Genomic DNA, 139,409 nt, shown 5'->3' with positions numbered 1-139,409 from the left:
AGAAACAGGGGGGCTGAAACAGAGGGTGAGAAACAGAGGGGCTGAAACAGAGGGGCTCAAACAGAAGGGCTGAAACAGAGGGCGAGAAACAGTGGGGCTGAAACAGAGGGCGAGAAACAGAGAGGCTGAAACAGAGGGCGAGAAACAGAGGGGCTGAAACAGAGGGCGAGAAACCGAGGGGCTGAAACAGAGGGACTGAAACAGAGGTGCTGAAACAGAGGGTATGAAACAGACGGCGAGAAACAGAGGGCGAGAAACAGAGGGCGAGAAACAGAGGGGCTGAAACAGAGGGGCTGAAACAGAAGGGCTGAAACAGAGGGCGAGAAACAGAGGGGCTGAAACAGAGGGCGAGAAACCGAGGGGCTGAAACAGAGTGACTGAAACAGTGGGCTGAAACAGAGGGGCTGAAACAGAGGGCGAGAAACAGAGGGCGAGAAACAGAGGGGCTGAAATAGGGGGCGAGAAACAGACGGGCTGAAACAGAGGGCGAGAAACAGAGGGGCTGAAACAGAGGGGATGAAACAGAGGGGCTGAAACAGAGGGGCTGAAACAGAGGGGCTGAAACAGAGGGCGAGAAACAGAGGGGCTGAAACAGAGGGCGAGAAACCGAGGGGCTGAAACAGAGGGACTGAAACAGAGGTGCTGAAACAGAGGGTATGAAACAGATGGCGAGAAACAGAGGGCGAGAAACAGAAGGGCTGAAACAGAGGGGCTGAAACAGAGGGGCTGAAACAGAGGGGCTGAAACAGGTGGCGAGAAACAGAGGGGCTGAAACAGAGGGGCTGAAACAGAGGGGCTGAAACAGAGGGCGAGAAACCGAGGGGCTGAAACAGAGGGTGAGAAACAGAGGGGCTGTAACAGAGGGGCTGAAACAAAGGGGCTGAAACAGAGGGCGAGAAACAGAGGGGCTGAAACAGAGGGTGAGAAACACAGGGGCTGAAACAGAGGGGCTGAAACAGAGGGGCTGAAACAGAGGGGCTGAAACAGAGGGCGAGAAACAGAGGGGCTGAAACAGAGGGGCTGAAACAGAGGGCGAGAAACCGAGGGGCTGAAACAGAGGGGCTGAAACAGAGGGCGAGAAACAGAGGGGCTGAAACAGAGGGCGAGAAACCGAGCGGCTGAAACAGAGGGGCTGAAACAGAGGGCGAGAAACAGAGGGGCTGAAACAGAGGGAGAGAAACCGAGGGGCTGAAACAGAGGGGCTGAAACAGAGGGGCTGAAATAGAGGGGCTGAAACAGAGGGCGAGAAACAGCGGGGCTGAAACAGAGGGGCTGAAACAGAGGGACTGAAACAGGGGGCGAGAAACAGAGGGGCTGAAACAGTGGGGCTGAAACAGAGGGTGAGAAACAGAGGGGCTGAAACAGAGGGGCTGAAACAGAGGGGCTGAAACTGAGGGGCTAAAACAGAGGGCGAGAAACCGAGGGGTTGAAACAGAGGGCGAGAAACAGAGCGGCTGAAACAGAGGGGCTGAAACAGGGGACGAGAAACAGAGGGGCTGAATCAGAGGGGCTGAAACAGGGGGCGAGAAACAGAGGGGCTGAAACAGAGGGCGATAGACAGAGGGGCTGAAACAGAGGGGCTGAAACAGAGGCGCTGAAACAGAGGGCGAGAAACCGAGGGGCTGAAACAGGGGGCGAGAAACAGAGGGGCTGAAACAGAGGGCGATAGACAGAGGGGCTGAAACAGAGGGGCTGAAACAGAGGCGCTGAAACAGAGGGCGAGAAACCGAGGGGCTGAAACAGAGGGCGAGGAACAGAGGGGCTGAAACAGAGGGGCTGAAACAGGGGACGAGAAACAGAGGGGCTGAATCAGAGGGGCTGAAACAGGGGGCGAGAAACAGAGGGGCTGAAACAGAGGTGCTGAAACAGAGGGCGGGAAACCGAGGGGCTGAAACAGAGGGGCTGAAACAGGGGGCGAGAAACAGAGGGCGAGAAACAGAGGGGCTGAAACAGAGGGTGAGAAACAGAGGGGCTGAAACAGAGGGCTAGAAACAGAGGGGCTGAAACAGAGGGGCTGAAACAGCGGGGCTGAAACAGAGGGCAAGAAACAGAGGGGCTGAAACAGAGGGCGAGAAACAGAGGTGCTGAAACAGAGGGGCTGAAACAGAGGGCGAGAAACAGAGGGCGAGAAACAGAGGGGCTGAAACAGAGGGTGAGAAACAGAGGGGCTGAAACAGAGGGGCTGAAACAGGGGGCGAGAAACAGAGGGGCTGAAACAGAGGGGCTGAAACAGGGGGCGAGAAACAGATCGGCTGAAACAGAGGGGCTGAAACAGGGGGCGAGAGACAGGGGGCGAGAAACAGGGTGGCTGAAACGGAGGGGCTGAAACAGAGGGTGAGAAACAGAGGGGCTGAAACAGAGGGCGAGAAACAGAGGGGCTGAAACAGAGGGGCTGAAACAGAGGGCGAGAAACCGAGGGGCTGAAACAGAGGGGCTGAAACAGAGGGCGAGAAACAGAGGGGCTGAAACAGAGGGCGAGAAACCGAGGCGATGAAACAGAGGGGCTGAAACAGAGGTGCTGAAACAGAGGGGCTGAAACAGAAGGCGAGAAACAGAGGGCGAGAAACAGAGGGCGAGAAACAGAGGGGCTGAAACAGAGGGGCTGAAACAGAAGGGCTGAAACAGAGGGGCTGAAACAGAGGGCGAGAAACAGTGGGGCTGAAACAGAGGGCGAGAAACCGAGGGGCTGAAACAGAGGGGCTGAAACAGAGGGGCTGAAATAGAGGGGCTGAAACAGAGGGCGAGAAACAGCGGGGCTGAAACAGAGGGGCTGAAACAGAGGGGCTGAAACAGGGGGCGAGAAACAGAGGGGCTGAAACAGAGGTGCTGAAACAGAGGGGCTGAAACAGAGGGCGAGAAACAGAAGGGCTGAAACAGTGGGGCTGAAACAGAGGGCGAGAAACCGAGGGGATGAAACAGTGGGGCTGAAATAGAGGGGCTGAAACAGAGGGCGAGAAACCAAGGGGCTGAAACAGAGGGTGAGAAACAGAGGGGCTGAAACAGAGGGGCTGAAACTGAGGGGCTAAAACAGAGGGCGAGAAACCGAGGGGTTGAAACAGAGGGCGAGAAACAGAGGGGCTGAAACAGAGGGGCTGAAACAGGGGACGAGAAACAGAGGGGCTGAATCAGAGGGGCTGAAACAGGGGGCGAGAAACAGAGGGGCTGAAACAGAGGGCGATAGACAGAGGGGCTGAAACAGAGGGGCTGAAACAAAGGGGCTGAAACAGAGGGGCTGAAACAGAGGCGCTGAAACAGAGGGCGAGAAACCGAGGGGCTGAAACAGAGGGCGAGGAACAGAGGGGCTGAAACAGAGGGGCTGAAACAGGGGACGAGAAACGGAGGGGCTGAATCAGAGGGGCTGAAACAGGGGGCGAAAAACAGAGGGGCTGAAACAGAGGGCGAGAGACAGAGGGGCTGAAACAGAGGGGCTGAAACAAAGGGGCTGAAACAGAGGTGCTGAAACAGAGGCGCTGAAACAGAGGGCGAGATACCGAGGGGCTGAAACAGAGGGCGAGGAACAGAGGGGCTGAAAAAGAGGGGCTGAAACAGAGGGCGAGAAAAAGAGGGGCTGAAACAGAGGGGATGAAACAGAGGGCGAGAAACAGAGGGGCTGAAACAGTGGGGCTGAAACAGAGGGCGAGAAAAAGAGGGGCTGAAACAGAGGGGCTGAAACAGAGGGGCTGAAACAGAGGGGCTGAAAGAGAGGGCGAGAAAAAGAGTGGCTGAAACAGAGGGGCTGAAACAGAGGGGCTGAAACAGAGGGCGAGAAACAGAGGGGCTGAAGCAGAGGGGCTGAAACAGAGGGCGACAAACCGAGGGGCTGAAACAGAGGAAGAGAAACAGAGGGGCTGAAACAGAGGCGCTGAAACAGAGGGGCTGAAACAGAGGGTGACAAACAGAGGGGCTGAAACAGAGGGCGAGAAACAGAGGGGCTGAAACAGAGGGCGAGAAACAGAGGGGTTGAAACAGAGGGGCTGAAACAGACGGCGAGAAACAGAGGGGCTGAAACAGAGGGGCTGAAACAGAGGGCGAGAAACCGAGGGGCTGAACAGAGGGGCTGAAACAGAGGGGCTGAAACAGAGGGGCTGAAACAGAGGGCGAGAAACCGAGGGGTTGAAACAGAGGGCGAGAAACAGAGGGGCTGAAACAGAGGGGCTGAAACAGGGGGCGAGAAACAGAGGGGCTGAATCAGAGGGGCTGAAACAGGGGGCGAGAAACAGAGGGGCTGAAACAGTTGGGCTGAAACAGAGGGCGAGAAAAAGAGGGGCTGAAACAGAGGGCGAGAAACAGAGGGGCTGAAACAGAGGGGCTGAAAGAGAGGGCGAGAAAAAGAGGGCCTGAAACAGAGGGGCTGAAACAGAGGGGCTGAAACAGAGGGCGAGAAACAGAGGGGCTGAAGCAGAGGGGCTGAAACAGAGGGCGACAAACCGAGGGGCTGAAACAGAGGAAGAGAAACAGAGGGGCTGAAACAGAGGGGCTGAAACAGAGGGGCTGAAACAGAGGGTGACAAACGGAGGGGCTGAAACAGAGGGCGAGAAACAGAGGGGCTGAAACAGAGGGCGAGAAACAGAGGGGTTGAAACAGAGGGGCTGAAACAGAGTGCGAGAAACAGAGGGGCTGAAACAGAGGGGATGAAACAGAGGGCGAGAAACCGAGGGGCTGAACAGAGGGGCTGAAACAGAGGGGCTGAAACAGAGGGGCTGAAACAGAGGGCGAGAAACAGAGGGGCTGAAACAGAGGGCGAGAAACAGAGGAGCTGAAACAGAGGGGCTGAAACAGAGGGGCTGAAACAGAGGGGCTGAAACAGAGGGCGAGAAACCGAGGGGCTGAAACAGTGGGGCTGAAACAGGGGGCTGAAACAGAGGGCGAGAATCAGAGGGGCCGAAACAGATTGACTGAAACAGAGGGGCTGAAACAGAGGGCTAGAAACAGAGGGGCTGAAACAGAGGGGCTGAAACAGAGGGGCTGGAACAGAGGGGCTGAAACAGAGGGGCTGAAACAGAGGGGCTGAAACAGAGGGCGAGAAACAGAGGGCGAGAAACAGAGGGTCTGAAACAGAGGGCGAGAAACAGAGGGGCTGAAACAGAGGGGCTGAAACAGAAGGGCTGAAACAGAGGGGCTGAAACAGAGGGCGAGAAACAGAGGGGCTGAAACAGAGGGCGAGAAACCGAGGGGCTGAAACAGAGGGGCTGAAACAGAGGGGCTGAAACAGAGGGCGAGAAACAGAGGGGCTGAAACAGAGGGGCTGAAACAGAGGGGCTGAAACAGGGGGCGAGAAACAGAGGGGCTGAAACAGAGGGGCTGAAACAGAGGGGCTGAAACAGAGGGCGAGAAACAGAAGGGCTGAAACAGTGGGGCTGAAACAGAGGGCGAGAAACCGAGGGGCTGAAACAGAGGGGCTGAAAGAGAGGGGCTGAAACAGAGGGCGAGAAACCAAGGGGCTGAAACAGAGGGTGAGAAACAGAGGGGCTGAAACAGAGGGGCTGAAACAGAGGGGCTAAAACAGAGGGCGAGAAACCGAGGGGTTGAAACAGAGGGCGAGAAACAGAGGGGCTGAAACAGAGGGGCTGAAACAGGGGGCGAGAAACAGAGGGGCTGAATCAGAGGGGCTGAAACAGGGGGCGAGAAACAGAGGGGCTGAAACAGAGGGCGAGAGACAGAGGGGCTGAAACAGAGGGGCTGAAATAAAGGGGCTGAAACAGAGGGGCTGAAACAGAGGCGCTGAAACAGAGGGCGAGAAAGCGAGGGGCTGAAACAGAGGGCGAGGAACAGAGGGGCTGAAACAGAGGGGCTGAAACAGAGGGCGAGAAAAAGAGGGGCTGAAACAGAGGGGATGAAACAGAGGGCGAGAAACAGAGGGGCTGAAACAGTGGGGCTGAAACAGAGGGCGAGAAAAAGAGGGGCTGAAACAGAATGGCTGAAACAGAGGGGCTGAAACAGAGGGTCTGAAAGAGAGGGCGAGAAAAAGAGGGGCTGAAACAGAGGGGCTGAAACAGAGGGCGAGAAACAGAGGGGCTGAAGCAGAGGGGCTGAAACAGAGGGCGACAAACCGAGCGGCTGAAACAGAGGAAGAGAAACAGAGGGGCTGAAACAGTGGGGCTGAAACAGAGGGTGAGAAACAGAGGGGCTGAAACAGAGGGCGAGAAACAGAGGGTGAGAAACAGAGGGGCTGAAACAGAGGGGCTGAAACAGAGGGGTTGAAACAGAGGGGCTGAAACAGAGGGGCTGAAACAGAGGGCGAGAAACCGAGGGGCTGAACAGAGGGGCTGAAACAGAGGGGCTGAAACAGAGGGGCTGAAACAGAGGGCGAGAAACAGAGGGGCTGAAACAGAGGGCGAGAAACAGAGGGGCTGAAACAGAGGGGCTGAAACAGAGGGGCTGAAACAGAGGGCGAGAAACCGAGGGGCTGAAACAGTGGGGCTGTAACAGGGGGCGAGAAACAGAGGGCGAGAAACAGAGGGGCCGAAACAGATTGTCTGAAACAGAGGGGCTGAAACAGAGGGCTAGAATCAGAGGGGCTGAAACAGAGGGGCTGAAACAGGGGGCGAGAAACAGGGGGCGAGAAACAGGGGGCGAGAAACAGGGGGGCTGAAGCAGAGGGCGAGAAACAGAGGGGCTGAAACAGAGGGGCTGAAACAGAGGGGCTGAAACAGAGGGCGAGAAACAGAGGGGCTGAAACAGAGGGCGAGAAACAGAGAGGCTGAAACAGAGGGCGAGAAACAGAGGGGCTGAAACAGAGGGCGAGAAACCGAGGGGCTGAAACAGAGGGGCTGAAACAGAGGTGCTGAAACAGAGGGTATGAAACAGACGGCAAGAAACAGAGGGCGAGAAACAGAGGGCGTGAAACAGAGGGGCTGAAACAGAGGGGCTGAAACAGAAGGGCTGAAACAGAGGGCGAGAAACAGAGGGGCTGAAACAGAGGGCGAGAAACCGAGGGGCTGAAACAGAGTGACTGAAACAGAGGGGCTGAAACAGAGGGGCTGAAACAGAGGGCGAGAAAAAGAGGGGCTGAAACAGAGGGGATGAAACAGAGGGCGAGAAACAGAGGGGCTGAAACAGTGGGGCTGAAACAGAGGGCGAGAAAAAGAGGGGCTGAAACAGAGGGGCTGAAACAGAGGGGCTGAACCAGAGGGCGAGAAACAGAGGGGCTGAAGCAGAGGGGCTGAAACAGAGGGCGACAAACCGAGGGGCTGAAACAGAGGAAGAGAAACAGAGGGGCTGAAACAGAGGGGCTGAAACAGAGGGTGAGAAACAGAGGGGCTGAAACAGAGGGCGAGAAACAGAGGGTGAGAAACAGAGGGGCTGAAACAGAGGGGCTGAAACAGAGGGCGAGAAACAGAGGGGCTGAAACAGAGGGGCTGAAACAGAGGGCGAGAAACCGAGGGGCTGAACAGAGGTGCTGAAACAGAGGGGCTGAAACAGAAGGGCTGAAACAGAGGGCGAGAAACAGAGGGGCTGAAACAGAGGGCGAGAAACAGAGGGGCTGAAACAGAGGGGCTGAAACAGAGGGGCTGAAACAGAGGACGAGAAACCGAGGGGCTGAAACAGTGGGGCTGAAACAGGGGGCGAGAAACAGAGGGCGAGAAACAGAGGGGCCGAAACAGAGGGGCTGAAACAGACGGGCTGAAACAGACGGCTAGAATCAGAGGGGCTGAAACAGAGGGGCTGAAACAGGGGGCGAGAAACAGGGGGCGAGAAACAGGGGGCGAGAAACAGGGGGTCTGAAACAGAGGGCGAGAAACAGAGGGGCTGAAACAGAGGGCGAGAAACAGAGGGGCTGAAACAGAGGGCGAGAAACAGAGAGGCTGAAACAGAGGGCGAGAAACAGACGGGCTGAAACAGAGGGCGAGAAACCGAGGGGCTGAAACAGAGGGGCTGAAACAGAGGTGCTGAAACAGAGGGTATGAAACAGACGGCGAGAAACAGAGGGCGAGAAACAGAGGGCGAGAAACAGAGGGGCTGAAACAGAGGGGCTGAAACAGAAGGGCTGAAACAGAGGGCGAGAAACAGAGGGGCTGAAACAGAGGGCGAGAAACCGAGGGGCTGAAACAGAGTGACTGAAACAGAGGGGCTGAAACAGAGGGGCTGAAACAGAGGGCGAGAAACAGAGGGCGAGAAACAGAGGGGCTGAAACAGAGGGGCTGAAACAGAGGGCGAGAAACCGAGGGGCTGAAACAGTGGGGCTGAAACAGGGGGCGAGAAACAGAGGGCGAGAAACAGAGGGGCCGAAACAGATTGGCTGAAACAGAGGGGCTGAAACAGAGGGCTAGAATCAGAGGGGCTGAAACAGAGGGGCTGAAACAGGGGGCGAGAAACAGGGGGCGAGAAACAGGGGGCGAGAAACAGGGGGGCTGAAACAGAGGGTGAGAAACAGAGGGGCTGAAACAGAGGGGCTCAAACAGAAGGGCTGAAACAGAGGGCGAGAAACAGAGGGGCTGAAACAGAGGGCGAGAAACAGAGAGGCTGAAACAGAGGGCGAGAAACAGAGGGGCTGAAACAGAGGGCGAGAAACCGAGGGGCTGAAACAGAGGGACTGAAACAGAGGTGCTGAAACAGAGGGTATGAAACAGACGGCGAGAAACAGAGGGCGAGAAACAGAGGGCGAGAAACAGAGGGGCTGAAACAGAGGGGCTGAAACAGAAGGGCTGAAACAGAGGGCGAGAAACAGAGGGGCTGAAACAGAGGGCGAGAAACCGAGGGGCTGAAACAGAGTGACTGAAACAGTGGGCTGAAACAGAGGGGCTGAAACAGAGGGCGAGAAACAGAGGGCGAGAAACAGAGGGGCTGAAATAGGGGGCGAGAAACAGACGGGCTGAAACAGAGGGCGAGAAACAGAGGGGCTGAAACAGAGGGGATGAAACAGAGGGGCTGAAACAGAGGGGCTGAAACAGAGGGGCTGAAACAGAGGGCGAGAAACAGAGGGGCTGAAACAGAGGGCGAGAAACCGAGGGGCTGAAACAGAGGGACTGAAACAGAGGTGCTGAAACAGAGGGTATGAAACAGATGGCGAGAAACAGAGGGCGAGAAACAGAAGGGCTGAAACAGAGGGGCTGAAACAGAGGGGCTGAAACAGAGGGGCTGAAACAGGTGGCGAGAAACAGAGGGGCTGAAACAGAGGGGCTGAAACAGAGGGGCTGAAACAGAGGGCGAGAAACCGAGGGGCTGAAACAGAGGGTGAGAAACAGAGGGGCTGTAACAGAGGGGCTGAAACAAAGGGGCTGAAACAGAGGGCGAGAAACAGGGGGCGAGAAACAGGGGGCGAGAAACAGGGGGGCTGAAGCAGAGGGCGAGAAACAGAGGGGCTGAAACAGAGGGGCTGAAACAGAGGGGCTGAAACAGAGGGCGAGAAACAGAGGGGCTGAAACAGAGGGCGAGAAACAGAGAGGCTGAAACAGAGGGCGAGAAACAGAGGGGCTGAAACAGAGGGCGAGAAACCGAGGGGCTGAAACAGAGGGGCTGAAACAGAGGTGCTGAAACAGAGGGTATGAAACAGACGGCAAGAAACAGAGGGCGAGAAACAGAGGGCGTGAAACAGAGGGGCTGAAACAGAGGGGCTGAAACAGAAGGGCTGAAACAGAGGGCGAGAAACAGAGGGGCTGAAACAGAGGGCGAGAAACCGAGGGGCTGAAACAGAGTGACTGAAACAGAGGGGCTGAAACAGAGGGGCTGAAACAGAGGGCGAGAAAAAGAGGGGCTGAAACAGAGGGGATGAAACAGAGGGCGAGAAACAGAGGGGCTGAAACAGTGGGGCTGAAACAGAGGGCGAGAAAAAGAGGGGCTGAAACAGAGGGGCTGAAACAGAGGGGCTGAACCAGAGGGCGAGAAACAGAGGGGCTGAAGCAGAGGGGCTGAAACAGAGGGCGACAAACCGAGGGGCTGAAACAGAGGAAGAGAAACAGAGGGGCTGAAACAGAGGGGCTGAAACAGAGGGTGAGAAACAGAGGGGCTGAAACAGAGGGCGAGAAACAGAGGGTGAGAAACAGAGGGGCTGAAACAGAGGGGCTGAAACAGAGGGCGAGAAACAGAGGGGCTGAAACAGAGGGGCTGAAACAGAGGGCGAGAAACCGAGGGGCTGAACAGAGGTGCTGAAACAGAGGGGCTGAAACAGAAGGGCTGAAACAGAGGGCGAGAAACAGAGGGGCTGAAACAGAGGGCGAGAAACAGAGGGGCTGAAACAGAGGGGCTGAAACAGAGGGGCTGAAACAGAGGACGAGAAACCGAGGGGCTGAAACAGTGGGGCTGAAACAGGGGGCGAGAAACAGAGGGCGAGAAACAGAGGGGCCGAAACAGAGGGGCTGAAACAGACGGGCTGAAACAGACGGCTAGAATCAGAGGGGCTGAAACAGAGGGGCTGAAACAGGGGGCGAGAAACAGGGGGCGAGAAACAGGGGGCGAGAAACAGGGGGTCTGAAACAGAGGGCGAGAAACAGAGGGGCTGAAACAGAGGGCGAGAAACAGAGGGGCTGAAACAGAGGGCGAGAAACAGAGAGGCTGAAACAGAGGGCGAGAAACAGACGGGCTGAAACAGAGGGCGAGAAACCGAGGGGCTGAAACAGAGGGGCTGAAACAGAGGTGCTGAAACAGAGGGTATGAAACAGACGGCGAGAAACAGAGGGCGAGAAACAGAGGGCGAGAAACAGAGGGGCTGAAACAGAGGGGCTGAAACAGAAGGGCTGAAACAGAGGGCGAGAAACAGAGGGGCTGAAACAGAGGGCGAGAAACCGAGGGGCTGAAACAGAGTGACTGAAACAGAGGGGCTGAAACAGAGGGGCTGAAACAGAGGGCGAGAAACAGAGGGCGAGAAACAGAGGGGCTGAAACAGAGGGGCTGAAACAGAGGGCGAGAAACCGAGGGGCTGAAACAGTGGGGCTGAAACAGGGGGCGAGAAACAGAGGGCGAGAAACAGAGGGGCCGAAACAGATTGGCTGAAACAGAGGGGCTGAAACAGAGGGCTAGAATCAGAGGGGCTGAAACAGAGGGGCTGAAACAGGGGGCGAGAAACAGGGGGCGAGAAACAGGGGGCGAGAAACAGGGGGGCTGAAACAGAGGGTGAGAAACAGAGGGGCTGAAACAGAGGGGCTCAAACAGAAGGGCTGAAACAGAGGGCGAGAAACAGAGGGGCTGAAACAGAGGGCGAGAAACAGAGAGGCTGAAACAGAGGGCGAGAAACAGAGGGGCTGAAACAGAGGGCGAGAAACCGAGGGGCTGAAACAGAGGGACTGAAACAGAGGTGCTGAAACAGAGGGTATGAAACAGACGGCGAGAAACAGAGGGCGAGAAACAGAGGGCGAGAAACAGAGGGGCTGAAACAGAGGGGCTGAAACAGAAGGGCTGAAACAGAGGGCGAGAAACAGAGGGGCTGAAACAGAGGGCGAGAAACCGAGGGGCTGAAACAGAGTGACTGAAACAGTGGGCTGAAACAGAGGGGCTGAAACAGAGGGCGAGAAACAGAGGGCGAGAAACAGAGGGGCTGAAATAGGGGGCGAGAAACAGACGGGCTGAAACAGAGGGCGAGAAACAGAGGGGCTGAAACAGAGGGGATGAAACAGAGGGGCTGAAACAGAGGGGCTGAAACAGAGGGGCTGAAACAGAGGGCGAGAAACAGAGGGGCTGAAACAGAGGGCGAGAAACCGAGGGGCTGAAACAGAGGGACTGAAACAGAGGTGCTGAAACAGAGGGTATGAAACAGATGGCGAGAAACAGAGGGCGAGAAACAGAAGGGCTGAAACAGAGGGGCTGAAACAGAGGGGCTGAAACAGAGGGGCTGAAACAGGTGGCGAGAAACAGAGGGGCTGAAACAGAGGGGCTGAAACAGAGGGGCTGAAACAGAGGGCGAGAAACCGAGGGGCTGAAACAGAGGGTGAGAAACAGAGGGGCTGTAACAGAGGGGCTGAAACAAAGGGGCTGAAACAGAGGGCGAGAAACAGAGGGGCTGAAACAGAGGGTGAGAAACACAGGGGCTGAAACAGAGGGGCTGAAACAGAGGGGCTGAAACAGAGGGGCTGAAACAGAGGGCGAGAAACAGAGGGGCTGAAACAGAGGGGCTGAAACAGAGGGCGAGAAACCGAGGGGCTGAAACAGAGGGGCTGAAACAGAGGGCGAGAAACAGAGGGGCTGAAACAGAGGGCGAGAAACCGAGGGGCTGAAACAGAGGGGCTGAAACAGAGGGCGAGAAACAGAGGGGCTGAAACAGAGGGCGAGAAACCGAGGGGCTGAAACAGAGGGGCTGAAACAGAGGGGCTGAAATAGAGGGGCTGAAACAGAGGGCGAGAAACAGCGGGGCTGAAACAGAGGGGCTGAAACAGAGGGACTGAAACAGGGGGCGAGAAACAGAGGGGCTGAAACAGTGGGGCTGAAACAGAGGGTGAGAAACAGAGGGGCTGAAACAGAGGGGCTGAAACAGAGGGGCTGAAACTGAGGGGCTAAAACAGAGGGCGAGAAACCGAGGGGTTGAAACAGAGGGCGAGAAACAGAGCGGCTGAAACAGAGGGGCTGAAACAGGGGACGAGAAACAGAGGGGCTGAATCAGAGGGGCTGAAACAGGGGGCGAGAAACAGAGGGGCTGAAACAGAGGGCGATAGACAGAGGGGCTGAAACAGAGGGGCTGAAACAAAGCGGCTGAAACAGAGGGGCTGAAACAGAGGCGCTGAAACAGAGGGCGAGAAACCGAGGGGCTGAAACAGAGGGCGAGGAACAGAGGGGCTGAAACAGAGGGGCTGAAACAGGGGACGAGAAACAGAGGGGCTGAATCAGAGGGGCTGAAACAGGGGGCGAGAAAAAGAGGGGCTGAAACAGAGGGCGAGAGACAGAGGGGCTGAAACAGAGGGGCTGAAACAAAGGGGCTGAAACAGAGGGGCTGAAACAGAGGTGCTGAAACAGAGGGCGAGAAACCGAGGGGCTGAAACAGAGGGCGAGGAACAGAGGGGCTGAAAAAGAGGGGCTGAAACAGAGGGCGAGAAAAAGAGGGGCTGAAACAGAGGGGATGAAACAGAGGGCGAGAAACAGAGGGGCTGAAACAGTGGGGCTGAAACAGAGGGCGAGAAAAAGAGGGGCTGAAACAGAGGGGCTGAAACAGAGGGGCTGAAACAGAGGGGCTGAAAGAGAGGGCGAGAAAAAGAGGGGCTGAAACAGAGGGGCTGAAACAGAGGGGCTGAAACAGAGGGCGAGAAACAGAGGGGCTGAAGCAGAGGGGCTGAAACAGAGGGCGACAAACCGAGGGGCTGAAACAGAGGAAGAGAAACAGAGGGGCTGAAACAGAGGGGCTGAAACAGAGGGGCTGAAACAGAGGGTGACAAACAGAGGGGCTCAAACAGAGGGCGAGAAACAAAGGGGCTGAAACAGAGGGCGAGAAACAGAGGGGTTGAAACAGAGAGGCTGAAACAGAGGGCGAGAAACAGAGGGGCCGAAACAGAGGGGCTGAAACAGAGGGCGAGAAACCGAGGGGCTGAACAGAGGGGCTGAAACAGAGGGGCTGAAACAGAGGGGCTGAAACAGAGGGCGAGAAACAGAGGGGCTGAAACAGAGGGCGAGAAACAGAGGGGCTGAAACAGAGGGGCTGAAACAGAGGGCGAGAAAAAGAGGGGCTGAAACAGAGGGGATGAAACAGAGGGCGAGAAACAGAGGGGCTGAAACAGAGGGCGAGAAACAGAGGGGCTGAAACAGAGGGGCTGAAACAGAAGGGCTGAAACAGAGGGGCTGAAACAGAGGGCGAGAAACAGAGGGGCTGAAACAGAGGGCGAGAAACCGAGGGGCTGAAACAGAGGGGCTGAAACAGAGGGGCTGAAACAGAGGGCGAGAAACAGAGGGGCTGAAACAGAGGGGCTGAAACAGAGGGGCTGAAACAGGGGGCGAGAAACAGAGGGGCTGAAACAGAGGGGCTGAAACAGAGGGGCTGAAACAGAGGGCGAGAAACAGAAGGGCTGAAACAGTGGGGCTGAAACAGAGGGCGAGAAACCGAGGGGCTGAAACAGAGGGGCTGAAAGAGAGGGGCTGAAACAGAGGGCGAGAAACCAAGGGGCTGAAACAGAGGGTGAGAAACAGAGGGGCTGAAACAGAGGGGCTGAAACAGAGGGGCTAAAACAGAGGGCGAGAAACCGAGGGGTTGAAACAGAGGGCGAGAAACAGAGGGGCTGAAACAGAGGGGCTGAAACAGGGGGCGAGAAACAGAGGGGCTGAATCAGAGGGGCTGAAACAGGGGGCGAGAAACAGAGGGGCTGAAACAGAGGGCGAGAGACAGAGGGGCTGAAACAGAGGGGCTGAAATAAAGGGGCTGAAACAGAGGGGCTGAAACAGAGGCGCTGAAACAGAGGGCGAGAAAGCGAGGGGCTGAAACAGAGGGCGAGGAACAGAGGGGCTGAAACAGAGGGGCTGAAACAGAGGGCGAGAAAAAGAGGGGCTGAAACAGAGGGGATGAAACAGAGGGCGAGAAACAGAGGGGCTGAAACAGTGGGGCTGAAACAGAGGGCGAGAAAAAGAGGGGCTGAAACAGAATGGCTGAAACAGAGGGGCTGAAACAGAGGGTCTGAAAGAGAGGGCGAGAAAAAGAGGGGCTGAAACAGAGGGGCTGAAACAGAGGGCGAGAAACAGAGGGGCTGAAGCAGAGGGGCTGAAACAGAGGGCGACAAACCGAGGGGCTGAAACAGAGGAAGAGAAACAGAGGGGCTGAAACAGTGGGGCTGAAACAGAGGGTGAGAAACAGAGGGGCTGAAACAGAGGGCGAGAAACAGAGGGTGAGAAACAGAGGGGCTGAAACAGAGGGGCTGAAACAGAGGGGTTGAAACAGAGGGGCTGAAACAGAGGGCGAGAAACCGAGGGGCTGAACTGAGGGGCTGAAACAGAGGGGCTGAAACAGAGGGGCTGAAACAGAGGGCGAGAAACAGAGGGGCTGAAACAGAGGGCGAGAAACAGAGGGGCTGAAACAGAGGGGCTGAAACAGAGGGGCTGAAACAGAGGGCGAGAAACCGAGGGGCTGAAACAGTGGGGCTGTAACAGGGGGCGAGAAACAGAGGGCGAGAAACAGAGGGGCCGAAACAGATTGGCTGAAACAGAGGGGCTGAAACAGAGGGCTAGAATCAGAGGGGCTGAAACAGAGGGGCTGAAACAGGGGGCGAGAAACAGGGGGCGAGAAACAGGGGGCGAGAAACAGGGGGGCTGAAGCAGAGGGCGAGAAACAGAGGGGCTGAAACAGAGGGGCTGAAACAGAGGGGCTGAAACAGAGGGCGAGAAACAGAGGGGCTGAAACAGAGGGCGAGAAACAGAGAGGCTGAAACAGAGGGCGAGAAACAGAGGGGCTGAAACAGAGGGCGAGAAACCGAGGGGCTGAAACAGAGGGGCTGAAACAGAGGTGCTGAAACAGAGGGTATGAAACAGACGGCGAGAAACAGAGGGCGAGAAACAGAGGGCGTGAAACAGAGGGGCTGAAACAGAGGGGCTGAAACAGAAGGGCTGAAACAGAGGGCGAGAAACAGAGGGGCTGAAACAGAGGGCGAGAAACCGAGGGGCTGAAACAGAGTGACTGAAACAGAGGGGCTGAAACAGAGGGGCTGAAACAGAGGGCGAGAAAAAGAGGGGCTGAAACAGAGGGGATGAAACAGAGGGCGAGAAACAGAGGGGCTGAAACAGTGGGGCTGAAACAGAGGGCGAGAAAAAGAGGGGCTGAAACAGAGGGGCTGAACCAGAGGGCGAGAAACAGAGGGGCTGAAGCAGAGGGGCTGAAACAGAGGGCGACAAACCGAGGGGCTGAAACAGAGGAAGAGAAACAGAGGGGCTGAAACAGAGGGGCTGAAACAGAGGGTGAGAAACAGAGGGGCTGAAACAGAGGGCGAGAAACAGAGGGTGAGAAACAGAGGGGCTGAAACAGAGGGGCTGAAACAGAGGGCGAGAAACAGAGGGGCTGAAACAGAGGGGCTGAAACAGAGGGCGAGAAACCGAGGGGCTGAACAGAGGTGCTGAAACAGAGGGGCTGAAACAGAGGGGCTGAAACAGAGGGCGAGAAACAGAGGGGCTGAAACAGAGGGCGAGAAACAGAGGGGCTGAAACAGAGGGGCTGAAACAGAGGGGCTGAAACAGAGGACGAGAAACCGAGGGGCTGAAACAGTGGGGCTGAAACAGGGGGCGAGAAACAGAGGGCGAGAAACAGAGGGGCCGAAACAGAGGGGCTGAAACAGACGGGCTGAAACAGAGGGCTAGAATCAGAGGGGCTGAAACAGAGGGGCTGAAACAGGGGGCGAGAAACAGGGGGCGAGAAACAGGGGGCGAGAAACAGGGGGTCTGAAACAGAGGGCGAGAAACAGAGGGGCTGAAACAGAGGGCGAGAAACAGAGGGGCTGAAACAGAGGGCGAGAAACTGAGAGGCTGAAACAGAGGGCGAGAAACAGACGGGCTGAAACAGAGGGCGAGAAACCGAGGGGCTGAAACAGAGGGGCTGAAACAGAGGTGCTGAAACAGAGGGTATGAAACAGACGGCGAGAAACAGAGGGCAAGAAACAGAGGGCGAGAAACAGAGGGGCTGAAACAGAGGGGCTGAAACAGAAGGGCTGAAACAGAGGGCGAGAAACAGAGGGGCTGAAACAGAGGGCGAGAAACCGAGGGGCTGAAACAGAGTGACTGAAACAGAGGGGCTGAAACAGAGGGGCTGAAACAGAGGGCGAGAAACAGAGGGCGAGAAACAGAGGGGCTGAAACAGAGGGGCTGAAACAGAGGGCGAGAAACCGAGGGGCTGAAACAGTGGGGCTGAAACAGGGGGCGAGAAACAGAGGGCGAGAAACAGAGGGGCCGAAACAGATTGGCTGAAACAGAGGGGCTGAAACAGAGGGCTAGAATCAGAGGGGCTGAAACAGAGGGGCTGAAACAGGGGGCGAGAAACAGGGGGCGAGAAACAGGGGGCGAGAAACAGGGGGGCTGAAACAGAGGGTGAGAAACAGAGGGGCTGAAACAGAGGGGCTCAAACAGAAGGGCTGAAACAGAGGGCGAGAAACAGAGGGGCTGAAACAGAGGGCGAGAAACAGAGAGGCTGAAACAGAGGGCGAGAAACAGAGGGGCTGAAACAGAGGGCGAGAAACCGAGGGGCTGAAACAGAGGGACTGAAACAGAGGTGCTGAAACAGAGGGTATGAAACAGACGGCGAGAAACAGAGGGCGAGAAACAGAGGGCGAGAAACAGAGGGGCTGAAACAGAGGGGCTGAAACAGAAGGGCTGAAACAGAGGGCGAGAAACAGAGGGGCTGAAACAGAGGGCGAGAAACCGAGGGGCTGAAACAGAGTGACTGAAACAGTGGGCTGAAACAGAGTGGCTGAAACAGAGGGCGAGAAACAGAGGGCGAGAAACAGAGGGGCTGAAATAGGGGGCGAGAAACAGACGGGCTGAAACAGAGGGCGAGAAACAGAGGGGCTGAAACAGAGGGGATGAAACAGAGGGGCTGAAACAGAGGGGCTGAAACAGAGGGCGAGAAACCGAGGGGCTGAAACAGAGGGACTGAAACAGAGGTGCTGAAACAGAGGGTATGAAACAGATGGCGAGAAACAGAGGGCGAGAAACAGAAGGGCTGAAACAGAGGGGCTGAAACAGAGGGGCTGAAACAGAGGGGCTGAAACAGGTGGCGAGAAACAGAGGGGCTGAAACAGAGGGGCTGAAACAGAGGGGCTGAAACAGAGGGCGAGAAACCGAGGGGCTGAAACAGAGGGTGAGAAACAGAGGGGCTGTAACAGAGGGGCTGAAACAAAGGGGCTGAAACAGAGGGCGAGAAACAGAGGGGCTGAAACAGAGGGTGAGAAACACAGGGGCTGAAACAGAGGGGCTGAAACAGAGGGGCTGAAACAGAGGGGCTGAAACAGAGGGCGAGAAACAGAGGGGCTGAAACAGAGGGGCTGAAACAGAGGGCGAGAAACCGAGGGGCTGAAACAGAGGGGCTGAAACAGAGGGCGAGAAACAGAGGGGCTGAAACAGAGGGCGAGAAACCGAGGGGCTGAAACAGAGGGGCTGAAACAGAGGGCGAGAAACAGAGGGGCTGAAACAGAGGGCGAGAAACCGAGGGGCTGAAACAGAGGGGCTGAAACAGAGGGGCTGAAATAGAGGGGCTGAAACAGAGGGCGAGAAACAGCGGGGCTGAAACAGAGGGGCTGAAACAGAGGGACTGAAACAGGGGGCGAGAAACAGAGGGGCTGAAACAGTGGGGCTGAAACAGAGGGTGAGAAACAGAGGGGCTGAAACAGAGGGGCTGAAACAGAGGGGCTGAAACTGAGGGGCTAAAACAGAGGGCGAGAAACCGAGGGGTTGAAACAGAGGGCGAGAAACAGAGCGGCTGAAACAGAGGGGCTGAAACAGGGGACGAGAAACAGAGGGGCTGAATCAGAGGGGCTGAAACAGGGGGCGAGAAACAGAGGGGCTGAAACAGAGGGCGATAGACAGAGGGGCTGAAACAGAGGGGCTGAAACAAAGCGGCTGAAACAGAGGGGCTGAAACAGAGGCGCTGAAACAGAGGGCGAGAAACCGAGGGGCTGAAACAGAGGGCGAGGAACAGAGGGGCTGAAACAGAGGGGCTGAAACAGGGGACGAGAAACAGAGGGGCTGAATCAGAGGGGCTGAAACAGGGGGCGAGAAAAAGAGGGGCTGAAACAGAGGGCGAGAGACAGAGGGGCTGAAACAGAGGGGCTGAAACAAAGGGGCTGAAACAGAGGGGCTGAAACAGAGGTGCTGAAACAGAGGGCGAGAAACCGAGGGGCTGAAACAGAGGGCGAGGAACAGAGGGGCTGAAAAAGAGGGGCTGAAACAGAGGGCGAGAAAAAGAGGGGCTGAAACAGAGGGGATGAAACAGAGGGCGAGAAACAGAGGGGCTGAAACAGTGGGGCTGAAACAGAGGGCGAGAAAAAGAGGGGCTGAAACAGAGGGGCTGAAACAGAGGGGCTGAAACAGAGGGGCTGAAAGAGAGGGCGAGAAAAAGAGGGGCTGAAACAGAGGGGCTGAAACAGAGGGGCTGAAACAGAGGGCGAGAAACAGAGGGGCTGAAGCAGAGGGGCTGAAACAGAGGGCGACAAACCGAGGGGCTGAAACAGAGGAAGAGAAACAGAGGGGCTGAAACAGAGGGGCTGAAACAGAGGGGCTGAAACAGAGGGTGACAAACAGAGGGGCTCAAACAGAGGGCGAGAAACAAAGGGGCTGAAACAGAGGGCGAGAAACAGAGGGGTTGAAACAGAGAGGCTGAAACAGAGGGCGAGAAACAGAGGGGCCGAAACAGAGGGGCTGAAACAGAGGGCGAGAAACCGAGGGGCTGAACAGAGGGGCTGAAACAGAGGGGCTGAAACAGAGGGGCTGAAACAGAGGGCGAGAAACAGAGGGGCTGAAACAGAGGGCGAGAAACAGAGGGGCTGAAACAGAGGGGCTGAAACAGAGGGCGAGAAAAAGAGGGGCTGAAACAGAGGGGATGAAACAGAGGGCGAGAAACAGAGGGGCTGAAACAGAGGGCGAGAAACAGAGGGGCTGAAACAGAGGGGCTGAAACAGAAGGGCTGAAACAGAGGGGCTGAAACAGAGGGCGAGAAACAGAGGGGCTGAAACAGAGGGCGAGAAACCGAGGGGCTGAAACAGAGGGGCTGAAACAGAGGTGCTGAAACAGAGGGCGAGAAACAGAGGGGCTGAAACAGAGGGGCTGAAACAGAGGGGCTGAAACAGGGGGCGAGAAACAGAGGGGCTGAAACAGAGGGGCTGAAACAGAGGGGCTGAAACAGAGGGCGAGAAACAGAAGGGCTGAAACAGTGGGGCTGAAACAGAGGGCGAGAAACCGAGGGGCTGAAACAGAGGGGCTGAAAGAGAGGGGCTGAAACAGAGGGCGAGAAACCAAGGGGCTGAAACAGAGGGTGAGAAACAGAGGGGCTGAAACAGAGGGGCTGAAACAGAGGGGCTAAAACAGAGGGCGAGAAACCGAGGGGTTGAAACAGAGGGCGAGAAACAGAGGGGCTGAAACAGAGGGGCTGAAACAGGGGGCGAGAAACAGAGGGGCTGAATCAGAGGGGCTGAAACAGGGGGCGAGAAACAGAGGGGCTGAAACAGAGGGCGAGAGACAGAGGGGCTGAAACAGAGGGGCTGAAATAAAGGGGCTGAAACAGAGGGGCTGAAACAGAGGCGCTGAAACAGAGGGCGAGAAAGCGAGGGGCTGAAACAGAGGGCGAGGAACAGAGGGGCTGAAACAGTGGTGCTGAAACAGAGGGCGAGAAAAAGAGGGGCTGAAACAGAGGGGATGAAACAGAGGGGCTGAAACAGAGGGTCTGAAAGAGAGGGCGAGAAAAAGAGGGGCTGAAACAGAGGGGCTGAAACAGAGGGCGAGAAACAGAGGGGCTGAAGCAGAGGGGCTGAAACAGAGGGCGACAAACCGAGGGGCTGAAACAGAGGAAGAGAAACAGAGGGGCTGAAACAGTGGGGCTGAAACAGAGGGTGAGAAACAGAGGGGCTGAAACAGAGGGCGAGAAACAGAGGGTGAGAAACAGAGGGGCTGAAACAGAGGGGCTGAAACAGAGGGGTTGAAACAGAGGGGCTGAAACAGAGGGGCTGAAACAGAGGGCGAGAAACCGAGGGGCTGAACAGAGGGGCTGAAACAGAGGGGCTGAAACAGAGGGGCTGAAACAGAGGGCGAGAAACAGAGGGGCTGAAACAGAGGGCGAGAAACAGAGGGGCTGAAACAGAGGGGCTGAAACAGAGGGGCTGAAACAGAGGGCGAGAAACCGAGGGGCTGAAACAGTGGGGCTGTAACAGGGGGCGAGAAACAGAGGGCGAGAAACAGAGGGGCCGAAACAGATTGGCTGAAACAGAGGGGCTGAAACAGAGGGCTAGAATCAGAGGGGCTGAAACAGAGGGGCTGAAACAGGGGGCGAGAAACAGGGGGCGAGAAACAGGGGGCGAGAAACAGGGGGGCTGAAGCAGAGGGCGAGAAACAGAGGGGCTGAAACAGAGGGGCTGAAACAGAGGGGCTGAAACAGAGGGCGAGAAACAGAGGGGCTGAAACAGAGGGCGAGAAACAGAGAGGCTGAAACAGAGGGCGAGAAACAGAGGGGCTGAAACAGAGGGCGAGAAACCGAGGGGCTGAAACAGAGGGGCTGAAACAGAGGTGCTGAAACAGAGGGTATGAAACAGACGGCGAGAAACAGAGGGCGAGAAACAGAGGGCGTGAAACAGAGGGGCTGAAACAGAGGGGCTGAAACAGAAGGGCTGAAACAGAGGGCGAGAAACAGAGGGGCTGAAACAGAGGGCGAGAAACCGAGGGGCTGAAACAGAGTGACTGAAACAGAGGGGCTGAAACAGAGGGGCTGAAACAGAGGGCGAGAAAAAGAGGGGCTGAAACAGAGGGGATGAAACAGAGGGCGAGAAACAGAGGGGCTGAAACAGTGGGGCTGAAACAGAGGGCGAGAAAAAGAGGGGCTGAAACAGAGGGGCTGAAACAGAGGGGCTGAACCAGAGGGCGAGAAACAGAGGGGCTGAAGCAGAGGGGCTGAAACAGAGGGCGACAAACCGAGGGGCTGAAACAGAGGAAGAGAAACAGAGGGGCTGAAACAGAGGGGCTGAAACAGAGGGTGAGAAACAGAGGGGCTGAAACAGAGGGCGAGAAACAGAGGGTGAGAAACAGAGGGGCTGAAACAGAGGGGCTGAAACAGAGGGCGAGAAACAGAGGGGCTGAAACAGAGGGGCTGAAACAGAGGGCGAGAAACCGAGGGGCTGAACAGAGGTGCTGAAACAGAGGGGCTGAAACAGAGGGGCTGAAACAGAGGGCGAGAAACAGAGGGGCTGAAACAGAGGGCGAGAAACAGAGGGGCTGAAACAGAGGGGCTGAAACAGAGGGGCTGAAACAGAGGACGAGAAACCGAGGGGCTGAAACAGTGGGGCTGAAACAGGGGGCGAGAAACAGAGGGCGAGAAACAGAGGGGCCGAAACAGAGGGGCTGAAACAGACGGGCTGAAACAGAGGGCTAGAATCAGAGGGGCTGAAACAGAGGGGCTGAAACAGGGGGCGAGAAACAGGGGGCGAGAAACAGGGGGCGAGAAACAGGGGGTCTGAAACAGAGGGCGAGAAACAGAGGGGCTGAAACAGAGGGCGAGAAACAGAGAGGCTGAAACAGAGGGCGAGAAACAGACGGGCTGAAACAGAGGGCGAGAAACCGAGGGGCTGAAACAGAGGGGCTGAAACAGAGGTGCTGAAACAGAGGGTATGAAACAGACGGCGAGAAACAGAGGGCGAGAAACAGAGGGCGAGAAACAGAGGGGCTGAAACAGAGGGGCTGAAACAGAAGGGCTGAAACAGAGGGCGAGAAACAGAGGGGCTGAAACAGAGGGCGAGAAACCGAGGGGCTGAAACAGAGTGACTGAAACAGAGGGGCTGAAACAGAGGGGCTGAAACAGAGGGCGAGAAACAGAGGGCGAGAAACAGAGGGGCTGAAACAGAGGGGCTGAAACAGAGGGCGAGAAACCGAGGGGCTGAAACAGTGGGGCTGAAACAGGGGGCGAGAAACAGAGGGCGAGAAACAGAGGGGCCGAAACAGATTGGCTGAAACAGAGGGGCTGAAACAGAGGGCTAGAATCAGAGGGGCTGAAACAGAGGGGCTGAAACAGGGGGCGAGAAACAGGGGGCGAGAAACAGGGGGCGAGAAACAGGGGGGCTGAAACAGAGGGTGAGAAACAGAGGGGCTGAAACAGAGGGGCTCAAACAGAAGGGCTGAAACAGAGGGCGAGAAACAGAGGGGCTGAAACAGAGGGCGAGAAACAGAGAGGCTGAAACAGAGGGCGAGAAACAGAGGGGCTGAAACAGAGGGCGAGAAACAGAGGGGCTGAAACAGAGGGACTGAAACAGAGGTGCTGAAACAGAGGGTATGAAACAGACGGCGAGAAACAGAGGGCGAGAAACAGAGGGCGAGAAACAGAGGGGCTGAAACAGAGGGGCTGAAACAGAAGGGCTGAAACAGAGGGCGAGAAACAGAGGGGCTGAAACAGAGGGCGAGAAACCGAGGGGCTGAAACAGAGTGACTGAAACAGTGGGCTGAAACAGAGGGGCTGAAACAGAGGGCGAGAAACAGAGGGCGAGAAACAGAGGGGCTGAAATAGGGGGCGAGAAACAGACGGGCTGAAACAGAGGGCGAGAAACAGAGGGGCTGAAACAGAGGGGATGAAACAGAGGGGCTGAAACAGAGGGGCTGAAACAGAGGGGCTGAAACAGAGGGCGAGAAACAGAGGGGCTGAAACAGAGGGCGAGAAACCGAGGGGCTGAAACAGAGGGACTGAAACAGAGGTGCTGAAACAGAGGGTATGAAACAGATGGCGAGAAACAGAGGGCGAGAAACAGAAGGGCTGAAACAGAGGGGCTGAAACAGAGAGGCTGAAACAGAGGGGCTGAAACAGGTGGCGAGAAACAGAGGGGCTGAAACAGAGGGGCTGAAACAGAGGGGCTGAAACAGAGGGCGAGAAACCGAGGGGCTGAAACAGAGGGTGAGAAACAGAGGGGCTGTAACAGAGGGGCTGAAACAAAGGGGCTGAAACAGAGGGCGAGAAACAGAGGGGCTGAAACAGAGGGTGAGAAACACAGGGGCTGAAACAGAGGGGCTGAAACAGAGGGGCTGAAACAGAGGGGCTGAAACAGAGGGCGAGAAACAGAGGGGCTGAAACAGAGGGGCTGAAACAGAGGGCGAGAAACCGAGGGGCTGAAACAGAGGGGCTGAAACAGAGGGCGAGAAACAGAGGGGCTGAAACAGAGGGCGAGAAACCGAGGGGCTGAAACAGAGGGGCTGAAACAGAGGGCGAGAAACAGAGGGGCTGAAACAGAGGGCGAGAAACCGAGGGGCTGAAACAGAGGGGCTGAAACAGAGGGGCTGAAATAGAGGGGCTGAAACAGAGGGCGAGAAACAGCGGGGCTGAAACAGAGGGGCTGAAACAGAGGGACTGAAACAGGGGGCGAGAAACAGAGGGGCTGAAACAGTGGGGCTGAAACAGAGGGTGAGAAACAGAGGGGCTGAAACAGAGGGGCTGAAACAGAGGGGCTGAAACTGAGGGGCTAAAACAGAGGGCGAGAAACCGAGGGGTTGAAACAGAGGGCGAGAAACAGAGCGGCTGAAACAGAGGGGCTGAAACAGGGGACGAGAAACAGAGGTGCTGAATCAGAGGGGCTGAAACAGGGGGCGAGAAACAGAGGGGCTGAAACAGAGGGCGATAGACAGAGGGGCTGAAACAGAGGGGCTGAAACAAAGCGGCTGAAACAGAGGGGCTGAAACAGAGGCGCTGAAACAGAGGGCGAGAAACCGAGGGGCTGAAACAGAGGGCGAGGAACAGAGGGGCTGAAACAGAGGGGCTGAAACAGGGGACGAGAAACAGAGGGGCTGAATCAGAGGGGCTGAAACAGGGGGCGAGAAAAAGAGGGGCTGAAACAGAGGGCGAGAGACAGAGGGGCTGAAACAGAGGGGCTGAAACAAAGGGGCTGAAACAGAGGGGCTGAAACAGAGGTGCTGAAACAGAGGGCGAGAAACCGAGGGGCTGAAACAGAGGGCGAGGAACAGAGGGGCTGAAAAAGAGGGGCTGAAACAGAGGGCGAGAAAAAGAGGGGCTGAAACAGAGGGGATGAAACAGAGGGCGAGAAACAGAGGGGCTGAAACAGTGGGGCTGAAACAGAGGGCGAGAAAAAGAGGGGCTGAAACAGAGGGGCTGAAACAGAGGGGCTGAAACAGAGGGGCTGAAAGAGAGGGCGAGAAAAAGAGGGGCTGAAACAGAGGGGCTGAAACAGAGGGGCTGAAACAGAGGGCGAGAAACAGAGGGGCTGAAGCAGAGGGGCTGAAACAGAGGGCGACAAACCGAGGGGCTGAAACAGAGGAAGAGAAACAGAGGGGCTGAAACAGAGGGGCTGAAACAGAGGGGCTGAAACAGAGGGTGACAAACAGAGGGGCTCAAACAGAGGGCGAGAAACAAAGGGGCTGAAACAGAGGGCGAGAAACAGAGGGGTTGAAACAGAGAGGCTGAAACAGAGGGCGAGAAACAGAGGGGCTGAAACAGAGGGGCTGAAACAGAGGGCGAGAAACCGAGGGGCTGAACAGAGGGGCTGAAACAGAGGGGCTGAAACAGAGGGGCTGAAACAGAGGGCGAGAAACAGAGGGGCTGAAACAGAGGGCGAGAAACAGAGGGGCTGAAACAGAGGGGCTGAAACAGAGGGCGAGAAAAAGAGGGGCTGAAACAGAGGGGATGAAACAGAGGGCGAGAAACAGAGGGGCTGAAACAGTTGGGCTGAAACAGAGGGCGAGAAAAAGAGGGGCTGAAACAGAGGTGCTGAAACAGAGGGGCTGAAACAGAGGGGCTGAAAGAGAGGGCGAGAAAAAGAGGGGCTGAAACAGAGGGGCTGAAACAGAGGGGCTGAAACAGAGGGCGAGAAACAGAGGGGCTGAAGCAGAGGGGCTGAAACAGAGGGCGACAAACCGAGGGGCTGAAACAGAGGAAGAGAAACAGAGTGGCTGAAACAGTGGGGCTGAAACAAAGGGGCTGAAACAGAGGGTGACAAACAGAGGGGCTGAAACAGAGGGCGAGAAACAGAGGGGCTGAACAGAGGTGCTGAAACAGAGGGGCTGAAACAGAGGGGCTGAAACAGAGGGCGAGAAACAGAGGGGCTGAAACAGAGGGCGAGAAACAGAGGAGCTGAAACAGAGGGGCTGAAACAGAGGGGCTGAAACAGAGGGGCTGAAACAGAGGGCGAGAAACCGTGGGGCTGAAACAGTGGGGCTGAAATAGAGGGGCTGAAACAGAGGGCGAGAAACCAAGGGGCTGAAACAGAGGGTGAGAAACAGAGGGGCTGAAACAGAGGGGCTGAAACTGAGGGGCTAAAACAGAGGGCGAGAAACCGAGGGGTTGAAACAGAGGGCGAGAAACAGAGGGGCTGAAACAGAGGGGCTGAAACAGGGGACGAGAAACAGAGGGGCTGAATCAGAGGGGCTGAAACAGGGGGCGAGAAACAGAGGGGCTGAAACAGAGGGCGATAGACAGAGGGGCTGAAACAGTGGGGCTGAAACAAAGGGGCTGAAACAGAGGGGCTGAAACAGAGGCGCTGAAACAGAGGGCGAGAAACCGAAGGGCTGAAACAGAGGGCGAGGAACAGAGGGGCTGAAACAGAGGGGCTGAAACAGGGGACGAGAAACGGAGGGGCTGAATCAGAGGGGCTGAAACAGGGGGCGAGAAACAGAGGGGCTGAAACAGAGGGCGAGAGACAGAGGGGCTGAAACAGAGGGGCTGAAACAAAGGGGCTGAAACAGAGGGGCTGAAACAGAGGCGCTGAAACAGAGGGCGAGAAACCGAGGGGCTGAAACAGAGGGCGAGGAACAGAGGGGCTGAAAAAGAGGGGCTGAAACAGAGGGCGAGAAAAAGAGGGGCTGAAACAGAGGGGATGAAACAGAGGGCGAGAAACAGAGGGGCTGAAACAGAGGGCGAGAAACCGAGGGGCTGAAACAGAGTGACTGAAACAGAGGGGCTGAAACAGAGGGGCTGAAACAGAGGGCGAGAAAAAGAGGGGCTGAAACAGAGGGGATGAAACAGAGGGCGAGAAACAGAGGGGCTGAAACAGAGGGGCTGAAACAGAGGGCGAGAAACCGAGGGGCTGAACAGAGGTGCTGAAACAGAGGGGCTGAAACAGAGGGGCTGAAACAGAGGGCGAGAAACAGAGGGGCTGAAACAGAGGGCGAGAAACAGAGGGGCTGAAACAGAGGGGCTGAAACAGAGGGGCTGAAACAGAGGACGAGAAACCGAGGGGCTGAAACAGTGGGGCTGAAACAGGGGGCGAGAAACAGAGGGCGAGAAACAGAGGGGCCGAAACAGAGGGGCTGAAACAGACGGGCTGAAACAGAGGGCTAGAATCAGAGGGGCTGAAACAGAGGGGCTGAAACAGGGGGCGAGAAACAGGGGGCGAGAAACAGGGGGCGAGAAACAGGGGGTCTGAAACAGAGGGCGAGAAACAGAGGGGCTGAAACAGAGGGCGAGAAACAGAGAGGCTGAAACAGAGGGCGAGAAACAGACGGGCTGAAACAGAGGGCGAGAAACCGAGGGGCTGAAACAGAGGGGCTGAAACAGAGGTGCTGAAACAGAGGGTATGAAACAGACGGCGAGAAACAGAGGGCGAGAAACAGAGGGCGAGAAACAGAGGGGCTGAAACAGAGGGGCTGAAACAGAAGGGCTGAAACAGAGGGCGAGAAACAGAGGGGCTGAAACAGAGGGCGAGAAACCGAGGGGCTGAAACAGAGTGACTGAAACAGAGGGGCTGAAACAGAGGGGCTGAAACAGAGGGCGAGAAACAGAGGGCGAGAAACAGAGGGGCTGAAACAGAGGGGCTGAAACAGAGGGCGAGAAACCGAGGGGCTGAAACAGTGGGGCTGAAACAGGGGGCGAGAAACAGAGGGCGAGAAACAGAGGGGCCGAAACAGATTGGCTGAAACAGAGGGGCTGAAACAGAGGGCTAGAATCAGAGGGGCTGAAACAGAGGGGCTGAAACAGGGGGCGAGAAACAGGGGGCGAGAAACAGGGGGCGAGAAACAGGGGGGCTGAAACAGAGGGTGAGAAACAGAGGGGCTGAAACAGAGGGGCTCAAACAGAAGGGCTGAAACAGAGGGCGAGAAACAGAGGGGCTGAAACAGAGGGCGAGAAACAGAGAGGCTGAAACAGAGGGCGAGAAACAGAGGGGCTGAAACAGAGGGCGAGAAACAGAGGGGCTGAAACAGAGGGACTGAAACAGAGGTGCTGAAACAGAGGGTATGAAACAGACGGCGAGAAACAGAGGGCGAGAAACAGAGGGCGAGAAACAGAGGGGCTGAAACAGAGGGGCTGAAACAGAAGGGCTGAAACAGAGGGCGAGAAACAGAGGGGCTGAAACAGAGGGCGAGAAACCGAGGGGCTGAAACAGAGTGACTGAAACAGTGGGCTGAAACAGAGGGGCTGAAACAGAGGGCGAGAAACAGAGGGCGAGAAACAGAGGGGCTGAAATAGGGGGCGAGAAACAGACGGGCTGAAACAGAGGGCGAGAAACAGAGGGGCTGAAACAGAGGGGATGAAACAGAGGGGCTGAAACAGAGGGGCTGAAACAGAGGGGCTGAAACAGAGGGCGAGAAACAGAGGGGCTGAAACAGAGGGCGAGAAACCGAGGGGCTGAAACAGAGGGACTGAAACAGAGGTGCTGAAACAGAGGGTATGAAACAGATGGCGAGAAACAGAGGGCGAGAAACAGAAGGGCTGAAACAGAGGGGCTGAAACAGAGAGGCTGAAACAGAGGGGCTGAAACAGGTGGCGAGAAACAGAGGGGCTGAAACAGAGGGGCTGAAACAGAGGGGCTGAAACAGAGGGCGAGAAACCGAGGGGCTGAAACAGAGGGTGAGAAACAGAGGGGCTGTAACAGAGGGGCTGAAACAAAGGGGCTGAAACAGAGGGCGAGAAACAGAGGGGCTGAAACAGAGGGTGAGAAACACAGGGGCTGAAACAGAGGGGCTGAAACAGAGGGGCTGAAACAGAGGGGCTGAAACAGAGGGCGAGAAACAGAGGGGCTGAAACAGAGGGGCTGAAACAGAGGGCGAGAAACCGAGGGGCTGAAACAGAGGGGCTGAAACAGAGGGCGAGAAACAGAGGGGCTGAAACAGAGGGCGAGAAACCGAGGGGCTGAAACAGAGGGGCTGAAACAGAGGGCGAGAAACAGAGGGGCTGAAACAGAGGGCGAGAAACCGAGGGGCTGAAACAGAGGGGCTGAAACAGAGGGGCTGAAATAGAGGGGCTGAAACAGAGGGCGAGAAACAGCGGGGCTGAAACAGAGGGGCTGAAACAGAGGGACTGAAACAGGGGGCGAGAAACAGAGGGGCTGAAACAGTGGGGCTGAAACAGAGGGTGAGAAACAGAGGGGCTGAAACAGAGGGGCTGAAACAGAGGGGCTGAAACTGAGGGGCTAAAACAGAGGGCGAGAAACCGAGGGGTTGAAACAGAGGGCGAGAAACAGAGCGGCTGAAACAGAGGGGCTGAAACAGGGGACGAGAAACAGAGGTGCTGAATCAGAGGGGCTGAAACAGGGGGCGAGAAACAGAGGGGCTGAAACAGAGGGCGATAGACAGAGGGGCTGAAACAGAGGGGCTGAAACAAAGCGGCTGAAACAGAGGGGCTGAAACAGAGGCGCTGAAACAGAGGGCGAGAAACCGAGGGGCTGAAACAGAGGGCGAGGAACAGAGGGGCTGAAACAGAGGGGCTGAAACAGGGGACGAGAAACAGAGGGGCTGAATCAGAGGGGCTGAAACAGGGGGCGAGAAAAAGAGGGGCTGAAACAGAGGGCGAGAGACAGAGGGGCTGAAACAGAGGGGCTGAAACAAAGGGGCTGAAACAGAGGGGCTGAAACAGAGGTGCTGAAACAGAGGGCGAGAAACCGAGGGGCTGAAACAGAGGGCGAGGAACAGAGGGGCTGAAAAAGAGGGGCTGAAACAGAGGGCGAGAAAAAGAGGGGCTGAAACAGAGGGGATGAAACAGAGGGCGAGAAACAGAGGGGCTGAAACAGTGGGGCTGAAACAGAGGGCGAGAAAAAGAGGGGCTGAAACAGAGGGGCTGAAACAGAGGGGCTGAAACAGAGGGGCTGAAAGAGAGGGCGAGAAAAAGAGGGGCTGAAACAGAGGGGCTGAAACAGAGGGGCTGAAACAGAGGGCGAGAAACAGAGGGGCTGAAGCAGAGGGGCTGAAACAGAGGGCGACAAACCGAGGGGCTGAAACAGAGGAAGAGAAACAGAGGGGCTGAAACAGAGGGGCTGAAACAGAGGGGCTGAAACAGAGGGTGACAAACAGAGGGGCTCAAACAGAGGGCGAGAAACAAAGGGGCTGAAACAGAGGGCGAGAAACAGAGGGGTTGAAACAGAGAGGCTGAAACAGAGGGCGAGAAACAGAGGGGCTGAAACAGAGGGGCTGAAACAGAGGGCGAGAAACCGAGGGGCTGAACAGAGGGGCTGAAACAGAGGGGCTGAAACAGAGGGGCTGAAACAGAGGGCGAGAAACAGAGGGGCTGAAACAGAGGGCGAGAAACAGAGGGGCTGAAACAGAGGGGCTGAAACAGAGGGCGAGAAAAAGAGGGGCTGAAACAGAGGGGATGAAACAGAGGGCGAGAAACAGAGGGGCTGAAACAGTTGGGCTGAAACAGAGGGCGAGAAAAAGAGGGGCTGAAACAGAGGTGCTGAAACAGAGGGGCTGAAACAGAGGGGCTGAAAGAGAGGGCGAGAAAAAGAGGGGCTGAAACAGAGGGGCTGAAACAGAGGGGCTGAAACAGAGGGCGAGAAACAGAGGGGCTGAAGCAGAGGGGCTGAAACAGAGGGCGACAAACCGAGGGGCTGAAACAGAGGAAGAGAAACAGAGGGGCTGAAACAGTGGGGCTGAAACAAAGGGGCTGAAACAGAGGGTGACAAACAGAGGGGCTGAAACAGAGGGCGAGAAACAGAGGGGCTGAACAGAGGTGCTGAAACAGAGGGGCTGAAACAGAGGGGCTGAAACAGAGGGCGAGAAACAGAGGGGCTGAAACAGAGGGCGAGAAACAGAGGAGCTGAAACAGAGGGGCTGAAACAGAGGGGCTGAAACAGAGGGGCTGAAACAGAGGGCGAGAAACCGTGGGGCTGAAACAGTGGGGCTGAAATAGAGGGGCTGAAACAGAGGGCGAGAAACCAAGGGGCTGAAACAGAGGGTGAGAAACAGAGGGGCTGAAACAGAGGGGCTGAAACTGAGGGGCTAAAACAGAGGGCGAGAAACCGAGGGGTTGAAACAGAGGGCGAGAAACAGAGGGGCTGAAACAGAGGGGCTGAAACAGGGGACGAGAAACAGAGGGGCTGAATCAGAGGGGCTGAAACAGGGGGCGAGAAACAGAGGGGCTGAAACAGAGGGCGATAGACAGAGGGGCTGAAACAGTGGGGCTGAAACAAAGGGGCTGAAACAGAGGGGCTGAAACAGAGGCGCTGAAACAGAGGGCGAGAAACCGAAGGGCTGAAACAGAGGGCGAGGAACAGAGGGGCTGAAACAGAGGGGCTGAAACAGGGGACGAGAAACGGAGGGGCTGAATCAGAGGGGCTGAAACAGGGGGCGAGAAACAGAGGGGCTGAAACAGAGGGCGAGAGACAGAGGGGCTGAAACAGAGGGGCTGAAACAAAGGGGCTGAAACAGAGGGGCTGAAACAGAGGCGCTGAAACAGAGGGCGAGAAACCGAGGGGCTGAAACAGAGGGCGAGGAACAGAGGGGCTGAAAAAGAGGGGCTGAAACAGAGGGCGAGAAAAAGAGGGGCTGAAACAGAGGGGATGAAACAGAGGGCGAGAAACAGAGGGGCTGAAACAGTGGGGCTGAAACAGAGGGCGAGAAAAAGAGGGGCTGAAACAGAGGGGCTGAAACAGAGGGGCTGTAACAGAGGGGCTGAAAGAGAGGGCGAGAAAAAGAGGGGCTGAAACAGAGGGGCTGAAACAGAGGGGCTGAAACAGAGGGCGAGAAACAGAGGGGCTGAAGCAGAGGGGCTGAAACAGAGGGCGACAAACCGAGGGGCTGAAACAGAGGAAGAGAAACAGAGGGGCTGAAACAGAGGGGCTGAAACAGAGGGGCTGAAACAGAGGGTGACAAACAGAGGGGCTGAAACAGAGGGCGAGAAACAGAGGGGCTGAAACAGAGGGCGAGAAACAGAGGGGTTGAAACAGAGGGGCTGAAACAGAGGGCGAGAAACAGAGGGGCTGAAACAGAGGGGCTGAAACAGAGGGCGAGAAACCGAGGGGCTGAACAGAGGGGCTGAAACAGAGGGGCTGAAACAGAGGGGCTGAAACAGAGGGCGGGAAACAGAGGGGCTGAAATAGAGGGCGAGAGACAGAGGGGCTGAAACAGAGGGGCTGAAACAGAGGGCGAGAAAAAGAGGGGCTGAAACAGAGGGGATGAAACAGAGGGCGAGAAACAGAGGGGCTGAAACAGTTGGTCTGAAACAGAGGGCGAGAAACAGAGGGGCTGAAACAGAGGGCGAGAAACAGAGGGGCTGAAGCAGAGGGGCTGAAACAGAGGGCGACAAACCGAGGGGCTGAAACAGAGGAAGAGAAACAGAGGGGCTGAAACAGAGGGGCTGAAACAGAGGGGCTGAAACAGAGGGCGAGAAACAGAGGGGCTGAAACAGAGGGCGAGAAACAGAGGGGCTGAAACAGAGGGCGAGAAACAGAGGGGTTGAAACAGAGGGGCTGAAACAGAGTGCGAGAAACAGAGGGGCTGAAACAGAGGGGATGAAACAGAGGGCGAGAAACCGAGGGGCTGAACAGAGGGGCTGAAACAGAGGGGCTGAAACAGAGGGGCTGAAACAGAGGGCGAGAAACAGAGGGGCTGAAACAGAGGGCGAGAAACAGAGGAGCTGAAACAGAGGGGCTGAAACAGAGGGGCTGAAACAGAGGGCGAGAAACCGAGGGGCTGAAACAGTGGGGCTGAAACAGGGGGCTGAAACAGAGGGCGAGAATCAGAGGGGCCGAAACAGATTGACTGAAACAGAGGGGCTGAAACAGAGGGCTAGAAACAGAGGGGCTGAAACAGAGGGGCTGAAACAGAGGGGCTGGAACAGAGGGGCTGAAACAGAGGTGCTGAAACAGAGGGGCTGAAACAGAGGGCGAGAAACAGAGGGCGAGAAACAGAGGGTCTGAAACAGAGGGCGAGAAACAGAGGGGCTGAAACAGAGGGGCTGAAACAGAAGGGCTGAAACAGAGGGGCTGAAACAGTGGGCGAGAAACAGGGGCTGAAACAGAGGGCGAGAAACCGAGGGGCTGAAACAGAGGGGCTGAAACAGAGGGGCTGAAACAGAGGGGCTGAAACAGAGGGCGAGAAACAGAGGGGCTGAAACAGAGGGGCTGAAACAGAGGGGCTGAAACAGGGGGCGAGAAACAGAGGGGCTGAAACAGAGGGGCTGAAACAGAGGAGCTGAAACAGAGGGGCTGAAACAGAGGGGCTGAAACAGAGGGCGAGAAACAGAGGGGCTGAAATAGAGGGCGAGAGACAGAGGGGCTGAAACAGAGGGGCTGAAACAGAGGGCGAGAAAAAGAGGGGCTGAAACAGAGGGGATGAAACAGAGGGCGAGAAACAGAGGGGCTGAAACAGTTGGTCTGAAACAGAGGGCGAGAAACAGAGGGGCTGAAACAGAGGGCGAGAAACAGAGGGGCTGAAGCAGAGGGGCTGAAGCAGAGGGCGACAAACCGAGGGGCTGAAACAGAGGAAGAGAAACAGAGGGGCTGAAACAGAGGGGCTGAAACAGAGGGGCTGAAACAGAGGGTGACAAACAGAGGGGCTGAAACAGAGGGCGAGAAACAGAGGGGCTGAAACAGAGGGCGAGAAACAGAGGGGTTGAAACAGAGGGGCTGAAACAGAGTGCGAGAAACAGAGGGGCTGAAACAGAGGGGATGAAACAGAGGGCGAGAAACCGAGGGGCTGAACAGAGGGGCTGAAACAGAGGGGCTGAAACAGAGGGGCTGAAACAGAGGGCGAGAAACAGAGGGGCTGAAACAGAGGGCGAGAAACAGAGGAGCTGAAACAGAGGGGCTGAAACAGAGGGGCTGAAACAGAGGGCGAGAAACCGAGGGGCTGAAACAGTGGGGCTGAAACAGGGGGCTGAAACAGAGGGCGAGAATCAGAGGGGCCGAAACAGATTGACTGAAACAGAGGGGCTGAAACAGAGGGCTAGAAACAGAGGGGCTGAAACAGAGGGGCTGAAACAGAGGGGCTGGAACAGAGGGGCTGAAACAGAGGTGCTGAAACAGAGGGGCTGAAACAGAGGGCGAGAAACAGAGGGCGAGAAACAGAGGGTCTGAAACAGAGGGCGAGAAACAGAGGGGCTGAAACAGACGGGCTGAAACAGAGGGGCTGAAACAGAGGGGCTGAAACAGAGGGCGAGAAACAGAGGGGCTGAAACAGAGGGGCTGAAACAGAGGGGCTGAAACAGGGGGCGAGAAACAGAGGGGCTGAAACAGAGGGGCTGAAACAGAGGGGCTGAAACAGAGGGCGAGAAACAGAAGGGCTGAAACAGTGGGGCTGAAACAGAGGGCGAGAAACCGAGGGGCTGAAACAGAGGGGCTGAAAGAGAGGGGCTGAAACAGAGGGCGAGAAACCAAGGGGCTGAAACAGAGGGTGAGAAACAGAGGGGCTGAAACAGAGGGGCTGAAACAGAGGGGCTAAAACAGAGGGCGAGAAACCGAGGGGTTGAAACAGAGGGCGAGAAACAGAGGGGCTGAAACAGAGGGGCTGAAAAAGGGGGCGAGAAACAGAGGGGCTGAATCAGAGGGGCTGAAACAGGGGGCGAGAAACAGAGGGGCTGAAACAGAGGGCGAGAGACAGAGGGGCTGAAACAGAGGGGCTGAAATAAAGGGGCTGAAACAGAGGGGCTGAAACAGAGGCGCTGAAACAGAGGGCGAGAAAGCGAGGGGCTGAAACAGAGGGCGAGGAACAGAGGGGCTGAAACAGAGGGGCTGAAACAGAGGGCGAGAAAAAGAGGGGCTGAAACAGAGGGGATGAAACAGAGGGCGAGAAACAGAGGGGCTGAAACAGTGGGGCTCAAACAGAGGGCGAGAAAAAGTGGGGCTGAAACAGAATGGCTGAAACAGAGGGGCTGCAAACAGAGGGGCTGAAAGAGAGGGCGAGAAAAAGAGGGGCTGAAACAGAGGGGCTGAAACAGAGGGGCTGAAACAGAGGGCGAGAAACAGAGGGGCTGAAGCAGAGGGGCTGAAACAGAGGGCGACAAACCGACGGGCTGAAACAGAGGAAGGGAAACAGAGGGGCTGAAACAGTGGGGCTGAAACAGAGGGTGAGAAACAGAGGGGCTGAAACAGAGGGCGAGAAACAGAGGGCGAGAAACAGAGGGGCTGAAACAGAGGGGCTGAAACAGAGGGGTTGAAACAGAGGGGCTGAAACAGAGGGGCTGAAACAGAGGGCGAGAAACCGAGGGGCTGAACAGAGGGGCTGAAACAGAGGGGCTGAAACAGAGGGGCTGAAACAGAGGGCGAGAAACAGAGGGGCTGAAAGAGAGGGCGAGAAAAAGAGGGGCTGAAACAGAGGGGCTGAAACAGAGGGCGAGAAACAGAGGGGCTGAAGCAGAGGGGCTGAAACAGAGGGCGACAAACCGAGGGGCTGAAACAGAGGAAGAGAAACAGAGGGTGAGAAACAGAGGGGCTGAAACAGAGGGCGAGAAACAGAGGGTGAGAAACAGAGGGGCTGAAACAGAGGGGCTGAAACAGAGGGGTTGAAACAGAGGGGCTGAAACAGAGGGGCTGAAACAGAGGGCGAGAAACCGAGGGGCTGAACAGAGGGGCTGAAACAGAGGGGCTGAAACAGAGGGGCTGAAACAGAGGGCGAGAAACAGAGGGGCTGAAACAGAGGGCGAGAAACAGAGGGGCTGAAACAGAGGGGCTGAAACAGAGGGGCTGAAACAGAGGGCGAGAAACCGAGGGGCTGAAACAGTGGGGCTGTAACAGGGGGCGAGAAACAGAGGGCGAGAAACAGAGGGGCCGAAACAGATTGGCTGAAACAGAGGGGCTGAAACAGAGGGCTAGAATCAGAGGGGCTGAAACAGAGGGGCTGAAACAGGGGGCGAGAAACAGGGGGCGAGAAACAGGGGGCGAGAAACAGGGGGGCTGAAGCAGAGGGCGAGAAACAGAGGGGCTGAAACAGAGGGGCTGAAACAGAGGGGCTGAAACAGAGGGCGAGAAACAGAGGGGCTGAAACAGAGGGCGAGAAACAGAGAGGCTGAAACAGAGGGCGAGAAACAGAGGGGCTGAAACAGAGGGCGGGAAACCGAGGGGCTGAAACAGAGGGACTGAAACAGAGGTGCTGAAACAGAGGGTATGAAACAGACGGCGAGAAACAGAGGGCGAGAAACAGAGGGCGAGAAACAGAGGGGCTGAAACAGAGGGGCTGAAACAGAAGGGCTGAAACAGAGGGCGAGAAACAGAGGGGCTGAAACAGAGGGCGAGAAACCGAGGAGCTGAAACAGAGTGACTGAAACAGAGGGGCTGAAACAGAGGGGCTGAAACAGAGGGGCTGAAACAGAGGGCGAGAAAAAGAGGGGCTGAAACAGAGGGGATGAAACAGAGGGCGAGAAACAGAGGGGCTGAAACAGTGGGGCTGAAACAGAGGGCGAGAAAAAGAGGGGCTGAAACAGAATGGCTGAAACAGAGGGGCTGAAACAGAGGGGCTGAAAGAGAGGGCGAGAAAAAGAGGGGCTGAAACAGAGGGGCTGAAACAGAGGGGCTGAACCAGAGGGCGAGAAACAGAGGGGCTGAAGCAGAGGGGCTGAAACAGAGGGCGACAAACTGAGGGGCTGAAACAGAGGAAGAGAAACAGAGGGGCTGAAACAGAGGGGCTGAAACAGAGGGTGAGAAACAGAGGGGCTGAAACAGAGGGCGAGAAACAGAGGGTGAGAAACAGAGGGGCTGAAACAGAGGGGCTGAAACAGAGGGCGAGAAACAGAGGGGCTGAAACAGAGGGGCTGAAACAGAGGGTGAGAAACCGAGGGGCTGAACAGAGGGGCTGAAACAGAGGGGCTGAAACAGAGGGGCTGAAACAGAGGGGCTGAAACAGAGGGGCTGAAACAGAGGGCGAGAAACAGAGGGGCTGAAACAGAAGGGCTGAAACAGAGGGGCTGAAACAGAGGGCGAGAAACCGAGGGGCTGAAACAGTGGGGCTGAAACAGGGGGCGAGAAACAGAGGGCGAGAAACAGAGGGGCCGAAACAGAGGGGCTGAAACAGAGGGGCTGAAACAGAGGGCTAGAATCAGAGGGGCTGAAACAGAGGGGCTGAAACAGGGGGCGAGAAACAGGGGGCGAGAAACAGGGGGCGAGAAACAGGGGGTCTGAAACAGAGGGCGAGAAACAGAGGGGCTGAAACAGAGGGGCTGAAACAGAGGGGCTGAAACAGAGGGCGAGAAACAGAGGGGCTGAAACAGAGGGCGAGAAACAGAGAGGCTGAAACAGAGGGCGAGAAACAGACGGGCTGAAACAGAGGGCGAGAAACCGAGGGGCTGAAACAGAGGGGCTGAAACAGAGGTGCTGAAACAGAGGGTATGAAACAGACGGCGAGAAACAGAGGGCGAGAAACAGAGGGCGAGAAACAGAGGGGCTGAAACAGAGGGGCTGAAACAGAAGGGCTGAAACAGAGGGCGAGAAACAGAGGGGCTGAAACAGAGGGCGAGAAACCGAGGGGCTGAAACAGAGTGACTGAAACAGAGGGGCTGAAACAGAGGGGCTGAAACAGAGGGCGAGAAACAGAGGGCGAGAAACAGAGGAGCTGAAGCAGAGGGGCTGAAACAGAGGGCGAGAAACCGAGGGGCTGAAACAGTGGGGCTGAAACAGGGGGCGAGAAACAGAGGGCGAGAAACAGAGGGGCCGAAACAGATTGGCTGAAACAGAGGGGCTGGAACAGAGGGCTAGAATCAGAGTGGCTGAAACAGAGGGGCTGAAACAGGGGGCGAGAAACAGGGGGCGAGAAACAGGGGGCGAGAAACAGGGGGGCTGAAACAGAGGGTGAGAAACAGAGTGGCTGAAACAGAGGGGCTCAAACAGAGTGGCTGAAACAGAGGGCGAGAAACAGAGGGGCTGAAACAGAGGGCGAGAAACCGAGGGGCTGAAACAGAGGGTCTGAAACAGAGGTGCTGAAACAGAGGGTATGAAACAGACGGCGAGAAACAGAGGGCGAGAAACAGAGGGCGAGAAACAGAGGGGCTGAAACAGTGGGGCTGAAACAGAAGGGCTGAAACAGAGGGCGAGAAACAGAGGGGCTGAAACAGAGGGCGAGAAACCGAGGGGCTGAAACAGAGTGACTGAAACAGTGGGCTGAAACAGAGGGGCTGAAACAGAGGGCGAGAAACAGAGGGCGAGAAACAGAGGGGCTGAAATAGGGGGCGAGAAACAGAGGGGCTGAAACAGAGGGCGAGAAACAGAGGGGCTGAAACACAGGGGATGAAACAGAGGGGCTGAAACAGAGGGGCTGAAACAGAGGGGCTGAAACAGAGGGCGAGAAACAGAGGGCGAGAAACAGAGGGTCTGAAACAGAGGGCGAGAAACAGAGGGGCTGAAACAGAGGGGCTGAAACAGAAGGGCTGAAACAGAGGGGCTGAAACAGAGGGCGAGAAACAGGGGCTGAAACAGAGGGCGAGAAACCGAGGGGCTGAAACAGAGGGGCTGAAACAGAGGGGCTGAAACAGAGGGGCTGAAACAGAGGGCGAGAAACAGAGGGGCTGAAACAGAGGGGCTGAAACAGAGGGGCTGAAACAGGGGGCGAGAAACAGAGGGGCTGAAACAGAGGGGCTGAAACAGAGGGGCTGAAACAGAGGGCGAGAAACAGAAGGGCTGAAACAGTGGGGCTGAAACAGAGGGCGAGAAACCGAGGGGCTGAAACAGAGGGGCTGAAAGAGAGGGGCTGAAACAGAGGGCGAGAAACCAAGGGGCTGAAACAGAGGGTGAGAAACAGAGGGGCTGAAACAGAGGGGCTGAAACAGAGGGGCTAAAACAGAGGGCGAGAAACCGAGGGGTTGAAACAGAGGGCGAGAAACAGAGGGGCTGAAACAGAGGGGCTGAAATAGAGGGGCTGAAACAGAGGGCGAGAAACCAAGGGGCTGAAACAGAGGGTGAGAAACAGAGGGGCTGAAACAGAGGGGCTGAAACAGAGGGGCTGAAACTGAGGGGCTAAAACAGAGGGCGAGAAACCGAGGGGTTGAAACAGAGGGCGAGAAACAGAGGGGCTGAAACAGAGGGGCTGAAACAGGGGACGAGAAACAGAGGGGCTGAATCAGAGGGGCTGAAACAGGGGGCGAGAAACAGAGGGGCTGAAACAGAGTGCGAGAGACAGAGGGGCTGAAACAGAGGGGCTGAAACAAAGGGGCTGAAACAGAGGGGCTGAAACAGAGGCGCTGAAACAGAAGGCGAGAAACCGAGGGGCTGAAACAGAGGGCGAGGAACAGAGGGGCTGAAAAAGAGGGGCTGAAACAGAGGGCGAGAAAAAGAGGGGCTGAAACAGAGGGGATGAAACAGAGGGCGAGAAACAGAGGGGCTGAAACAGTGGGGCTGAAACAGAGGGCGAGAAAAAGAGGGGCTGAAACAGAGGGGCTGAAACAGAGGGGCTGAAACAGAGGGGCTGAAAGAGAGGGCGAGAAAAAGAGGGGCTGAAACAGAGGGGCTGAAACAGAGGGGCTGAAACAGAGGGCGAGAAACAGAGGGGCTGAAGCAGAGGGGCTGAAACAGAGGGCGACAAACCGAGGGGCTGAAACAGAGGAAGAGAAACAGAGGGGCTGAAACAGAGGGGCTGAAACAGGAGGCGAGAAACAGAGGGCGAGAAACAGAGGGGCCGAAACAGATTGGCTGAAACAGAGGGGCTGAAACAGAGGGCTAGAATCAGAGGGGCTGAAACAGAGGGGCTGAAACAGGGGGCGAGAAACAGGGGGCGAGAAAAGGGGGGCTGAAACAGAGGGTGAGAAACAGAGGGGCTGAAACAGAGGGGCTCAAACAGAGGGGCTGAAACAGAGGGGCTGAAACAGAGGGCGAGAAACAGAGAGGCTGAAACAGAGGGCGAGAAACAGAGGGGCTGAAACAGAGGGCGAGAAACCGAGGGGCTGAAACAGAGGGACTGAAACAGAGGTGCTGAAACAGAGGGTATGAAACAGACGGCGAGAAACAGACGGCGAGAAACAGAGGGCGAGAAACAGAGGGGCTGAAACAGTGGGGCTGAAACAGAAGGGCTGAAACAGAGGGCGGGAAACAGAGGGGCTGAAACAGAGGGCGAGAAACCGAGGGGCTGAAACAGAGTGACTGAAACAGTGGGCTGAAACAGAGGGGCTGAAACAGAGGGCGAGAAACAGAGGGCGAGAAACAGAGGGGCTGAAATAGGGGGCGAGAAACAGAGGGGCTGAAACAGAGGGCGAGAAACAGAGGGGCTGAAACAGAGGGGATGAAACAGAGGGGCTGAAACAGAGGGGCTGAAACAGAGGGCGAGAAACAGAAGGGCTGAAACAGAGGGGCTGAAACAGAGGGGCTGAAACAGGTGGCGAGAAACAGAGGGGCTGAAACAGAGGGGCTGAAACAGAGGGGCTGAAACAGAGGGCGAGAAACCGAGGGGCTGAAACAGAGGGTGAGAAACAGAGGGGCTGAAACAGAGGGGCTGAAACAGAGGGTGAGAAACAGAGGGGCTGAAACAGAGGGGCTGAAACAGAGGGCGAGAAACAGAGGGGCTGAAACAGAGGGTGAGAAACCGAGGGGCTGAAACAGAGGGGCTGAAACAGAGTGTGAGAAACAGAGGGGCTGAAACAGAGGGGCTGAAACAGAGGGGCTGAAACAGAGGGCGAGAAACAGAGGGGCTGAAACAGAGGGGCTGAAACAGAGGGCGAGAAACCGAGGGGCTGAAACAGAGGGGCTGAAACAGAGGGCGAGAAACAGAGGGGCTGAAACAGAGGGTGAGAAACCGAGGGGCTGAAACAGAGGGGCTGAAACAGAGGTGCTGAAACAGAGGGGCTGAAACAGAAGGCGAGAAACAGAGGGTGAGAAACAGAGGGCGAGAAACAGAGGGGCTGAAACAGAGGGGCTGAAACAGAAGGGCTGAAACAGAGGGGCTGAAACAGAGGGCGAGAAACAGAGGGGCTGAAACAGAGGGCGAGAAACCGAGGGGCTGAAACAGAGGGGCTGAAACAGAGGGGCTGAAACAGAGGGCGAGAAACAGAGGGGCTGAAACAAAGGGGCTGAAACAGAGGGGCTGAAACAGGGGGCGAGAAACAGAGGGGCTGAAACAGAGGGGCTGGAACAGAGGGGCTGAAACAGAGGGCGAGAAACAGAAGGGCTGAAACAGTGGGGCTGAAACAGAGGGCGAGAAACCGAGGGGCTGAAACAGAGGGGCTGAAATAGAGGGGCTGAAACAGAGGGCGAGAAACCAAGGGGCTGAAACAGAGGGTGAGAAACAGAGGGGCTGAAACAGAGGGGCTGAAACAGAGGGGCTGAAACTGAGGGGCTAAAACAGAGGGCGAGAAACCGAGGGGTTGAAACAGAGGGCGAGAAACAGAGGGGCTGAAACAGAGGGGCTGAAACAGGGGACGAGAAACAGAGGGGCTGAATCAGAGGGGCTGAAACAGGGGGCGAGAAACAGAGGGGCTGAAACAGAGTGCGAGAGACAGAGGGGCTGAAACAGAGGGGCTGAAACAAAGGGGCTGAAACAGAGGGGCTGAAACAGAGGCGCTGAAACAGAGGGCGAGAAACCGAGGGGCTGAAACAGAGGGCGAGGAACAGAGGGGCTGAAAAAGAGGGGCTGAAACAGAGGGCGAGAAAAAGAGGGTCTGAAACCGAGGGGATGAAACAGAGGGCGAGAAACAGAGGGGCTGAAACATTGGGGCTGAAACAGAGGGCGAGAAAAAGAGGGGCTGAAACAGAGGGGCTGAAACAGAGGGGCTGAAACAGAGGGGCTGAAAGAGAGGGCGAGAAAAAGAGGGGCTGAAACAGAGGGGCTGAAACAGAGGGGCTGAAACAGAGGGCGAGAAACAGAGGGGCTGAAGCAGAGGGGCTGAAACAGAGGGCGACAAACCGAGGGGCTGAAACAGAGGAAGAGAATCAGAGGGGCTGAAACAGAGGGGCTGAAACAGAGGGGCTGAAACAGAGGGTGACAAACAGAGGGGCTGAAACAGAGGGCGAGAAACAGAGGGGCTGAAACAGAGGGCGAGAAACAGAGGGGTTGAAACAGAGGGGCTGAAACAGAGGGCGAGAAACAGAGGGGCTGAAACAGAGGGCCTGAAACAGAGGGCGAGAAACCGAGGGGCTGAACAGAGGGGCTGAAACAGAGGGGCTGAAACAGAGGGGCTGAAACAGAGGGCGAGAAACAGAGGGGCTGAAACAGAGGGCGAGAAACAGAGGGGCTGAAACAGAGGGGCTGAAACAGAGGGCGAGAAAAAGAGGGGCTGAAACAGAGGGGATGAAACAGAGGGCGAGAAACAGAGGGGCTGAAACAGTGGGGCTGAAACAGAGGGCGAGAAAAAGAGGGGCTGAAACAGAGGGGCTGAAACAGAGGGGCTGAAACAGAGGGGCTGAAACAGAGGGCGAGAAACAGAGGGGCTGAAACAGAGGGCGAGAAACAGAGAGGCTGAAACAGAGGGCGAGAAACAGAGGGGCTGAAACAGAGGGCGAGAAACCGAGGGGCTGAAACAGAGGGGCTGAAACAGAGGTGCTGAAACAGAGGGTATGAAACAGACGGCGAGAAACAGAGGGCGAGAAACAGAGGGGCTGAAACAGAGGGGCTGAAACAGAGGGCGAGAAAAAGAGGGGCTGAAACAGAGGGGCTGGAACAGAGGGGCTGAAACAGAGGGCGAGAAACAGAGGAGCTGAAGGAGAGGGGCTGAAACAGAGGGCGACAAACCGAGGGGCTGAAACAGAGGAAGAGAAACAGAGGGGCTGAAACAGAGGGGCTGAAACAGAGGGTGACAAACAGAGGGGCTGAAACAGAGGGCGAGAAACAGAGGGGCTGAAACAGAGGGCGAGAAACAGAGGGGTTGAAACAGAGGGGCTGAAACAGAGGGCGAGAAACAGAGGGGCTGAAACAGAGGGGATGAAACAGAGGGCGAGAAACCGAGGGGCTGAACAGAGGGGCTGAAACAGAGGGGCTGAAACAGAGGGGCTGAAACAGAGGGCGAGAAACAGAGGGGCTGAAACAGAGGGCGAGAAACAGAGGAGCTGAAACAGATAGGGCTGAAACAGAGGGGCTGAAACAGAGGGGCTGAAACAGAAGGCGAGAAACCGAGGGTCTGAAACAGTGGGGCTGAAACAGGGGGCTGAAACAGAGGGCGAGAAACAGAGGGGCCGAAACAGATTGGCTGAAACTGAGGGGCTGAAACAGAGGGCTAGAAACAGAGGGGCTGAAACAGAGAGGCTGAAACAAAGGGGCTGGAACAGAGGGGCTGAAACAGAGGGGCTGAAACAGAGGGGCTGAAACAGAGGGCGAGAAACAGAGGGCGAGAAACAGAGGGGCTGAAACAGAGGGCGAGAAACAGAGGGGCTGAAACAGAGGGGCTGAAACAGAAGGGCTGAAACAGAGGGGCTGAAACAGAGGGCGAGAAACAGAGGGGCTGAAACAGAGGGCGAGAAACCGAAGGGCTGAAACAGAGGGTCTGAAACAGAGGGGCTGAAACAGAGTGCGAGAAACAGAGGGGCTGAAACAGAGGGGCTGAAACACAGGGGCTGAAACAGAGGGGCTGAAACAGGGGGCGAGAAACAGAGGGGCTGAAACAGACGGGCTGAAACACAGGGGCTGAAACAGAGGGCGAGAAACAGAAGGGCTGAAACAGTGGGGCTGAAACAGAGGGCGAGAAACCGAGGGGCTGAAACAGAGGGGCTGAAACAGAGGGGCTGAAACAGAGGGCGAGAAACCAAGGGGCTGAAACAGAGGGTGAGAAACAGAGGGGCTGAAACAGAGGGGCTAAAACAGAGGGCGAGAAACCGAGGGGTTGAAACAGAGGGCGAGAAACAGAGGGGCTGAAACAGAAGGGCTGAAACAGGGGGCGAGAAACAGAGGGGCTGAATCAGAGGTGCTGAAACAGGGGGCGAGAAACAGAGGGCCTGAAACAGAGGGCGAGAGACAGAGGGGCTGAAACAGAGGGGCTGAAATAAAGGGGCTGAAACAGAGGGGCTGAAACAGAGGCGCTGAAACAAAGGGCGAGAAACCGAGGGGCTGAAACAGAGGGCGAGGAACAGAGGGCGAGAAAAAGACGGGGTGAAACAGAGGGGCTGAAACAGAGGAGCTGAAACAGAGGGGCTGAAAGAGAGGGCGAGAAAAAGAGGGGCTGAAACAGAGGGGCTGAAACAGAGGGGCTGAAACAGAGGGGGAGAAAGAGAGGGGCTGAAGCAGAGGGGCTGAAACAGAGGGCGACAAACCGAGGTGCTGAAACAGAGGGCGAGAAACAGAGGGGCTGAAACAGAGGGGCTGAAACAGAGGGTGAGAAACAGAGGGGCTGAAACAGATGGCGAGAAACAGAGGGTGAGAAACAGAGGGGCTGAAACAGAGGGGCTGAAACAGAGGGCGAGAAACAGAGGGGCTGAAACAGAGGGGCTGAAACAGAGGGCGAGAAACCGAGGGGCTGAACAGAGGGGCTGAAACAGAGGGGCTGAAACAGAGTGGCTGAAACAGAGGGGCTGAAACAGAGGGGCTGAAACAGAGGGCGAGAAACAGAGGGGCTGAAACTGAGGGGCTGAAACAGAGGGGCTGAAACAGAGGGTCTGAAACAGAGGGCGAGAAACCGAGGGGCTGAAACAGTGGGGCTGAAACTGGGGGCGAGAAACAGAGGGCGAGAAACAGAGGGGCCGAAACAGATTGGCTGAAACAGAGGGGCTGAAACAGAGGGCTAGAATCAGAGGGGCTGAAACAGAGGGGCTGAAACAGGGGGCGAGAAACAGGGGGCGAGAAACAGGGGGCGAGAAACAGGGGGGCTGAAGCAGAGGGCGAGAAACAGAGGGGCTGAAACAGAGGGGCTGAAACAGAGGGGCTGAAACAGAGGGCGAGAAACAGAGGGGCTGAAACAGAGGGCGAGAAACAGAGAGGCTGAAACAGAGGGTGAGAAACAGAGGGGCTGAAACAGAGGGCGAGAAACCGAGGGGCTGAAACAGAGGGGCTGAAAGAGAGGTGCTGAATCAGAGGGTATGAAACAGACGGCGAGAAACAGAGGGCGAGAAACAGAGTGGCTGAAACAGAGGGGCTGAAACAGAGGGCGAGAAAAAGAGGGGCTGAAACAGAGGGGCTGGAACAGAGGGGCTGAAACAGAGGGCGAGAAACAGAGGAGCTGAAGGAGAGGGGCTGAAACAGAGGGCGACAAACCGAGGGGCTGAAACAGAGGAAGAGAAACAGAGGGGCTGATACAGAGGGGCTGAAACAGAGGGTGACAAACAGAGGGGCTGAAACAGAGGGCGAGAAACAGAGGGGCTGAAACAGAGGGCGAGAAACAGAGGGGTTGAAACAGAGGGGCTGAAACAGAGGGCGAGAAACAGAGGGGCTGAAACAGAGGGGATGAAACAGAGGGCGAGAAACAGAGGGGCTGAAACAGAGGGGCTGAAACAGAGGGCGAGAAACAGAGGGGCTGAAACAGAGGGCGAGAAACAGAGGAGCTGAAACAGAGGGGCTGAAACAGAGGGGCTGAAACAGAGGGGCTGAAACAGAGGGCGAGAAACCGAGGGGCTGAAACAGTGGGGCTGAAACAGGGGGCTGAAACAGAGGGCGAGAATCAGAGGGGCCGAAACAGATTGACTGAAACAGAGGGGCTGAAACAGAGGGCTAGAAACAGAGGGGCTGAAACAGAGGGGCTGAAACAGAGTGGCTGGAACAGAGGGGCTGAAACAGAGGGGCTGAAACAGAGGGGCTGAAACAGAGGGCGAGAAACAGAGGGCGAGAAACAGAGGGGCTGAAACAGAGGGCGAGAAACAGAGGGGCTGGAACAGAGGGGCTGAAACAGAAGCGCTGAAACAGAGGGGCTGAAACAGAGGGCGAGAAACAGAGGGGCTGAAACAGAGGGCGAGAAACCCAGGGGCTGAAACAGAGGGGCTGAAACAGAGGGGCTGAAACAGAGGGGCTGAAACAGAGGGCGAGAAACAGAGGGGCTGAAACAGAGGGGCTGAAACAGAGGGGCTGCAACAGAGGGGCTGAAACAGGGGGCGAGAAACAGAGGGGCTGAAACAGAGGGGCTGAAACAGAGGGCGAGAAACAGAAGGGCTGAAACAGTGGGGCTGAAACAGAGGGCGAGAAACCGAGGGGCTGAAACAGAGGGGCTGAAAGAGAGGGGCTGAAATAGAGGGCGAGAAACCAAGGGGCTGAAACAGAGGGTGAGAAACAGAGGGGCTGAAACAGAGGGGCTGAAACAGAGGGGCTAAAACAGAGGGCGAGAAACCGAGGGGTTGAAACAGAGGGCGAGAAACAGAGGGGCTGAAACAGAGGGGCTGAAACAGGGGGCGAGAAACAGAGGGGCTGAATCAGAGGGGCTGAAACAGGGGGCGAGAAACAGAGGGGCTGAAACAGAGGGCGAGAGACAGAGGGGCTGAAACAGAGAGGCTGAAATAAAGGGGCTGAAACAGAGGGGCTGAAACAGAGGCGCTGAAACAGAGGGCGAGAAAGCGAGGGGCTGAAACAGAGGGCGAGGAACAGAGGGGCTGAAACAGAGGGGCTGAAACAGAGGGCGAGAAAAAGAGGGGCTGAAACAGAGGGGATGAAACAGAGGGCGAGAAACAGGGGGCGAGAAACAGGGGGCGAGAAACAGGGGGGCTGAAACAGAGGGCGAGAAACAGAGGGGCTGAAACAGAGGGGCTCAAACAGAGGGGCTGAAACAGAGGGCGAGAAACAGAGGGGCTGAAACAGAGGGCGAGAAACAGAGAGGCTGAAACAGAGGGCGAGAAACAGAGGGGCTGAAACAGAGGGCGAGAAACCGAGGGGCTGAAACAGAGGGACTGAAACAGAGGGGCTGAAACAGAGGGTATGAAACAGACGGCGAGAAACAGAGGGCGAGAAACAGAGGGGCTGAAACAGAGGGCGAGAAACAGAGGGGCTGAAACAGAGGGCGAGAAACAGAGAGGCTGAAACAGAGGGCGAGAAACAGAGGGGCTGAAACAGAGGGCGAGAAACCGAGGGGCTGAAACAGAGGGGCTGAAACAGAGGGGCTGAAACAGAAGGGCTGAAACAGAGGGGCTGAAACAGAGGGCGAGAAACAGAAGGGCTGAAACAGTGGGGCTGAAACAGAGGGCGAGAAACCGAGGGGCTGAAACAGAGGGGCTGAAATAGAGGGGCTGAAACAGAGGGCTAGAATCAGAGGTGCTGAAACAGAGGGGCTGAAACAGAAGGCGAGATACAGAGGGCGAGAAACAGAGGGCGCGAAACAGAGGGGCTGAAACAGAGGGGCTGAAACAGAAGGGCTGAAACAGAGGGGCTGAAAGAGAGGGGCTGAAACAGAGGGCGAGAAACAGAGGGGCTGAAACAGAGGGGCTGAAACAGAGGGCGAGAAACAGAGGGGCTGAAACAGAGGGCGAGAAACCGAGGGGCTGAAACAGAGAGGCTGAAACAGAGGGGCTGAAACAGAGGGCGAGAAACAGAGGGCGAGAAACAGAGGGGCTGAAACAGAGGGGCTTAAAAAGAGGGGCTGAAACAGGGGGCGAGAAACAGAGGGGCTTAAACAGAGGGGCTGAAACAGAGGGGCTGAAACAGAGGGCGAGAAACAGAAGGGCTGAAACAGTGGGGCTGAAACAGAGGGCGAGAAACCGAGGGGCTGAAACAGAGGGGCTGAAATAGAGGGGCTGAAACAGAGGGCGAGAAACCAAGGGGCTGAAACAGAGGGTGAGAAACAGAGGGGCTGAAACAGAGGGGCTGAAACAGAGGGGCTGAAACTGAGGGGCTAAAACAGAGGGCGAGAAACCGAGGGGTTGAAACAGAGGGCGAGAAACAGAGGGCTGAAACAGAGGGGCTGAAACAGGGGACGAGAAACAGAGGGGCTGAATCAGAGGGGCTGAAACAGGGGGCGAGAAACAGAGGGGCTGAAACAGAGTGCGAGAGACAGAGGGCTGAAAACAGAGGGGCTGAAACAAAGGGGCTGAAACAGAGGGGCTGAAACAGAGGCGCTGAAACAGAAGGCGAGAAACCGAGGGGCTGAAACAGAGGGCGAGGAACAGAGGGGCTGAAAAAGAGGGGCTGAAACAGAGGGCGAGAAAAAGAGGGGCTGAAACAGAGGGGATGAAACAGAGGGCGAGAAACAGAGGGGCTGAAACAGTGGGGCTGAAACAGAGGGCGAGAAAAAGAGGGGCTGAAACAGAGGGGCTGAAACAGAGGGGCTGAAACAGAGGGGCTGAAAGAGAGGGCGAGAAAAAGAGGGGCTGAAACAGAGGGGCTGAAACAGAGGGGCTGAAACAGAGGGCGAGAAAACAGAGGGGCTGAAGCAGAGGGGCTGAAACAGAGGGCGACAAACCGAGGGGCTGAAACAGAGGAAGAGAAACAGAGGGGCTGAAACAGAGGGGCTGAAACAGGAGGCGAGAAACAGAGGGCGAGAAACAGAGGGGCCGAAACAGATTGGCTGAAACAGAGGGGCTGAAACAGAGGGCTAGAATCAGAGGGGCTGAAACAGAGGGGCTGAAACAGGGGGCGAGAAACAGGGGGCGAGAAACAGGGGGGCGAGAAACAGGGGGGCTGAAACAGAGGGTGAGAAACAGAGGGGCTGAAACAGAGGGGCTCAAACAGAGGGGCTGAAACAGAGGGCGAGTAACAGAGGGGCTGAAACAGAGGGCGAGAAACAGAGAGGCTGAAACAGAGGGCGAGGAACAGAGGGCTGAAAAAGAGGGGCTGAAACAGAGGGCGAGAAAAAGAGGGGCTGAAAACAGAGGGGATGAAACAGAGGGCGAGAAACAGAGGGGCTGAAACAGTGGGGCTGAAACAGAGGGCGAGAAAAAGAGGGGCTGAAACAGAGGGGCTGAAACAGAGGGGCTGAAACAGAGGGGCTGAAAGAGAGGGCGAGAAAAAGAGGGGCTGAAACAGAGGGGCTGAAACAGAGGCGAGAAACCGAGGGGCTGAAACAGAGGGGCTGAAATAGAGGGGGCTGAAACAGAGGGGCTGAAATAGGGGGCGAGAAACAGAGGGGCTGAAACAGAGGGCGAGAAACAGAGGGGCTGAAACAGAGGGGATGAAACAGAGGGGCTGAAACAGAGGGGCTGAAACAGAGGGCGAGAAACAGAAGGGCTGAAACAGAGGGGCTGAAACAGAGGGGCTGAAACAGAGGGGCTGAAACAGATGGCGAGAAACAGAGGGGCTGAAACAGAGGGGCTGAAACAGAGGGCGAGAAACCGAGGGGCTGAAACAGAGGGTGAGAAACAGAGGGGCTGAAACAGAGGGGCTGAAACAGAGGGTGAGAAACAGAGGGGCTGAAACAGAGGGGCTGAAACAGAGGGCGAGAAACAGAGGGGCTGAAACAGAGGGTGAGAAACCGAGGGCTGAAACAGAGGGGCTGAAACAGAGGGTGAGAAACAGAGGGGCTGAAACAGAGGGGCTGAAACAGAGGGGCTGAAACAGAGGGCGAGAAACAGAGGGGCTGAAACAGAGGGGCTGAAACAGAGGGCGAGAAACCGAGGGGCTGAAACAGAGGGGATGAAACAGAGGGCGAGAAACAGAGGGGCTGAAACAGAGGGGCTGAAACTGAGGGGCTAAAACAGAGTGGCTAAAACAGAGGTGCTGAAACAGAGGGGCTGAAACAGAAGGCGAGAAACAGAGGGTGAGAAACAGAGGGCGAGAAACAGAGGGGCTGAATCAGAGGGGCTGAAACAGAAGGGCTGAAACAGAGGGTCTGAAACAGAGGGCGAGAAACAGAGGGGCTGAAACAGAGGGCGAGAAACCGAGGGGCTGAAACAGAGGGGCTGAAACAGAGGGGCTGAAACAGAGGGGCTGAAACAGAGGCGAGAAACAGAGGGGCTGAAACAAAGGGCTGAAACAGAGGGGCTGAAACAGGGGGCGAGAAACAGAGGGGCTGAAACAGAGGGGCTGGAACAGAGGGGCTGAAACAGAGGGCGAGAAACAGAAGGGCTGAAACAGTGGGGCTGAAACAGAGGGCGAGAAACCGAGGGGCTGAAACAGAGGGGCTGAAATAGAGGGGCTGAAACAGAGGGCGAGAAACCAAGGGGCTGAAACAGAGGGTGAGAAACAGAGGGGCTGAAACAGAGGGGCTGAAACAGAGGGGCTGAAACTGAGGGGCTAAAACAGAGGGCGAGAAACCGAGGGTTGAAACAGAGGGCGGAAAACAGAGGGGCTGAAACAGAGGGGCTGAAACAGGGGACGAGAAACAGAGGGGCTGAATCAGAGGGGCTGAAACAGGGGGCGAGAAACAGAGGGGCTGAAACAGAGTGCGAGAGACAGAGGGGCTGAAAACAGAGGGGCTGAAACAAAGGGGCTGAAACAGAGGTGCTGAAACAGAGGCGCTGAAACAGAGGGCGAGAAACGGAGGGGCTGAAACAGAGGGCGAGGAACAGATGGGCTGAAAAAGAGGGGCTGAAACAGAGGGCGAGAATAGAGGGTCTGAAACAGAGGGATGAAACAGAGGGCGAGAAACAGAGGGGCTGAAACATTGGGGCTGAAACAGAGGGCGAGAAAAGAGGGGCTGAAACAGAGGGGCTGAAACAGAGGGGCTGAAACAGAGGGGCTGAAAGAGAGGGCGAGAAAAAGAGGGGCTGAAACAGAGGGGCTGAAACAGAGGGGCTGAAACAGAGGGCGAGAAACAGAGGGGCTGAAGCAGAGGGGCTGAAACAGAGGGCGACAAAACCGAGGGGCTGAAACAGAGGAAGAGAAACAGAGGGGCTGAAACAGAGGGGCTGAAACAGAGGGGCTGAAACAGAGGGTGACAAACAGAGGGGCTGAAACAGAGGGCGAGAAACAGAGGGGCTGAAACAGAGGGCGAGAAACAGAGGGGTTGAAACAGAGGGGCTGAAACAGAGGGCGAGAAACAGAGGGGCTGAAACAGAGGGGCTGAAACAGAGGGCGAGAAACCGAGGGGCTGAACAGAGGGGCTGAAACAGAGGGGCTGAAACAGAGGGGCTGAAACAGAGGGCGAGAAACAGAGGGGCTGAAACAGAGGGCGAGAAACAGAGGGGCTGAAACAGAGGGGCTGAAACAGAGGGCGAGAAAAAGAGGGGCTGAAACAGAGGGGATGAAACAGAGGGCGAGAAACAGAGGGGCTGAAACAGTGGGGCTGAAACAGAGGGCGAGAAAAAGAGGGGCTGAAACAGAGGGGCTGAAACAGAGGGGCTGAAACAGAGGGGCTGAAACAGAGGGCGAGAAACAGAGGGGCTGAAACAGAGGGCGAGAAACAGAGAGGCTGAAACAGAGGGCGAGAAACAGAGGGGCTGAAACAGAGGGCGAGAAACCGAGGGGCTGAAACAGAGGGGCTGAAACAGAGGTGCTGAAACAGAGGGTATGAAACAGACGGCGAGAAACAGAGGGCGAGAAACAGAGGGGCTGAAACAGAGGGGCTGAAACAGAGGGCGAGAAAAAGAGGGGCTGAAACAGAGGGGCTGGAACAGAGGGGCTGAAACAGAGGGCGAGAAACAGAGGAGCTGAAGGAGAGGGGCTGAAACAGAGGGCGACAAACCGAGGGGGCTGAAACAGAGGAAGAGAAACAGAGGGGCTGAAACAGAGGGTGACAAACAGAGGGGCTGAAACAGAGGGCGAGAAACAGAGGGGCTGAAACAGAGGGCGAGAAACAGAGGGGTTGAAACAGAGGGGCTGAAACAGAGGGCGAGAAACAGAGGGGCTGAAACAGAGGGGATGAAACAGAGGGCGAGAAACAGAGGGGCTGAACAGAGGGGCTGAAACAGAGGGGCTGAAACAGAGGGGCTGAAACAGAGGGCGAGAAACAGAGGGGCTGAAACAGAGGGCGAGAAACAGAGGAGCTGAAACAGAGGGGCTGAAACAGAGGGGCTGAAACAGAGGGGCTGAAACAGAAGGCGAGAAACCGAGGGGCTGAAACAGTGGGGCTGAAACAGGGGGCTGAAACAGAGGGCGAGAAACAGAGGGGCCGAAACAGATTGGCTGAAACTGAGGGGCTGAAACAGAGGGCTCGAAACAGAGGGGCTGAAACAGAGAGGCTGAAACAGAGGGGCTGGAACAGAGGGGCTGAAACAGAGGGGCTGAAACAGAGGGGCTGAAACAGAGGGCGAGAAACAGAGGGCGAGAAACAGAGGGGCTGAAACAGAGGGCGAGAAACAGAGGGGCTGAAACAGAGGGGCTGAAACAGAAGGGCTGAAACAGAGGGGCTGAAACAGAGGGCGAGAAACAGAGGGGCTGAAACAGAGGGCGAGAAACCGAAGGGCTGAAACAGAGGGGCTGAAACAGAGGGGCTGAAACAGAGTGCGAGAAACAGAGGGGCTGAAACAGAGGGGCTGAAACACAGGGGCTGAAACAGAGGGGCTGAAACAGGGGGCGAGAAACAGAGGGGCTGAAACAGAGGGGCTGAAACACAGGGGCTGAAACAGAGGGCGAGAAACAGAAGGGCTGAAACAGTGGGGCTGAAACAGAGGGCGAGAAAGCGAGGGGCTGAAACAGAGGGGCTGAAACAGAGGGGCTGAAACAGAGGGCGAGAAACCAAGGGGCTGAAACAGAGGGTGAGAAACAGAGGGGCTGAAACAGAGGGGCTAAAACAGAGGGCGAGAAACCGAGGGGTTGAAACAGAGGGCGAGAAACAGAGGGGCTGAAACAGAGGGTGAGAATCAGAGGTGCTGAAACAGAGGGGCTGAAACAGAGGGCGAGAAACAGAGGGGCTGAAACAGAGGGCGAGAAACCGAGGGGCTGAAACAGAGAGGCTGAAACAGAGGGGCTGAAACAGAGGGCGAGAAACAGAGGGCGAGAAACAGAGGGGCTGAAACAGAGGGGCTTAAAAAGAGGGGCTGAAACAGGGGGCGAGAAACAGAGGGGCTTAAACAGAGGGGCTGAAACAGAGGGGCTGAAACAGAGGGCGAGAAACAGAAGGGCTGAAACAGTGGGGCTGAAACAGAGGGCGAGAAACCGAGGGGCTGAAACAGAGGGGCTGAAATAGAGGGGCTGAAACAGAGGGCGAGAAACCAAGGGGCTGAAACAGAGGGTGAGAAACAGAGGGGCTGAAACAGAGGGGCTGAAACAGAGGGGCTGAAACTGAGGGGCTAAAACAGAGGGCGAGAAACCGAGGGGTTGAAACAGAGGGCGAGAAACAGAGGGGCTGAAACAGAGGGGCTGAAACAGGGGACGAGAAACAGAGGGGCTGAATCAGAGGGGCTGAAACAGGGGGCGAGAAACAGAGGGGCTGAAACAGAGTGCGAGAGACAGAGGGGCTGAAACAGAGGGGCTGAAACAAAGGGGCTGAAACAGAGGGGCTGAAACAGAGGCGCTGAAACAGAAGGCGAGAAACCGAGGGGCTGAAACAGAGGGCGAGGAACAGAGGGGCTGAAAAAGAGGGGCTGAAACAGAGGGCGAGAAAAAGAGGGGCTGAAACAGAGGGGATGAAACAGAGGGCGAGAAACAGAGGGGCTGAAACAGTGGGGCTGAAACAGAGGGCGAGAAAAAGAGGGGCTGAAACAGAGGGGCTGAAACAGAGGGGCTGAAACAGAGGGGCTGAAAGAGAGGGCGAGAAAAAGAGGGGCTGAAACAGAGGGGCTGAAACAGAGGGGCTGAAACAGAGGGCGAGAAACAGAGGGGCTGAAGCAGAGGGGCTGAAACAGAGGGCGACAAACCGAGGGGCTGAAACAGAGGAAGAGAAACAGAGGGGCTGAAACAGAGGGGCTGAAACAGGAGGCGAGAAACAGAGGGCGAGAAACAGAGGGGCCGAAACAGATTGGCTGAAACAGAGGGGCTGAAACAGAGGGCTAGAATCAGAGGGGCTGAAACAGAGGGGCTGAAACAGGGGGCGAGAAACAGGGGGCGAGAAACAGGGGGCGAGAAACAGGGGGGCTGAAACAGAGGGTGAGAAACAGAGGGGCTGAAACAGAGGGGCTCAAACAGAGGGGCTGAAACAGAGGGCGAGTAACAGAGGGGCTGAAACAGAGGGCGAGAAACAGAGAGGCTGAAACAGAGGGCGAGAAACAGAGGGGCTGAAACAGAGGGCGACAAACCGAGGGGCTGAAACAGAGGGCCTGAAACAGAGGTGCTGAAACAGAGGGTATGAAACAGACGGCGAGAAACAGACGGCGAGAAACAGAGGGCGAGAAACAGAGGGGCTGAAACAGTGGGGCTGAAACAGAAGGGCTGAAACAGAGGGCGAGAAACAGAGGGGCTGAAACAGAGGGCGAGAAACCGAGGGGCTGAAACAGAGTGACTGAAACAGTGGGCTGAAACAGAGGGGCTGAAACAGAGGGCGAGAAACAGAGGGCGAGAAACAGAGGGGCTGAAATAGGGGGCGAGAAACAGAGGGGCTGAAACAGAGGGCGAGAAACAGAGGGGCTGAAACAGAGGGGATGAAACAGAGGGGCTGAAACAGAGGGGCTGAAACAGAGGGCGGGAAACAGAAGGGCTGAAACAGAGGGGCTGAAACAGAGGGGCTGAAACAGAGGGGCTGAAACAGATGGCGAGAAACAGAGGGGCTGAAACAGAGGGGCTGAAACAGAGGGCGAGAAACCGAGGGGCTGAAACAGAGGGTGAGAAACAGAGGGGATGAAACAGAGGGGCTGAAACAGAGGGTGAGAAACAGAGGGGCTGAAACAGAGGGGCTGAAACAGAGGGCGAGAAACAGAGGGGCTGAAACAGAGGGTGAGAAACCGAGGGGCTGAAACAGAGGGGCTGAAACAGAGGGTGAGAAACAGAGGGGCTGAAACAGAGGGGCTGAAACAGAGGGGCTGAAACAGAGGGCGAGAAACAGAGGGGCTGAAACAGAGGGGCTGAAACAGAGGGCGAGAAACCGAGGGGCTGAAACAGAGGGGATGAAACAGAGGGCGAGAAACAGAGGGGCTGAAACAGAGGGTGAGAAACCGAGGGGCTGAAACAGAGTGGCTAAAACAGAGGTGCTGAAACAGAGGGGCTGAAACAGAAGGCGAGAAACAGAGGGTGAGAAACAGAGGGCGAGAAACAGACGGGCTGAAACAGAGGGGCTGAAACAGAAGGGCTGAAACAGAGGGGCTGAAACAGAGGGCGAGAAACAGAGGGGCTGAAACAGAGGGCGAGAAACCGAGGGGCTGAAACAGAGGGGCTGAAACAGAGGGGCTGAAACAGAGGGGCTGAAACAGAGGGCGAGAAACAGAGGGGCTGAAACAAAGGGGCTGAAACAGAGGGGCTGAAACAGGGGGCGAGAAACAGAGGGGCTGAAACAGAGGGGCTGGAACAGAGGGGCTGAAACAGAGGGCGAGAAACAGAAGGGCTGAAACAGTGGGGCTGAAACAGAGGGCGAGAAACCGAGGGGCTGAAACAGAGGGGCTGAAATAGAGGGGCTGAAACAGAGGGCGAGAAACCAAGGGGCTGAAACAGAGGGTGAGAAACAGAGGGGCTGAAACAGAGGGGCTGAAACAGAGGGGCTGAAACTGAGGGGCTAAAACAGAGGGCGAGAAACCGAGGGGTTGAAACAGAGGGCGAGAAACAGAGGGGCTGAAACAGAGGGGCTGAAACAGGGGACGAGAAACAGAGGGGCTGAATCAGAGGGGCTGAAACAGGGGGCGAGAAACAGAGGGGCTGAAACAGAGTGCGAGAGACAGAGGGGCTGAAACAGAGGGGCTGAAACAAAGGGGCTGAAACAGAGGTGCTGAAACAGAGGCGCTGAAACAGAGGGCGAGAAACGGAGGGGCTGAAACAGAGGGCGAGGAACAGAGGGGCTGAAAAAGAGGGGCTGAAACAGAGGGCGAGAAAAAGAGGGTCTGAAACAGAGGGGATGAAACAGAGGGCGAGAAACAGAGGGGCTGAAACATTGGGGCTGAAACAGAGGGCGAGAAAAAGAGGGGCTGAAACAGAGGGGCTGAAACAGAGGGGCTGAAACAGAGGGGCTGAAAGAGAGGGCGAGAAAAAGAGGGGCTGAAACAGAGGGGCTGAAACAGAGGGGCTGAAACAGAGGGCGAGAAACAGAGGGGCTGAAGCAGAGGGGCTGAAACAGAGGGCGACAAACCGAGGGGCTGAAACAGAGGAAGAGAAACAGAGGGGCTGAAACAGAGGGGCTGAAACAGAGGGGCTGAAACAGAGGGTGACAAACAGAGGGGCTGAAACAGAGGGCGAGAAACAGAGGGGCTGAAACAGAGGGCGAGAAACAGAGGGGTTGAAACAGAGGGGCTGAAACAGAGGGCGAGAAACAGAGGGGCTGAAACAGAGGGGCTGAAACAGAGGGCGAGAAACCGAGGGGCTGAACAGAGGGGCTGAAACAGAGGGGCTGAAACAGAGGGGCTGAAACAGAGGGCGAGAAACAGAGGGGCTGAAACAGAGGGCGAGAAACAGAGGGGCTGACACAGAGGGGCTGAAACAGAGGGCGAGAAAAAGAGGGGCTGAAACAGAGGGGATGAAACAGAGGGCGAGAAACAGAGGGGCTGAAACAGTGGGGCTGAAACAGAGGGCGAGAAAAAGAGGGGCTGAAACAGAGGGGCTGAAACAGAGGGGCTGAAACAGAGGGGCTGAAACAGAGGGCGAGAAACAGAGGGGCTGAAACAGAGGGCGAGAAACAGAGAGGCTGAAACAGAGGGCGAGAAACAGAGGGGCTGAAACAGAGGGCGAGAAACCGAGGGGCTGAAACAGAGGGGCTGAAACAGAGGTGCTGAAACAGAGGGTATGAAACAGACGGCGAGAAACAGAGGGCGAGAAACAGAGGGGCTGAAACAGAGGGGCTGAAACAGAGGGCGAGAAAAAGAGGGGCTGAAACAGAGGGGCTGGAACAGAGGGGCTGAAACAGAGGGCGAGAAACAGAGGAGCTGAAGGAGAGGGGCTGAAACAGAGGGCGACAAACCGAGGGGCTGAAACAGAGGAAGAGAAACAGAGGGGCTGAAACAGAGGGTGACAAACAGAGGGGCTGAAACAGAGGGCGAGAAACAGAGGGGCTGAAACAGAGGGCGAGAAACAGAGGGGTTGGAACAGAGGGGCTGAAACAGAGGGCGAGAAACAGAGGGGCTGAAACAGAGGGGATGAAACAGAGGGCGAGAAACAGAGGGGCTGAACAGAGGGGCTGAAACAGAGGGGCTGAAACAGAGGGGCTGAAACAGAGGGCGAGAAACAGAGGGGCTGAAACAGAGGGCGAGAAACAGAGGAGCTGAAACAGAGGGGCTGAAACAGAGGGGCTGAAACAGAGGGGCTGAAACAGAAGGCGAGAAACCGAGGGGCTGAAACAGTGGGGCTGAAACAGGGGGCTGAAACAGAGGGCGAGAAACAGAGGGGCCGAAACAGATTGGCTGAAACTGAGGGGCTGAAACAGAGGGCTCGAAACAGAGGGGCTGAAACAGAGAGGCTGAAACAGAGGGGCTGGAACAGAGGGGCTGAAACAGAGGGGCTGAAACAGAGGGGCTGAAACAGAGGGCGAGAAACAGAGGGCGAGAAACAGAGGGGCTGAAACAGAGGGCGAGAAACAGAGGGGCTGAAACAGAGGGGCTGAAACAGAAGGGCTGAAACAGAGGGGCTGAAACAGAGGGCGAGAAACAGAGGGGCTGAAACAGAGGGCGAGAAACCGAAGGGCTGAAACAGAGGGGCTGAAACAGAGGGGCTGAAACAGAGTGCGAGAAACAGAGGGGCTGAAACAGAGGGGCTGAAACACAGGGGCTGAAACAGAGGGGCTGAAACAGGGGGCGAGAAACAGAGGGGCTGAAACAGAGGGGCTGAAACACAGGGGCTGAAACAGAGGGCGAGAAACAGAAGGGCTGAAACAGTGGGGCTGAAACAGAGGGCGAGAAAGCGAGGGGCTGAAACAGAGGGGCTGAAACAGAGGGGCTGAAACAGAGGGCGAGAAACCAAGGGGCTGAAACAGAGGGTGAGAAACAGAGGGGCTGAAACAGAGGGGCTAAAACAGAGGGCGAGAAACCGAGGGGTTGAAACAGAGGGCGAGAAACAGAGGGGCTGAAACAGAAGGGCTGAAACAGGGGGCGAGAAACAGAGGGGCTGAATCAGAGGTGCTGAAACAGGGGGCGAGAAACAGAGGGCCTGAAACAGAGGGCGAGAGACAGAGGGGCTGAAACAGAGGGGCTGAAATAAAGGGGCTGAAACAGAGGGGCTGAAACAGAGGCGCTGAAACAGAGGGCGAGAAACCGAGGGGCTGAAACAGAGGGCGAGGAACAGAGGGGCTGAAACAGAGGGGCTGAAACAGAGGGCGAGAAAAAGAGGGGCTGAAACAGAGGGGATGAAACAGAGGGCGAGAAACAGAGGGGCTGAAACAGTGGGGCTGAAACAGAGGGCGAGAAAAAGACGGGGTGAAACAGAGGGGCTGAAACAGAGGGGCTGAAACAGAGGGGCTGAAAGAGAGGGCGAGAAAAAGAGGGGCTGAAACAGAGGGGCTGAAACAGAGGGGCTGAAACAGAGGGGGAGAAAGAGAGGGGCTGAAGCAGAGGGGCTGAAACAGAGGGCGACAAACCGAGGTGCTGAAACAGAGGGCGAGAAACAGAGGGGCTGAAACAGAGGGGCTGAAACAGAGGGTGAGAAACAGAGGGGCTGAAACAGAGGGCGAGAAACAGAGGGGCTGAAACAGAGGGTGACAAACAGAGGGGCTGAAACAGAGGGCGAGAAACAGAGGGGCTGAAACAGAGGGCGAGAAACCGAGGGGCTGAAACAGAGGGGCTGAAACAGAGGTGCTGAAACAGAGGGTATGAAACAGACGGCGAGAAACAGAGGGCGAGAAACAGAGGGGCTGAAACAGAGGGGCTGAAACAGAGGGCGAGAAAAAGAGGGGCTGAAACAGAGGGGCTGGAACAGAGGGGCTGAAACAGAGGGCGAGAAACAGAGGAGCTGAAGGAGAGGGGCTGAAACAGAGGGCGACAAACCGAGGGGCTGAAACAGAGGAAGAGAAACAGAGGGGCTGAAACAGAGGGTGACAAACAGAGGGGCTGAAACAGAGGGCGAGAAACAGAGGGGCTGAAACAGAGGGCGAGAAACAGAGGGGTTGGAACAGAGGGGCTGAAACAGAGGGCGAGAAACAGAGGGGCTGAAACAGAGGGGATGAAACAGAGGGCGGGAAACAGAGGGGCTGAACAGAGGGGCTGAAACAGAGGGGCTGAAACAGAGGGGCTGAAACAGAGGGCGAGAAACAGAGGGGCTGAAACAGAGGGCGAGAAACAGAGGAGCTGAAACAGAGGGGCTGAAACAGAGGGGCTGAAACAGAGGGGCTGAAACAGAAGGCGAGAAACCGAGGGGCTGAAACAGTGGGGCTGAAACAGGGGGCTGAAACAGAGGGCGAGAAACAGAGGGGCCGAAACAGATTGGCTGAAACTGAGGGGCTGAAACAGAGGGCTCGAAACAGAGGGGCTGAAACAGAGAGGCTGAAACAGAGGGGCTGGAACAGAGGGGCTGAAACAGAGGGGCTGAAACAGAGGGGCTGAAACAGAGGGCGAGAAACAGAGGGCGAGAAACAGAGGGGCTGAAACAGAGGGCGAGAAACAGAGGGGCTGAAACAGAGGGGCTGAAACAGAAGGGCTGAAACAGAGGGGCCTGAAACAGAGGGCGAGAAACAGAGGGGCTGAAACAGAGGGCGAGAAACCGAAGGGCTGAAACAGAGGGGCTGAAACAGAGGGGCTGAAACAGAGTGCGAGAAACAGAGGGGCTGAAACAGAGGGGCTGAAACACAGGGGCTGAAACAGAGGGGCTGAAACAGGGGGCGAGAAACAGAGGGGCTGAAACAGAGGGGCTGAAACACAGGGGCTGAAACAGAGGGCGAGAAACAGAAGGGCTGAAACAGTGGGGCTGAAACAGAGGGCGAGAAAGCGAGGGGCTGAAACAGAGGGGCTGAAACAGAGGGGCTGAAACAGAGGGCGAGAAACCAAGGGGCTGAAACAGAGGGTGAGAAACAGAGGGGCTGAAACAGAGGGGCTAAAACAGAGGGCGAGAAACCGAGGGGTTGAAACAGAGGGCGAGAAACAGAGGGGCTGAAACAGAAGGGCTGAAACAGGGGGCGAGAAACAGAGGGGCTGAATCAGAGGTGCTGAAACAGGGGGCGAGAAACAGAGGGCCTGAAACAGAGGGCGAGAGACAGAGGGGCTGAAACAGAGGGGCTGAAATAAAGGGGCTGAAACAGAGGGGCTGAAACAGAGGCGCTGAAACAGAGGGCGAGAAACCGAGGGGCTGAAACAGAGGGCGAGGAACAGAGGGGCTGAAACAGAGGGGCTGAAACAGAGGGCGAGAAAAAGAGGGGCTGAAACAGAGGGGATGAAACAGAGGGCGAGAAACAGAGGGGCTGAAACAGTGGGGCTGAAACAGAGGGCGAGAAAAAGACGGGGTGAAACAGAGGGGCTGAAACAGAGGGGCTGAAACAGAGGGGCTGAAAGAGAGGGCGAGAAAAAGAGGGGCTGAAACAGAGGGGCTGAAACAGAGGGGCTGAAACAGAGGGGGAGAAAGAGAGGGGCTGAAGCAGAGGGGCTGAAACAGAGGGCGACAAACCGAGGTGCTGAAACAGAGGGCGAGAAACAGAGGGGCTGAAACAGAGGGGCTGAAACAGAGGGTGAGAAACAGAGGGGCTGAAACAGAGGGCGAGAAACAGAGGGTGAGAAACAGAGGGGCTGAAACAGAGGGGCTGAAACAGAGGGCGAGAAACAGAGGGGCTGAAACAGAGGGGCTGAAACAGAGGGCGAGAAACCGAGGGGCTGAACAGAGGGGCTGAAACAGAGGGGCTGAAACAGAGTGGCTGAAACAGAGGGGCTGAAACAGAGGGGCTGAAACAGAGGGCGAGAAACAGAGGGGCTGAAACTGAGGGGCTGAAACAGAGGGGCTGAAACAGAGGGTCTGAAACAGAGGGCGAGAAACCGAGGGGCTGAAACAGTGGGGCTGAAACTGGGGGCGAGAAACAGAGGGCGAGAAACAGAGGGGCCGAAACAGATTGGCTGAAACAGAGGGGCTGAAACAGAGGGCTAGAATCAGAGGGGCTGAAACAGAGGGGCTGAAACAGGGGGCGAGAAACAGGGGGCGAGAAACAGGGGGCGAGAAACAGGGGGGCTGAAGCAGAGGGCGAGAAACAGAGGGGCTGAAACAGAGGGGCTGAAACAGAGGGGCTGAAACAGAGGGCGATAAACAGAGGGGCTGAAACAGAGGGCGAGAAACAGAGAGGCTGAAACAGAGGGCGAGAAACAGAGGGGCTGAAACAGAGGGCGAGAAACCGAGGGGCTGAAACAGAGGGGCTGAAACAGAGGTGCTGAAACAGAGGGTATGAAACAGACGGCGAGAAACAGAGGGCGAGAAACAGAGGGGCTGAAACAGAGGGGCTGAAACAGAGGGCGAGAAAAAGAGGGGCTGAAACAGAGGGGCTGGAACAGAGGGGCTGAAACAGAGGGCGAGAAACAGAGGAGCTGAAGGAGAGGGGCTGAAACAGAGGGCGACAAACCGAGGGGCTGAAACAGAGGAAGAGAACCAGAGGGGCTGAAACAGAGGGTGACAAACAGAGGGGCTGAAACAGAGGGCGAGAAACAGAGGGGCTGAAACAGAGGGCGAGAAACAGAGGGGTTGAAACAGAGGGGCTGAAACAGAGGGCGAGAAACAGAGGGGCTGAAACAGAGGGGATGAAACAGAGGGCGAGAAACCGAGGGGCTGAACAGAGGGGCTGAAACAGAGGGGCTGAAACAGAGGGGCTGAAACAGAGGGCGAGAAACAGAGGGGCTGAAACAGAGGGCGAGAAACAGAGGAGCTGAAACAGAGGGGCTGAAACAGAGGGGCTGAAACAGAGGGGCTGAAACAGAAGGCGAGAAACCGAGGGGCTGAAACAGTGGGGCTGAAACAGGGGGCTGAAACAGAGGGCGAGAAACAGAGGGGCCGAAACAGATTGGCTGAAACTGAGGGGCTGAAACAGAGGGCTAGAAACAGAGGGGCTGAAACAGAGAGGCTGAAACAGAGGGGCTGGAACAGAGGGGCTGAAACAGAGGGGCTGAAACAGAGGGGCTGAAACAGAGGGCGAGAAACAGAGGGCGAGAAACAGAGGGGCTGAAACAGAGGGCGAGAAACAGAGGGGCTGAAACAGAGGGGCTGAAACAGAAGGGCTGAAACAGAGGGGCTGAAACAGAGGGCGAGAAACAGAGGGGCTGAAACAGAGGGCGAGAAACCGAAGGGCTGAAACAGAGGGGCTGAAACAGAGGGGCTGAAACAGAGTGCGAGAAACAGAGGGGCTGAAACAGAGGGGCTGAAACACAGGGGCTGAAACAGAGGGGCTGAAACAGGGGGCGAGAAACAGAGGGGCTGAAACAGAGGGGCTGAAACACAGGGGCTGAAACAGAGGGCGAGAAACAGAAGGGCTGAAACAGTGGGGCTGAAACAGAGGGCGAGAAACCGAGGGGCTGAAACAGAGGGGCTGAAACAGAGGGGCTGAAACAGAGGGCGAGAAACCAAGGGGCTGAAACAGAGGGTGAGAAACAGAGGGGCTGAAACAGAGGGGCTAAAACAGAGGGCGAGAAACCGAGGGGTTGAAACAGAGGGCGAGAAACAGAGGGGCTGAAACAGAAGGGCTGAAACAGGGGGCGAGAAACAGAGGGGCTGAATCAGAGGTGCTGAAACAGGGGGCGAGAAACAGAGGGCCTGAAACAGAGGGCGAGAGACAGAGGGGCTGAAACAGAGGGGCTGAAATAAATGGGATGAAACAGAGGGGCTGAAACAGAGGCGCTGAAACAGAGGGCGAGAAACCGAGGGGCTGAAACAGAGGGCGAGGAACAGAGGGGCTGAAACAGAGGGGCTGAAACAGAGGGCGAGAAAAAGAGGGGCTGAAACAGAGGGGATGAAACAGAGGGCGAGAAACAGAGGGGCTGAAACAGTGGGGCTGAAACAGAGGGCGAGAAAAAGACGGGGTGAAACAGAGGGGCTGAAACAGAGGGGCTGAAACAGAGGGGCTGAAAGAGAGGGCGAGAAAAAGAGGGGCTGAAACAGAGGGGCTGAAACAGAGGGGCTGAAACAGAGGGGGAGAAAGAGAGGGGCTGAAGCAGAGGGGCTGAAACAGAGGGCGACAAACCGAGGTGCTGAAACAGAGGGCGAGAAACAGAGGGGCTGAAACAGAGGGGCTGGAACAGAGGGGCTGAAACAGAGGGGCTGAAACAGAGGGCGAGAAACAGAGGGTGAGAAACAGAGGGGCTGAAACAGAGGGGCTGAAACAGAGGGGCTGAAACAGAGGGGCTGAAACAGAGGGCGAGAAACAGAGGGCGAGAAACAGAGGGGCCGAAACTGAGGGGCTGAAACAGAGGGGCTGAAACAGAGGGTCTGAAACAGAGGGCGAGAAACCGAGGGGCTGAAACAGTGGGGCTGAAACTGGGGGCGAGAAACAGAGGGCGAGAAACAGAGGGGCCGAAACAGATTGGCTGAAACAGAGGGGCTGAAACAGAGGGCTAGAATCAGAGGGGCTGAAACAGAGGGGCTGAAACAGGGGGCGAGAAACAGGGGGCGAGAAACAGGGGGCGAGAAACAGGGGGGCTGAAGCAGAGGGCGAGAAACAGAGGGGCTGAAACAGAGGGGCTGAAACAGAGGGGCTGAAACAGAGGGCGAGAAACAGAGGGGCTGAAACAGAGGGCGAGAAACAGAGAGGCTGAAACAGAGGGTGAGAAACAGAGGGGCTGAAACAGAGGGCGAGAAACCGAGGGGCTGAAACAGAGGGGCTGAAAGAGAGGTGATGAATCAGAGGGTATGAAACAGACGGCGAGAAACAGAGGGCGAGAAACAGAGGGGCTGAAACAGAGGGGCTGAAACAGAGGGCGAGAAAAAGAGGGGCTGAAACAGAGGGGCTGGAACAGAGGGGCTGAAACAGAGGGCGAGAAACAGAGGAGCTGAAGGAGAGGGGCTGAAACAGAGGGCGACAAACCGAGGGGCTGAAACAGAGGAAGAGAAACAGAGGGGCTGAAACAGAGGGGCTGAAACAGAGGGTGACAAACAGAGGGGCTGAAACAGAGGGCGAGAAACAGAGGGGCTGAAACAGAGGGCGAGAAACAGAGGGGTTGAAACAGAGGGGCTGAAACAGAGGGCGAGAAACAGAGGGGCTGAAACAGAGGGGATGAAACAGAGGGCGAGAAACCGAGGGGCTGAACAGAGGGGCTGAAACAGAGGGGCTGAAACAGAGGGGCTGAAACAGAGGGCGAGAAACAGAGGGGCTGAAACAGAGGGCGAGAAACAGAGGAGCTGAAACAGAGGGGCTGAAACAGAGGGGCTGAAACAGAGGGGCTGAAACAGAAGGCGAGAAACCGAGGGGCTGAAACAGTGGGGCTGAAACAGGGGGCTGAAACAGAGGGCGAGAAACAGAGGGGCCGAAACAGATTGGCTGAAACTGAGGGGCTGAAACAGAGGGCTAGAAACAGAGGGGCTGAAACAGAAGGGCTGAAACAGAGGGGCTGAAACAGAGGGCGAGAAACAGAGGGGCTGAAACAGAGGGGCTGAAACACAGGGGCTGAAACAGAGGGGCTGAAACAGGGGGCGAGAAACAGTGGGGCTGAAACAGAGGGGCTGAAACACAGGGGCTGAAACAGAGGGGCTGAAACAGAGTGCGAGAAACAGAGGGGCTGAAACAGAGGGGCTGAAACACAGTGGCTGAAACAGAGGGGCTGAAACAGGGGGCGAGAAACAGAGGGGCTGAAACAGAGGGGCTGAAACACAGGGGCTGAAACAGAGGGCGAGAAACAGAAGGGCTGAAACAGTGGGGCTGAAACAGAGGGCGAGAAACCGAGGGGCTGAAACAGAGGGGCTGAAACAGAGGGGCTGAAACAGAGGGCGAGAAACCAAGGGGCTGAAACAGAGGGTGAGAAACAGAGGGGCTGAAACAGAGGGGCTAAAACAGAGGGCGAGAAACCGAGGGGTTGAAACAGAGGGCGAGAAACAGAGGGGCTGAAACAGAAGGGCTGAAACAGGGGGCGAGAAACAGAGGGGCTGAATCAGAGGTGCTGAAACAGGGGGCGAGAAACAGAGGGCCTGAAACAGAGGGCGAGAGACAGAGGGGCTGAAACAGAGGGGCTGAAATAAAGGGGCTGAAACAGAGGGGCTGAAACAGAGGCGCTGAAACAGAGGGCGAGAAACCGAGGGGCTGAAACAGAGGGCGAGGAACAGAGGGGCTGAAACAGAGGGGCTGAAACAGAGGGCGAGAAAAAGAGGGGCTGAAACAGAGGGGATGAAACAGAGGGCGAGAAACAGAGGGGCTGAAACAGTGGGGCTGAAACAGAGGGCGAGAAAAAGACGGGGTGAAACAGAGGGGCTGAAACAGAGGGGCTGAAACAGAGGGGCTGAAAGAGAGGGCGAGAAAAAGAGGGGCTGAAACAGAGGGGATGAAACAGAGGGGCTGAAACAGAGGGGGAGAAAGAGAGGGGCTGAAGCAGAGGGGCTGAAACAGAGGGCGACAAACCGAGGTGCTGAAACAGAGGGCGAGAAACAGAGGGGCTGAAACAGAGGGGCTGAAACAGAGGGTGAGAAACAGAGGGGCTGAAACAGAGGGCGAGAAACAGAGGGTGAGAAACAGAGGGGCTGAAACAGAGGGGCTGAAACAGAGGGCGAGAAACAGAGGGGCTGAAACAGAGGGGCTGAAACAGAGGGCGAGAAACCGAGGGGCTGAACAGAGGGGCTGAAACAGAGGGGCTGAAACAGAGTGGCTGAAACAGAGGGGCTGAAACAGAGGGGCTGAAACAGAGGGCGAGAAACAGAGGGGCTGAAACTGAGGGGCTGAAACAGAGGGGCTGAAACAGAGGGTCTGAAACAGAGGGCGAGAAACCGAGGGGCTGAAACAGTGGGGCTGAAAATGGGGGCGAGAAACAGAGGGCGAGAAACAGAGGGGCCGAAACAGATTGGCTGAAACAGAGGGGCTGAAACAGAGGGCTAGAATCAGAGGGGCTGAAACAGAGGGGCTGAAACAGGGGGCGAGAAACAGGGGGCGAGAAACAGGGGGCGAGAAACAGGGGGGCTGAAGCAGAGGGCGAGAAACAGAGGGGCTGAAACAGAGGGGCTGAAACAGAGGGGCTGAAACAGAGGGCGAGAAACAGAGGGGCTGAAACAGAGGGCGAGAAACAGAGAGGCTGAAACAGAGGGCGAGAAACAGAGGGGCTGAAACAGAGGGGCTGAAACAGAGGGGCTGAAACAGAGGGCGAGAAACCGAGGGGCTGAAACAGAGGGTGAGAAACAGAGGGGCTGAAACAGAGGGGCTGAAACAGAGGGGCTGAAACAGAGGGGCTAAAACAGAGGGCGAGAAACCGAGGGGTTGAAACAGAGGGCGAGAAACAGAGGGGCTGAAACAGAGGGGCTGAAACAGGGGGCGAGAAACAGAGGGACTGAATCAGAGGGGCTGAAACAGGGGGCGTGAAACAGAGGGGCTGAAACAGAGGGGCTGAAACAGAGGGGCTGAAACAGAGGGCGAGAAACCGAGGGGCTGAAACAGAGGGTGAGAAACAGAGGGGCTGAAACAGAGGGGCTGAAACAGAGGGGCTGAAACAGAGGGGCTAAAACAGAGGGCGAGAAGCCGAGGGGTTGAAACAGAGGGCGAGAAACAGAGGGGCTGAAACAGAAGGGCTGAAACAGGGGGCGAGAAACAGAGGGGCTGAATCAGAGGGGCTGAAACAGAGGGCGAGAAACAGAGGGGCTGAAACAGAGGGCGAGAGACAGAGGGGCTGAAACAGAGGGGCTGAAACAGAGGGGCTGAAACAGAGGCGCTGAAACAGAGGGCGAGAAACCGAGGGGCTGAAACAGAGGGCGAGAAACAGAGGGGCTGAAACAGAGGGGCTGAAACAGAGGGCGAGAAAAAGAGGGGTTGAAACAGAGGGGCTGAAACAGAGGGCGAGAAACAGAGGGGCTGAAACAGTGGGGCTGAAACAGAGGGGGAGAAAAAGAGGGGCTGAAACAGAGGGGCTGAAACAGAGGGGCTGAAACAGATTGGCTGAAACTGAGGGGCTGAAACAGAGGGCTAGAAACAGAGGGGCTGAAACAGAGAGGCTGAAACAGAGGGGCTGGAACAGAGGGGCTGAAACAGAGGGGCTGAAACAGGGTGCTGAAACAGAGGGCGAGAAACAGAGGGGCCGAAACAGATTGGCTGAAACTGAGGGGCTGAAACAGAGGGCTAGAAACAGAGGGCGAGAAACAGAGGGGCTGAAACAGAGGGCGAGAAACAGAGGGGCTGAAACAGAGGGGCTGAAACAGAAGGGCTGAAACAGAGGGGCTGAAACAGAGGGCGAGAAACAGAGGGGCTGAAACAGAGGGCGAGAAACCGAAGGGCTGAAACAGAGGGGCTGAAACAGAGGGGCTGAAACAGAGTGCGAGAAACAGAGGGGCTGAAACAGAGGGGCTGAAACACAGGGGCTGAAACAGAGGGGCTGAAACAGGGGGCGAGAAACAGAGGGGCTGAAACAGAGGGGCTGAAACACAGGGGCTGAAACAGAGGGCGAGAAACAGAAGGGCTGAAACAGTGGGGCTGAAACAGAGGGCGAGAAACCGAGGGGCTGAAAGAGAGGGGCTGAAACAGAGGGGCTGAAACAGAGGGCGAGAAACCAAGGGGCTGAAACAGAGGGTGAGAAACAGAGGGGCTGAAACAGAGGGGCTAAAACAGAGGGCGAGAAACCGAGGGGTTGAAACAGAGGGCGAGAAACAGAGGGGCTGAAACAGAAGGGCTGAAACAGGGGGCGAGAAACAGAGGGGCTGAATCAGAGGTGCTGAAACAGGGGGCGAGAAACAGAGGGCCTGAAACAGAGGGCGAGAGACAGAGGGGCTGAAACAGAGGGGCTGAAATAAAGGGGCTGAAACAGAGGGGCTGAAACAGAGGCGCTGAAACAGAGGGCGAGAAACCGAGGGGCTGAAACAGAGGGCGAGGAACAGAGGGGCTGAAACAGAGGGGCTGAAACAGAGGGCGAGAAAAAGAGGGGCTGAAACAGAGGGGATGAAACAGAGGGCGAGAAACAGAGGGGCTGAAACAGTGGGGCTGAAACAGAGGGCGAGAAAAAGACGGGGTGAAACAGAGGGGCTGAAACAGAGGGGCTGAAACAGAGGGGCTGAAAGAGAGGGCGAGAAAAAGAGGGGCTGAAACAGAGGGGCTGAAACAGAGGGGCTGAAACAGAGGGGGAGAAAGAGAGGGGCTGAAGCAGAGGGGCTGAAACAGAGGGCGACAAACCGAGGTGCTGAAACAGAGGGCGAGAAACAGAGGGGCTGAAACAGAGGGGCTGAAACAGAGGGTGAGAAACAGAGGGGCTGAAACAGATTGGCTGAAACTGAGGGGCTGAAACAGAGGGCTAGAAACAGAGGGGCTGAAACAGAGAGGCTGAAACAGAGGGGCTGGAACAGAGGGGCTGAAACAGAGGGGCTGAAACAGGGTGCTGAAACAGAGGGCGAGAAACAGAGGGGCCGAAACAGATTGGCTGAAACTGAGGGGCTGAAACAGAGGGCTAGAAACAGAGGGGCTGAAACAGAGAGGCTGAAACAGAGGGGCTGGAACAGAGGGGCTGAAACAGAGGGGCTGAAACAGAGGCGCTGAAACAGAGGGCGAGAAACCGAGGGGCTGAAACAGAGGGCGAGAAACAGAGGGGCTGAAACAGAGGGGCTGAAACAGAGGGCGAGAAAAAGAGGGGTTGAAACAGAGGGGCTGAAACAGAGGGCGAGAAACAGAGGGGCTGAAACAGTGGGGCTGAAACAGAGGGGGAGAAAAAGAGGGGCTGAAACAGAGGGGCTGAAACAGAGGGGCTGAAACAGATTGGCTGAAACTGAGGGGCTGAAACAGAGGGCTAGAAACAGAGGGGCTGAAACAGAGAGGCTGAAACAGAGGGGCTGGAACAGAGGGGCTGAAACAGAGGGGCTGAAACAGGGTGCTGAAACAGAGGGCGAGAAACAGAGGGGCCGAAACAGATTGGCTGAAACTGAGGGGCTGAAACAGAGGGCTAGAAACAGAGGGCGAGAAACAGAGGGGCTGAAACAGAGGGCGAGAAACAGAGGGGCTGAAACAGAGGGGCTGAAACAGAAGGGCTGAAACAGAGGGGCTGAAACAGAGGGCGAGAAACAGAGGGGCTGAAACAGAGGGCGAGAAACCGAAGGGCTGAAACAGAGGGGCTGAAACAGAGGGGCTGAAACAGAGTGCGAGAAACAGAGGGGCTGAAACAGAGGGGCTGAAACACAGGGGCTGAAACAGAGGGGCTGAAACAGGGGGCGAGAAACAGAGGGGCTGAAACAGAGGGGCTGAAACACAGGGGCTGAAACAGAGGGCGAGAAACAGAAGGGCTGAAACAGTGGGGCTGAAACAGAGGGCGAGAAACCGAGGGGCTGAAAGAGAGGGGCTGAAACAGAGGGGCTGAAACAGAGGGCGAGAAACCAAGGGGCTGAAACAGAGGGTGAGAAACAGAGGGGCTGAAACAGAGGGGCTAAAACAGAGGGCGAGAAACCGAGGGGTTGAAACAGAGGGCGAGAAACAGAGGGGCTGAAACAGAAGGGCTGAAACAGGGGGCGAGAAACAGAGGGGCTGAATCAGAGGTGCTGAAACAGGGGGCGAGAAACAGAGGGCCTGAAACAGAGGGCGAGAGACAGAGGGGCTGAAACAGAGGGGCTGAAATAAAGGGGCTGAAACAGAGGGGCTGAAACAGAGGCGCTGAAACAGAGGGCGAGAAACCGAGGGGCTGAAACAGAGGGCGAGGAACAGAGGGGCTGAAACAGAGGGGCTGAAACAGAGGGCGAGAAAAAGAGGGGCTGAAACAGAGGGGATGAAACAGAGGGCGAGAAACAGAGGGGCTGAAACAGTGGGGCTGAAACAGAGGGCGAGAAAAAGACGGGGTGAAACAGAGGGGCTGAAACAGAGGGGCTGAAACAGAGGGGCTGAAAGAGAGGGCGAGAAAAAGAGGGGCTGAAACAGAGGGGCTGAAACAGAGGGGCTGAAACAGAGGGGGAGAAAGAGAGGGGCTGAAGCAGAGGGGCTGAAACAGAGGGCGACAAACCGAGGTGCTGAAACAGAGGGCGAGAAACAGAGGGGCTGAAACAGAGGGGCTGAAACAGAGGGTGAGAAACAGAGGGGCTGAAACAGATTGGCTGAAACTGAGGGGCTGAAACAGAGGGCTAGAAACAGAGGGGCTGAAACAGAGAGGCTGAAACAGAGGGGCTGGAACAGAGGGGCTGAAACAGAGGGGCTGAAACAGGGTGCTGAAACAGAGGGCGAGAAACAGAGGGGCCGAAACAGATTGGCTGAAACTGAGGGGCTGAAACAGAGGGCTAGAAACAGAGGGGCTGAAACAGAGAGGCTGAAACAGAGGGGCTGGAACAGAGGGGCTGAAACAGAGGGGCTGAAACAGAGGGGCTGAAACAGAGGGCGAGAAACAGAGGGCGAGAAACAGAGGGGCTGAAACAGAGGGCGAGAAACAGAGGGGCTGAAACAGAGGGGCTGAAACAGAAGGGCTGAAACAGAGGGGCTGAAACAGAGGGCGAGAAACAGAGGGGCTGAAACAGAGGGCGAGAAACCGAAGGGCTGAAACAGAGGGGCTGAAACAGAGGGGCTGAAACAGAGTGCGAGAAACAGAGGGGCTGAAACAGAGGGGCTGAAACACAGGGGCTGAAACAGAGGGGCTGAAACAGGGGGCGAGAAACAGAGGGGCTGAAACAGAGGGGCTGAAACACAGGGGCTGAAACAGAGGGCGAGAAACAGAAGGGCTGAAACAGTGGGGCTGAAACAGAGGGCGAGAAACCGAGGGGCTGAAACAGAGGGGCTGAAACAGAGGGGCTGAAACAGAGGGCGAGAAACCAAGGGGCTGAAACAGAGGGTGAGAAACAGAGGGGCTGAAACAGAGGGGCTAAAACAGAGGGCGAGAAACCGAGGGGTTGAAACAGAGGGCGAGAAACAGAGGGGCTGAAACAGAAGGGCTGAAACAGGGGGCGAGAAACAGAGGGGCTGAATCAGAGGTGCTGAAACAGGGGGCGAGAAACAGAGGGCCTGAAACAGAGGGCGAGAGACAGAGGGGCTGAAACAGAGGGGCTGAAATAAAGGGGCTGAAACAGAGGGGCTGAAACAGAGGCGCTGAAACAGAGGGCGAGAAACCGAGGGGCTGAAACAGAGGGCGAGGAACAGAGGGGCTGAAACAGAGGGGCTGAAACAGAGGGCGAGAAAAAGAGGGGCTGAAACAGAGGGGATGAAACAGAGGGCGAGAAACAGAGGGGCTGAAACAGTGGGGCTGAAACAGAGGGCGAGAAAAAGACGGGGTGAAACAGAGGGGCTGAAACAGAGGGGCTGAAACAGAGGGGCTGAAAGAGAGGGCGAGAAAAAGAGGGGCTGAAACAGAGGGGCTGAAACAGAGGGGCTGAAACAGAGGGGGAGAAAGAGAGGGGCTGAAGCAGAGGGGCTGAAACAGAGGGCGACAAACCGAGGTGCTGAAACAGAGGGCGAGAAACAGAGGGGCTGAAACAGAGGGGCTGAAACAGAGGGTGAGAAACAGAGGGGCTGAAACAGAGGGCGAGAAACAGAGGGTGAGAAACAGAGGGGCTGAAACAGAGGGGCTGAAACAGAGGGCGAGAAACAGAGGGGCTGAAACAGAGGGGCTGAAAAAGAGGGCGAGAAACCGAGGGGCTGAACAGAGGGGCTGAAACAGAGGGGCTGAAACAGAGTGGCTGAAACAGAGGGGCTGAAACAGAGGGGCTGAAACAGAGGGCGAGAAACAGAGGGGCTGAAACTGAGGGGCTGAAACAGAGGGGCTGAAACAGAGGGTCTGAAACAGAGGGCGAGAAACCGAGGGGCTGAAACAGTGGGGCTGAAACTGGGGGCGAGAAACAGAGGGCGAGAAACAGAGGGGCCGAAACAGATTGGCTGAAACAGAGGGGCTGAAACAGAGGGCTAGAATCAGAGGGGCTGAAACAGAGGGGCTGAAACAGGGGGCGAGAAACAGGGGGCGAGAAACAGGGGGCGAGAAACAGGGGGGCTGAAGCAGAGGGCGAGAAACAGAGGGGCTGAAACAGAGGGGCTGAAACAGAGGGGCTGAAACAGAGGGCGAGAAACAGAGGGGCTGAAACAGAGGGCGAGAAACAGAGAGGCTGAAACAGAGGGTGAGAAACAGAGGGGCTGAAACAGAGGGCGAGAAACCGAGGGGCTGAAACAGAGGGGCTGAAAGAGAGGTGCTGAATCAGAGGGTATGAAACAGACGGCGAGAAACAGAGGGCGAGAAACAGAGGGGCTGAAACAGAGGGGCTGAAACAGAGGGCGAGAAAAAGAGGGGCTGAAACAGAGGGGCTGGAACAGAGGGGCTGAAACAGAGGGCGAGAAACAGAGGAGCTGAAGGAGAGGGGCTGAAACAGAGGGCGACAAACCGAGGGGCTGAAACAGAGGAAGAGAAACAGAGGGGCTGAAACAGAGGGGCTGAAACAGAGGGTGACAAACAGAGGGGCTGAAACAGAGGGCGAGAAACAGAGGGGCTGAAACAGAGGGCGAGAAACAGAGGGGTTGAAACAGAGGGGCTGAAACAGAGGGCGAGAAACAGAGGGGCTGAAACAGAGGGGATGAAACAGAGGGCGAGAAACCGAGGGGCTGAACAGAGGGGCTGAAACAGAGGGGCTGAAACAGAGGGGCTGAAACAGAGGGCGAGAAACAGAGGGGCTGAAACAGAGGGCGAGAAACAGAGGAGCTGAAACAGAGGGGCTGAAACAGAGGGGCTGAAACAGAGGGGCTGAAACAGAAGGCGAGAAACCGAGGGGCTGAAACAGTGGGGCTGAAACAGGGGGCTGAAACAGAGGGCGAGAAACAGAGGGGCCGAAACAGATTGGCTGAAACTGAGGGGCTGAAACAGAGGGCTAGAAACAGAGGGGCTGAAACAGAGAGGCTGAAACAGAGGGGCTGGAACAGAGGGGCTGAAACAGAGGGGCTGAAACAGAGGGGCTGAAACAGAGGGCGAGAAACAGAGGGTCTGAAACAGAGGGCGAAAAACAGAGGGGCTGAAACAGAGGACGAAAAACAGAGGGACTGAAACATAGGGCGAGAAACAGAGGTTGAGAAACAGAGGGCGAGAAACAGATGGGATGAAACAGAGGGGCTGAAACAGAGGGGCTGAAATAGAGGGGCTGAAATAGAGGGGCTGAATCAGAGGGGCTGAAACAGAGGGGCTGAATCAGAGGGGTGAAACAGAGGGCGAGAAACAGAGGGGCTGAATCAGAGGGCGAGAAACCGAGGGGCTGAAACCGAGGGCGAGAAACAGAGGGGCTGAAACAGAGGGGCTGAAATAGAGGGGCTGAAACAGAGGGGCTGAAACAGAGGGCGTGAAACAGAGAGGCTGAAACAGAGGGCGAGAAACAGAGGGGCTGAAACAGAGGGCGAGAAACAGACGGGCTGATTCAGAGGGCGAGAAACAAAGGGGCTGAAACAGAGGGGCTGAAACAGAGGCGCTGAAACAGAGGGCGAGAAACCGAGGGGCTGAAACAGAGGGCGAGGAACAGAGGGGCTGAAACAGAGGGGCTGAAACAGAGGGCGAGAAAAAGAGGGGCTGAAACAGAGGGGATGAAACAGAGGGCGAGAAACAGAGGGGCTGAAACAGTGGGGCTGAAACAGAGGGCGAGAAAAAGACGGGGTGAAACAGAGGGGCTGAAACAGAGGGGCTGAAACAGAGGGGCTGAAAGAGAGGGCGAGAAAAAGAGGGGCTGAAACAGAGGGGCTGAAACAGAGGGGCTGAAACAGAGGGGGAGAAAGAGAGGGGCTGAAGCAGAGGGGCTGAAACAGAGGGCGACAAACCGAGGTGCTGAAACAGAGGGCGAGAAACAGAGGGGCTGAAACAGAGGGGCTGAAACAGAGGGTGAGAAACAGAGGGGCTGAAACAGAGGGCGAGAAACAGAGGGTGAGAAACAGAGGGGCTGAAACAGAGGGGCTGAAACAGAGGGCGAGAAACAGAGGGGCTGAAACAGAGGGGCTGAAACAGAGGGCGAGAAACCGAGGGGCTGAACAGAGGGGCTGAAACAGAGGGGCTGAAACAGAGTGGCTGAAACAGAGGGGCTGAAACAGAGGGGCTGAAACAGAGGGCAAGAAACAGAGGGGCTGAAACTGAGGGGCTGAAACAGAGGGGCTGAAACAGAGGGTCTGAAACAGAGGGCGAGAAACCGAGGGGCTGAAACAGTGGGGCTGAAACTGGGGGCGAGAAACAGAGGGCGAGAAACAGAGGGGCCGAAACAGATTGGCTGAAACAGAGGGGCTGAAACAGAGGGCTAGAATCAGAGGGGCTGAAACAGAGGGGCTGAAACAGGGGGCGAGAAACAGGGGGCGAGAAACAGGGGGCGAGAAACAGGGGGGCTGAAGCAGAGGGCGAGAAACAGAGGGGCTGAAACAGAGGGGCTGAAACAGAGGGGCTGAAACAGAGGGCGAGAAACAGAGGGGCTGAAACAGAGGGCGAGAAACAGAGAGGCTGAAACAGAGGGCGAGAAACAGAGGGGCTGAAACAGAGGGCGAGAAACCGAGGGGCTGAAACAGAGGGGCTGAAACAGAGGTGCTGAAACCGAGGGTATGAAACAGACGGCGAGAAACAGAGGGCGAGAAACAGAGGGGCTGAAACAGAGGGGCTGAAACAGAGGGCGAGAAAAAGAGGGGCTGAAACAGAGGGGCTGGAACAGAGGGGCTGAAACAGAGGGCGAGAAACAGAGGAGCTGAAGGAGAGGGGCTGAAACAGAGGGCGACAAACCGAGGGGCTGAAACAGAGGAAGAGAAACAGAGGGGCTGAAACAGAGGGTGACAAACAGAGGGGCTGAAACAGAGGGCGAGAAACAGAGGGGCTGAAACAGAGGGCGAGAAACAGAGGGGTTGAAACAGAGGGGCTGAAACAGAGGGCGAGAAACAGAGGGGCTGAAACAGAGGGGATGAAACAGAGGGCGAGAAACCGAGGGGCTGAACAGAGGGGCTGAAACAGAGGGGCTGAAACAGAGGGGCTGAAACAGAGGGCGAGAAACAGAGGGGCTGAAACAGAGGGCGAGAAACAGAGGAGCTGAAACAGAGGGGCTGAAACAGAGGGGCTGAAACAGAGGGGCTGAAACAGAAGGCGAGAAACCGAGGGGCTGAAACAGTGGGGCTGAAACAGGGGGCTGAAACAGAGGGCGAGAAACAGAGGGGCCGAAACAGATTGGCTGAAACTGAGGGGCTGAAACAGAGGGCTAGAAACAGAGGGGCTGAAACAGAGAGGCTGAAACAGAGGGGCTGGAACAGAGGGGCTGAAACAGAGGGGCTGAAACAGAGGGGCTGAAACAGAGGGCGAGAAACAGAGGGCGAGAAACAGAGGGGCTGAAACAGAGGGCGAGAAACAGAGGGGCTGAAACAGAGGGGCTGAAACAGAAGGGCTGAAACAGAGGGGCTGAAACAGAGGGCGAGAAACAGAGGGGCTGAAACAGAGGGCGAGAAACCGAAGGGCTGAAACAGAGGGGCTGAAACAGAGGGGCTGAAACAGAGTGCGAGAAACAGAGGGGCTGAAACAGAGGGGCTGAAACACAGGGGCTGAAACAGAGGGGCTGAAACAGGGGGTGAGAAACAGAGGGGCTGAAACAGAGGGGCTGAAACACAGGGGCTGAAACAGAGGGCGAGAAACAGAAGGGCTGAAACAGTGGGGCTGAAACAGAGGGCGAGAAACCGAGGGGCTGAAACACAGGGGCTGAAACAGAGGGGCTGAAACAGAGGGCGAGAAACCAAGGGGCTGAAACAGAGGGTGAGAAACAGAGGGGCTGAAACAGAGGGGCTAAAACAGAGGGCGAGAAACCGAGGGGTTGAAACAGAGGGCGAGAAACAGAGGGGCTGAAACAGAAGGGCTGAAACAGGGGGCGAGAAACAGAGGGGCTGAATCAGAGGTGCTGAAACAGGGGGCGAGAAACAGAGGGCCTGAAACAGAGGGCGAGAGACAGAGGGGCTGAAACAGAGGGGCTGAAATAAAGGGGCTGAAACAGAGGGGCTGAAACAGAGGCGCTGAAACAGAGGGCGAGAAACCGAGGGGCTGAAACAGAGGGCGAGGAACAGAGGGGCTGAAACAGAGGGGCTGAAACAGAGGGCGAGAAAAAGAGGGGCTGAAACAGAGGGGATGAAACAGAGGGCGAGAAACAGAGGGGCTGAAACAGTGGGGCTGAAACAGAGGGTGAGAAAAAGACGGGGTGAAACAGAGGGGCTGAAACAGAGGGGCTGAAACAGAGGGGCTGAAAGAGAGGGCGAGAAAAAGAGGGGCTGAAACAGAGGGGCTGAAACAGAGGGGCTGAAACAGAGGGGGAGAAAGAGAGGGGCTGAAGCAGAGGGGCTGAAACAGAGGGGGACAAACCGAGGTGCTGAAACAGAGGGCGAGAAACAGAGGGGCTGAAACAGAGGGGCTGAAACAGAGGGTGAGAAACAGAGAGGCTGAAACAGAGGGCGAGAAACAGAGGGTGAGAAACAGAGGGGCTGAAACAGAGGGGCTGAAACAGAGGGCGAGAAACAGAGGGGCTGAAACAGAGGGGCTGAAACAGAGGGCGAGAAACCGAGGGGCTGAACAGAGGGGCTGAAACAGAGGGGCTGAAACAGAGTGGCTGAAACAGAGGGGCTGAAACAGAGGGGCTGAAACAGAGGGCGAGAAACAGAGGGGCTGAAACTGAGGGGTTGAAACAGAGGGGCTGAAACAGAGGGTCTGAAACAGAGGGCGAGAAACCGAGGGGCTGAAACAGTGGGGCTGAAACTGGGGGCGAGAAACAGAGGGCGAGAAACAGAGGGGCCGAAACAGATTGGCTGAAACAGAGGGGCTGAAACAGAGGGCTAGAATCAGAGGGGCTGAAACAGAGGGGCTGAAACAGGGGGCGAGAAACAGGGGGCGAGAAACAGGGGGCGAGAAACAGGGGGGCTGAAGCAGAGGGCGAGAAACAGAGGGGCTGAAACAGAGGGGCTGAAACAGAGGGGCTGAAACAGAGGGCGAGAAACAGAGGGGCTGAAACAGAGGGCGAGAAACAGAGAGGCTGAAACAGAGGGTGAGAAACAGAGGGGCTGAAACAGAGGGCGAGAAACCGAGGGGCTGAAACAGAGGGGCTGAAAGAGAGGTGCTGAATCAGAGGGTATGAAACAGACGGCGAGAAACAGAGGGCGAGAAACAGAGGGGCTGAAACAGAGGGGCTGAAACAGAGGGCGAGAAAAAGAGGGGCTGAAACAGAGGGGCTGGAACAGAGGGGCTGAAACAGAGGGCGAGAAACAGAGGAGCTGAAGGAGAGGGGCTGAAACAGAGGGCGACAAACCGAGGGGCTGAAACAGAGGAAGAGAAACAGAGGGGCTGAAACAGAGGGGCTGAAACAGAGGGTGACAAACAGAGGGGCTGAAACAGAGGGCGAGAAACAGAGGGGCTGAAACAGAGGGCGAGAAACAGAGGGGTTGAAACAGAGGGGCTGAAACAGAGGGCGAGAAACAGAGGGGCTGAAACAGAGGGGATGAAACAGAGGGCGAGAAACCGAGGGGCTGAACAGAGGGGCTGAAACAGAGGGGCTGAAACAGAGGGGCTGAAACAGAGGGCGAGAAACAGAGGGGCTGAAACAGAGGGCGAGAAACAGAGGAGCTGAAACAGAGGGGCTGAAACAGAGGGGCTGAAACAGAGGGGCTGAAACAGAAGGCGAGAAACCGAGGGGCTGAAACAGTGGGGCTGAAACAGGGGGCTGAAACAGAGGGCGAGAAACAGAGGGGCCGAAACAGATTGGCTGAAACTGAGGGGCTGAAACAGAGGGCTAGAAACAGAGGGGCTGAAACAGAGAGGCTGAAACAGAGGGGCTGGAACAGAGGGGCTGAAACAGAGGGGCTGAAACAGAGGGGCTGAAACAGAGGGCGAGAAACAGAGGGCGAGAAACAGAGGGGCTGAAACAGAGGGCGAGAAACAGAGGGGCTGAAACAGAGGGGCTGAAACAGAAGGGCTGAAACAGAGGGGCTGAAACAGAGGGCGAGAAACAGAGGGGCTGAAACAGAGGGCGAGAAACCGAAGGGCTGAAACAGAGGGGCTGAAACAGAGGGGCTGAAACAGAGTGCGAGAAACAGAGGGGCTGAAACAGAGGGGCTGAAACACAGGGGCTGAAACAGAGGGGCTGAAACAGGGGGCGAGAAACAGAGGGGCTGAAACAGAGGGGCTGAAACACAGGGGCTGAAACAGAGGGCGAGAAACAGAAGGGCTGAAACAGTGGGGCTGAAACAGAGGGCGAGAAACCGAGGGGCTGAAACAGAGGGGCTGAAACAGAGGGGCTGAAACAGAGGGCGAGAAACCAAGGGGCTGAAACAGAGGGTGAGAAACAGAGGGGCTGAAACAGAGGGGCTAAAACAGAGGGCGAGAAACCGAGGGGTTGAAACAGAGGGCGAGAAACAGAGGGGCTGAAACAGAAGGGCTGAAACAGGGGGCGAGAAACAGAGGGGCTGAATCAGAGGTGCTGAAACAGGGGGCGAGAAACAGAGGGCCTGAAACAGAGGGCGAGAGACAGAGGGGCTGAAACAGAGGGGCTGAAACAGAGGGGCTGAAACAGAGGGGCTGAAACAGAGGGGCTGAAACAGAAGGCGAGAAACCGAGGGGCTGAAACAGTGGGGCTGAAACAGGGGGCTGAAACAGAGGGCGAGAAACAGAGGGGCCGAAACAGATTGGCTGAAACTGAGGGGCTGAAACAGAGGGCTAGAAACAGAGGGGCTGAAACAGAGAGGCTGAAACAGAGGGGCTGGAACAGAGGGGCTGAAACAGAGGGGCTGAAACAGAGGGGCTGAAACAGAGGGCGAGAAACAGAGGGTCTGAAACAGAGGGCGAAAAACAGAGGGGCTGAAACAGAGGACGAAAAACAGAGGGACTGAAACATAGGGCGAGAAACAGAGGTTGAGAAACAGAGGGCGAGAAACAGATGGGATGAAACAGAGGGGCTGAAACAGAGGGGCTGAAATAGAGGGGCTGAAATAGAGGGGCTGAATCAGAGGGGCTGAAACAGAGGGGCTGAATCAGAGGGGTGAAACAGAGGGCGAGAAACAGAGGGGCTGAATCAGAGGGCGAGAAACCGAGGGGCTGAAACCGAGGGCGAGAAACAGAGGGGCTGAAACAGAGGGGCTGAAATAGAGGGGCTGAAACAGAGGGGCTGAAACAGAGGGCGTGAAACAGAGAGGCTGAAACAGAGGGCGAGAAACAGAGGGGCTGAAACAGAGGGCGAGAAACAGACGGGCTGATTCAGAGGGCGAGAAACAAAGGGGCTGAAACAGAGGGGCTGAAACAGAGGCGCTGAAACAGAGGGCGAGAAACCGAGGGGCTGAAACAGAGGGCGAGGAACAGAGGGGCTGAAACAGAGGGGCTGAAACAGAGGGCGAGAAAAAGAGGGGCTGAAACAGAGGGGATGAAACAGAGGGCGAGAAACAGAGGGGCTGAAACAGTGGGGCTGAAACAGAGGGCGAGAAAAAGACGGGGTGAAACAGAGGGGCTGAAACAGAGGGGCTGAAACAGAGGGGCTGAAAGAGAGGGCGAGAAAAAGAGGGGCTGAAACAGAGGGGCTGAAACAGAGGGGCTGAAACAGAGGGGGAGAAAGAGAGGGGCTGAAGCAGAGGGGCTGAAACAGAGGGCGACAAACCGAGGTGCTGAAACAGAGGGCGAGAAACAGAGGGGCTGAAACAGAGGGGCTGAAACAGAGGGTGAGAAACAGAGGGGCTGAAACAGAGGGCGAGAAACAGAGGGTGAGAAACAGAGGGGCTGAAACAGAGGGGCTGAAACAGAGGGCGAGAAACAGAGGGGCTGAAACAGAGGGGCTGAAACAGAGGGCGAGAAACCGAGGGGCTGAACAGAGGGGCTGAAACAGAGGGGCTGAAACAGAGTGGCTGAAACAGAGGGGCTGAAACAGAGGGGCTGAAACAGAGGGCAAGAAACAGAGGGGCTGAAACTGAGGGGCTGAAACAGAGGGGCTGAAACAGAGGGTCTGAAACAGAGGGCGAGAAACCGAGGGGCTGAAACAGTGGGGCTGAAACTGGGGGCGAGAAACAGAGGGCGAGAAACAGAGGGGCCGAAACAGATTGGCTGAAACAGAGGGGCTGAAACAGAGGGCTAGAATCAGAGGGGCTGAAACAGAGGGGCTGAAACAGGGGGCGAGAAACAGGGGGCGAGAAACAGGGGGCGAGAAACAGGGGGGCTGAAGCAGAGGGCGAGAAACAGAGGGGCTGAAACAGAGGGGCTGAAACAGAGGGGCTGAAACAGAGGGCGAGAAACAGAGGGGCTGAAACAGAGGGCGAGAAACAGAGAGGCTGAAACAGAGGGCGAGAAACAGAGGGGCTGAAACAGAGGGCGAGAAACCGAGGGGCTGAAACAGAGGGGCTGAAACAGAGGTGCTGAAACCGAGGGTATGAAACAGACGGCGAGAAACAGAGGGCGAGAAACAGAGGGGCTGAAACAGAGGGGCTGAAACAGAGGGCGAGAAAAAGAGGGGCTGAAACAGAGGGGCTGGAACAGAGGGGCTGAAACAGAGGGCGAGAAACAGAGGAGCTGAAGGAGAGGGGCTGAAACAGAGGGCGACAAACCGAGGGGCTGAAACAGAGGAAGAGAAACAGAGGGGCTGAAACAGAGGGTGACAAACAGAGGGGCTGAAACAGAGGGCGAGAAACAGAGGGGCTGAAACAGAGGGCGAGAAACAGAGGGGTTGAAACAGAGGGGCTGAAACAGAGGGCGAGAAACAGAGGGGCTGAAACAGAGGGGATGAAACAGAGGGCGAGAAACCGAGGGGCTGAACAGAGGGGCTGAAACAGAGGGGCTGAAACAGAGGGGCTGAAACAGAGGGCGAGAAACAGAGGGGCTGAAACAGAGGGCGAGAAACAGAGGAGCTGAAACAGAGGGGCTGAAACAGAGGGGCTGAAACAGAGGGGCTGAAACAGAAGGCGAGAAACCGAGGGGCTGAAACAGTGGGGCTGAAACAGGGGGCTGAAACAGAGGGCGAGAAACAGAGGGGCCGAAACAGATTGGCTGAAACTGAGGGGCTGAAACAGAGGGCTAGAAACAGAGGGGCTGAAACAGAGAGGCTGAAACAGAGGGGCTGGAACAGAGGGGCTGAAACAGAGGGGCTGAAACAGAGGGGCTGAAACAGAGGGCGAGAAACAGAGGGCGAGAAACAGAGGGGCTGAAACAGAGGGCGAGAAACAGAGGGGCTGAAACAGAGGGGCTGAAACAGAAGGGCTGAAACAGAGGGGCTGAAACAGAGGGCGAGAAACAGAGGGGCTGAAACAGAGGGCGAGAAACCGAAGGGCTGAAACAGAGGGGCTGAAACAGAGGGGCTGAAACAGAGTGCGAGAAACAGAGGGGCTGAAACAGAGGGGCTGAAACACAGGGGCTGAAACAGAGGGGCTGAAACAGGGGGTGAGAAACAGAGGGGCTGAAACAGAGGGGCTGAAACACAGGGGCTGAAACAGAGGGCGAGAAACAGAAGGGCTGAAACAGTGGGGCTGAAACAGAGGGCGAGAAACCGAGGGGCTGAAACACAGGGGCTGAAACAGAGGGGCTGAAACAGAGGGCGAGAAACCAAGGGGCTGAAACAGAGGGTGAGAAACAGAGGGGCTGAAACAGAGGGGCTAAAACAGAGGGCGAGAAACCGAGGGGTTGAAACAGAGGGCGAGAAACAGAGGGGCTGAAACAGAAGGGCTGAAACAGGGGGCGAGAAACAGAGGGGCTGAATCAGAGGTGCTGAAACAGGGGGCGAGAAACAGAGGGCCTGAAACAGAGGGCGAGAGACAGAGGGGCTGAAACAGAGGGGCTGAAATAAAGGGGCTGAAACAGAGGGGCTGAAACAGAGGCGCTGAAACAGAGGGCGAGAAACCGAGGGGCTGAAACAGAGGGCGAGGAACAGAGGGGCTGAAACAGAGGGGCTGAAACAGAGGGCGAGAAAAAGAGGGGCTGAAACAGAGGGGATGAAACAGAGGGCGAGAAACAGAGGGGCTGAAACAGTGGGGCTGAAACAGAGGGTGAGAAAAAGACGGGGTGAAACAGAGGGGCTGAAACAGAGGGGCTGAAACAGAGGGGCTGAAAGAGAGGGCGAGAAAAAGAGGGGCTGAAACAGAGGGGCTGAAACAGAGGGGCTGAAACAGAGGGGGAGAAAGAGAGGGGCTGAAGCAGAGGGGCTGAAACAGAGGGGGACAAACCGAGGTGCTGAAACAGAGGGCGAGAAACAGAGGGGCTGAAACAGAGGGGCTGAAACAGAGGGTGAGAAACAGAGAGGCTGAAACAGAGGGCGAGAAACAGAGGGTGAGAAACAGAGGGGCTGAAACAGAGGGGCTGAAACAGAGGGCGAGAAACAGAGGGGCTGAAACAGAGGGGCTGAAACAGAGGGCGAGAAACCGAGGGGCTGAACAGAGGGGCTGAAACAGAGGGGCTGAAACAGAGTGGCTGAAACAGAGGGGCTGAAACAGAGGGGCTGAAACAGAGGGCGAGAAACAGAGGGGCTGAAACTGAGGGGTTGAAACAGAGGGGCTGAAACAGAGGGTCTGAAACAGAGGGCGAGAAACCGAGGGGCTGAAACAGTGGGGCTGAAACTGGGGGCGAGAAACAGAGGGCGAGAAACAGAGGGGCCGAAACAGATTGGCTGAAACAGAGGGGCTGAAACAGAGGGCTAGAATCAGAGGGGCTGAAACAGAGGGGCTGAAACAGGGGGCGAGAAACAGGGGGCGAGAAACAGGGGGCGAGAAACAGGGGGGCTGAAGCAGAGGGCGAGAAACAGAGGGGCTGAAACAGAGGGGCTGAAACAGAGGGGCTGAAACAGAGGGCGAGAAACAGAGGGGCTGAAACAGAGGGCGAGAAACAGAGAGGCTGAAACAGAGGGTGAGAAACAGAGGGGCTGAAACAGAGGGCGAGAAACCGAGGGGCTGAAACAGAGGGGCTGAAAGAGAGGTGCTGAATCAGAGGGTATGAAACAGACGGCGAGAAACAGAGGGCGAGAAACAGAGGGGCTGAAACAGAGGGGCTGAAACAGAGGGCGAGAAAAAGAGGGGCTGAAACAGAGGGGCTGGAACAGAGGGGCTGAAACAGAGGGCGAGAAACAGAGGAGCTGAAGGAGAGGGGCTGAAACAGAGGGCGACAAACCGAGGGGCTGAAACAGAGGAAGAGAAACAGAGGGGCTGAAACAGAGGGGCTGAAACAGAGGGTGACAAACAGAGGGGCTGAAACAGAGGGCGAGAAACAGAGGGGCTGAAACAGAGGGCGAGAAACAGAGGGGTTGAAACAGAGGGGCTGAAACAGAGGGCGAGAAACAGAGGGGCTGAAACAGAGGGGATGAAACAGAGGGCGAGAAACCGAGGGGCTGAACAGAGGGGCTGAAACAGAGGGGCTGAAACAGAGGGGCTGAAACAGAGGGCGAGAAACAGAGGGGCTGAAACAGAGGGCGAGAAACAGAGGAGCTGAAACAGAGGGGCTGAAACAGAGGGGCTGAAACAGAGGGGCTGAAACAGAAGGCGAGAAACCGAGGGGCTGAAACAGTGGGGCTGAAACAGGGGGCTGAAACAGAGGGCGAGAAACAGAGGGGCCGAAACAGATTGGCTGAAACTGAGGGGCTGAAACAGAGGGCTAGAAACAGAGGGGCTGAAACAGAGAGGCTGAAACAGAGGGGCTGGAACAGAGGGGCTGAAACAGAGGGGCTGAAACAGAGGGGCTGAAACAGAGGGCGAGAAACAGAGGGCGAGAAACAGAGGGGCTGAAACAGAGGGCGAGAAACAGAGGGGCTGAAACAGAGGGGCTGAAACAGAAGGGCTGAAACAGAGGGGCTGAAACAGAGGGCGAGAAACAGAGGGGCTGAAACAGAGGGCGAGAAACCGAAGGGCTGAAACAGAGGGGCTGAAACAGAGGGGCTGAAACAGAGTGCGAGAAACAGAGGGGCTGAAACAGAGGGGCTGAAACACAGGGGCTGAAACAGAGGGGCTGAAACAGGGGGCGAGAAACAGAGGGGCTGAAACAGAGGGGCTGAAACACAGGGGCTGAAACAGAGGGCGAGAAACAGAAGGGCTGAAACAGTGGGGCTGAAACAGAGGGCGAGAAACCGAGGGGCTGAAACAGAGGGGCTGAAACAGAGGGGCTGAAACAGAGGGCGAGAAACCAAGGGGCTGAAACAGAGGGTGAGAAACAGAGGGGCTGAAACAGAGGGGCTAAAACAGAGGGCGAGAAACCGAGGGGTTGAAACAGAGGGCGAGAAACAGAGGGGCTGAAACAGAAGGGCTGAAACAGGGGGCGAGAAACAGAGGGGCTGAATCAGAGGTGCTGAAACAGGGGGCGAGAAACAGAGGGCCTGAAACAGAGGGCGAGAGACAGAGGGGCTGAAACAGAGGGGCTGAAATAAAGGGGCTGAAACAGAGGGGCTGAAACAGAGGCGCTGAAACAGAGGGCGAGAAACCGAGGGGCTGAAACAGAGGGCGAGGAACAGAGGGGCTGAAACAGAGGGGCTGAAACAGAGGGCGAGAAAAAGAGGGGCTGAAACAGAGGGGATGAAACAGAGGGCGAGAAACAGAGGGGCTGAAACAGTGGGGCTGAAACAGAGGGCGAGAAAAAGACGGGGTGAAACAGAGGGGCTGAAACAGAGGGGCTGAAACAGAGGGGCTGAAAGAGAGGGCGAGAAAAAGAGGGGCTGAAACAGAGGGGATGAAACAGAGGGGCTGAAACAGAGGGGGAGAAAGAGAGGGGCTGAAGCAGAGGGGCTGAAACAGAGGGCGACAAACCGAGGTGCTGAAACAGAGGGCGAGAAACAGAGGGGCTGAAACAGAGGGGCTGAAACAGAGGGTGAGAAACAGAGGGGCTGAAACAGAGGGCGAGAAACAGAGGGTGAGAAACAGAGGGGCTGAAACAGAGGGGCTGAAACAGAGGGCGAGAAACAGAGGGGCTGAAACAGAGGGGCTGAAACAGAGGGCGAGAAACCGAGGGGCTGAACAGAGGGGCTGAAACAGAGGGGCTGAAACAGAGTGGCTGAAACAGAGGGGCTGAAACAGAGGGGCTGAAACAGAGGGCGAGAAACAGAGGGGCTGAAACTGAGGGGCTGAAACAGAGGGGCTGAAACAGAGGGTCTGAAACAGAGGGCGAGAAACCGAGGGGCTGAAACAGTGGGGCTGAAACTGGGGGCGAGAAACAGAGGGCGAGAAACAGAGGGGCCGAAACAGATTGGCTGAAACAGAGGGGCTGAAACAGAGGGCTAGAATCAGAGGGGCTGAAACAGAGGGGCTGAAACAGGGGGCGAGAAACAGGGGGCGAGAAACAGGGGGCGAGAAACAGGGGGGCTGAAGCAGAGGGCGAGAAACAGAGTGGCTGAAACAGAGGGGCTGAAACAGAGGGGCTGAAACAGAGGGCGAGAAACAGAGGGGCTGAAACAGAGGGCGAGAAACAGAGAGGCTGAAACAGAGGGTGAGAAACAGAGGGGCTGAAACAGAGGGCGAGAAACCGAGGGGCTGAAACAGAGGGGCTGAAAGAGAGGTGCTGAATCAGAGGGTATGAAACAGACGGCGAGAAACAGAGGGCGAGAAACAGAGGGCGAGAAACAGAGGGGCTGAAACAGAGGGGCTGAAACAGAAGGGCTGAAACAGAGGGCGAGAAACAGAGGGGCTGAAACAGAGGGCGAGAAACCGAGGGGCTGAAACAGAGTGACTGATACAGAGGGGCTGAAACAGAGGGGCTGAAACAGAGGGCGAGAAACAGAGGGCGAGAAACAGAGGGGCAGAAATAGGGGGCGAGAAACAGAGGGGCTGAAACAGAGGGCGAGAAACAGAGGGGCTGAAACAGAGGGCGAGAAACAGAGGGGCTGAAACAGAGGGGGTGAAACAGAGGGCGAGAAACAGAACGGCTGAAACAGAGAGGCTGAAACAGAGGGGCTGAAACAGAGGGGCTGAAACAGGGGGCGAGAAACAGAGGGGCTGAAACAGAGGGGCTGAAACAGAGGGCGAGAAACCGAGGGGCTGAAACAGAGGGTGAGAAACAGAGGGGCTGAAACAGAGGGGCTGAAACAGAGGGGCTGAAACAGAGGGACTGAATCAGAGGGGCTGAAACAGGGGGCGAGAAACAGAGGGGCTGAAACAGAGGGGCTGAAACAGAGGGGCTGAAACAGAGGGCGAGAAACCGAGGGGCTGAAACAGAGGGTGAGAAACAGAGGGGCTGAAACAGAGGGGCTGAAACAGAGGGGCTGAAACAGAGGGGCTAAAACAGAGGGCGAGAAGCCGAGGGGTTGAAACAGAGGGCGAGAAACAGAGGGGCTGAAACAGAAGGGCTGAAACAGGGGGCGAGAAACAGAGGGGCTGAATCAGAGGGGCTGAAACAGAGGGCGAGAAACAGAGGGGCTGAAACAGAGGGCGAGAGACAGAGGGGCTGAAACAGAGGGGCTGAAACAGAGGGGCTGAAACAGAGGCGCTGAAACAGAGGGCGAGAAACCGAGGGGCTGAAACAGAGGGCGTGAAACAGAGGGGCTGAAACAGAGGGGCTGAAACAGAGGGCGAGAAAAAGAGGGGTTGAAACAGAGGGGCTGAAACAGAGGGCGAGAAACAGAGGGGCTGAAACAGAGGGTGAGAAACAGAGGGGCTGAAACAGAGGGGCTGAAACAGAGGGGCTGAAACAGAGGGGCTAAAACAGAGGGCGAGAAGCCGAGGGGTTGAAACAGAGGGCAAGAAACAGAGGGGCTGAAACAGAAGGGCTGAAACAGGGGGCGAGAAACAGAGGGGCTGAATCAGAGGGGCTGAAACAGAGGGCGAGAAACAGAGGGGCTGAAACAGAGGGCGAGAGACAGAGGGGCTGAAACAGAGGGGCTGAAACAGAGGGGCTGAAACAGAGGCGCTGAAACAGAGGGCGAGAAACCGAGGGGCTGAAACAGAGGGCGTGAAACAGAGGGGCTGAAACAGAGGGGCTGAAACAGAGGGCGAGAAAAAGAGGGGTTGAAACAGAGGGGCTGAAACAGAGGGCGAGAAACAGAGGGGCTGAAACAGTGGGGCTGAAACAGAGGGGGAGAAAAAGAGGGGCTGAAACAGAGGGGCTGAAACAGAGGGGCTGAAACAGATTGGCTGAAACTGAGGGGCTGAAACAGAGGGCTAGAAACAGAGGGGCTGAAACAGAGAGGCTGAAACAGAGGGGCTGGAACAGAGGGGCTGAAACAGAGGGGCTGAAACAGGGTGCTGAAACAGAGGGCGAGAAACAGAGGGGCCGAAACAGATTGGCTGAAACTGAGGGGCTGAAACAGAGGGCTAGAAACAGAGGGGCTGAAACAGAGAGGCTGAAACAGAGGGGCTGGAACAGAGGGGCTGAAACAGAGGGGCTGAAACAGAGGGGCTGAAACAGAGGGCGAGAAACAGAGGGCGAGAAACAGAGGGGCTGAAACAGAGGGCGAGAAACAGAGGGGCTGAAACAGAGGGGCTGAAACAGAAGGGCTGAAACAGAGGGGCTGAAACAGAGGGCGAGAAACAGAGGGGCTGAAACAGAGGGCGAGAAACCGAAGGGCTGAAACAGAGGGGCTGAAACAGAGGGGCTGAAACAGAGTGCGAGAAACAGAGGGGCTGAAACAGAGGGGCTGAAACACAGGGGCTGAAACAGAGGGGCTGAAACAGGGGGCGAGAAACAGAGGGGCTGAAACAGAGGGGCTGAAACACAGGGGCTGAAACAGAGGGCGAGAAACAGAAGGGCTGAAACAGTGGGGCTGAAACAGAGGGCGAGAAACCGAGGGGCTGAAACAGAGGGGCTGAAACAGAGGGGCTGAAACAGAGGGCGAGAAACCAAGGGGCTGAAACAGAGGGTGAGAAACAGAGGGGCTGAAACAGAGGGGCTAAAACAGAGGGCGAGAAACCGAGGGGTTGAAACAGAGGGCGAGAAACAGAGGGGCTGAAACAGAAGGGCTGAAACAGGGGGCGAGAAACAGAGGGGCTGAATCAGAGGTGCTGAAACAGGGGGCGAGAAACAGAGGGCCTGAAACAGAGGGCGAGAGACAGAGGGGCTGAAACAGAGGGGCTGAAATAAAGGGGCTGAAACAGAGGGGCTGAAACAGAGGCGCTGAAACAGAGGGCGAGAAACCGAGGGGCTGAAACAGAGGGCGAGGAACAGAGGGGCTGAAACAGAGGGGCTGAAACAGAGGGCGAGAAAAAGAGGGGCTGAAACAGAGGGGATGAAACAGAGGGCGAGAAACAGAGGGGCTGAAACAGTGGGGCTGAAACAGAGGGCGAGAAAAAGATGGGGTGAAACAGAGGGGCTGAAACAGAGGGGCTGAAACAGAGGGGCTGAAAGAGAGGGCGAGAAAAAGAGGGGCTGAAACAGAGGGGCTGAAACAGAGGGGCTGAAACAGAGGGGGAGAAAGAGAGGGGCTGAAGCAGAGGGGCTGAAACAGAGGGCGACAAACCGAGGTGCTGAAACAGAGGGCGAGAAACAGAGGGGCTGAAACAGAGGGGCTGAAACAGAGGGTGAGAAACAGAGGGGCTGAAACAGAGGGCGAGAAACAGAGGGTGAGAAACAGAGGGGCTGAAACAGAGGGGCTGAAACAGAGGGCGAGAAACAGAGGGGCTGAAACAGAGGGGCTGAAACAGAGGGCGAGAAACCGAGGGGCTGAACAGAGGGGCTGAAACAGAGGGGCTGAAACAGAGTGGCTGAAACAGAGGGGCTGAAACAGAGGGGCTGAAACAGAGGGCGAGAAACAGAGGGGCTGAAACTGAGGGGCTGAAAGAGAAGGGGCTGAAACAGAGGGTCTGAAACAGAGGGCGAGAAACCGAGGGGCTGAAACAGTGGGGCTGAAACTGGGGGCGAGAAACAGAGGGCGAGAAACAGAGGGGCCGAAACAGATTGGCTGAAACAGAGGGGCTGAAACAGAGGGCTAGAATCAGAGGGGCTGAAACAGAGGGGCTGAAACAGGGGGTGAGAAACAGGGGGCGAGAAACAGGGGGCGAGAAACAGGGGGGCTGAAGCAGAGGGCGAGAAACAGAGGGGCTGAAACAGAGGGGCTGAAACAGAGGGGCTGAAACAGAGCGCGAGAAACAGAGGGGCTGAAACAGAGGGCGAGAAACAGAGAGGCTGAAACAGAGGGTGAGAAACAGAGGGGCTGAAACAGAGGGCGAGAAACCGAGGGGCTGAAACAGAGGGGCTGAAAGAGAGGTGCTGAATCAGAGGGTATGAAACAGACGGCGAGAAACAGAGGGCGAGAAACAGAGGGGCTGAAACAGAGGGGCTGAAACAGAGGGCGAGAAAAAGAGGGGCTGAAACAGAGGGGCTGGAACAGAGGGGCTGAAACAGAGGGCGAGAAACAGAGGAGCTGAAGGAGAGGGGCTGAAACAGAGGGCGACAAACCGAGGGGCTGAAACAGAGGAAGAGAAACAGAGGGGCTGAAACAGAGGGGCTGAAACAGAGGGTGACAAACAGGGGCTGAAACAGAGGGCGAGAAACAGAGGGGCTGAAACAGAGGGCGAGAAACAGAGGGGTTGAAACAGAGGGGCTGAAACAGAGGGCGAGAAACAGAGGGGCTGAAACAGAGGGGATGAAACAGAGGGCGAGAAACCGAGGGGCTGAACAGAGGGGCTGAAACAGAGGGGCTGAAACAGAGGGGCTGAAACAGAGGGCGAGAAACAGAGGGGCTGAAACAGAGGGCGAGAAACAGAGGAGCTGAAACAGAGGGGCTGAAACAGAGGGGCTGAAACAGAGGGGCTGAAACAGAAGGCGAGAAACCGAGGGGCTGAAACAGTGGGGCTGAAACAGGGGGCTGAAACAGAGGGCGAGAAACAGAGGGGCCGGAACAGATTGGCTGAAACTGAGGGGCTGAAACAGAGGGCTAGAAACAGAGGGGCTGAAACAGAGAGGCTGAAACAGAGGGGCTGGAACAGAGGGGCTGAAACAGAGGGGCTGAAACAGAGGGGCTGAAACAGAGGGCGAGAAACAGAGGGCGAGAAACAGAGGGGCTGAAACAGAGAGCGAGAAACAGAGGGGCTGAAACAGAGGGGCTGAAACAGAAGGGCTGAAACAGAGGGGCTGAAACAGAGGGCGAGAAACAGAGGGGCTGAAACAGAGGGCGAGAAACCGAAGGGCTGAAACAGAGGGGCTGAAACAGAGGGGCTGAAACAGAGTGCGAGAAACAGAGGGGCTGAAACAGAGGGGCTGAAACACAGGGGCTGAAACAGAGGGGCTGAAACAGGGGGCGAGAAACAGAGGGGCTGAAACAGAGGGGCTGAAACACAGGGGCTGAAACAGAGGGCGAGAAACAGAAGGGCTGAAACAGTGGGGCTGAAACAGAGGGCGAGAAACCGAGGGGCTGAAACAGAGGGGCTGAAACAGAGGGGCTGAAACAGAGGGCGAGAAACCAAGGGGCTGAAACAGAGGGTGAGAAACAGAGGGGCTGAAACAGAGGGGCTAAAACAGAGGGCGAGAAACCGAGGGGTTGAAACAGAGGGCGAGAAACAGAGGGCCTGAAACAGAGGGCGAGAGACAGAGGGGCTGAATCAGAGGTGCTGAAACAGGGGGCGAGAAACAGAGGGCCTGAAACAGAGGGCGAGAGACAGAGGGGCTGAAACAGAGGGGCTGAAATAAAGGGGCTGAAACAGAGGGGCTGAAACAGAGGCGCTGAAACAGAGGGCGAGAAACCGAGGGGCTGAAACAGAGGGCGAGGAACAGAGGGGCTGAAACAGAGGGCGAGAAAAAGAGGGGCTGAAACAGAGGGGATGAAACAGAGGGCGAGAAACAGAGGGGCTGAAACAGTGGGGCTGAAACAGAGGGCGAGAAAAAGACGGGGTGAAACAGAGGGGCTGAAACAGAGGGGCTGAAACAGAGGGGCTGAAAGAGAGGGCGAGAAAAAGAGGGGCTGAAACAGAGGGGATGAAACAGAGGGGCTGAAACAGAGGGGGAGAAAGAGAGGGGCTGAAGCAGAGGGGCTGAAACAGAGGGCGACAAACCGAGGTGCTGAAACAGAGGGCGAGAAACAGAGGGGCTGAAACAGAGGGGCTGAAACAGAGGGTGAGAAACAGAGGGGCTGAAACAGAGGGCGAGAAACAGAGGGTGAGAAACAGAGGGGCTGAAACAGAGGGGCTGAAACAGAGGGCGAGAAACAGAGGGACTGAAACAGAGGGGCTGAAACAGAGGGCGAGAAAGCGAGGGGCTGAACAGAGGGGCTGAAACAGAGGGGCTGAAACAGAGTGGCTGAAACAGAGGGGCTGAAACAGAGGGGCTGAAACAGAGGGCGAGAAACAGAGGGGCTGAAACTGAGGGGCTGAAACAGAGGGGCTGAAACAGAGGGTCTGAAACAGAGGGCGAGAAACCGAGGGGCTGAAACAGTGGGGCTGAAACTGGGGGCGAGAAACAGAGGGCGAGAAACAGAGGGGCCGAAACAGATTGGCTGAAACAGAGGGGCTGAAACAGAGGGCTAGAATCAGAGGGGCTGAAACAGAGGGGCTGAAACAGGGGGCGAGAAACAGGGGGCGAGAAACAGGGGGCGAGAAACAGGGGGGCTGAAGCAGAGGGCGAGAAACAGAGGGGCTGAAACAGAGGGGCTGAAACAGAGGGGCTGAAACAGAGGGCGAGAAACAGAGGGGCTGAAACAGAGGGCGAGAAACAGAGAGGCTGAAACAGAGGGTGAGAAACAGAGGGGCTGAAACAGAGGGCGAGAAACCGAGGGGCTGAAACAGAGGGGCTGAAAGAGAGGTGCTGAATCAGAGGGTATGAAACAGACGGCGAGAAACAGAGGGCGAGAAACAGAGGGCGAGAAACAGAGGGGCTGAAACAGAGGGGCTGAAACAGAAGGGCTGAAACTGAGGGCGAGAAACAGAGGGGCTGAAACAGAGGGCGAGAAACCGAGGGGCTGAAACAGGGGGCGAGGAACAGAGGGACTGAATCAGAGGGGCTGAAACAGGGGGCGAGAAACAGAGGGGCTGAAACAGAGGGGCTGAAACAGAAGGCGAGAAACCGAGGGGCTGAAACAGGGGGCGAGAAACAGAGGGACTGAATCAGAGGGGCTGAAACAGGGGGCGAGAAACAGAGGGGCTGAAACAGAGGGCGAGAAACAGAGGGTGAGAAACAGAGGGGCTGAAACAGAGGGGCTGAAACAGAGGGCGAGAAACAGAGGGGCTGAAACAGAGGGGCTGAAACAGAGGGCGAGAAACCGAGGGGCTGAACAGAGGGGCTGAAACAGAGGGGCTGAAACAGAGTGGCTGAAACAGAGGGGCTGAAACAGAGGGGCTGAAACAGAGGGCGAGAAACAGAGGGGCTGAAACTGAGGGGCTGAAACAGAGGGGCTGAAACAGAGGGTCTGAAACAGAGGGCGAGAAACCGAGGGGCTGAAACAGTGGGGCTGAAACTGGGGGCGAGAAACAGAGGGCGAGAAACAGAGGGGCCGAAACAGATTGGCTGAAACAGAGGGGCTGAAACAGAGGGCTAGAATCAGAGGGGCTGAAACAGAGGGGCTGAAACAGGGGGCGAGAAACAGGGGGCGAGAAACAGGGGGCGAGAAACAGGGGGGCTGAAGCAGAGGGCGAGAAACAGAGTGGCTGAAACAGAGGGGCTGAAACAGAGGGGCTGAAACAGAGGGCGAGAAACAGAGGGGCTGAAACAGAGGGCGAGAAACAGAGAGGCTGAAACAGAGGGTGAGAAACAGAGGGGCTGAAACAGAGGGCGAGAAACCGAGGGGCTGAAACAGAGGGGCTGAAAGAGAGGTGCTGAATCAGAGGGTATGAAACAGACGGCGAGAAACAGAGGGCGAGAAACAGAGGGCGAGAAACAGAGGGGCTGAAACAGAGGGGCTGAAACAGAAGGGCTGAAACAGAGGGCGAGAAACAGAGGGGCTGAAACAGAGGGCGAGAAACCGAGGGGCTGAAACAGAGTGACTGATACAGAGGGGCTGAAACAGAGGGGCTGAAACAGAGGGCGAGAAACAGAGGGCGAGAAACAGAGGGGCAGAAATAGGGGGCGAGAAACAGAGGGGCTGAAACAGAGGGCGAGAAACAGAGGGGCTGAAACAGAGGGCGAGAAACAGAGGGGCTGAAACAGAGGGGGTGAAACAGAGGGCGAGAAACAGAACGGCTGAAACAGAGAGGCTGAAACAGAGGGGCTGAAACAGAGGGGCTGAAACAGGGGGCGAGAAACAGAGGGGCTGAAACAGAGGGGCTGAAACAGAGGGCGAGAAACCGAGGGGCTGAAACAGAGGGTGAGAAACAGAGGGGCTGAAACAGAGGGGCTGAAACAGAGGGGCTGAAACAGAGGGACTGAATCAGAGGGGCTGAAACAGGGGGCGAGAAACAGAGGGGCTGAAACAGAGGGGCTGAAACAGAGGGGCTGAAACAGAGGGCGAGAAACCGAGGGGCTGAAACAGAGGGTGAGAAACAGAGGGGCTGAAACAGAGGGGCTGAAACAGAGGGGCTGAAACAGAGGGGCTAAAACAGAGGGCGAGAAGCCGAGGGGTTGAAACAGAGGGCGAGAAACAGAGGGGCTGAAACAGAAGGGCTGAAACAGGGGGCGAGAAACAGAGGGGCTGAATCAGAGGGGCTGAAACAGAGGGCGAGAAACAGAGGGGCTGAAACAGAGGGCGAGAGACAGAGGGGCTGAAACAGAGGGGCTGAAACAGAGGGGCTGAAACAGAGGCGCTGAAACAGAGGGCGAGAAACCGAGGGGCTGAAACAGAGGGCGTGAAACAGAGGGGCTGAAACAGAGGGGCTGAAACAGAGGGCGAGAAAAAGAGGGGTTGAAACAGAGGGGCTGAAACAGAGGGCGAGAAACAGAGGGGCTGAAACAGAGGGTGAGAAACAGAGGGGCTGAAACAGAGGGGCTGAAACAGAGGGGCTGAAACAGAGGGGCTAAAACAGAGGGCGAGAAGCCGAGGGGTTGAAACAGAGGGCGAGAAACAGAGGGGCTGAAACAGAAGGGCTGAAACAGGGGGCGAGAAACAGAGGGGCTGAATCAGAGGGGCTGAAACAGAGGGCGAGAAACAGAGGGGCTGAAACAGAGGGCGAGAGACAGAGGGGCTGAAACAGAGGGGCTGAAACAGAGGGGCTGAAACAGAGGCGCTGAAACAGAGGGCGAGAAACCGAGGGGCTGAAACAGAGGGCGTGAAACAGAGGGGCTGAAACAGAGGGGCTGAAACAGAGGGCGAGAAAAAGAGGGGTTGAAACAGAGGGGCTGAAACAGAGGGCGAGAAACAGAGGGGCTGAAACAGTGGGGCTGAAACAGAGGGGGAGAAAAAGAGGGGCTGAAACAGAGGGGCTGAAACAGAGGGGCTGAAACAGATTGGCTGAAACTGAGGGGCTGAAACAGAGGGCTAGAAACAGAGGGGCTGAAACAGAGAGGCTGAAACAGAGGGGCTGGAACAGAGGGGCTGAAACAGAGGGGCTGAAACAGGGTGCTGAAACAGAGGGCGAGAAACAGAGGGGCCGAAACAGATTGGCTGAAACTGAGGGGCTGAAACAGAGGGCTAGAAACAGAGGGGCTGAAACAGAGAGGCTGAAACAGAGGGGCTGGAACAGAGGGGCTGAAACAGAGGGGCTGAAACAGAGGGGCTGAAACAGAGGGCGAGAAACAGAGGGCGAGAAACAGAGGGGCTGAAACAGAGGGCGAGAAACAGAGGGGCTGAAACAGAGGGGCTGAAACAGAAGGGCTGAAACAGAGGGGCTGAAACAGAGGGCGAGAAACAGAGGGGCTGAAACAGAGGGCGAGAAACCGAAGGGCTGAAACAGAGGGGCTGAAACAGAGGGGCTGAAACAGAGTGCGAGAAACAGAGGGGCTGAAACAGAGGGGCTGAAACACAGGGGCTGAAACAGAGGGGCTGAAACAGGGGGCGAGAAACAGAGGGGCTGAAACAGAGGGGCTGAAACACAGGGGCTGAAACAGAGGGCGAGAAACAGAAGGGCTGAAACAGTGGGGCTGAAACAGAGGGCGAGAAACCGAGGGGCTGAAACAGAGGGGCTGAAACAGAGGGGCTGAAACAGAGGGCGAGAAACCAAGGGGCTGAAACAGAGGGTGAGAAACAGAGGGGCTGAAACAGAGGGGCTAAAACAGAGGGCGAGAAACCGAGGGGTTGAAACAGAGGGCGAGAAACAGAGGGGCTGAAACAGAAGGGCTGAAACAGGGGGCGAGAAACAGAGGGGCTGAATCAGAGGTGCTGAAACAGGGGGCGAGAAACAGAGGGCCTGAAACAGAGGGCGAGAGACAGAGGGGCTGAAACAGAGGGGCTGAAATAAAGGGGCTGAAACAGAGGGGCTGAAACAGAGGCGCTGAAACAGAGGGCGAGAAACCGAGGGGCTGAAACAGAGGGCGAGGAACAGAGGGGCTGAAACAGAGGGGCTGAAACAGAGGGCGAGAAAAAGAGGGGCTGAAACAGAGGGGATGAAACAGAGGGCGAGAAACAGAGGGGCTGAAACAGTGGGGCTGAAACAGAGGGCGAGAAAAAGATGGGGTGAAACAGAGGGGCTGAAACAGAGGGGCTGAAACAGAGGGGCTGAAAGAGAGGGCGAGAAAAAGAGGGGCTGAAACAGAGGGGCTGAAACAGAGGGGCTGAAACAGAGGGGGAGAAAGAGAGGGGCTGAAGCAGAGGGGCTGAAACAGAGGGCGACAAACCGAGGTGCTGAAACAGAGGGCGAGAAACAGAGGGGCTGAAACAGAGGGGCTGAAACAGAGGGTGAGAAACAGAGGGGCTGAAACAGAGGGCGAGAAACAGAGGGTGAGAAACAGAGGGGCTGAAACAGAGGGGCTGAAACAGAGGGCGAGAAACAGAGGGGCTGAAACAGAGGGGCTGAAACAGAGGGCGAGAAACCGAGGGGCTGAACAGAGGGGCTGAAACAGAGGGGCTGAAACAGAGTGGCTGAAACAGAGGGGCTGAAACAGAGGGGCTGAAACAGAGGGCGAGAAACAGAGGGGCTGAAACTGAGGGGCTGAAAGAGAAGGGGCTGAAACAGAGGGTCTGAAACAGAGGGCGAGAAACCGAGGGGCTGAAACAGTGGGGCTGAAACTGGGGGCGAGAAACAGAGGGCGAGAAACAGAGGGGCCGAAACAGATTGGCTGAAACAGAGGGGCTGAAACAGAGGGCTAGAATCAGAGGGGCTGAAACAGAGGGGCTGAAACAGGGGGTGAGAAACAGGGGGCGAGAAACAGGGGGCGAGAAACAGGGGGGCTGAAGCAGAGGGCGAGAAACAGAGGGGCTGAAACAGAGGGGCTGAAACAGAGGGGCTGAAACAGAGCGCGAGAAACAGAGGGGCTGAAACAGAGGGCGAGAAACAGAGAGGCTGAAACAGAGGGTGAGAAACAGAGGGGCTGAAACAGAGGGCGAGAAACCGAGGGGCTGAAACAGAGGGGCTGAAAGAGAGGTGCTGAATCAGAGGGTATGAAACAGACGGCGAGAAACAGAGGGCGAGAAACAGAGGGGCTGAAACAGAGGGGCTGAAACAGAGGGCGAGAAAAAGAGGGGCTGAAACAGAGGGGCTGGAACAGAGGGGCTGAAACAGAGGGCGAGAAACAGAGGAGCTGAAGGAGAGGGGCTGAAACAGAGGGCGACAAACCGAGGGGCTGAAACAGAGGAAGAGAAACAGAGGGGCTGAAACAGAGGGGCTGAAACAGAGGGTGACAAACAGGGGCTGAAACAGAGGGCGAGAAACAGAGGGGCTGAAACAGAGGGCGAGAAACAGAGGGGTTGAAACAGAGGGGCTGAAACAGAGGGCGAGAAACAGAGGGGCTGAAACAGAGGGGATGAAACAGAGGGCGAGAAACCGAGGGGCTGAACAGAGGGGCTGAAACAGAGGGGCTGAAACAGAGGGGCTGAAACAGAGGGCGAGAAACAGAGGGGCTGAAACAGAGGGCGAGAAACAGAGGAGCTGAAACAGAGGGGCTGAAACAGAGGGGCTGAAACAGAGGGCGAGAAACAGAGGGGCCGGAACAGATTGGCTGAAACTGAGGGGCTGAAACAGAGGGCTAGAAACAGAGGGGCTGAAACAGAGAGGCTGAAACAGAGGGGCTGGAACAGAGGGGCTGAAACAGAGGGGCTGAAACAGAGGGGCTGAAACAGAGGGCGAGAAACAGAGGGCGAGAAACAGAGGGGCTGAAACAGAGAGCGAGAAACAGAGGGGCTGAAACAGAGGGGCTGAAACAGAAGGGCTGAAACAGAGGGGCTGAAACAGAGGGCGAGAAACAGAGGGGCTGAAACAGAGGGCGAGAAACCGAAGGGCTGAAACAGAGGGGCTGAAACAGAGGGGCTGAAACAGAGTGCGAGAAACAGAGGGGCTGAAACAGAGGGGCTGAAACACAGGGGCTGAAACAGAGGGGCTGAAACAGGGGGCGAGAAACAGAGGGGCTGAAACAGAGGGGCTGAAACACAGGGGCTGAAACAGAGGGCGAGAAACAGAAGGGCTGAAACAGTGGGGCTGAAACAGAGGGCGAGAAACCGAGGGGCTGAAACAGAGGGGCTGAAACAGAGGGGCTGAAACAGAGGGCGAGAAACCAAGGGGCTGAAACAGAGGGTGAGAAACAGAGGGGCTGAAACAGAGGGGCTAAAACAGAGGGCGAGAAACCGAGGGGTTGAAACAGAGGGCGAGAAACAGAGGGCCTGAAACAGAGGGCGAGAGACAGAGGGGCTGAATCAGAGGTGCTGAAACAGGGGGCGAGAAACAGAGGGCCTGAAACAGAGGGCGAGAGACAGAGGGGCTGAAACAGAGGGGCTGAAATAAAGGGGCTGAAACAGAGGGGCTGAAACAGAGGCGCTGAAACAGAGGGCGAGAAACCGAGGGGCTGAAACAGAGGGCGAGGAACAGAGGGGCTGAAACAGAGGGCGAGAAAAAGAGGGGCTGAAACAGAGGGGATGAAACAGAGGGCGAGAAACAGAGGGGCTGAAACAGTGGGGCTGAAACAGAGGGCGAGAAAAAGACGGGGTGAAACAGAGGGGCTGAAACAGAGGGGCTGAAACAGAGGGGCTGAAAGAGAGGGCGAGAAAAAGAGGGGCTGAAACAGAGGGGATGAAACAGAGGGGCTGAAACAGAGGGGGAGAAAGAGAGGGGCTGAAGCAGAGGGGCTGAAACAGAGGGCGACAAACCGAGGTGCTGAAACAGAGGGCGAGAAACAGAGGGGCTGAAACAGAGGGGCTTAAACAGAGGGTGAGAAACAGAGGGGCTGAAACAGAGGGCGAGAAACAGAGGGTGAGAAACAGAGGGGCTGAAACAGAGGGGCTGAAACAGAGGGCGAGAAACAGAGGGGCTGAAACAGAGGGGCTGAAACAGAGGGCGAGAAAGCGAGGGGCTGAACAGAGGGGCTGAAACAGAGGGGCTGAAACAGAGTGGCTGAAACAGAGGGGCTGAAACAGAGGGGCTGAAACAGAGGGCGAGAAACAGAGGGGCTGAAACTGAGGGGCTGAAACAGAGGGGCTGAAACAGAGGGTCTGAAACAGAGGGCGAGAAACCGAGGGGCTGAAACAGTGGGGCTGAAACTGGGGGCGAGAAACAGAGGGCGAGAAACAGAGGGGCCGAAACAGATTGGCTGAAACAGAGGGGCTGAAACAGAGGGCTAGAATCAGAGGGGCTGAAACAGAGGGGCTGAAACAGGGGGCGAGAAACAGGGGGCGAGAAACAGGGGGCGAGAAACAGGGGGGCTGAAGCAGAGGGCGAGAAACAGAGGGGCTGAAACAGAGGGGCTGAAACAGAGGGGCTGAAACAGAGGGCGAGAAACAGAGGGGCTGAAACAGAGGGCGAGAAACAGAGAGGCTGAAACAGAGGGTGAGAAACAGAGGGGCTGAAACAGTGGGCGAGAAACCGAGGGGCTGAAACAGAGGGGCTGAAAGAGAGGTGCTGAATCAGAGGGTATGAAACAGACGGCGAGAAACAGAGGGCGAGAAACAGAGGGCGAGAAACAGAGGGGCTGAAACAGAGGGGCTGAAACAGAAGGGCTGAAACAGAGGGCGAGAAACAGAGGGGCTGAAACAGAGGGCGAGAAACCGAGGGGCTGAAACAGGGGGCGAGGAACAGAGGGACTGAATCAGAGGGGCTGAAACAGGGGGCGAGAAACAGAGGGGCTGAAACAGAGGGGCTGAAACAGAAGGCGAGAAACCGAGGGGCTGAAACAGGGGGCGAGAAACAGAGGGACTGAATCAGAGGGGCTGAAACAGGGGGCGAGAAACAGAGGGGCTGAAACAGAGGGGCTGAAACAGAAGGGCTGAAACAGAGGGCGAGAAACAGAGGGGCTGAAACAGAGGGCGAGAAACCGAGGGGCTGAAACAGAGTGACTGAAACAGAGGGGCTGAAACAGAGGGGCTGAAACAGAGGGCGAGAAACAGAGGGCGAGAAACAGAGGGGCAGAAATAGGGGGCGAGAAACAGAGGGGCTGAAACAGAGGGCGAGAAACAGAGGGGCTGAAACAGAGGGCGAGAAACAGAGGGGCTGAAACAGAGGGGGTGAAACAGAGGGCGAGAAACAGAACGGCTGAAACAGAGGGGCTGAAACAGAGGGGCTGAAACAGAGGGGCTGAAACAGGGGGCGAGAAACAGAGGGGCTGAAACAGAGGGGCTGAAACAGAGGGGCTGAAACAGAGGGCGAGAAACCGAGGGGCTGAAACAGAGGGTGAGAAACAGAGGGGCTGAAACAGAGGGGCTGAAACAGAGGGGCTAAAACAGAGGGCGAGAAACCGAGGGGTTGAAACAGAGGGCGAGAAACAGAGGGGCTGAAACAGAGGGGCTGAAACAGGGGGCGAGAAACAGAGGGACTGAATCAGAGGGGCTGAAACAGGGGGCGAGAAACAGAGGGGCTGAAACAGAGGGGCTGAAACAGAGGGGCTGAAACAGAGGGCGAGAAACCGAGGGGCTGAAACAGAGGGTGAGAAACAGAGGGGCTGAAACAGAGGGGCTGAAACAGAGGGGCTGAAACAGAGGGGCTAAAACAGAGGGCGAGAAGCCGAGGGGTTGAAACAGAGGGCGAGAAACAGAGGGGCTGAAACAGAAGGGCTGAAACAGGGGGCGAGAAACAGAGGGGCTGAATCAGAGGGGCTGAAACAGAGGGCGAGAAACAGAGGGGCTGAAACAGAGGGCGAGAGACAGAGGGGCTGAAACAGAGGGGCTGAAACAGAGGGGCTGAAACAGAGGCGCTGAAACAGAGGGCGAGAAACCGAGGGGCTGAAACAGAGGGCGAGAAACAGAGGGGCTGAAACAGAGGGGCTGAAACAGAGGGCGAGAAAAAGAGGGGTTGAAACAGAGGGGCTGAAACAGAGGGCGAGAAACAGAGGGGCTGAAACAGTGGGGCTGAAACAGAGGGGGAGAAAAAGAGGGGCTGAAACAGAGTGGCTGAAACAGAGGGGCTGAAAGAGAGGGCGAGAAACACAGGGGCTGAAACAGAGGGGCTGAAACAGAGGGCGAGAAACAGAGGGGCTGAAACAGAGGGGCTGAAACAGAGGGCGAGAAACAGAGGGGCTGAAACAGAGGGGCTGAAACAGAGCGCGAGAATCTGAGGGGCTTAAACAGAGGGCGAGAAACAGAGGGGCTGAAACAGAGGGGCTGAAACAGAGGGGATGAAACAGAGGGTGAGAAACAGAGGGGCTGAAACAGAGGGCGAGAAACAGAGGGGCTGAAACAGAGGGCGAGAAACAGAGGGGCTGAAACAGGGGGGCTGAAACAGAGGGCGAGAAACCGAGGGGCTGAAACAGAGGGCAAGAAACCGAGGGGCTGAACAGAGGGGCTGAAACAGAGGGGCTGAAACAGAGGGGCTGAAACAGAGGGCGAGATACAGAGGGGCTGAAACAGAGGGCGAGAAACAGAGGGGCTGAAACAGAGGGGCTGAAACAAAGGGGCTGAAACAGAGGGGCTGAAACAGAGGGCGAGAAACCGAGGGCCTGAAACAGTGGGGCTGAAACAGGGGGCGAGAAACAGAGGGCGAGAAACAGAGGGGCTGAAACAGAGGGGCTGAAACAGAGGGGCGAGAAACAGACGGGCTTAAACAGAGGGGCTGAAACAGAGGGCGAGAAACCGAGGGGCTGAAACAGAGGGTGAGAAATAGAGGGGCTGAAACAGAGGGGCTGAAACAGAGGGGCTGAAACAGAGGGGCTAAAACAGAGGGCGAGAAACCGAGGGGTTGAAACAGAGGGGCTGAAACAGAGGGGCTGAAACAGAGGGGCTGAAACAGAGGGCGAGAAACCGAGGGGCTGAAACAGAGGGTGAGAAACAGAGGGGCTGAAACAGAGGGGCTGAAACAGAGGGGCTGAAACAGAGGGGCTAAAACAGAGGGCGAGAAGCCGAGGGGTTGAAACAGAGGGCGAGAAACAGAGGGGCTGAAACAGAGGGGCTGAAACAGGGGGCGAGAAACAGAGGGGCTGAAACAGAGGGCGAGAGACAGAGGGGCTGAAACAGAGGGGCTGAAACAGAGGGGCTGAAACAGAGGCGCTGAAACAGAGGGCGAGAAACCGAGGGGCTGAAACAGAGGACGAGAAACAGAGGGGCTGAAACAGAGGGGCTGAAACAGAGGGCGAGAAACAGAGGGGCTGAAACAGAGGGGCTGAAACAGAGGGCGAGAAACAGAGGGGCTGAAACAGTGGGGCTGAAACAGAGGGGGAGAAAAAGAGGGGCTGAAACAGAGGGGCTGAAACAGAGGGGCTGAAACAGAGGGCGAGAATCCGAGGGGCTGAAACAGAGGGCGAGAAACAGAGGGGCTGAAACAGAGGGGATGAAACAGAGGGTGAGAAACAGAGGGGCTGAAACAGAGGGCGAGAAACAGAGGGGCTGAAACAGAGGGCGAGAAACAGAGGGGCTGAAACAGGGGGGCTGAAACAGAGGGCGAGAAACCGAGGGGCTGAAACAGAGGGCAAGAAACCGAGGGGCTGAACACAGGGGCTGAAACAGAGGGGCTGAAACAGAGGGGCTGAAACAGAGGGCGAGAAACAGAGGGGCTGAAACAGAGGGCGAGAAACAGAGGGGCTGAAACAGTGGGGCTGAAACAAAGGGGCTGAAACAGAGGGGCTGAAACAGAGGGCGAGAAACCGAGGGCCTGAAACAGTGGGGCTGAAACAGGGGGCGAGAAACAGAGGGCGAGAAACAGAGGGGCTGAAACAGAGGGGCTGAAACAGAGGGGCTGAAACAGAGGGCGAGAAACCGAGGGGCTGAAACAGAGGGTGAGAAATAGAGGTGCTGAAACAGAGGGGCTGAAACAGAGGGGCTGAAACAGAGGGGCTAAAACAGAGGGCGAGAAACCGAGGGGTTGAAACAGAGGGCGAGAAACAGAGGGGCTGAAACAGAGGGGCTGAATCAGGGGGCGAGAAACAGAGGGGCTGAATCAGAGGGGCTGAAACAGGGGGTGAGAAACAGAGGGGCTGAAACAGAGGGGCTGAAACAGAGGGGCTGAAACAGAGGGCGAGAAACCGAGGGGCTGAAACAGAGGGTGAGAAACAGAGGGGCTGAAACAGAGGGGCTGAAACAGAGGGGCTGAAACAGAGGGGCTAAAACAGAGGGCGAGAAACCGAGGGGTTGAAACAGAGGGCGAGAAACAGAGGGGCTGAAACAGAGGGGCTGAAACAGGGGGCGAGAAACAGAGGGGCTGAATCAGAGGGGCTGAAACAGAGGGCGAGAAACAGAGGGGCTGAAACAGAGGGCGAGAGACAGAGGGGCTGAAACAGAGGGGCTGAAACAGAGGGGCTGAAACAGAGGCGCTGAAACAGAGGGCGAGAAACCGAGGGGCTGAAACAGAGGGCGAGAAACAGAGGGGCTGAAACAGAGGGGCTGAAACAGAGGGCGAGAAAAAGAGGGGCTGAAACAGAGCGGCTGAAACAGAGGGCGAGAAACAGAGGGGCTGAAACAGTGGGGCTGAAACAGAGGGGGAGAAAAAGAGGGGCTGAAACAGAGGGGCTGAAACAGAGGGGCTGAAACAGAGGGCGAGAAACACAGGGGCTGAAACAGAGGGGCTGAAACAGAGGGCGAGAAACAGAGGGGCTGAAACAGAGGGGCTGAAACAGAGGGCGAGAAACTGAGGGGCTGAAACAGATGGGCTGAAACAGAGGGCGAGAATCCGAGGGGCTGAAACAGAGGGCGAGAAACAGAGGGGCTGAAACAGAGGGGCTGAAACAGAGGGGATGAAACAGAGGGTGAGAAACAGAGGGGCTGAAACAGAGGGCGAGAAACAGAGGGGCTGAAACAGAGGGCGAGAAACAGAGGGGCTGAAACAGAGGGGCTGAAACAGAGGGCGAGAAACCGAGGGGCTGAAACAGAGGGCAAGAAACCGAGGGGCTGAACAGAGGGGCTGAAACAGAGGGGCTGAAACAGAGGGGCTGAAACAGAGGGCGAGAAACAGAGGGGCTGAAACAGAGGGCGAGAAACAGTTGGGCTGAAACAGAGGGGCTGAAACAAAGGGGCTGAAACAGAGGGGCTGAAACAGAGGGCGAGAAACCGAGGGCCTGAAACAGTGGGGCTGAAACAGGGGGCGAGAAACAGAGGGCGAGAAACAGAGGGGCTGAAACAGAGGGGCTGACACAGAGGGCTAGAAACAGAGGGGCTGAAACAGAGGGGCTGAAACAGAGGGGCTGGAACAGAGGGGCTGAAACAGAGGGGCTGAAATAGAGGGCGAGAAACAGAGGGCGAGAAACAGAGGGGCTGAAACAGAGGGCGAGAAACAGAGGGGCTGAAACAGAGGGGCTGAAACAGTGGTTGAGAAACAGATTGGCTGAAACAGAGGGGCTGAAACAGAGGGTGAGAAACAGAGGGGCTGAAACAGAGGGCGAGAAACAGAGGGGCTGAAACAGTGGGGCTGAAACAGGGAGCGAGAAACAGACGGGCTGAATCAGAGGGGCTGAAACAGGGGGCAAGAAACAGAGGGGCTGAAACAGAGGGGCTGAAACAGAGGGGCTGAAACAGAGGGCGAGAAACCGAGGGGCTGAAACAGAGGGTGAGAAACAGAGGGGCTGAAACAGAGGGGCTGAAACAGAGGGGCTGAAACAGAGGGGCTAAAACAGAGGGCGAGAAACCGAGGGGTTGAAACAGAGGGCGAGAAAAAGAGGGGCTGAAACAGAGGGGCTGAAACAGGGGGCGAGAAACAGAGGGGCTGAATCAGAGGGGCTGAAACAGAGGGCGAGAAACAGAGGGGCTGAAACAGAGGGCGAGCGACAGAGGGGCTGAAACAGAGGGGCTGAAACAGCGGGGCTGAAACAGAGGGGCTGAAACAGAGGGCGAGAAACCGAGGGGCTGAAACAGCGGGCTTGAAACAGAACGGCTGAAACAGAGGGGCTGAAACAGAGGGCGAGAAAAAGAGGGGCTGAAACAGAGGGGCTGAAACAGAGGGCGAAAACAGAGGGGCTGAAACAGTGGGGCTGAAACAGAGGGGGAGAAAAAGAGGGGCTGAAACAGAGGGGCTGAAACAGAGGGGCTGAAACAGAGGGCGAGAAACACAGGGGCTGAAACAGAGGGGCTGAAACAGAGGGCGAGAAACAGAGGGGCTGAAACAGAGGGGCTGAAACAGAGGGCGAGAAACAGAGCGGCTGAAACAGAGGGGCTGAAACAGAGGGCGAGAATCCGAGGGGCTGAAACAGAGGGCGAGAAACAGAGGGACTGAAACAGAGGGGCTGAAACAGAGGGGATGAAACAGAGGGTGAGAAACAGAGGGGCTGAAACAGAGGGCGAGAAACAGAGGGGCTGAAACAGAGGGCGAGAAACAGAGGGGCTGAAACAGAGGGGCTGAAACAGAGGGCGAGAAACCGAGGGGCTGAAACAGAGGGCAAGAAACCGAGGGGCTGAACAGAGGGGCTGAAACAGAGGGGCTGAAACAGAGGGGCTGAAACAGAGGGCGAGAAACAGAGGGGCTGAAAAAGAGGGGCTGAAACAAAGGGGCTGAAACAGAGGGGCTGAAACAGAGGGCGAGAAACCGAGGGCCTGAAACAGTGGGGCTGAAACAGGGGGCGAGAAACAGAGGGCGAGAAACAGAGGGGCTGAAACAGAGGGGCTGAAACAGAGGGCTAGAAACAGAGGGCGAGAAACAGAGGGGCTGAAACAGAGGGCGAGAAACAGAGGGGCTGAAACAGAGGGGCTGAAACAGTGGGCGAGAAACAGATTGGCTGAAACAGAGGGGCTGAAACAGAGGGTGAGAAACAGAGGGGCTGAAACAGAGGGCGAGAAACAGAGGGGCTGAAACAGTGGGGCTGAAACAGAGGGCGAGAAACAGAGGTGCTGAAACAGAGGGGCTGAAACAGAGGGGCTGAAACAGAAGGCGAGAAACCGAGGGGCTGAAACAGAGGGCGAGAAACCGAGGGGCTGAACAGAGGGGCTGAAACAGAGGGGCTGAAACAGACGGGCTGAAACAGAGGGCGAGAAACCGAGGGGCTGAAACAGAGAGGCTGAAACAGAGGGGCTGAAACAGAGGGCGAGAAACAGAGGGGCTGAAACAGAGGGGCTGAAACAGAGGGGCTGAAACAGAGGGGCTGAAACAGCGGGCGAGAAACAGAGGGGCTGAAACAGAGGGCGAGAAACAGAGGGGCTGAAACAGAGGGGCTGAAACAGGGGGCGAGAAACAGAGGGGCTGAAACAGAGGGGCTGAAACAGGGGGCGAGAAACAGAGGGGCTGAAACAGAGGGGCTGAAACAGGGGGCGAGAAACAGTGGGCGAGAAACAGGGGGGCTGAAACAGAGGGGCTGAAACAGAGGGACTGAAACAGAGGGGCTGAAACAGAGGGCGAGAAACAGAGGGGCTGAAACAGAGGACGAGAAACAGAGGGGCTGAAACAGAAGGGCTGAAACAGAGGGGCTGAAACAGAGGGCGAGAAACCGAGGGGCTGAAACAGAGGGGCGGAAACAGGGGGCGAGAAACAGAGGGCGAGAAACAGAGGGGCTGAAACAGAGGGGCTGAAACAGAGGGGCTGAAACAGAGGGCTAGAAACAGAGGGGCTGAAACAGAGGGGCTGAAACAGAGGGGCTGAAACAGAGGGGCTGAAACAGAGTGGCTGAAACAGCGGGCGGGAAACAGAGGGCGAGAAACAGAGGGGCTGAAACAGAGGGCAAGAAACAGAGGGGCTGAAACAGAGGGGCTGAAACAGGGGGCGAGAAACAGAGTGGCTGAAACAGAGGGGCTGAAACAGAGGGTGAGAAACAGAGGGGCTGAAACAGAGGGCGAGAAACAGAGGGGCTGAAACAGTGGGGCTGAAACAGAGGGCGAGAAACAGAGGGGCTGAAACAGAGGGGCTGAAACAGAGGGGCTGAAACAGAAGGCGAGAAACCGAGGGGCTGAAACAGAGGGCGAGAAACTGAGGGGCTGAACAGAGGGGCTGAAACAGAGGGGCTGAAACAGAGGGGCTGAAACAGAGGGCTAGAAACAGAGGGGCTGAAACAGAGAGGCTGAAACAGAGGGGCTGAAACAGAGGGCGAGAAACAGAGGGGCTGAAACAGAGGGGCTGAAACAGCGGGCGAGAAACAGAGGGGCTGAAAAAGAGGGCGAGAAACAGAGGGGCTGAAACAGAGGGGCTGAAACAGGGGGCAAGAAACAGAGGGGCTGAAACAGAGGGGCTGAAACAGGGGGCGAGAAACAGAGGGGCTGAAACAGAGGGGCTGAAACAGGGGGCGAGAAACAGGGGGCGAGAAACAGGGGGGCTGAAACAGAGGGGCTGAAACAGAGGGGCTGAAACAGAGGGGCTGAAACAGAGGGCGAGAAACAGAGGGTCTGAAACAGAGGACGAGAAACAGAGGGGCTGAAACAGAGGGGCTGAAACAGAGGGGCTGAAACAGAGGGCGAGAAACCGAGGGGCTGAAACAGAGGGGCGGAAACAGGGGGCGAGAAACAGAGGGCGAGAAACAGAGGGGCTGAAACAGAGGGGCTGAAACAGAGGGGCTGAAACAGAGGGCTAGAAACAGAGGGGCTGAAACAGAGGGGCTGAAACAGAGGGGCTGAAACAGAGGGGCTGAAACAGCGGGAGAAAAACAGAGGGCGAGAAACAGAGGGGCTGAAACAGAGGGCAAGAAACAGAGGTGCTGAAACAGAGGGGCTGAAACAGGGGGCAAGAAACAGAGTGGCTGAAACAGAGGGGCTGAAACAGGGGGCGAGAAACAGAGGGGCTGAAACAGAGGGGCTGAAACAGTGGTTGAGAAACAGATTGGCTGAAACAGAGGGGCTGAAACAGCGGGGCTGAAACAGAGGGGCTGAAACAGCGGGAGAAAAACAGAGGGCGAGAAACAGAGGGGCTGAAACAGAGGGGCTGGAACAGAGGGGCTGAAACAGATTGGCTGAAACAGAGGGGCTGAAACAGAGGGTGAGAAACAGAGGGGCTGAAACAGAGGGCGAGAAACAGAGGGGCTGAAACAGTGGGGCTGAAACAGGGAGCGAGAAACAGACGGGCTGAATCAGAGGGGCTGAAACAGGGGGCAAGAAACAGAGGGGCTGAAACAGAGGGGCTGAAACAGAGGGGCTGAAACAGAGGGCGAGAAACCGAGGGGCTGAAACAGAGGGTGAGAAACAGAGGGGCTGAAACAGAGGGGCTGAAACAGAGGGGCTGAAACAGAGGGGCTAAAACAGAGGGCGAGAAACCGAGGGGTTGAAACAGAGGGCGAGAAAAAGAGGGGCTGAAACAGAGGGGCTGAAACAGGGGGCGAGAAACATAGGGGCTGAATCAGAGGGGCTGAAACAGAGGGCGAGAAACAGAGGGGCTGAAACAGAGGGCGAGCGACAGAGGGGCTGAAACAGAGGGGCTGAAACAGCGGGGCTGAAACAGAGGGGCTGAAACAGAGGGCGAGAAACCGAGGGGCTGAAACAGCGGGCTTGAAACAGAACGGCTGAAACAGAGGGGCTGAAACAGAGGGCGAGAAAAAGAGGGGCTGAAACAGAGGGGCTGAAACAGAGGGCGAGAAACAGAGGGGCTGAAACAGTGGGGCTGAAACAGAGGGGGAGAAAAAGAGGGGCTGAAACAGAGGGGCTGAAACAGAGGGGCTGAAACAGAGGGCGAGAAACACAGGGGCTGAAACAGAGGGGCTGAAACAGAGGGCGAGAAACAGAGGGGCTGAAACAGAGGGGCTGAAACAGAGGGCGAGAAACAGAGCGGCTGAAACAGAGGGGCTGAAACAGAGGGCGAGAATCCGAGGGGCTGAAACAGAGGGCGAGAAACAGAGGGACTGAAACAGAGGGCGAGAAACAGAGGGGCTGAAACAGAGGGGCTGAAACAGAGGGCGAGAAACCGAGGGGCTGAAACAGAGGGCAAGAAACCAAGGGGCTGAACAGAGGGGCTGAAACAGAGGGGCTGAAACAGAGGGGCTGAAACAGAGGGCGAGAAACAGAGGGGCTGAAAAAGAGGGGCTGAAACAAAGGGGCTGAAACAGAGGGGCTGAAACAGAGGGCGAGAAACCGAGGGCCTGAAACAGTGGGGCTGAAACAGGGGGCGAGAAACAGAGGGCGAGAAACAGAGGGGCTGAAACAGAGGGGCTGAAACAGAGGGCTAGAAACAGAGGGCGAGAAACAGAGGGGCTGAAACAGAGGGCGAGAAACAGAGGGGCTGAAACAGAGGGGCTGAAACAGTGGGCGAGAAACAGATTGGCTGAAACAGAGGGGCTGAAACAGAGGGTGAGAAACAGAGGGGCTGAAACAGAGGGCGAGAAACAGAGGGGCTGAAACAGTGGGGCTGAAACAGAGGGCGAGAAACAGAGGTGCTGAAACAGAGGGGCTGAAACAGAGGGGCTGAAACAGAAGGCGAGAAACCGAGGGGCTGAAACAGAGGGCGAGAAACCGAGGGGCTGAACAGAGGGGCTGAAACAGAGGGGCTGAAACAGACGGGCTGAAACAGAGGGCGAGAAACCGAGGGGCTGAAACAGAGAGGCTGAAACAGAGGGGCTGAAACAGAGGGCGAGAAACAGAGGGGCTGAAACAGAGGGGCTGAAACAGAGGGGCTGAAACAGAGGGGCTGAAACAGCGGGCGAGAAACAGAGGGGCTGAAACAGAGGGCGAGAAACAGAGGGGCTGAAACAGAGGGGCTGAAACAGGGGGCGAGAAACAGAGGGGCTGAAACAGAGGGGCTGAAACAGGGGGCGAGAAACAGAGGGGCTGAAACAGAGGGGCTGAAACAGGGGGCGAGAAACAGTGGGCGAGAAACAGGGGGGCTGAAACAGAGGGGCTGAAACAGAGGGACTGAAACAGAGGGGCTGAAACAGAGGGCGAGAAACAGAGGGGCTGAAACAGAGGACGAGAAACAGAGGGGCTGAAACAGAGGGGCTGAAACAGAGGGCGAGAAACCGAGGGGCTGAAACAGAGGGGCGGAAACAGGGGGCGAGAAACAGAGGGCGAGAAACAGAGGGGCTGAAACAGAGGGGCTGAAACAGAGTGGCTGAAACAGAGGGCTAGAAACAGAGGGGCTGAAACAGAGGGGCTGAAACAGAGGGGCTGAAACAGAGGGGCTGAAACAGCGGGCGGGAAACAGAGGGCGAGAAACAGAGGGGCTGAAACAGAGGGCAAGAAACAGAGGGGCTGAAACAGAGGGGCTGAAACAGGGGGCGAGAAACAGAGTGGCTGAAACAGAGGGGCTGAAACAGAGGGTGAGAAACAGAGGGGCTGAAACAGAGGGCGAGAAACAGAGGGGCTGAAACAGTGGGGCTGAAACAGAGGGCGAGAAACAGAGGGGCTGAAACAGAGGGGCTGAAACAGAGGGGCTGAAACAGAAGGCGAGAAACCGAGGGGCTGAAACAGAGGGCGAGAAACCGAGGGGCTGAACAGAGGGGCTGAAACAGAGGGGCTGAAACAGAGGGGCTGAAACAGAGGGCTAGAAACAGAGGGGCTGAAACAGAGAGGCTGAAACAGAGGGGCTGAAACAGAGGGCGAGAAACAGAGGGGCTGAAACAGAGGGGCTGAAACAGAGGGGCTGAAACAGCGGGCGAGAAACAGAGGGGCTGAAAAAGAGGGCGAGAAACAGAGGGGCTGAAACAGAGGGGCTGAAACAGGGGGCGAGAAACAGAGGGGCTGAAACAGAGGGGCTGAAACAGGGGGCGAGAAACAGAGGGGCTGAAACAGAGGGGCTGAAACAGGGGGCGAGAAACAGGGGGCGAGAAACAGGGGGGCTGAAACAGAGGGGCTGAAACAGAGGGGCTGAAACAGAGGGGCTGAAACAGAGGGCGAGAAACAGAGGGTCTGAAACAGAGGACGAGAAACAGAGGGGCTGAAACAGAGGGGCTGAAACAGAGGGGCTGAAACAGAGGGCGAGAAACCGAGGGGCTGAAACAGAGGGGCGGAAACAGGGGGCGAGAAACAGAGGGCGAGAAACAGAGGGGCTGAAACAGAGGGGCTGAAACAGAGGGGCTGAAACAGAGGGCTAGAAACAGAGGGGCTGAAACAGAGGGGCTGAAACAGAGGGGCTGAAACAGAGGGGCTAAAACAGCGGGAGAAAAACAGAGGGCGAGAAACAGAGGGGCTGAAACAGAGGGCAAGAAACAGAGGTGCTGAAACAGAGGGGCTGAAACAGGGGGCAAGAAACAGAGTGGCTGAAACAGAGGGGCTGAAACAGGGGGCGAGAAACAGAGGGGCTGAAACAGAGGGGCTGAAACAGGGGGCGAGAAACAGGGGGCGAGAAACAGGGGGGCTGAAACAGTGGGGCTGAAACAGAGGGGCTGAAACAGAGGGGCTGAAACAGAGGGCGAGAAACAGAGGGGCTGAAACAGAGGGCGAGAAACAGAGGGGCTGAAACAGAGGGGCTGAAACAGAGGAGCTGAAACAGAGGGCGAGAAACCGAGGGGCTGAAACAGAGGGCGAGAAACAGAGGGGCTGAAACAGATGGCGAGAAACCGAGGGGCTGAAACAGAGGGGCTGAAACAGAGGTGCTGAAACAGAGGGGCTGAAACAGAAGGCGAGAAACAGAGGGCGAGAAACAGAGGGCGAGAAACAGAGGGGCTGAAACAGAGGGGCTGAAACAGAAGGGCTGAAACAGAGGGGCTGAAACAGAGGGCGAGAAACAGAGGGGCTGAAACAGAGGGCGAGAAACCGAGGGGCTGAAACAGAGTGGCTGAAACAGAGGGGCTGAAACAGAGGGGCTGAAACTGAGGGCGAGAAACAGAGGGCGAGAAACAGAGGGGCTGAAACAGAGGGCGAGAAACAGAGGGGCTGAAACAGAGGGGCTGAAACAGTGGGCGAGAAACAGAGGGGCTGAAACAGAGGGCGAGAAACCGAGGGGCTGAAACAGTGGGGCTGAAACAGAGGGGCTGAAACAGACGGGCTGAAACAGGGGGCGAGAAACAGAGGGGCTGAAACAGAGGGGCTGAAACAGAGTGGCTGAAACAGAGGGGCTGAAACAGAGGGTGAGAAACAGAAGGGCTGAAACAATGGGGCTGAAACAGAGGGGCTGAAACAGGGCCGAGAAACAGAGGGCGAGAAACAGAGGGGCAGAAACAGAGTGGCTGAAACAGAGGGGCTGAAACAGGGGGCGAGAAACAGAGGGGCTGAAACAGAGGAGCTGAAACAGGGGGCGAGAAACAGAGGGCGAGAAACAGAGGGGCTGAATCAGAGGGGCTGACACAGAGGGCTAGAAACAGAGGGGCTGAAACAGAGGGGCTGAAACAGAGGGGCTGGAACAGAGGGGCTGAAACAGAGGGGCTGAAACAGAGGGCGAGAAACAGAGGGCGAGAAACAGAGGGGCTGAAACAGAGGGCGAGAAACAGAGGGGCTGAAACAGAGGGGCTGAAACAGTGGTTGAGAAACAGATTGGCTGAAACAGAGGGGCTGAAACAGAGAGTGAGAAACAGAGGGGCTGAAACAGAGGGCGAGAAACAGAGGGGCTGAAACAGTGGGGCTGAAACACGGGGCGAGAAACAGAGGGGCTGAATCAGAGGGGCTGAAACAGGGGGCGAGAAACAGCGGGGCTGAAACAGAGGGCTAGAAACAGAGGGGCTGATACAGAGGGCGAGAAACCGAGGGGCTGAAACAGAGGGTGAGAAACAGAGGGGCTGAAACAGAGGGTGAGAAACAGAGGGGCTGAAACAGAGGGGCTGAAAGAGAGGGGCTGAAACAGAGGGGCTGAAACAGAGGGCGAGAAACCGAGGGGTTGAAACAGAGGGCGAGAAAAAGAGGGGCTGAAACAGAGGGGCTGAAACAGGGGGCGAAAAACAGAGGGGCTGAATCAGAGGGGCTGAAACAGAGTGCGAGAAACAGAGGGGCTGAAACAGAGGGCGAGCGACAGAGGGGCTGAAACAGAGGGGCTGAAACAGCGGGGCTGAAACAGAGGCGCTGAAACAGAGGGCGAGAAACCGAGGGGCTGAAACAGAGGGCGAGAAACAGAGGGGCTGAAACAGAGGGGCTGAAACAGAGGGCGAGAAAAAGAGGGGCTGAAACAGAGGGGCTGAAACAGAGGGCGAGAAACAGAGGGGCTGAAACAGTGGGGCTGAAACAGAGGGGGAGAAAAAGAGGGGCTGAAACAGAGGGGCTGAAACAGAGGGGCTGAAACAGAGGGCGAGAAACACAGGGGCTGAAACAGAGGGTGAGAAACAGAGGGCGAGAAACAGAGGGGCTGAAACAGAGGGGCTGAAACAGAGGGCGAGAAACAGAGGGGCTGAAACAGAGGGGCTGAAACAGAGGGGCTGAAACAGAGGGCGAGAAACAGAGGGGCTGAAACAGAGGGGCTGAAACAGAGGGCGAGAAACCGAGGGGCTGAAACAGAGGGCAAGAAACCGAGGGGCTGAACAGAGGGGCTGAAACAGAGGTGCTGAAACAGAGGGGCTGAAACAGAGGGCGAGAAACAGAGGGGCTGAAACAGTGGGGCTGAAACAGGGGGCGAGAAACAGTGGGCGAGAAACAGAGGGGCTGAAACAGAGGGGCTGAAACAGAGGGCTAGAAACAGAGGGCGAGAAACCGAGGGCCTGAAACAGTGGGGCTGAAACAGGGGGCGAGAAACAGAGGGCGAGAAACAGAGGGGCTGAAACAGAGGGGCTGAAACAGAGGGCTAGAAACAGAGGGCGAGAAACAGAGGGGCTTAAACAGAGGGCGAGAAACAGAGGGGCTGAAACAGAGGGGCTGAAACAGTGGGCGAGAAACAGATTGGCTGAAACAGAGGGGCTGAAACAGAGGGTGAGAAACAGAGGGGCTGAAACAGAGGGCGAGAAACAGAGGGGCTGAAACAGTGGGGCTGAAACAGAGGGCGAGAAACTGAGGGGCTGAAACAGAGGGGCTGAAACAGAGGGGCTGAAACAGAAGGCGAGAAACAGAGGGGCTGAAACAGAGGGCGAGAAACCGAGGGGCTGAACAGAGGGGCTGAAACAGAGGGGCTGAAACAGAGGGGCTGAAACAGAGGGCTAGAAACAGAGGGGCTGAAACAGAGATGCTGAAACAGAGGGGCTGAAACAGAGGGCGAGAAACAGAGGGGCTGAAACAGAGGGGCTGAAACAGAGGGGCTGAAACAGAGGGGCTGAAACAGCGGGCGAGAAACAGAGGGGCTGAAACAGAGTGCGAGAAACTGAGGGGCTGAAACAGAGGGGCTGAAACAGGGGGCGAGAAACAGAGGGGCTGAAACAGAGGGGCTGAAACAGGGGGCGAGAAACAGAGGGGCTGAAACAGAGGGGCTGAAACAGGGGGCGAGAAACAGGGGGCGAGAAACAGGGGGGCTGAAACAGAGGGGTTGAAACAGAGGGGCTGAAACAGAGGGGCTGAAACAGAGGGCGAGAAACAGAGGGGCTGAAACAGAGGACGAGAAACAGAGGGGCTGAAACAGAAAGGGCTGAAACAGAGTGGCTGAAACAGAGGGCGAGAAACCGAGGGGCTGAAACAGAGGGCGAGAAACAGAGGGGCTGAAACAGAGGGCGAGAAACAGAGGGGCTGAAACAGAGGGGCTGAAACAGAGGGCGAGAAACCGAGGGGCTGAAACAGAGGGGCGGAAACAGGGGGCGAGAAACAGAGGGCGAGAAACAGAGGGGCTGAAACAGAGGGGCTGAAACAGAGGGGCTGAAACAGAGGGCTAGAAACAGAGGGGCTGAAACAGAGGGGCTGAAACAGAGGGGCTGAAACAGAGGGGCTGAAACAGCGGGCGAGAAACAGAGGGCGAGAAACAGAGGGGCTGAAACAGAGGGCAAGAAACAGAGGGGCTGAAACAGAGGGGCTGAAACAGGGGGCGAGAAACTGAGCGGCTGAAACAGAGGGGCTGAAACAGGGGGCGAGAAACAGAGGTGCTGAAACAGAGGGGCTGAAACAGTGGTTGAGAAACAGATTGGCTGAAACAGAGGGGCTGAAACAGAGGGTGAGAAACAGAGGGGCTGAAACAGAGGGCGAGAAACAGAGGGGCTGAAACAGTGGGGCTGAAACAGGGGGCGAGAAACAGAGGGGCTGAATCAGAGGGGCTGAAACAGGGGGCGAGAAACAGAGGGGCTGAATCAGAGGGGCTGAAACAGGGGGCGAGAAACAGAGGGGCTGAAACAGAGGGCTAGAAACAGAGGGGCTGATACAGAGGGCGAGAAACCGAGGGGCTGAAACAGAGGATGAGAAACAGAGGGGCTGAAACAGAGGGTGAGAAACAGAGGGGCTGAAACAGAGGGGCTGAAAGAGAGGGGCTGAAACAGAGGGGCTAAAACAGAGGGCGAGAAACCGAGGGGTTGAAACAGAGGGCGAGAAAAAGAGGGGCTGAAACAGAGGGGCTGAAACAGGGGGCGAGAAACAGAGGGGCTGAATCAGAGGGGCTGAAACAGAGTGCGAGAAACAGAGGGGCTGAAACAGAGGGCGAGCGACAGAGGGGCTGAAACAGAGGGGCTGAAACAGCGGGGCTGAAACAGAGGCGCTGAAACAGAGGGCGAGAAACCGAGGGGCTGAAACAGAGGGCGAGAAACAGAGGGGCTGAAACAGAGGGTCTGAAACAGAGGGCGAGAAAAAGAGGGGCTGAAACAGAGGGGCTGAAACAGAGGGCGAGAAACAGGGGGGCTGAAACAGTGGGGCGGAAACAGAGGGGGAGAAAAAGAGGGGCTGAAACAGAGGGGCTGAAACAGAGGGCGAGAAACACAGGGGCTGAAACAGAGGGTGAGAAACAGAGGGCGAGAAACAGAGGGGCTGAAACAGAGGGGCTGAAACAGAGGGCGAGAAACAGAGCGGCTGAAACAGAGGGGCTGAAACAGAGGGGATGAAACAGAGGGTGAGAAACAGAGGGGCTGAAACAGAGGGCGAGAAACAGAGGGGCTGAAACAGAGGGCGAGAAACAGAGGGGCTGAAACAGAGGGGCTGAAACAGAGGGCGAGAAACCGAGGGGCTGAAACAGAGGGCAAGAAACCGAGGGGCTGAACAGAGGGGCTGAAACAGAGGTGCTGAAACAGAGGGACTGAAACAGAGGGCGAGAAACAGAGGGGCTGAATCAGTGGGGCTGAAACAGGGGGCGAGAAACAGAGGGCGAGAAACAGAGGGGCTGAAACAGAGGGGCTGAAACAGAGGGCTAGAAACAGAGGGCGAGAAACCGAGGGCCTGAAACAGTGGGGCTGAAACAGGGGGCGAGAAACAGAGGGCGAGAAACAGAGGGGCTGAAACAGAGGGGCTGAAACAGAGGGCTAGAAACAGAGGGCGAGAAACAGAGGGGCTTAAACAGAGGGCGAGAAACAGAGGGGCTGAAACAGAGGGGCTGAAACAGTGGGCGAGAAACAGATTGGCTGAAACAGAGGGGCTGAAACGGAGGGTGAGAAACAGAGGGGCTGAAACAGAGGGCGAGAAACAGAGGGGCTGAAACAGTGGGGCTGAAACAGAGGGCGAGAAACAGAGGGGCTGAAACAGAGGGGCTGAAACAGAGGGGCTGAAACAGAAGGCGAGAAACCGAGGGGCTGAAACAGAGGGCGAGAAACCGAGGGGCTGAACTGAGGGGCTGAAACAGAGGGGCTGAAACAGAGGGGCTGAAACAGAGGGCTAGAAACAGAGGGGCTGAAACAGAGATGCTTAAACAGAGGGGCTGAAACAGAGGGCGAGAAACAGAGGGGCTGAAACAGAGGGGCTGAAACAGAGGGGCTGAAACAGAGGGGCTGAAACAGCGGGCGAGAAACAGAGGGGCTGAAACAGAGGGCGAGAAACTGTGGGGCTGAAACAGAGGGGCTGAAACAGGGGGCGAGAAACAGAGGGGCTGAAACAGAGGGGCTGAAACAGGGGGCGAGAAACAGAGGGGCTGAAACAGAGGGGCTGAAACAGGGGGCGAGAAACAGGGGGCGAGAAACAGGGGGGCTGAAACAGAGGGGTTGAAACAGAGGGGCTGAAACAGAGGGGCTGAAACAGAGGGCGAGAAACAGAGGGGCTGAAACAGAGGACGAGAAACAGAGGGGCTGAAACAGAAAGGGCTGAAACAGAGTGGCTGAAACAGAGGGCGAGAAACCGAGGGGCTGAAACAGAGGGCGAGAAACAGAGGGGCTGAAACAGAGGGCGAGAAACAGAGGGGCTGAAACAGAGGGGCTGAAACAGAGGGCGAGAAACCGAGGGGCTGAAACAGAGGGGCGGAAACAGGGGGCGAGAAACAGAGGGCGAGAAACAGAGGGGCTGAAACAGAGGGGCTGAAACAGAGGGGCTGAAACAGAGGGCTAGAAACAGAGGGGCTGAAACAGAGGGGCTGAAACAGAGGGGCTGAAACAGAGGGGCTGAAACAGAGGGGCTGAAACAGCGGGCGAGAAACAGAGGGCGAGAAACAGAGGGGCTGAAACAGAGGGCAAGAAACAGAGGGGCTGAAACAGAGGGGCTGAAACAGGGGGCGAGAAACTGAGTGGCTGAAACAGAGGGGCTGAAACAGGGGGCGAGAAACAGAGGTGCTGAAACAGAGGGGCTGAAACAGGGGGCGAGAAACAGGGGGCGAGAAACAGGGTGGCTGAAAGGGAGGGGCTGAAACAGAGGGGCTGAAACAGAGGGGCTGAAACAGAGGGCGAGAAACGGAGGGACTGAAACCGAGGGCGAGAAACAGAGGGGCTGAAACAGAGGGGCTGAAACAGAGGAGCTGAAACAGAGGGCGAGAAACCGAGGGGCTGAAACAGAGGGCGAGAAACAGAGGGGCTGAAACAGATGGCGAGAAACCGAGGGGCTGAAACAGAGGGGCTGAAACAGAGGTGCTGAAACAGAGGGGCTGAAACAGAAGGCGAGAAACAGAGGGCGAGAAACAGAGGGCGAGAAACAGAGGGGCTGAAACAGAGGGGCTGAAACAGAAGGGCTGAAACAGAGGGGCTGAAACAGAGGGCGAGAAACAGAGGGGCTGAAACAGAGGGCGAGCAACAGAGGGGCTGAAACAGAGTGGCTGAAACAGAGGGGCTGAAACAGAGGGGCTGAAACTGAGGGCGAGAAACAGAGGGCGAGAATCAGAGGGGCTGAAACAGAGGGCGAGAAACAGAGGGGCTGAAACAGAGGGGCTGAAACAGTGGGCGAGAAACAGAGGGGCTGAAACAGAGGGCGAGAAACCGAGGGGCTGAAACAGTGGGGCTGAAACAGAGGGGCTGAAACAGAGGGGCTGAAACAGGGGGCGAGAAACAGAGGGGCTGAAACAGAGGGGCTGAAACAGAGTGGCTGAAACAGAGGGGCTGAAACAGAGGGTGAGAAACAGAAGGGCTGAAACAATGGGGCTGAAACAGAGGGGCTGAAACAGAGGGGCTGAAACAGAGGGGCTGAAACAGGGGGCGAGAAACAGAGGGGCTGAAACAGAGGGGCTGAAACAGGGGGCGAGAAACAGGGGGCGAGAAACAGGGTGGCTGAAACAGAGGGGCTGAAACAGAGGGGCTGAAACAGAGGGGCTGAAACAGAGGGCGAGAAACAGTGGGGCTGAAACAGAGGACAAGAAACAGAGGGGCTGAAACAGAGGGGCTGAAACAGAGGGGCTGAAACAGAGGGGTAGAAACCGAGGTGCTGAAACAGAGGGCGAGAAACAGAGGGGCTGAAACAGAGGGCGAGAAACAGAGGGGCTGAAACAGAGGGGCGGAAACAGGGGGCAAGAAACAGAGGGCGAGAAACAGAGGGGCTGAAACAGAGGGGCTGAAACAGAGGGGCTGAAACAGCGGGGCTGAAACAGCGGGCGAGAAACAGAGGGGCTGAAACAGAGGGCGAGAAACAGAGGGGCTGAAACAGAGGGGCTGAAACAGGGTGCGAGAAACAGAGGGGCTGAAACAGAGGGGCTGAAACAGGGGGCGAGAAACAGAGGGGCTGAAACAGAGGGGCTGAAACAGGGGGCGAGAAACAGGGGGCGAGAAACAGGGGGGCTGAAACAGAGGGGTTGAAACAGAGGGGCTGAAACAGAGGGGCTGAAACAGAGGGCGAGAAACAGAGGGGCTGAAACAGAGGACGAGAAACAGAGGGGCTGAAACAGAGGGGCTGAAACAGAGTGGCTGAAACAGAGGGCGAGAAACCGAGGGGCTGAAACAGAGGGCGAGAAACAGAGGGGCTGAAACAGAGGGCGAGAAACAGAGGGGCTGAAACAGAGGGGCTGAAACAGAGTGCGAGAAACCGAGGGGCTGAAACAGAGGGGCGGAAACAGGGGGCGAGAAACAGAGGGCGAGAAACAGAGGGGCTGAAACAGAGGGGCTGAAACAGAGGGGCTGAAACAGAGGGCTAGAAACAGAGGGGCTGAAACAGAGGGGCTGAAACAGAGGGGCTGAAACAGAGGGGCTGAAACAGAGGGGCTGAAACAGCGGGCGAGAAACAGAGGGCGAGAAACAGAGGGGCTGAAACAGAGGGCAAGAAACAGAGGGGCTGAAACAGAGGGGCTGAAACAGGGGGCGAGTAACAGAGGTGCTGAAACAGAGGGGCTGAAACAGGGGGCGAGAAACAGGGGGCGAGAAACAGGGGGGCTGAAACAGAGGGGCTGAAACAGAGGGGCTGAAACAGACGGGCTGAAACAGAGGGCGAGAAACGGAGGGACTGAAACAGAGGGCGAGAAACAGAGGGGCTGAAACAGAGGGGCTGAAACAGAGGAGCTGAAACAGAGGGCGAGAAACCGAGGGGCTGAAACAGAGGGCGAGAAACAGAGGGGCTGAAACAGATGGCGGGAAACCGAGGGGCTGAAACAGAGGGGCTGAAACAGAGGTGCTGAAACAGAGGGGCTGAAACAGAAGGCGAGAAACAGAGGGCGAGAAACAGAGGGCGAGAAACAGAGGGGCTGAAACAGAAGGGCTGAAACAGAGGGGCTGAAACAGAGGGCGAGAAACAGAGGGGCTGAAACAGAGGGCGAGCAACAGAGGGGCTGAAACAGAGTGGCTGAAACAGAGGGGCTGAAACAGAGGGGCTGAAACTGAGGGCGAGAAACAGAGGGCGAGAAACAGAGGGGCTGAAACAGAGGGCGAGAAACAGAGGGGCTGAAACAGAGGGGCTGAAACAGTGGGCGAGAAACAGAGGGGCTGAAACAGAGGGCGAGAAACCGAGGGGCTGAAACAGTGGGGCTGAAACAGAGGGGCTGAAACAGAGGGGCTGAAACAGGGGGCGAGAAACAGAGGGGCTGAAACAGAGGGGCTGAAACAGAGTGGCTGAAACAGAGGGGCTGAAACAGAGGGTGAGAAACAGAAGGGCTGAAACAATGGGGCTGAAACAGAGGGGCTGAAACAGAGGGGCTGAAACAGAGGGGCTGAAACAGGGGGCGAGAAACAGAGGGGCTGAAACAGAGGGGCTGAAACAGGGGGCGAGAAACAGGGGGCGAGAAACAGGGTGGCTGAAACAGAGGGGCTGAAACAGAGGGGCTGAAACAGAGGGGCTGAAACAGAGGGCGAGAAACAGAGGGGCTGAAACAGAGGACAAGAAACAGAGGGGCTGAAACAGAGGGGCTGAAACAGAGGGGCTGAAACAGAGGGCGAGAAACAGAGGGGCTGAAACAGAGGGCGAGAAACAGAGGGGCTGAAACAGAGGGGCTGAAACAGAGGGCGATAAACCGAGGGGCTGAAACAGAGGGGCGGAAACAGGGGGCAAGAAACAGAGGGCGAGAAACAGAGGGGCTGAAACAGAGGGGCTGAAACAGAGGGGCTGAAACAGAGGGGCTGAAACAGCGGGCGAGAAACAGAGGGGCTGAAACAGAGGGCGAGAAACAGAGGGGCTGAAACAGAGGGGCTGAAACAGGGTGCGAGAAACAGAGGGGCTGAAACAGAGGGGCTGAAACAGGGGGCGAGAAACAGAGGGGCTGAAACAGAGGGGCTGAAACAGGGGGCGAGAAACAGGGGGCGAGAAACAGGGGGGCTGAAACAGAGGGGTTGAAACAGAGGGGCTGAAACAGAGGGGCTGAAACAGAGGGCGAGAAACAGAGGGGCTGAAACAGAGGACGAGAAACAGAGGGGCTGAAACAGAGGGGCTGAAACAGAGTGGCTGAAACAGAGGGCGAGAAACCGAGGGGCTGAAACAGAGGGCGAGAAACAGAGGGGCTGAAACAGAGGGCGAGAAACAGAGGGGCTGAAACAGAGGGGCTGAAACAGAGTGCGAGAAACCGAGGGGCTGAAACAGAGGGGCGGAAACTGGGGGCGAGAAACAGAGGGCGAGAAACAGAGGGGCTGAAACAGAGGGGCTGAAACAGAGGGGCTGAAACAGAGGGCTAGAAACAGAGGGGCTGAAACAGAGGGGCTGAAACAGAGGGGCTGAAACAGAGGGGCTGAAACAGAGGGGCTGAAACAGCGGGCGAGAAACAGAGGGCGAGAAACAGAGGGGCTGAAACAGAGGGCAAGAAACAGAGGGGCTGAAACAGAGGGGCTGAAACAGGGGGGGAGAAACAGAGGTGCTGAAACAGAGGGGCTGAAACAGGGGGCGAGAAACAGGGGGCGAGAAACAGGGGGGCTGAAACAGAGGGGCTGAAACAGAGGGGCTGAAACAAACGGGCTGAAACAGAGGGCGAGAAACGGAGGGACTGAAACAGAGGGCGAGAAACAGAGGGGCTGAAACAGAGGGGCTGAAACAGAGGAGCTGAAACAGAGGGCGAGAAACCGAGGGGCTGAAACAGAGGGCGAGAAACAGAGGGGCTGAAACAGATGGCGAGAAACCGAGGGGCTGAAACAGAGGGGCTGAAACAGAGGTGCTGAAACAGAGGGGCTGAAACAGAAGGCGAGAAACAGAGGGCGAGAAACAGAGGGCGAGAAACAGAGGGGCTGAAACAGAAGGGCTGAAACAGAGGGGCTGAAACAGACGGCGAGAAACAGAGGGGCTGAAACAGAGGGCGAGCAACAGAGGGGCTGAAACAGAGTGGCTGAAACAGAGGGGCTGAAACAGAGGGGCTGAAACTGAGGGCGAGAAACAGAGGGCGAGAAACAGAGGGGCTGAAACAGAGGGCGAGAAACAGAGGGGCTGAAACAGAGGGGCTGAAACAGTGGGCGAGAAACAGAGGGGCTGAAACAGAGGGCGAGAAACCGAGGGGCTGAAACAGTGGGGCTGAAACAGAGGGGCTGAAACAGAGGGGCTGAAACAGGGGGCGAGAAACAGAGGGGCTGAAACAGAGGGGCTGAAACAGAGGGGCTGAAACAGAGGGCGAGAAACCGAGGGGCTGAAACAGAGGGCGAGAAACAGAGGGGCTGAAACAGAGGGCGAGAAACAGAGGGGCTGAAACAGGGGGGCTGAAACAGAGGGCGATAAACCGAGGGGCTGAAACAGAGGGGCGGAAACAGGGGGCAAGAAACAGAGGGCGAGAAACAGAGGGGCTGAAACAGAGGGGCTGAAACAGAGGGGCTGAAACAGAGGGCGAGAAACAGAGGGGCTGAAACAGAGGGGCTGAAACAGGGGGCGAGAAACAGAGGGGCTGAAACAGAGGGGCTGAAACAGAGGGGCTGAAACAGAGGGCGAGAAACCGAGGGGCTGAAACAGAGGGTGAGAAACAGAGGGGCTGAAACAGAGGGGCTGAAACAGAGGGGCTGAAACAGAGGGGCTAAAACAGAGGGCGAGAAACCGAGGGGTTGAAACAGAGGGCGAGAAACAGAGGGGCTGAAACAGAGGGGCTGAAACAGGGGGCGAGAAACAGAGGGGCTGAATCAGAGGGGCTGAAACAGAGGGCGAGAAACAGAGGGGCTGAAACAGAGGGCGAGCGACAGAGGGGCTGAAACAGAGGGGCTGAAACAGCGGGGCTGAAACAGAGGCGCTGAAACAGAGGGCGAGAAACCGAGGGGCTGAAACAGAGGGCGAGAAACAGAGGGGCTGAAACAGAGGGGCTGAAACAGAGGGCGAGAAAAAGAGGGGCTGAAACAGAGGGGCTGAAACAGAGGGCGAGAAACAGAGGGGCTGAAACAGTGGGGCTGAAACAGAGGGGGAGAAAAAGAGGGGCTGAAACAGAGGGGCTGAAACAGAGGGGCTGAAACAGAGGGCGAGAAACACAGGGGCTGAAACAGAGGGGCTGAAACAGAGGGCGAGAAACAGAGGGGCTGAAACAGAGGGACTGAAACAGAGGGCGAGAAACAGAGCGGCTGAAACAGAGGGGCTGAAACAGAGGGCGAGAATCCGAGGGGCTGAAACAGAGGTCGAGAAACAGAGGGGCTGAAACAGAGGGGCTGAAACAGAGGGGATGATACAGAGGGTGAGAAACAGAGGGGCTGAAACAGAGGGCGAGAAACAGAGGGGCTGAAACAGAGGGCGAGAAACAGAGGGGCTGAAACAGAGGGGCTGAAACAGAGGGCGAGAAACCGAGGGGCTGAAACAGAAGGGCTGAAACAGAGGGGCTGAACAGAGGGGCTGAAACAGAGGGGCTGAAACAGAGGGGCTGAAACAGAGGGCGAGAAACAGAGGGGCTGAAACAGAGGGCGAGAAACAGAGGGGCTGAAACAGAGGGGCTGAAACAAAGGGGCTGAAACAGAGGGGCTGAAACAGAGGGCGAGAAACCGAGGGCCTGAAACAGTGGGGCTGAAACAGGGGGCGAGAAACAGAGGGCGAGAAACAGAGGGGCTGAAACATAGGGGCTGAAACAGAGGGCTAGAAACAGAGGGGTTGAAACAGAGGGGCTGAAACAGAGGGGCTGAAACAGAGGGCGAGAAACAGAGGGCGAGAAACAGAGGGGCTGAAACAGAGGGCCAGAAACAGAGGGGCTGAAACAGAGGGGCTGAAACAGTGGGCGAGAAACAGATTGGCTGAAACAGAGGGGCTGAAACAGAGGGTGAGAAACAGAGGGGCTGAAACAGAGGGCGAGAAACAGAGGGGCTGAAACAGTGGGGCTGAAACAGAGGGCGAGAAACAGAGGGGCTGAAACAGAGGGGCTGAAACAGAAGGCGAGAAACCGAGGGGCTGAAACAGAGGGCGAGAAACCGAGGGGCTGAACAGAGGGGCTGAAACAGAGGGGCTGAAACAGAGGGGCTGAAACAGAGGGCTAGAAACAGAGGGGCTGAAACAGAGGGGCTGAAACAGAGGGGCTGAAACAGAGGGCGAGAAACAGAGGGGCTGAAACAGAGGGGCTGAAACAGAGGGGCTGAAACAGCGGGCGAGAAACAGAGGGGCTGAAACAGAGGGCGAGAAACAGAGGGGCTGAAACAGAAGGCGAGAAACAGAGGGGCTGAAACAGAGGGGCGGAAACAGGGGGCGAGAAACAGAGGGCGAGAAACAGAGGGGCTGAAACAGAGGGGCTGAAACAGAGGGGCTGAAACAGAGGGCTAGAAACAGAGGGGCTGAAACAGAGGGGCTGAAACAGAGGGGCTGAAACAGAGGGGCTGAAACAGCGGGAGAAAAACAGAGGGCGAGAAACAGAGGGGCTGAAACAGAGGGCAAGAAACAGAGGTGCTGAAACAGAGGGGCTGAAACAGGGGGCGAGAAACAGAGTGGCTGAAACAGAGGGGCTGAAACAGGGGGCGAGAAACAGAGGGGCTGAAACAGAGGGGCTGAAACAGGGGGCGAGAAACAGGGGGCGAGAAACAGGGGGGCTGAAACAGCGGGCTGAAACAGAGGGGCTGAAACAGAGGGGCTGAAACAGAGGGCGAGAAACAGAGGGGCTGAAACAGAGGGGCTGAAACAGAGGAGCTGAAACAGAGGGCGAGAAACCGAGGGGCTGAAACAGAGGGCGAGAAACAGAGGGGCTGAAACAGATGGCGAGAAACCGAGGGGCTGAAACAGACGGGCTGAAACTGAGGTGCTGAAACAGAGGGGCTGAAACAGAAGGCGAGAAACAGAGGGCGAGAAACAGAGGGCGAGAAACAGAGGGGCTGAAACAGAGGGGCTGAAACAGAAGGGCTGAAACAGAGGGGCTGAAACAGAGGGCGAGAAACAGAGGGGCTGAAACAGAGGGCGAGAAACCGAGGGGCTGAAACAGAGTGGCTGAAACAGAGGGGCTGAAACAGAGGGGCTGAAACTGAGGGCGAGAAACAGAGGGCGAGAAACAGAGGGGCTGAAACAGAGGGCGAGAAACAGAGGGGCTGAAACAGAGGGGCTGAAACAGTGGGCGAGAAACAGAGGGGCTGAAACAGAGGGCGAGAAACAGAGGGGCTGAAACAGTGGGGCTGAAACAGAGGGGCTGAAACAGAGGGGCTGAAACAGGGGGCGAGAAACAGAGGGGCTGAAACAGAGGGGCTGAAACAGAGTGGCTGAAACAGAGGGGCTGAAACAGAGGGTGAGAAACAGAAGGGCTGAAACAATGGGGCTGAAACAGAGGGGCTGAAACAGGGGGCGAGAAACAGAGGGCGAGAAACAGAGGGGCAGAAACAGAGGGGCTGAAACAGAGGGGCTGAAACAGGGGGCGAGAAACAGAGGGGCTGAAACAGAGGAGCTGAAACAGGGGGCGAGAAACAGAGGGCGAGAAACAGAGGGGCTGAATCAGAGGGGCTGACACAGAGGGCTAGAAACAGAGGGGCTGAAACAGAGGGGCTGAAACAGAGGGGCTGGAACAGAGGGGCTGAAACAGAGGGGCTGAAACAGAGGGCGAGTAACAGAGGGGCTGAAACAGAGGGCGAGAAACAGAGGGCGAGAAACAGAGGGGCTGAAACAGAGGGGCTGAAACAGTGGTTGAGAAACAGATTGGCTGAAACAGAGGGGCTGAAACAGAGGGTGAGAAACAGAGGGGCTGAAACAGAGGGCGAGAAACAGAGGGGCTGAAACAGTGGGGCTGAAACAGGGGGTGAGAAACAGAGGGGCTGAATCAGAGGGGCTGAAACAGGGGGCGAGAAACAGAGGGGCTGAAACAGAGGGCTAGAAACAGAGGGGCTGAAACAGAGGGCGAGAAACCGAGGGGCTGTAACAGAGGGTGAGAAACAGAGGGGCTGAAACAGAGGGTGAGAAACAGAGGGGCTGAAACAGAGGGGCTGAAAGAGAGGGGCTGAAACAGAGGGGCTAAAACAGAGGGCGAGAAACCGAGGGGTTGAAACAGAGGGCGAGAAAAAGAGGGGCTGAAACAGAGGGGCTGAAACAGGGGGCGAGAAACAGAGGGGCTGAATCAGAGGGGCTGAAACAGAGGGCGAGAAACAGAGGGGCTGAAACAGAGGGCGAGCGACAGAGGGGCTGAAACAGAGGGGCTGAAACAGCGGGGCTGAAACAGAGGCGCTGAAACAGAGGGCGAGAAACCGAGGGGCTGAAACAGAGGGCGAGAAACAGAGGGGCTGAAACAGAGGGGCTGAAACAAAGGGCAAGAAAAAGATGGGCTGAAACAGAGGGGCTGAAACAGAGGGCGAGAAACAGAGGGGCTGAAACAGTGGGGCGGAAACAGAGGGGGAGAAAAAGAGGGGCTGAAACAGAGGGGCTGAAACAGAGGGGCTGAAACAGAGGGCGAGAAACACAGGGGCTGAAACAGAGGGTGAGAAACAGAGGGCGAGAAACAGAGGGGCTGAAACAGAGGGGTTGAAACAGAGGGCGAGAAACAGAGCGGCTGAAACAGAGGGGCTGAAACAGAGGGGATGAAACAGAGGGTGAGAAACAGAGGGGCTGAAACAGAGGGCGAGAAACAGAGGGGCTGAAACAGAGGGCGAGAAACAGAGGGGCTGAAACATAGGGGCTGAAACAGAGGGCGAGAAACCGAGGGGCTGAACAGAGGGGCTGAAACAGAGGGGCTTAAACAGAGGGGCTGAAACAGAGGGCAAGAAACCAAGGGGCTGAACAGAGGGGCTGAAACAGATGGGCTGAAACAGAGGGGCTGAAACAGAGGGCGAGAAACAGAGGGGCTGAAAAAGAGGGGCTGAAACAAAGGTGCTGAAACAGAGGGGCTGAAACAGAGGGCGAGAAACCGAGGGCCTGAAACAGTGGGGCTGAAACAGGGGGCGAGAAACAGAGGGCGAGAAACAGAGGGGCTGAAACAGAGGGGCTGAAACAGAGGGCTAGAAACAGTGGGCGAGAAACAGAGGGGCTTAAACAGAGGGCGAGAAACAGAGGGGCTGAAACAGAGGGGCTGAAACAGTGGGCGAGAAACAGATTGGCTGAAACAGAGGGGCTGAAACGGAGGGTGAGAAACAGAGGGGCTGAAACAGAGGGCGAGAAACAGAGGGGCTGAAACAGTGGGGCTGAAACAGAGGGCGAGAAACAGAGGGGCTGAAACAGAAGGCGAGAAACCGAGGGGCTGAAACAGAGGGCGAGCAACCGAGGGGCTGAACAGAGGGGCTGAAACAGAGGGGCTGAAACAGAGGGGCTGAAACAGAGGGCTAGAAACAGAGGGGCTGAAACAGAGATGCTGAAACAGAGGGGCTGAAACAGAGGGCGAGAAACAGAGGGGCTGAAACAGAGGGGCTGAAACAGAGGGGCTGAAACAGAGGGGCTGAAACAGCGGGCGAGAAACAGAGGGGCGGAAACAGAGGGCGAGAAACAGAGGGACTGAAACAGAGGGGCTGAAACAGGGGGCGAGAAACAGAGGGGCTGAAACAGAGGGGCTGAAACAGGGGGCGAGAAACAGAGGGGCTGAAACAGAGGGGCTGAAACAGGGGGCGAGAAACAGGGGGCGAGAAACAGGGGGGCTGAAACAGAGGGGTTGAAACAGAGGGGCTGAAACAGAGGGGCTGAAACAGAGGGCGAGAAACAGAGGGGCTGAAACAGAGGACGAGAAACAGAGGGGCTGAAACAGAGTGGCTGAAACAGAGGGCGAGAAACCGAGGGGCTGAAACAGAGGGCGAGAAACAGAGGGGCTGAAACAGAGGGCGAGAAACAGAGGGGCTGAAACAGAGGGGCTGAAACAGAGGGCGAGAAACCGAGGGGCTGAAACAGAGGGGCGGAAACAGGGGGCGAGAAACAGAGGGCGAGAAACAGAGGGGCTGAAACAGAGGGGCTGAAACAGAGGGGCTGAAACAGAGGGCTAGAAACAGAGGGGCTGAAACAGAGGGGGAGAAAAAGAGGGGCTGAAACAGAGGGGCTGAAACAGAGGGGCTGAAACAGCGGGCGAGAAACAGAGGGCGAGAAACAGAGGCGCTGAAACAGAGGGCAAGAAACAGAGGGGCTGAAACAGAGGGGCTGAAACAGGGGGCGAGAAACTGAGTGGCTGAAACAGAGGGGCTGAAACAGGGGGCGAGAAACAGAGGTGCTGAAACAGAGGGGCTGAAACAGGGGGCGAGAAACAGGGGGCGAGAAACAGAGGGGCTGAAGCAGAGGGGCTGAAACAGAGGGGCTGAAACAGAGGGGCTGAAACAGAGGGCGAGAAACGGAGGGACTGAAACAGAAGGCGAGAAACAGAGGGGCTGAAACAGAGGGGCTGAAACAGAGGAGCTGAAACAGAGGGCGAGAAACCGAGGGGCTGAAACAGAGGGCGAGAAACAGAGGGGCTGAAACAGATGGCGAGAAACCGAGGGGCTGAAACAGAGGGGCTGAAACAGAGGTGCTGAAACAGAGGGGCTGAAACAGAAGGCGAGAAACAGAGGGCGAGAAACAGAGGGCGAGAAACAGAGGGGCTGAAACAGAGGGGCTGAAACAGAGGGCGAGCAACAGAGGGTCTGAAACAGAGTGGCTGAAACAGAGGGGCTGAAACAGAGGGGCTGAAACTGAGGGCGAGAAACAGAGGGTGAGAAACAGAGGGGCTGAAACAGAGGGCGAGAAACAGAGGGGCTGAAACAGAGGGGCTGAAACAGTGGGCGAGAAACAGAGGGGCTGAAACAGAGGGCGAGAAACAGAGGGGCTGAAACAGTGGGGCTGAAACAGAGGGGCTGAAACAGAGGGGCTGAAACAGGGGGCGAGAAACAGAGGGGCTGAAACAGAGGGGCTGAAACAGAGTGGCTGAAACAGAGGGGCTGAAACAGAGGGTAAAGAAACAGAAGGGCTGAAACAATGGGGCTGAAACAGAGGGGCTGAAACAGAGGGGCTGAAACAGAGGGGCTGAAACAGGGGGCGAGAAACAGAGGGGCTGAAACAGAGGGGCTGAAATAGGGGGCGAGAAACAGGGGGCGAGAAACAGGGGGGCTGAAACAGAGGGGCTGAAACAGAGGGGCTGAAACAGAGGGGCTGAAACAGAGGGCGAGAAACAGAGGGGCTGAAACAGAGGACAAGAAACTGAGGGGCTGAAACAGAGGGGCTGAAACAGAGGGGCTGAAACAGAGGGCGAGAAACAGAGGGGCTGAAACAGAGGGCGAGAAACAGAGGGGCTGAAACAGAGGGCGAGAAACAGAGGGGCTGAAACAGAGGTGCTGAAACAGAGGGCGATAAACCGAGGGGCTGAAACAGAGGGGCGGAAACAGGGGGCAAGAAACAGAGGGCGAGAAACAGAGGGGCTGAAACAGAGGGGCTGAAACAGAGGGGCTGAAACAGAGGGCGAGAAACAGAGGGGCTGAAACAGAGGGGCTGAAACAGGGGGCGAGAAACAGAGGGGCTGAAACAGAGGGGCTGAAACAGAGGGGCTGAAACAGAGGGCGAGAAACCGAGGGGCTGAAACAGAGGGTGAGAAACAGAGGGGCTGAAACAGAGGGGCTGAAACAGAGGGGCTGAAACAGAGGGGCTAAAACAGAGGGCGAGAAACCGAGGGGTTGAAACAGAGGGCGAGAAACAGAGGGGCTGAAACAGAGGGGCTGAAACAGAGGGGCGAGAAACAGAGGGGCTGAATCAGAGGGGCTGAAACAGAGGGCGAGAAACAGAGGGGCTGAAACAGAGGGCGAGAAACAGAGGGGCTGAAACAGAGGGGCTGAAACAGAGGGCGAGAAAAAGAGGGGCTGAAACAGAGGGGCTGAAACAGAGGGCGAGAAACAGAGGGGCTGAAACAGAGGGGCTGAAACAGAGGGCGAGAAAAAGAGGGGCTGAAACAGAGGGGCTGAAACAGAGGGCGAGAAACAGAGGGGCTGAAACAGTGGGGCTGAAACAGAGGGGCTGAAACAGAGGGGCTGAAACAGAGGGGCTGAAACAGAGGGGCTGAAACAGCGGGCGAGAAACAGAGGGCGAGAAACAGAGGCGCTGAAACAGAGGGCAAGAAACAGAGGGGCTGAAACAGAGGGGCTGAAACAGGGGGCGAGAAACTGAGTGGCTGAAACAGAGGGGCTGAAACAGGGGGCGAGAAACAGAGGTGCTGAAACAGAGGGGCTGAAACAGGGGGCGAGAAACAGGGGGCGAGAAACAGAGGGGCTGAAACAGAGGGGCTGAAACAGAGGGGCTGAAACAGAGGGGCTGAAACAGAGGGCGAGAAACGGAGGGACTGAAACAGAAGGCGAGAAACAGAGGGGCTGAAACAGAGGGGCTGAAACAGAGGAGCTGAAACAGAGGGCGAGAAACCGAGGGGCTGAAACAGAGGGCGAGAAACAGAGGGGCTGAAACAGATGGCGAGAAACCGAGGGGCTGAAACAGAGGGGCTGAAACAGAGGTGCTGAAACAGAGGGGCTGAAACAGAAGGCGAGAAACAGAGGGCGAGAAACAGAGGGCGAGAAACAGAGGGGCTGAAACAGAGGGGCTGAAACAGAGGGCGAGCAACAGAGGGTCTGAAACAGAGTGGCTGAAACAGAGGGGCTGAAACAGAGGGGCTGAAACTGAGGGCGAGAAACAGAGGGTGAGAAACAGAGGGGCTGAAACAGAGGGCGAGAAACAGAGGGGCTGAAACAGAGGGGCTGAAACAGTGGGCGAGAAACAGAGGGGCTGAAACAGAGGGCGAGAAACAGAGGGGCTGAAACAGTGGGGCTGAAACAGAGGGGCTGAAACAGAGGGGCTGAAACAGGGGGCGAGAAACAGAGGGGCTGAAACAGAGGGGCTGAAACAGAGTGGCTGAAACAGAGGGGCTGAAACAGAGGGTAAAGAAACAGAAGGGCTGAAACAATGGGGCTGAAACAGAGGGGCTGAAACAGAGGGGCTGAAACAGAGGGGCTGAAACAGGGGGCGAGAAACAGAGGGGCTGAAACAGAGGGGCTGAAACAGGGGGCGAGAAACAGGGGGCGAGAAACAGGGGGGCTGAAACAGAGGGGCTGAAACAGAGGGGCTGAAACAGAGGGGCTGAAACAGAGGGCGAGAAACAGAGGGGCTGAAACAGCGGACAAGAAACTGAGGGGCTGAAACAGAGGGGCTGAAACAGAGTGGCTGAAACAGAGGGCGAGAAACAGAGGGGCTGAAACAGAGGGCGAGAAACAGAGGGGCTGAAACAGAGGGCGAGAAACAGAGGGGCTGAAACAGAGGTGCTGAAACAGAGGGCGATAAACCGAGGGGCTGAAACAGAGGGGCGGAAACAGGGGGCAAGAAACAGAGGGCGAGAAACAGAGGGGCTGAAACAGAGGGGCTGAAACAGAGGGGCTGAAACAGAGGGCGAGAAACAGAGGGGCTGAAACAGAGGGGCTGAAACAGGGGGCGAGAAACAGAGGGGCTGAAACAGAGGGGCTGAAACAGAGGGGCTGAAACAGAGGGCGAGAAACCGAGGGGCTGAAACAGAGGGTGAGAAACAGAGGGGCTGAAACAGAGGGGCTGAAACAGAGGGGCTGAAACAGAGGGGCTAAAACAGAGGGCGAGAAACCGAGGGGTTGAAACAGAGGGCGAGAAACAGAGGGGCTGAAACAGAGGGGCTGAAACAGAGGGGCGAGAAACAGAGGGGCTGAATCAGAGGGGCTGAAACAGAGGGCGAGAAACAGAGGGGCTGAAACAGAGGGCGAGAAACAGAGGGGCTGAAACAGAGGGGCTGAAACAGAGGGCGAGAAAAAGAGGGGCTGAAACAGAGGGGCTGAAACAGAGGGCGAGAAACAGAGGGGCTGAAACAGAGGCGCTGAAACAGAGGGCGAGAAAAAGAGGGGCTGAAACAGAGGGGCTGAAACAGAGGGCGAGAAACAGAGGGGCTGAAACAGTGGGGCTGAAACAGAGGGGGAGAAAAAGAGGGGCTGAAACAGAGGGGCTGAAACAGAGGGGCTGAAACAGAGGGCGAGAAACACAGGGGCTGAAACAGAGGGGCTGAAACAGAGGGCGAGAAACAGAGGGGCTGAAACAGAGGGACTGAAACAGAGGGCGAGAAACAGAGCGGCTGAAACAGAGGGGCTGAAACAGAGGGCGAGAATCCGAGGGGCTGAAACAGAGGTCGAGAAAGAGAGGGGCTGAAACAGAGGGGCTGAAACAGAGGGGATGATACAGAGGGTGAGAAACAGAGGGGCTGAAACAGAGGGCGAGAAACAGAGGGGCTGAAACAGAGGGCGAGAAACAGAGGGGCTGAAACAGAGGGGCTGAAACAGAGGGCGAGAAACCGAGGGGCTGAAACAGAGGGGCTGAAACAGAGGGGCTGAACAGAGGGGCTGAAACAGAGGGGCTGAAACAGAGGGGCTGAAACAGAGGGCGAGAAACAGAGGGGCTGAAACAGAGGGCGAGAAACAGAGGGGCTGAAACAGAGGGGCTGAAACAAAGGGGCTGAAACAGAGGGGCTGAAACAGAGGGCGAGAAACCGAGGGCCTGAAACAGTGGGGCTGAAACAGGGGGCGAGAAACAGAGGGCGAGAAACAGAGGGGCTGAAACAGAGGGGCTGAAACAGAGGGCTAGAAACAGAGGGGTTGAAACAGAGGGGCTGAAACAGAGGGGCTGAAACAGAGGGCGAGAAACAGAGGGCGAGAAACAGAGGGGCTGAAACAGAGGGCGAGAAACAGAGGGGCTGAAACAGAGGGGCTGAAACAGTGGGCGAGAAACAGATTGGCTGAAACAGAGGGGCTGAAACTGAGGGTGAGAAACAGAGGGGCTGAAACAGAGGGCGAGAAACAGAGGGGCTGAAACAGTGGGGCTGAAACAGAGGGCGAGAAACAGAGGGGCTGAAACAGAGGGGCTGAAACAGAAGGCGAGAAACCGAGGGGCTGAAACAGAGGGCGAGAAACCGAGGGGCTGAACAGAGGGGCTGAAACAGAGGGGCTGAAACAGAGGGGCTGAAACAGAGGGCTAGAAACAGAGGGGCTGAAACAGAGGGGCTGAAACAGAGGGGCTGAAACAGAGGGCGAGAAACAGAGGGGCTGAAACAGAGGGGCTGAAACAGAGGGGCTGAAACAGCGGGCGAGAAACAGAGGGGCTGAAACAGAGGGCGAGAAACAGAGGGGCTGAAACAGAGGGGCTGAAACAGGGGGCGAGAAACAGAGGGGCTGAAACAGAGGGGCTGAAACAGGGGGCGAGAAACAGAGGGGCTGAAACAGAGGGGCTGAAACAGGGGGCGAGAAACAGGGGGCGAGAAACAGGGGGGCTGAAACCGAGGGGCTGAAACAGAGGGGCTGAAACAGAGGGGCTGAAACAGAGGGCGAGAAACAGAGGGGCTGAAACAGAGGACGAGAAACAGAGGGGCTGAAACAGAGGGGCTGAAACAGAGGGCGAGAAACAGAGGGCGAGAAACAGAGGGGCTGAAACAGAGGGCGAGAAACAGAGGGGCTGAAACAGAGGGGCTGAAACAGTGGGCGAGAAACAGATTGGCTGAAACAGAGGGGCTGAAACTGAGGGTGAGAAACAGAGGGGCTGAAACAGAGGGCGAGAAACAGAGGGGCTGAAACAGTGGGGCTGAAACAGAGGGCGAGAAACAGAGGGGCTGAAACAGAGGGGCTGAAACAGAAGGCGAGAAACCGAGGGGCTGAAACAGAGGGCGAGAAACCGAGGGGCTGAACAGAGGGGCTGAAACAGAGGGGCTGAAACAGAGGGGCTGAAACAGAGGGCTAGAAACAGAGGGGCTGAAACAGAGGGGCTGAAACAGAGGGGCTGAAACAGAGGGCGAGAAACAGAGGGGCTGAAACAGAGGGTCTGAAACAGAGGGGCTGAAACAGCGGGCGAGAAACAGAGGGGCTGAAACAGAGGGCGAGAAACAGAGGGGCTGAAACAGAGGGGCTGAAACAGGGGGCGAGAAACAGAGGGGCTGAAACAGAGGGGCTGAAACAGGGGGCGAGAAACAGAGGGGCTGAAACAGAGGGGCTGAAACAGGGGGCGAGAAACAGGGGGCGAGAAACAGGGGGGCTGAAACCGAGGGGCTGAAACAGAGGGGCTGAAACAGAGGGGCTGAAACAGAGGGCGAGAAACAGAGGGGCTGAAACAGAGGACGAGAAACAGAGGGGCTGAAACAGAGGGGCTGAAACAGAGGGGCTGAAACAGAGGGCGAGAAACCGAGGGGCTGAAACAGAGGGCGAGAAACAGAGGGGCTGAAACAGAGGGCGAGAAACAGAGGGGCTGAAACAGAGTGGCTGAAACAGAGGGCGAGAAACCGAGGGGCTGAAACAGAGGGGCGGAAACAGGGGGCGAGAAACAGAGGGCGAGAAACAGAGGGGCTGAAACAGAGGGGCTGAAACAGAGGGGCTGAAACAGAGGGCTAGAAACAGAGGGGCTGAAACAGAGGGGCTGAAACAGAGGGTCTGAAACAGAGGGGCTGAAACAGAGGGGCTGGACCAGCGGGCGAGAAACAGAGGGCGAGAAACAGAGGGGCTGAAACAGAGGGCAAGAAACAGAGGGGCTGAAACAGAGGGGCTGAAACAGGGGGCGAGAAACAGAGTAGCTGAAACAGAGGGGCTGAAACAGGGGGCGAGAAACAGAGGGGCTGAAACAGAGGGGCTGAAACAGGGGGCGAGAAACAGGGGGCGAGAAACAGAGGGGCTGAAACAGAGGGCGAGAAACAGAGGGGCTGAAACAGAGGGGCTGAAACAGAGGAGCTGAAACAGAGGGCGAGAAACCGAGGGGCTGAAACAGAGGGCGAGAAACAGAGGGTCTGAAACAGATGGCGAGAAACCGAGGGGCTGAAACAGAGGGGCTGAAACAGAGGTGCTGAAACAGAGGGGCTGAAACAGAAGGCGAGAAACAGAGGGCGAGAAACAGAGGGCGAGAAACAGAGGGGCTGAAACAGAGGGGCTGAAACAGAAGGGCTGAAACAGAGGGGCTGAAACAGAGGGCGAGAAACAGAGTTGCTGAAACAGTGGGCGAGAAACCGAGGGGCTGAAACAGAGTGGCTGAAACAGAGGGGCTGAAACAGAGGGGCTGAAACTGAGGGCGAGAAACAGAGGGCGAGAAACAGAGGGGCTGAAACAGAGGGCGAGAAACAGAGGGGCTGAAACAGAGGGGCTGAAACAGTGGGCGAGAAACAGAGGTGCTAAAACGGAGGGCGAGAAACAGAGGGGCTGAAACAGTGGGGCTGAAACAGAGGGGCTGAAACAGAGGGGCTGAAACAGGTGGCGAGAAACAGAGGGGCTGAAACAGAGGCGCTGAAACAGAGTGGCTGAAACAGAGGGGCTGAAACAGAGGGTGAGAAACAGAAGGGCTGAAACAATGGGGCTGAAACAGAGGGGCTGAAACAGCGGGCGAGAAACAGAGGGCGAGAAACAGAGGGGCTGAAACAGAGGGGCTGAAACAGAGGGGCTGAAACAGAGGGGCTGAAACAGAGGGCGAGAAACAGAGGGGCTGAAACAGAGGGCGAGAAACCGAGGAACTGAAACAGAGGGGCTGAAACAGAGGGGCTGAAACAGAGGGGCTGAAACAGAGGGCGAGAAACAGAGGGGCTGAAACAGAGGGGCTGAAACAGTGGGCGAGAAACAGAGGGGCTGAAACAGAGGGCGATAAACAGAGGGGCTGAAACAGAGGGGCTGAAACAGAGGGGCTGAAACAGGGGGCGAGAAACAGAGGGGCTGAAACAGAGGGGCTGAAACAGAATGGCTGAAACAGAGGGGCTGAAACAGAGGGTGAGAAACAGAAGGGCTGAAACAATGGGGCTGAAACAGAGGGGCTGAAACAGGGGGCGAGAAACAGAGGGCGAGAAACTGAGGGGCTGAAACAGAGGGGCTGAAACAGAGGGCGAGAAACAAAAGGGCTGAAACAGTGGGGCTGAAACAGAGGGTGAGAAACCGAGGAGTGAAACAGAGGGGCTGAAACAGATGGGCTCAAACAGAGGGCGAGAAACCGAGGGGCTCAAAAGGAGGGTGAGATACAGAGGGTATGAATCAGAGGGGCTGAAACAGAGGGGCTGAAACAGAGGGGCTGAAACAGTGAGCGAGAAACAGAGGGCGAGAAACAGAGGGGCTGAAACAGAGGGCGAGAAACAGAGGGGCTGAAACAGAGGGGCTGAAACAGGGGGCGAGAAACAGAGTGGCTGAAACAGAGGGGCTGAAACAGGGGGCGAGAAACAGAGGGGCTGAAACAGAGGGGCTGAAACAGGGGGCGAGAAACAGGGGGCGAGAAACAGGGGGGCTGAAACAGAGGGGCTGAAACAGAGGGGCTGAAATAGAGGGGCTGAAACAGAGGGCGAGAAACAGAGGGGCTGAAACAGAGTGCGAGAAACAGTGGGGCTGAAACAGAGGGGCTGAAACAAAGGGGCTGAAACAGAGGGCGAGAAACAGAGGGGCTGAAACAGAGGGTGAGAAACAGAGGGGCTGAAACAGAGGGGCTGAAACAGAGGGGCTGAAACAGAGGGCGAGAAACAGAGGGGCTGAAACAGAGGGGCTGAAACAGAGGGCGAGAAACCGAGGGGCTGAAACAGAGGGGCTGAAACAGAGGGCGAGAAACAGAGGGGCTGAAACAGAGGGCGAGAAATCGAGGGGCTGAAACAGAGGGGCTGAAACAGAGGTGCTGAAATAGAGGGGCTGAAACAGAAGGAGAGAAACAGAGGGCGAGAAACAGAGGGCGAGAAACAGAGGGGCTGAAACAGAGGGGCTGAAACAGAAGCGCTGAAACAGAGGGGCTGAAACAGAGGGCGAGAAACAGAGGGGTTGAAACAGAGGGCGAGAAACCGAGGGGCTGAAACAGAGGGGCTGAAACAGAGGGGCTGAAACAGAGGGGCTGAAACAGAGGGGCTGAAACAGGGGGCGAGAAACAGAGGGGCTGAAACAGAGGGGCTGAAACAGAGGGGCTGAAACAGAGGGCGAGAAGCAGAAGGGCTGAAACAGTGGCGCTGAAACAGAGGGCGAGAAACCGAGGGGCTGAAACAGAGGGGCATAAAAAGAGGGGCTGAAACAGAGGGCGAGAAACCAAGGGGCTGAAACAAAGGGTGAGAAACAGAGGGGCTGAAACAGAGGGGCTGAAACAGAGGGGCTGAAACTGAGGGGCTAAAACAGAGGGCGAGAAACCGAGGGGTTGAAACAGAGGGCGAGAAACAGAGGGGCTGAAACAGAGGGGCTGAAACAGGGGACGAGAAACAGAGGGGCTGAATCAGAGGGGCTGAAACAGGGGGCGAGAAGCAGAGGGGCTGAAACAGAGGGCGAGAGACAGAGGGGCTGAAACAGAGGGGCTGAAACAAAGGGGCTGAAACAGAGGGGCTGAAACAGAGGCGCTGAAACAGAGGGCGAGAAACCGAGGGGCTGAAACAGAGGGCGAGGAACAGAGGGGCTGAAAAAGAGGGGCTGAAACAGAGGGCGAGAAAAAGCGGGGCTTAAACAGAGGGGATGAAACAGAGGGCGAGAAACAGAGGGGCTGAAACAGTGGGGCTGAAACAGAGGGCGAGAAAAAGAGGGGCTGAAACAGAGGGGCTGAAACAGAGGGGCTGAAACAGAGGGGCTGAAAGAGAGGGCGAGAAAAAGAGGGGCTGAAACAGAGGGGCTGAAACAGAGGGGCTGAAACAGAGGGCGAGAAACAGAGGGGCTGAAGAAGAGGGGCTGAAACAGAGGGCGACAAACCGAGGGGCTGAAACAGAGGAAGAGAAACAGAGGGGCTGAAACAGAGGGGCTGAAACAGAGGGGCTGAAACAGAGGGTGACAAACAGAGGGGCTGAAACAGAGGGCGAGAAACAGAGGGGCTGAAACAGAGGGCGAGAAACAGAGGGGTTGAAACAGAGGGGCTGAAACAGAGGGCGAGAAACAGAGGGGCTGAAACAGAGGGGCTGAAACAGAGGGTGAGAAACCGAGGGGCTGAACAGAGGGGCTGAAACAGAGGGGCTGAAACAGAGGGGCTGAAACAGAGGGCGAGAAACAGAGGGGCTGAAACAGAGGGCGAGAAACAGAGGGGCTGAAACAGAGGGGCTGAAACAGAGGGCGAGAAAAAGAGGGGCTGAAACAGAGGGGATGAAACAGAGGGCGAGAAACAGAGGGGCTGAAACAGTGGGGCTGAAACAGAGGGCGAGAAAAAGAGGGGCTGAAACAGAGGGGCTGAAACAGAGGGGCTGAAACAGAGGGGCTGAAAGAGAGGGCGATAAAAAGAGGGGCTGAAACAGAGGGGCTGGAACAGAGGGGCTGAAACAGAGGGCGAGAAACAGAGGGGCTGAAGCAGAGGGGCTGAAACAGAGGGCGACAAACTGAGGGGCTTAAACAGAGGAAGAGAAACAGAGGGGCTGAAACAGAGGGGCTGAAACAGAGGGGCTGAAACAGAGGGTGACAAACAGAGGGGCTGAAACAGAGGGCGAGAAACAGAGGGGCTGAAACAGAGGGCGACAAACAGAGGGGTTGAAACAGAGGGGCTGAAACAGAGGGCGAGAAACAGAGGGGCTGAAACAGAGGGGATGAAACAGAGGGCGAGAAACCGAGGGGCTGAACAGAGGGGCTGAAACAGAGGGGCTGAAACAGAGGGGCTGAAACAGAGGGCGAGAAACAGAGGGGCTGAAACAGAGGGCTAGAAACAGAGGAGCTGAAACAGAGGGGCTGAAACAGAGGGGCTGAAACAGTGGGGCTGAAACAGGGGGCTGAAACAGAGGGCGAGAAACAGAGGGGCCGAAACAGATTGGCTGAAACAGAGGGGCTGAAACAGAGGGCTAGAAACAGAGGGGCTGAAACAGAGGGTCTGAAACAGAGGGGCTGGAACAGAGGGGCTGAAACAGAGGGGCTGAAACAGAGGGGCTGAAACAGAGGGCGAGAAACAGAGGGCGAGAAACAGAGGGGCTGAAACAGAGGGCGAGAAACAGAGGGGCTGAAACAGAGGGGCTGAAACAGAAGGGCTGAAACAGAGGGGCTGAAACAGAGGGCGAGAAACAGAGGGGCTGAAACAGAGGGCGAGAAACCGAAGGGCTGAAACAGAGGGGCTGAAACAGAGGGGCTGAAACAGAGGGGCTGAAACAGAGGGCGAGAAACAGAGGGGCTGAAACAGAGGGGCTGAAACACAGGGGCTGAAACAGAGGGGCTGAAACAGGGGGCGAGAAACAGAGGGGCTGAAACAGAGGGGCTGAAACAGAGGGGCTGAAACAGAGGGCGAGAAACAGAAGGGCTGAAACAGTGGGGCTGAAACAGAGTTCGAGAAACCGAGGGGCTGAAACAGAGGGGCTGAAACAGAGGGGCTGAAACAGAGGGCGAGAAACCAAGGGGCTGAAACAGAGGGTGAGAAACAGAGGGGCTGAAACAGAGGGGCTAAAACAGAGGGCGAGAAACCGAGGGGTTGAAACAGAGGGCGAGAAACAGAGGGGCTGAAACAGAGGGGCTGAAACAGGGGGCGAGAAACAGAGGGGCTGAATCAGAGGGGCTGAAACAGAGGGGCTGAAAGAGAGGGCGAGAAAAAGAGGGGCTGAAACAGAGGGGCTGGAACAGAGGGGCTGAAACAGAGGGCGAGAAACAGAGGGGCTGAAGCAGAGGGGCTGAAACAGAGGGCGACAAACTGAGGGGCTGAAACAGAGGAAGAGAAACAGAGGGGCTGAAACAGAGGGGCTGAAACAGAGGGGCTGAAACAGAGGGTGACAAACAGAGGGGCTGAAACAGAGGGCGAGAAACAGAGGGGCTGAAACAGAGGGCGAGAAACAGAGGGGTTGAAACAGAGGGGCTGAAACAGAGGGCGAGAAACAGAGGGGCTGAAACAGAGGGGATGAAACAGAGGGCGAGAAACCGAGGGGCTGAACAGAGGGGCTGAAACAGAGGGGCTGAAACAGAGGGGCTGAAACAGAGGGCGAGAAACAGAGGGGCTGAAACAGAGGGCGAGAAACAGAGGAGCTGAAACAGAGGGGCTGAAACAGAGGGGCTGAAACAGAGGGGCTGAAACAGAAGGCGAGAAACCGAGGGGCTGAAACAGTGGGGATGAAACAGGGGGCTGAAACAGAGGGCGAGAAACAGAGGGGCCGAAACAGATTGGCTGAAACAGAGGGGCTGAAACAGAGGGTGACAAACAGAGGGGCTGAAACAGAGGGTCTGAAACAGAGGGGCTGGAACAGAGGGGCTGAAACAGAGGGGCTGAAACAGAGGGGCTGAAACAGAGGGCGAGAAACAGAGGGGCTGAAACAGAGGGGATGAAACAGAGGGCGAGAAACCGAGGGGCTGAACAGAGGGGCTGAAACAGAGGGGCTGAAACAGAGGGGCTGAAACAGAGGGCGAGAAACAGAGGGGCTGAAACAGAGGGCGAGAAACAGAGGAGCTGAAACAGAGGGGCTGAAACAGAGGGGCTGAAACAGAGGGCGAGAAACCGAGGGGCTGAAACAGTGGGGCTGAAACAGGGGGCTGAAACAGAGGGCGAGAAACAGAGGGGCCGAAACAGATTGGCTGAAACAGAGGGGCTGAAACAGAGGGCTAGAAACAGAGGGGCTGAAACAGAGGGTCTGAAACAGAGGGGCTGGAACAGAGGGGCTGAAACAGAGGGGCTGAAACAGAGGGGCTGAAACAGAGGGCGAGAAACAGAGGGCGAGAAACAGAGGGGCTGAAACAGAGGGCGAGAAACAGAGGGGCTGAAACAGAGGGGCTGAAACAGAAGGGCTGAAACAGAGGGGCTGAAACAGAGGGCGAGAAACAGAGGGGCTGAAACAGAGGGCGAGAAACCGAAGGGCTGAAACAGAGGGGCTGAAACAGAGGGGCTGAAACAGAGGGGCTGAAACAGAGGGCGAGAAACAGAGGGGCTGAAACAGAGGGGCTGAAACACAGGGGCTGAAACAGAGGGGCTGAAACAGGGGGCGAGAAACAGAGGGGCTGAAACAAAGGGGCTGAAACAGAGGGGCTGAAACACAGGGCGAGAAACAGAAGGGCTGAAACAGTGGGGCTGAAACAGAGGGCGAGAAACCGAGGGGCTGAAACAGAGGGGCTGAAACAGAGGGGCTGAAACAGAGGGCGAGA

Source organism: Chiloscyllium punctatum, chromosome 10 (genome assembly GCF_047496795.1).
Source record: "Chiloscyllium punctatum isolate Juve2018m chromosome 10, sChiPun1.3, whole genome shotgun sequence".
NCBI lineage: Eukaryota > Metazoa > Chordata > Chondrichthyes > Orectolobiformes > Hemiscylliidae > Chiloscyllium > Chiloscyllium punctatum.
The sequence above is the reverse complement of the archived record's forward strand: the minus strand, read 5'-3'. Positions refer to the sequence as shown.